At 41.8% G+C, this 142,846-nt stretch overlaps 8 protein-coding genes across 19 annotated transcripts in view; 4 read left to right on the top strand and 4 right to left on the bottom strand.

The window, feature by feature from the left end:
* Window positions 1-19,021, top strand: part of arhgap17a (Rho GTPase activating protein 17a) — a 33,367-nt gene extending 14,346 nt beyond the window's left edge. The window contains exons 3-22 of one of the 3 annotated variants that reach the window (XM_028567449.1): window positions 2,488-2,592; window positions 2,826-2,858; window positions 3,317-3,393; window positions 4,003-4,114; window positions 5,343-5,419; window positions 5,591-5,708; window positions 6,750-6,818; window positions 7,021-7,102; window positions 8,159-8,286; window positions 10,125-10,236; window positions 10,606-10,687; window positions 10,833-10,913; window positions 11,013-11,126; window positions 11,872-11,963; window positions 13,695-13,842; window positions 14,205-14,483; window positions 15,229-15,377; window positions 16,399-16,899; window positions 16,995-17,016; window positions 18,853-18,938. In XM_028567449.1, coding sequence (XP_028423250.1) covers window positions 2,488-2,592; window positions 2,826-2,858; window positions 3,317-3,393; window positions 4,003-4,114; window positions 5,343-5,419; window positions 5,591-5,708; window positions 6,750-6,818; window positions 7,021-7,102; window positions 8,159-8,286; window positions 10,125-10,236; window positions 10,606-10,687; window positions 10,833-10,913; window positions 11,013-11,126; window positions 11,872-11,963; window positions 13,695-13,842; window positions 14,205-14,483; window positions 15,229-15,377; window positions 16,399-16,899; window positions 16,995-16,999 — 2,364 coding nt within the window. In that variant the 3' untranslated portion in view covers window positions 17,000-17,016; window positions 18,853-18,938. Of the gene's footprint in view, window positions 1-2,487; window positions 2,593-2,825; window positions 2,859-3,316; window positions 3,394-4,002; window positions 4,115-5,342; window positions 5,420-5,590; window positions 5,709-6,749; window positions 6,819-7,020; window positions 7,103-8,158; window positions 8,287-10,124; window positions 10,237-10,605; window positions 10,688-10,832; window positions 10,914-11,012; window positions 11,127-11,871; window positions 11,964-13,694; window positions 13,843-14,204; window positions 14,484-15,228; window positions 15,378-16,398; window positions 16,900-16,994; window positions 17,017-18,852 lie in introns of all 3 variants that reach the window. The other 2 variants (XM_028567447.1, XM_028567448.1) reach the window with 2 other exon arrangements.
* A 2,390-nt stretch (window positions 19,022-21,411) lies between these two features.
* On the bottom strand, window positions 21,412-65,777 carry grid2ipb (glutamate receptor, ionotropic, delta 2 (Grid2) interacting protein, b). 7 transcript variants are annotated; one of them, XM_028567093.1, is made up of 27 exons: window positions 65,427-65,777; window positions 64,327-64,475; window positions 60,726-60,979; window positions 59,825-60,154; window positions 58,484-58,638; window positions 46,366-46,638; window positions 43,871-43,956; window positions 41,626-41,695; window positions 40,215-40,367; window positions 39,858-40,013; window positions 38,935-39,086; window positions 38,614-38,748; window positions 37,712-37,797; window positions 37,294-37,444; window positions 36,166-36,467; window positions 35,646-35,690; window positions 33,893-34,654; window positions 32,978-33,130; window positions 32,557-32,644; window positions 31,841-31,930; window positions 27,913-28,109; window positions 27,082-27,237; window positions 26,777-26,863; window positions 26,540-26,669; window positions 26,140-26,258; window positions 23,683-23,847; window positions 21,412-23,407 (listed from the first exon to the last, which is right to left on the bottom strand). In XM_028567093.1, exons 3-27 carry the CDS (start codon window positions 60,969-60,971, stop codon window positions 23,336-23,338), a joined length of 4,359 nt encoding a protein of 1,452 aa, XP_028422894.1. In that variant the 5' UTR covers window positions 60,972-60,979; window positions 64,327-64,475; window positions 65,427-65,777; the 3' UTR covers window positions 21,412-23,335. The 7 variants fall into 7 exon arrangements, with proteins under 7 accessions (XP_028422894.1, XP_028422889.1, XP_028422891.1 ...); XM_028567088.1 differs by lacking the exons at window positions 64,327-64,475; window positions 65,427-65,777 and adding an exon at window positions 61,916-62,354; XM_028567090.1 differs by lacking the exons at window positions 64,327-64,475; window positions 65,427-65,777 and adding an exon at window positions 61,916-62,354 and having other exon boundaries at window positions 31,841-31,918.
* zdhhc4 (zDHHC palmitoyltransferase 4) lies at window positions 64,972-68,104 on the top strand. 3 transcript variants are annotated; one of them, XM_028567096.1, is made up of 7 exons: window positions 64,972-65,174; window positions 65,479-65,605; window positions 65,734-65,807; window positions 66,279-66,457; window positions 67,076-67,201; window positions 67,324-67,568; window positions 67,685-68,104. In XM_028567096.1, the coding sequence occupies exons 2-7, from the start codon at window positions 65,483-65,485 to the stop codon at window positions 67,982-67,984; spliced, it is 1,047 nt and encodes a 348-aa protein (XP_028422897.1). In that variant the 5' UTR covers window positions 64,972-65,174; window positions 65,479-65,482; the 3' UTR covers window positions 67,985-68,104. The 3 variants fall into 3 exon arrangements, with proteins under 3 accessions (XP_028422897.1, XP_028422899.1, XP_028422898.1); XM_028567098.1 differs by having other exon boundaries at window positions 64,972-65,237; XM_028567097.1 differs by having other exon boundaries at window positions 64,972-65,391.
* A 1,674-nt stretch (window positions 68,105-69,778) lies between these two features.
* Window positions 69,779-76,760, top strand: pgp (phosphoglycolate phosphatase). 2 transcript variants are annotated; one of them, XM_028567069.1, is made up of 3 exons: window positions 69,779-70,612; window positions 72,048-72,306; window positions 76,287-76,760. In XM_028567069.1, the coding sequence occupies exons 1-3, from the start codon at window positions 70,018-70,020 to the stop codon at window positions 76,351-76,353; spliced, it is 921 nt and encodes a 306-aa protein (XP_028422870.1). In that variant the 5' UTR covers window positions 69,779-70,017; the 3' UTR covers window positions 76,354-76,760. The 2 variants fall into 2 exon arrangements, with proteins under 2 accessions (XP_028422870.1, XP_028422869.1); XM_028567068.1 differs by lacking the exon at window positions 76,287-76,760 and having other exon boundaries at window positions 72,048-72,702.
* On the top strand, window positions 73,602-79,079 carry bricd5 (BRICHOS domain containing 5). The gene is made up of 6 exons (XM_028567071.1): window positions 73,602-73,775; window positions 74,092-74,229; window positions 74,449-74,598; window positions 74,712-74,819; window positions 76,995-77,148; window positions 78,544-79,079. The coding sequence occupies exons 1-6, from the start codon at window positions 73,722-73,724 to the stop codon at window positions 78,636-78,638; spliced, it is 699 nt and encodes a 232-aa protein (XP_028422872.1). The 5' UTR covers window positions 73,602-73,721; the 3' UTR covers window positions 78,639-79,079.
* Window positions 79,080-79,133: 54 nt separating this feature from the next.
* mlst8 (MTOR associated protein, LST8 homolog (S. cerevisiae)) lies at window positions 79,134-86,639 on the bottom strand. The gene is made up of 9 exons (XM_028567067.1): window positions 86,491-86,639; window positions 86,017-86,191; window positions 84,982-85,033; window positions 84,645-84,807; window positions 84,484-84,559; window positions 84,206-84,358; window positions 83,338-83,462; window positions 83,084-83,247; window positions 79,134-79,938 (listed from the first exon to the last, which is right to left on the bottom strand). The coding sequence occupies exons 2-9, from the start codon at window positions 86,143-86,145 to the stop codon at window positions 79,820-79,822; spliced, it is 981 nt and encodes a 326-aa protein (XP_028422868.1). The 5' UTR covers window positions 86,146-86,191; window positions 86,491-86,639; the 3' UTR covers window positions 79,134-79,819.
* A 496-nt stretch (window positions 86,640-87,135) lies between these two features.
* On the bottom strand, window positions 87,136-93,450 carry meiob (meiosis specific with OB-fold). The gene is made up of 14 exons (XM_028567066.1): window positions 93,326-93,450; window positions 92,830-92,941; window positions 92,565-92,622; window positions 92,237-92,368; window positions 91,819-91,891; window positions 91,441-91,636; window positions 90,562-90,662; window positions 90,288-90,340; window positions 90,005-90,100; window positions 89,755-89,847; window positions 88,598-88,742; window positions 87,907-88,093; window positions 87,589-87,675; window positions 87,136-87,505 (listed from the first exon to the last, which is right to left on the bottom strand). The coding sequence occupies exons 2-14, from the start codon at window positions 92,884-92,886 to the stop codon at window positions 87,392-87,394; spliced, it is 1,392 nt and encodes a 463-aa protein (XP_028422867.1). The 5' UTR covers window positions 92,887-92,941; window positions 93,326-93,450; the 3' UTR covers window positions 87,136-87,391.
* Window positions 93,451-117,528: 24,078 nt separating this feature from the next.
* si:dkey-121b10.7 (heparan sulfate glucosamine 3-O-sulfotransferase 6) lies at window positions 117,529-142,620 on the bottom strand. The gene is made up of 2 exons (XM_028568243.1): window positions 141,763-142,620; window positions 117,529-119,124 (listed from the first exon to the last, which is right to left on the bottom strand). Exons 1-2 carry the CDS (start codon window positions 142,290-142,292, stop codon window positions 118,506-118,508), a joined length of 1,149 nt encoding a protein of 382 aa, XP_028424044.1. The 5' UTR covers window positions 142,293-142,620; the 3' UTR covers window positions 117,529-118,505.
* Between the last annotated feature and the right edge of the window lie 226 nt (window positions 142,621-142,846).

Genomic DNA, 142,846 nt, shown 5'->3' with positions numbered 1-142,846 from the left:
ATAATATTGCCTAGAGGAACCATATATAAGGTGAATAGAATTGGTCCAAGCACTGAGCCTTGTGGAACGCCATGGCTAACTTTAGCGTGCCTAGAGGATTCATCGTTAACATTAACAAACTGAGATTGATCTGATAAATAGGACTTAAACCAGCTTAGTGCGATCTCTTTAATGTCAATTAAATGTTCCAGTCTCTCTAACAGGATGCTATGGTCAATAGTGTCGAATGCAGCCCTAAGATCTAGTAAGACAAGTACGGAGACAAGTCCTTCTGTCTGAAGCAGTTAGAAGGTCATTTGTAATCTTCACCAGTGCAGTCTCTGTGCTATGATGCACTCTAAATCCTGACTGAAAATCCTCAAATAAACTTTTGTTATGTAGAAAGTGACATAACTGATTGGTGACTACCTTCTCAAGGATCTTGGCGAGAAAGGGGAGATTAGATATTAGATATTTACCAGGATTTTCACACTACTCTTTATTTTAATCACTCCCATTTGATCTCAAGACATTTTTTGTATGTGGTCCTCCAGGGTGCTAAAGAGCCCCCCAGCATTCTTGTGCCAGCTGTCCGTTCCTAGCTGCTTCTTTACATAGCAGCTCATCCACAGTGGGTTTACCACAGAAATGCTCCAGAAATACCAGGGTGCCTGCTTGCACTCACCCATGTAGTTGTGTGTAGCTTTTTTTTTAGGTCACAACCAGCTGCTTTTAACACTTTTGTCACATATCCCTTATGCAAACAGATTAATTTGTTACTGCACAATGAGACACTTTATCAATGCATAATTCCCCCCTTAATGCGTCATATTATAGTATTTTTGTTCATTCTGTACTTGTCCAGACATGTTAACATCCTCTCTTAGGAACCAATAAACAAACACAGGCCTACAGACAGACACTGTTATTGTTGGGATTCCCTGCTCTATGACGCCATCATGGGATTGACCAAGTGTTGACCTCATCACATAGCAGGAGGAAAAACACACCCTGCCGCCTGCTGTGTGGACTTCTTGGCCTAGGTTCTCCCAATCCTCCGCATATTTTATTTTTTGGCTGTACGGCGTTTCTAACCCCATTTCATTACAATGAAAGGAAGAGGTATACTCCCGGTGCCATGTAACCCAAACATTTCCAAAACACCCACACAGGATCTTTGTCCCTCTTAGAGCACAGGGAGGGGAATCCCCTGCTTTTTTTGTGCCAGGTACTAACTGGGCTAAGCGTGTAACGCCCATAGCTTATTGAAGGGCTATGAGGGAATGCATGTGTTTGGCAAATTTATATGTGACCCAGCTGTTTTGCGAATGCCAGGGGCCACCAAGGGTCGGGAATGATGTAAGAGCGCGAGAAAAGAGGAAGGGAAAGGAGGGGAGGGGGCGACCTATGGAGGCCGATATCTGCTGTGGAATTCTTGAGTTCCCACTCCATTCTGTTTTTGGAACACAATTGTCTGGCATTTGGTTGATCCTCCCTCTGCATTTGTCTCACTCCATTTCTGCACATTTTGCCCTCCAGACCTCCGTGTTCCCATTTATATTTGGAACATTGTTTGTCTCAAGTCTTGAGTACATGTTTGTCCGTTTGAGACACTTAAAGACTCCTTCTTTCTCTCGTCAACTGCGAGGTTTGGTATGTTTAAAGACACACTGCTTTTGACTTTCTCACAAGCCCTGCCAACTTACACCAGTTGTTTGCATCGTCAGACTTTTAAGTAGACTTGAACAGTAACTTGCAATCATCAGTTCTATTCATGGACTAATGACAGCCAGCCTAATGTTGACACTGACTGTCCCACTCAGGCACCTGGCCTGACAAGGACAGTGAATAGTCATCCTGCAGAGTTTCTGTTGGTCTCTGTCCTTAAGCCTGAATAGCTGTGACTCCCATCAATGACAGTATTATATCTTGTGAGGCTAAAAGCACAGAGTGGATCTGTGTAGTTAGGCTAGCAGACAGGAGAAAGCCTGTGTAATCAAAAAGGCCTTCTTTTTTTAAAGCCAAAGAACCCCTCACTCTCTGTCACAGATCGTTGCCCTAGAGACACTTCCGATGAGTCATGTGTTTTTAAAGATAACATTCCAGCGTTGTTCCGCAGGGACAAGCCTTATCAATCATGCATGAACTTTGACCCCTGTCTCAGTCAAGGCAGCTACAAACTAAATGTCTGCATGGAGCTGGACCTCATCAACCATCAACACTGCAGGCACACTGTTGTGATGTTTCATAGAGACACAGAGCCAGTGGTTGTGGTAATAAAGACTGCCCACCATGTGTGTGTTTTCGTGTATTTGTTCTTTGTACAGTACCTGAAGAAACCCGGCAGGATGTAGTCCAGTTCAAGTACTTTAGCTTTATTAAAATAAAGCTTGTGTTGTGTTTTTAATTTTTACAAAGCAAAATGTCTGCAACAAAATCACTTATGATGACCTATGACATGTATATAGTAGAGATTTATTGAAGTTGCATGTCTTGTCTTCTGCACAGATTGAACGGCGCATGGAGTTGGTGCGCGTGGTGTCCCACAACACACACAAGAGGATGGTGTCATGTCTACAGGGACACATCGGCGCAGACGCAGAGAAGAGACATGTAAGACATCAAGATGTGTTAGAATAAAACCTTTGTCAAAGCTCCAGTTGACCTTTTACACAAACAAACTAACCAGGTCAATGAACTGTTCCACGATGTGTAATAACTTTTTTTTTTTTTTTTTACACACAATTGTTGAGATGTTTTCATTCAAAGTGTCCATAGTAGGCTTACAGTCCATGATTTCTCCCTTTTGTGTTCTTTACCCCACATCACCCAAAAACGCACTACAGTCCGTACCACGCCTCTATACAGGAAATGGTCAGGTAAAAACACTGATTACTTATTCCTCCTCTCTGGTTGTCAGCACCACTTGCTCCATTTCCCATTCAGACATCTGTCATCTTTTCTCACTATGCATGGCACTTTGGGATTCTCTGGTCAAAAAAAAAAAACAGGATGTTGCATACTCATAAATGTTTTGCACAGATGTAAACCGTGTGACAGTAAAAACGAGCTCCAGTGGTGTCCTCTGATAGACGTCTCACTTCCCTAGTTTGTGTCTTATTTCCCATTTAACATCTATATTTTCCTCCTTTGCTCAGAAAGCTCTCTTCCTGTTTGTGAATTTTCTCCTCAATGGAAAGTCCTTGAAATTCCATTGACTCGAACGTCAAATACTGATGCTGCAGTATAGAAATTAGTACATTTCTGCACACTTTGAAGTAGTTTATGTCTCGATATAAGTCTAATCATTGTCTGCATCTGTCCCTGTTCCACACAGAAAAAGCTTCCTCTGACTGCACTATCCCAGGCAATGGTGGAAGGCGGAAACCAATTGGGAGAAGACTCCTTGATTGGGTGAGTTTGTAATTGAATGACGGGCCAGATAACCAATTGCTCCTCCTTGGCAACTGTTGCTAATGGAGCAGATGCACCCCAGAGAGCGTGAAATATGAGGCCACGTTTCCAAGGGCAAGCAATCTGCCCAGTTTTGTGTTGACGACACATTCATCGTGACCGAGAGAAACGCACCAAACAGAAGCAGACAGTTAGTAGTTGAGGATCTAGAAAGTGAATGCCTCAAAATCTTCACAGCAGCAATGTGTCTGTCTGGAAGTAATGAGGAAGGGAAAGTACGTCAGGTGTTCTGCTGGTAAATGTGATGCATTCATGTCGATTGTCAGCTGAGACTGTTATTTTTTTTTATATTTAGAGTCTTAGGGGTTTCATTCCTGGGAAAACTGTGGCCCAAAACCCTGATTCATGATCGCAGATGAGGTGCCGCTAGGCCACTATGCTCCAGGCTTTTGCAGCTGGAAATAATTACATCACAATAACCTGGATTTGTTTTCATTTATTGACTGGGAACAGATTGTCTTCCTTCAGAGTTGTCATGTTTAGTCAGGAAGATTGAATGCTAATTTAACCTCTTTCTCTTTCTTTGTGCTGATGTGTGTGTGTTAACAGCAAGATGATGGAAGTGTGCGGTGAGGCAGAGAATCGCCTGGCATCAGAATTGATGCAACATGAGCTGCAGATAGAGAAAGATGTTCTGGATCCCCTCAGCCAATTAGCTGAGGTAAGAAACCTCACACCCGCTAGACATAACGGAAACGAAACACAAGTTAAATATTTAAAGTTATTTCAAAGCTCTTGGCTTGTTTTTAAAATGCAGTCGCACACACACCCTAGTCTCACTTTGCCAGACCCTCCTCCAAAGCGCGCGTCTGGCTACTCCACATAGCATTCGGGGATGGGAGGAAAACATGCTCTGGTTTATATGGCATTTCTTTAAACCAATCACAATCGTCTTGGGCGGTGCTATGCACTGGACAAAAACCGCGGTGCCACTGAAAAATAGGCTTGGAAGGAACTTGTTTTGGTGGAACGTGTACATTGAAAAGTTGTTTTAGTCTTGCGACAGACAGACAACTCAGATTGGACAGATAGTCTAGCTATCTGTCTGGATTTACCCTGCAGAGATCTGAGGAGCAGTTAACCATAGTCCTCATAAATCCACCGGTGTTTAAAATGCCAACCCAAAGGGAGCCCAAGGCAACGGATATCCGGCCTTAGTGAGTGAAATCCGGCAGATTTTACGGCGGCAACGGAGCAATCCCGGGAGTGAAACGTCAAAGTTATAGACTACACACACCGCTACGGTTTACTTTCTTTGGTCTAATACTAGTGGAATAGATTAGTTAATAGCATCTTTTGTATTTCTGTCTTTTGGGTTTAACTGCCCAGTCACATGGACTCCCATTGGCCTGTTGTGGAAATGTGAGTTTGGAGAAGGAGAAGTCAAGACAAAACTGATTTGAATCCTGGTAATATGAGCTAAACATAAGGACTTTTCTCTTTGTCATTACAGACTGTGGTTTGCCATCTGTTAATACCACGTTTTTCAAACATAAGTAACTGTTGACTATCTGACATCTTTTTCTTTTTTTTTTATCTATAAACGTTGCATTTTGGGTTGTTTTTGTACAAGCTACGCTGCTGTTTGGTTAGGAGAGGCCAAGATCTACAGGTGTCTTGCTGTAATCATTTTGTGCCATTTAACTGTACATTTCATAATATCACTTACTGTACTCAACAGACTGAAATAAGAGTAAATGTCCCAAGAGTTTAAATCAACCTTTACAAACTTGCAAATAATTGTAGGTTTTTTTCCTTTGTTTTACTATAAAAAGAAAAAAGAAAAAGGCTAATAGGCTACTAGGAAAGTCATCCAGGAAGTTACATCTTTGTCATTGTAACTCATCAGGCTCATTGACTTGTGGGTATTTTGGATCTAATTTTTGTAGGTGGACATTCCCAACATCCTGAAGCAGAGGAAACAGCTGGCCAAATTGGTGCTGGACTATGATTCTGCCAGAGCAAGGTTTGTCCGTCTACAGCTCGCTCTCTTTCATCAGGTTCTATGTGTGGAGTTTTAATGCCGTGTCAGGGAATGCATCCAGACAAAGTAACAGTTTTTTTTTTAAGACTTAAAATAACTCCAGGTACTAGTCTCATTCCCTTTTCCAATGTTCCCTTGTCTTTCTCAACTCAGATGGTTGCAGGCAACCAAGTCAATAATCTCAGGAACAAACACTCAAGCACTGACGGCCAAGGCTGACCTACTCAAGGAGGAGATGGATGAAGCCATGAACAAAGTGGAGCTTTGCAAGGTAACCAGCATGGGTGTACATATCTCATCGGTTTTTCTATAGAAGCTGTTGCTTTATTATAGTCTTGTTTAGCAAGATCATAGCAGGCCAGGAAACTGGAGTTAGGTCTCATCAGAAGTTTATTTGGGAAAAGAATAGCCACAGCAACAACAACTGGACTTCCCAAGACCCTAGGGCCCTCTGACCCAGCTTGCTGACGCACAACACTGAAAATGCCCCGTCAGTTCTGCGTGCGTGCGTGCGTGCGTGCGTGCGTGCGTGCGTGCGTGCGTGCGTGCGTGCGTGCGTGCGTGCGCGCGTGTGTGTGTGGTGTTGAACTGAATCACTGGAGAGTTTTAGTGTGTTGTAGCTGCGTGATGCGTCAGGTTTTCTGTCCAGTAAGGGGTCCAGCCTGGTGTTTCCCCTCTGAAGTTCTCCATCCCAGTACCACTGAGTCCTGCCAACAGGAGGATTAATGACTCACGTAGCGCACAGACCAGCGGCTTAGCCAACCGCTAACGTCTATCCTTGTGCCACCTGAAATACACATTCATTTGATGGATGCCACTGTGTAGAGGAGATGGAAGATCTTTAATCTCTACAATTACTAAAGAGTTTACATACTGTCTGTGACTGTATTACGATTATGGCTATCATGTTTGGTTTGATTTTTTTAATTTATCTCGAACAAACAGTATGTTGTAAAACGAAAAAACAGAAACAAGATAAAAACACAACCATAGACAAATCAGCTTTTACCAAAGAAAAAAAATGGATAAGTTTGAGAAGGAGCAGGCGGAAGCATAATGCTCATATAGTCCTGCCACTACTTCATATTATTACAGGAAAAAATCCAATAGATATGCATATACAGCATACAAAATTGTAGGTCATACAACACTTACACTTAACTTATTGTTACACAACAATAAAACAACATACAGCTGTACACTTACATAACATTTTAATTCCTATATTCAGGTCTCCTGTATGCAAGTATTGTTTTCTTTAATCGATTTTTGAAGTGCTCTAACAGTTGAAAATTCTGTTTTTATCATCCAGGATCAACTTGCTGCAGACATGTACAGTTTTTTCTCAAAAGAAGGGGACTATGCCCGCTTTTTCGTAACCGTGAGTACAGCGTGTCATCAGCAAGCCAAAAATGTGTCTGCATGAGTTTTTTTTTGTGAGAACGCGCACAGCTGCAGAGTAACTGGGGGAACACGGACGTTGGCCAGCCATTTTATTTACTCTGCTGTCATGTCTTTCACGGCTGGTCTTATACGACTCGCCCCCTAATCTATTTCTCTCTGTGTTGTTTTTGTTTCTGTAGCTCTTAGAAGCTCAAGCTGATTACCACAGAAAGTCTCTCACTGTTCTGGAAAATGTCTTGCCAACCATCCAGGATCAGCAAGGTATACTACATGCAAACGCACCTTTTATGCAAACCTAGCCATTTAACACTACAATGTTGTTAAAAAATAATTGCATACAAGAAGGCTCTGTGCGGCACATAATATGGGACCTCCTTTTACGCGTTTCCTGAAGAAAGCACCCTTGACTACCCCTTTTTTTCTTTGCTTCCTGTGTTGTTTGGTCCCTTTTAAACAAACCTTTTCCTGTTGGGCGCAGAGACGTTTGAGAAGCTGTCCCAGAGGTGTGCTGACATGTAGTTGCTAGGAGGAGAAACACTTTCTTATTCACTTCTTCCAACTGGCTTGAGACATGAAACCCAGCTACTGTACCTTTTCAATTACATCACTCTGGTCTGTTTCTCGAACTACCAGAAGTTACATCAGCTGCGGTAATTGTCAAAGGCCACAACTGAGGTCCAGGTATTAAAGAATAGCCTTTTGTTTCCACCGCTCTGCTCTCCAAAAATAATCAGATTTTCCTTTTTTTTTACAAACATAATGTCTCCTCTCAGAGCCTTTTTGCAGTCCTGACGCTGTCTTGTTCAAGAGCTTGTTTGTTTTTTCTGTATTAAACACATGTGGTCTAAACCAGACGAGCCTGGTCTCTTAGCATGTGGCGATGAGTCACGAACTCCACACACACACACACCCTCCAACCCTTCTCCCATCATACCCACCTGGGTTTTGCAAGCTCCCCCCCTCCTCGCTCCTCTGCCTCCTTGTTCACGAGCAAATTAGCTCACACACACACACGCACACAGAAAGAGGATAGAACAGTCACCCCTGCTGACGAGGAGCCTGTGGTCATTATTTGACAGCACCCTGTAGGGGGAGTGAGGACTGGTTAGGAAAGTGGTGTGAATGAGAGTTGTTTACCTGTTGAAGCACACGGGCTTGTTCACTGAGTCCTGGGCCAGTGCAGTTTTACTTTTTTTTTTATTCATTAAACGGGTCCTACAAATAATCTGCAACCTCTTTTATTACAACACTTGGTTTATGTCTCTTCAGATTTGAAACCATGCACATGAAACCGTTGATTGCTCTCTTTGTGTTTAGACTCGTGGACAGAGAAACCTGCATTTGGCACTGGGCTGGATGAACACCTGAAAAGGAGTGGAAGGGAGATCGCCCTGCCACTAGAAGCCTGCATCATGATGCTCCTAGAGACTGGCATGAAGGAAGAGGTAAGGAAGTTAAGTAGTGAAAAGAGATTAGACAGGAACAGTACAAGGAAACCTGCCCTGTTGGTAGCATCCAACATGATTATTCTACCGTATGGGTAGAATTGCAGAAGTATTGATCTGATAAGTAAAATGAAATTGATATGGATCATTAATATTAATATAGCAGCGATCAACTTTTTGCTATGTATATCAGGGGTGTCACAATTTTGATTTTAAATTGAAAATCGTTTGACATTCATGTGCACGTCGTTAAAATGTTATTGCAAAGTAACCATCTGCCATCTAGTTGCTCTTATTGTGGCATTGCTGTCCCTGTTGAAAGAATTGTGACACCCCTAAGGCCTCTTTCACACTGCCTACGTGGCGTGAGCGTGCCAGCTGCGTGGCGTGTCCGTTTTTATTTCAGCTCCCATGTTAACAGGTTAGAGCTTTCACACTGCCTGCATGACACGCACGTCTCAAGTGCCGAAAAACGCGTGCATGCTAAAAATAGGACCAACGCCTATTTTTCATGTGACCCGCAAGTGTGTTGGAAGCGTTTCCAGGCAAAGTAGAATAGGCAAAGATGTTAATGTCATTTTGACACAAATACATTTAATAAATGACATTTTGATGTTTGAAAGTCTATAGGTTTTGACATAAATGCACATATAAATGTAATTAAAAAAAAAAAGTATTTATAATTTCAAATATTGCACCTGTCTATTCCGTAGCCTATTTTGCCGCTATTATTTCATTTTATCAATGGGAAACATACTGTACATGTGTACAGACAAGGCTAGCAGCAGCAGTGCACCGTCAGACACGTTTCTGGTGTGAAAAGAAAACGCCACGCAGCCGACACGCAACAGAAACGCCACGCTCACGCCATGCAGCCAGTGTGAAACAGGCCTAATGCAAAGATATAGTTGAGTAATGGCATCCTGTGCAGAGATTGAAGTCACACTCCCTCTGTGTGTATTATTCAGCATTTTGAGTACAGCTCCTTTAAATGATAACCAGCAGACAATCATGCTTTAGAGGTCTCTTCTTATCTAACGCCAAGCTATTTTCTTGCACAGTACTTTATAGCATGACTTGACTGCTCCTTTTGTTTTCCTTGTCTTACTATGTAAGTAAGAAGAAGTGCTGGCGTAGCTCATTAAAAGTCACATGGAGCTGTGGCTGCGATTAGAGGCTCCGCTGGTCATTGACATAATTGAAACCAAGACTTCAAACTGTTTGTTCACATGAACATCTTAAGACCCAAGGAGATGGGCAGGAAGGAGACAAACCGTAAACATCTCTGCAATGCTGTTCCAAAGAAACTGTTGCCCGTTATGCTACAGTGAAGATTTATGAAATGTTTGTGATGCCCCTCCCCGATACAAATTTAGAATACAATAGAATCTACTTGTCTCCTGTTCATAAATCAGTTTCATGTTGGTGTGTGTACGTGTCTGTGCAATAAAAGAGCGAGAGAGAGAGAGTGCTAGTGTTGACTGCAAAGCACGTTATTTGTCGGTCTATTCATTCCCGGGTGAGTCCAGTCTGTGTCATTATGGTGTGAAGACGGCCCTTGTTTATGTGTCAAAGTAAAGAGATCGCTCTGCTTTGAGTGGTGGGTGTGTTTGTTTGCCTGCTTTTTAAGGTTTCATTATTTGCAGCTGGCAGGGGGAGTTTATGTTGTGGATTCATACCGAGTCTATCTGTAATTGAGTGTTAGGAAAGTGTGTGTAAGTGTGTAGGTTTCAATGAAAGCACAGTGTCTTGTGTGCACATTGAATGCCTGCTTGTATCTTTGTTGTTTGCCGGCAATGTTACAGTGGTTTTTGTCTTTGTGCGTGTTTGTGTCTCAGGGTCTATTCAGAATCGCAGCAGGTGCGTCCAAGCTAAAGAAGCTAAAGGCAGCGCTGGACTGTTCCACTTCCCAACTGGAGGAGTTCTACTCTGACCCCCATGCTGTCGCTGGTACGTCCCAAACCAGCATTCATTTCGGTTTCTTGATGTATTACTTGGATAAATTATCTGATTTATTTTCGTTTTTAAAATCTAGAAAAAACAACGGTTGTTTAACTTAGGGCAGTAAAATGAATTTAAACATCTGTATTTGTGTTGTCATGTCGTCTCAGAATGTACTAGCCACTGTCTCAAACCTGCCCCCTAAAATGTTTGAATGGCGTAGGAATTCCCAATTAAAAATGGCTGAATTGTATTTGATATTTTACTAAATGAATTTGATAATTCACTAAACCATTTGGATGCTATAATGAAACTTTGTTTGCCTGGAAAAGTGGTTAAAATAATTAAAAAAAAATATCTGTGGATTTGTGGTTCCAGGAGCACTTAAGTCCTACCTGAGGGAACTCCCTGAACCTCTAATGTCTTACCAGCTTTATGATGAATGGATCCAAGCATCCAGGCAAGGCTCAAACCATTTTCACTGGGAATCAAATGTACCAATAATGAATGGGTCTATCACTGTACAGCAATGAGAAACAAAAGGATGATTCATCTGGGGCGTTTAGCCATCTGGAGACTGGACTAATCATTTTCTCTCTCTCCAGTGTGTCAGACCCAGACAAGAGGCTCCAGGCCCTCTGGGTTGTATGTGATAAGCTACCAAAGAACAACAAAACCAACCTGAGGTGAGAGAGAGGTCATGACGGCAATGCTTTAATTCCTTCAGTTGTATGAGACAATGTTTACACCGCACACAGCTAATTAAATACGTTGTTTCCCTGCAGGTATCTGGTCAAATTTCTAACCAAACTGGCTCAGGACAGCGAGGTCAACAAAATGACTCCTAGCAACATCGCTATCGTCCTGGGACCCAACCTGATGTGGGCCAAGACTGAGGGGTGAGAGTGGGTTGAGAGGAACGGGACGATAACGTTGCTAATACAATATTACACGCAGTGACCGTTTAAAGGTCCCATATTATGCTCATTTTCAGGTTCATCATTTTGGGTTTCCACCAGAACATGTTCACATGCTTTAGTGTTCAAAAAAACACTTTATTTTCATTTTTCTCATACTGTCTGTCTGAATGTGCCTGTATTCGCCAAATGCTGAAATGCTCCGTTTTAGCGGCGGTCTCTTTAAGCTCCCCTCCTGAAAAAGCCCAGTCTGCTGTGATTGGTCAGCGTTTCCGGGTCAACCGCATCTGCACTCTCTGCGTCTCTGCACTGTAATTGCAGCCGTGGAATGACTGTAACAGCACTGTAGCAGCATTCCCTATATATATATATATATATATATATATATATATATATATATATATATATATATCACAACCGTACGGAAGTCCTGACGGCTCGTTTAAAGGCCGCGTTTCAGAATACATGCCGTGTGCATTTCTCTGTAGATCGAGCGTTTTGATACTTTTACAGTATTTATATAGCACCTCAACCTGCTTCATTCATAATTTAAAAACATGGACATCTCACTATTTACAATGTGGGATCTTTTAAAACAAGCAAATCCAATAAACTCTTAGTTTCTTTCTTAGTCTAAGGTGGTGGAGAGGATAGCCTGGTATTTTAGCCTGTCCCTCGTTTTGTTAGAAACCATCTAATTTTTGCTCATCTGTACGTGTCCACCCAGGAGTCTGGCTGAGATGGCTGCAGCTACCTCTGTGCACGTGGTGGCCATCGTGGAGCCCATCATCCAGCATGCTGACTGGTTCTTTCCTGAGGGTAGGTTCTGTGTTTTATCTGCAGCAGTCGCTTTCAGTCTGACCTCCTCGTTTTTTTTGCTCTGTAGCCAATCAGGGCCTGTTTTACACCAGGGATTCACGGTGAATATGATTGATTGTAACTGCCGAGCAAGAAAGCGAGTCAGCAGTAATCAAAGCTGCCCAGGACCAATTAAAATCATTGCTGTGTCTACCCTGGCTCCAACTGTGGTTTGCACTTTAGAGGGTCAGCTCAAAGGCTACAATGAAAACTTACAAAACAGATGTCATATATTCCCCCTAATTCAGCTTGAAGAAGTCATTCAAGTACCACTAGCTGCCTTTTTCAAGATATTTTCCATAAATCCAATTTGTTTGTAACCACCATTATTGGATAAAGATGAATTTTTATACCAAAGCCTGCGTGCTTTTCTGTAAATTTATCACAGGCTGCAAATTACAGCTTCCAGGGCTCGAGAGTGCGACCAATTTGGTTGCAAATGCGACCAAAATTTGTAAGGGTGCGACTAAGATTTTTCCTAGGTCGCACCGGTGCACCTAACGTCCTCGCATCCGCTGCCTCTCCACTAACGAAGCAATGTCGTTTCTATCGATATGGTTTAATGTTGCGTTACATGACCCCATTCCTTCTGGAAAGCCGTGCCTGTGTTTGGATCTCTCCTCCGCGCAGCCCCGCCCCCATTCACACGGCTCCCCTGCAACATGGAGAGACACAGCGCCGCCGGTCCAAACTCCCGACATTTGTCTACAGTTTTAATTGTTATTAACACAGCTGTATATTGTTAGATATGAGAGAGAAACCTGTATTGGTACCAGTGTTTCCGCTGGTAACTCTCTGTTACTGCGGCCGCCACGGCAAAAAAATACATTAGAAGTTATTAAATGCAACTAACTTCAGTTGGTTGAGTAATAGCATGTAAGACGGAGCCTGCTGGATCATAGTTCATAAAAATGCAGCGCAGTGACGATGCAGACATTTCATAACCTACACAAGACGGGTGTAACGCCTCTAATGAGTCAGCCGTCACTCTCTGAGTAGCCTAGCATACGCTTCAGTCAATCGCACTCCCTCGGTCTTTCGGTCGTTGTTTTTTTTTTTCTTTCTAAAGATTTCGGCCTTTATTTTGATAGGAAAGCTGAAGACATGAAAGGGGAGAGGGGGGGGATGACATGTAGGAAAGGGCCGCAGGTCGGAGTCAAACCTCTATATTTACCAACTGAGTGTCCTCTTTCTCTTTGAATCAGTCTGTTATTGTTGTTGAAAACTTATAAAGGAGCTTTCTCAGATATATATATATATTTTTTATATATATATCCTAGGCTATTTATTTCAGATAACTTTCATTTACATGTGTTGCAGCTGTATATTTTCAAACTGATAAAGGAAACCCTGTCTTTGCATTTCATTTTAATCACAATCTGTTTTAATAAAAGCGCTTGTGAAAAGTGGCTTTGACTTAAAACTGAACATTTAGCCCACTTTGTAAAAAAATACAGAACTTGTTATATTGTCTCTCTAGAAGTCTATTATTCAACTATTGTTTTTGTCAAAGAAGATAAAGAATATCGCAATACTCAATACTGTCCAATCGCAGTACTTCTAGAATCGCAACAAGTAAAAATCGCAATAAATATTGAATCGGCACCAATGTATCGGGACAAAAGCACATCGTCCCAGCCCTCGTATTATAGTAGTTTGTATTGGTTAAATCTCGTCTTCTCTTTCCTGCAGATGTGGAGTTCAATGTGTCCGGCATGTTTGCGATGCCTACACCTGCATCCAACCACAACAATCACCTTGATTACGACTGCAGCACCATTGAGAGGAAGAGGCCTGGCAGCATGGTCGGACCAGAGAACGACACGACGCGCAAAGACAAGTAATCAGCCTGCAGTAACTTCCAACAGTTAACCTCTTTGGAAACCTCCTTGTTTCCAAGACTTCTCTGGCCCACAGCATTTCATTACTTACTCCAATAATTAATAATATAATAATTAATTGCTTTAGAAATCATTTTGCCTTTTAATCCAGTTGCTTCCCCTGACCCCGTTCTTTTGCTTCTTGTACATTTTGGGGTAGATTTGATAGAATCCCTTTTAATATGATTCTTCTATTTGCTACTCTCTGTGTGCTCTCGACTTACGGTGATTCTCTTTCCTGGTCTAATCTGTGACTTTTTGATCAAAGCGTTGGTGTTTTTGTTTCTTTTTTTCACTGTCTCCCCGCTCTTCTCCCCGGTAGCACCCCTAACAAGCACTCGGACCACACCCTTCGTAGAGGCAGTAACACCTTAGGTAGAAAGCAGCACACTTCGCCTGCCTTCCAGCCTCCTTTACCCCCTGTGGAGGCTCCGGGGCAGGGGCACGGGGCTGCGCAGGTCCCCCAGCCCTCAGCTGAGCCCCAGCCGCAAGCTCCATCAGGGGGCCCGGGGCCTGACGCTGCCCAGCAAAGCTTGGCACAGAGTCTGGCTGCTCTGGCAGCCGCTCAGCAGCTTCTAGCCCAGCACACAGAGGAGCTGAGGTAAGGGCTGCATCTCTGCTGCTGCTGCTGGGGGAGGACACAGCATGACAGACAGACACACACACACACACACGCGCAAACACATGCTTTTTTACTTTCAGTGTTGATGTTCTAGGAATTAGTGCCTTCTCTGTGAGGTCAGTCTGATTGGCTTCTTGAAGTATAGTGGATTAATAATGCATGCATATTTCCTCCTCTGGGTAGCTTGTTTTTTTTTCTCTTTGCAAAACCACAAGTTTTCTTACACCACCACCAGGTCCAGCTCTGCAGTCTTGTCTGCGTTCAGCCCACAGACACGGCACAACAATAGCTGCTGTCATTCTGCTAACAGTCACTCCCAGGGCCTCTCGGCTTCCCGTCCCTCTGCTCTCCTCCCCAAATCACTGGAATCAGCAGGAACCGCGCGCTAACTGGCACAAACTGCTTTGAAAAGCCTGGACATTGGGGCCTGTTATGCAGCGACTGAAGGGTGCCTTTGATTTAGCTGGTGAAAGGGCAACCTTCATATCCCGACAGATAGCATAGCACTGTCCAGTTCAGCATTCTTTTGGTCCTACAGACTCCGTTGGGAAGGTAGATTCAGAGGAGACACCCAGATTAGATTTGTGAGGTTTATCATTGTAGCTGTTTAACATTGGGCTGTATCTAATGTAATAGCTCTCTTCAATTTAAAAAAAACAAAAACACCCTGAATTTCAGAAAGTTTGCCGGTTTTAAAGACCTTCTCCCCCCTTCTTCTCTAAAGCAACCCAAAGCTACGTGACTCTACACCGGCCCCGACCCCTCTGCTCCAGAGGAATGGCTCCGGAGGAGGGGCCCCCGCTGCGGGGCAACTGGGCGCTGGGTCCCCCGGGGCTGGATCCATGGGGCCCAGTCCGCATATGATGCGCAGAGGTAAGAGTCCGTTTGGCAAATCTCACATGTTTTAGCATTTTTATTAGAACCTCGGAATGCTAATCCAACCTTTTAGAGTTAACCTCCGATGTTCTACTGGAACTCGACAATGCTCTTAGTCCCAAAACCTCGCCACACACCGAGCTAGTCCAGCACGTGGCTGCCAGACCCAACTGCTCAGATCTTTTTTACGTGCACTTTTTTACGTGCACTTTCTTCCTCTTAAAACAGAGAATTCGCTCTAAAGCCTTTTTTATCACTTACAATGCTATACTATTGTATAGCCCCAGCCTACAGCTATGAACTCAGAAGACCTTCTGACACACTTTTTTTTTATTTCACCATTTATTTATTTATTTATTTATTCACATTTGTCTTTTTCCTTTTTTAAGCTCTTAAAGAAATAGTTTGAAATTTTTGGAAATAATCTGCCACCTTGGTGAATTGTTGTTTTTACACTTCAGTATTTGTACGGATTAAACAAACGAGATGTAAAGTGTTAAGAAGTGCGCTTTAGAGGTGCTGGTAGGCAGATTTTTGGACAAAGAAAGGTGGCTGAACAGGCTAGCTGTTTCCAGTCTTTATGCTATGCTAAGATAAGCTAACTGGCTCCTGATGCTAGCTTCATATTGACCGTTCAGACATGAGTATCATCAATCTTCTCATCAAACTCGGCAAGAAAGTGAATACATGTATTTCCCAACATGTCAAACTCTCAGCTTTTATTGTCGGCTTCAATTCAATTTATTGTTGTATTATTACTATTTTTTGTATTATTATTATTTTTTATTCTCAGAAACAAACAATTCTCCCTCCTTTTTTTAGTTAGTGTATATATTTCTGGTGTTGGTATTAGTATTACAGTGGGAGCTTTTGTATGTAAAGAAACATGTCTTATTCATATAAACATTCTATAAATTGCATCAAAAGTATTCTAAGTTGCATCTGGTAACATTTACAGATGGCTGTATACTGTTAATGTTTTCCATCCATAATCACAAGGTTGCCCGTCAAATTTCAGGTACCAAGAAGCAGGCTCCTGCCCCTCCCAAACCGATGAACCCTCCCCCCAGCCAGCCCTGTAACTCCTCGTCCCAGTCCCTCAGCCCCTCCCCAAGACCCCTGTCCAGCCACTCGCCCACCTCGCCCACCTCTCCCACGTCACAGCCGTGTGCCACACCCAGACGCTACTCCAGCAACCAGCCCCCGATCCAGGCGCCCAGCCACCCCCCTCCGGAGCCTCCGTCGCAGGCCAGCCCTCCGCCACAGCCCGCCCCCCCGGGCCAGCAGAGCGCCGAGCCCTCGCCTCCAGGCACCCCGACCCCTCCAGACACCCCTCCGCCCTCCGCTGCCACCCAGGATGTAGCTCCTCCCTCCCCGTCTCCCTACCAGTCGGGCTCCCTCCCCCGGCCGCGACCCGTCCCCAAGCCCCGGAACAGGCCCAGCATCCCACCCCCACCGCAGCCCACCGCCCTGGCCGCTGACAGCAACGGGATCTGCCCGGCAGCGTACAAGATGATGGGTGAGCGTTGTCTCTCGTGCAGTTATGTATATATTTTTTTTCCCGTTCTATTCACTGCTGAATACTAACAGTGTTGCATTGTAATACCTCCGCAGGTTAAAGAGGCGCCTGTGAGAGGTTTGTGGTTAATTGACCTTTTCACGAGCAGCACCTGCACTGTTTTGCCTCTAGAAATCATACCAATCACCAAACGGCCATTTAGCTCTGCCTGCTGCCTCCATCAGATATTGTGTACCCAGCCCTGATGCACGACTGTCACACCGTGTATCACCGTGTTTCTGATGTTTAAAGGTCCTTTGGATGCTTTTATATAGGCCTCAGTGGTCCCCTAATACTGTATCCTGAAATTCAGCCTTGGTGCAGAATTCCAGCCACTAGAGCCAGTCCCACAATGAGCTTTCCTTAGGATGTGCCATTTCTGTCTGTAGCTATTGAGGAGGAGAGAGGGGGGGGGCAAGGTGGAGGGTGGGGGTGTGGCCTTGACCAACTGCCACTTTGCTTGTTACGAAAGCCATGATGTCTCTCTCCCAAATTCTCTGGTTGGGCAAAGCAGAGAAAGGGGAGGTAACCTTGCTCCTTATGACCTCATAAGGAGGAGATTCCAGATCGGCCCATCTGAGCTTTCATTTTCTCAAAGGCAGAGCAGGATACCCAGGGCTCGGTTTACACCTATCGCCATTTCTAGCCACTGGGGGAACTTATATTAATGTTAAAAAACCTCATAAAGTGAAATTTTCATGCCATGGGACTTTTAATACTACTCAAGAGTGTACAATGAAACAAGTCACATCCCTTCATTGTTTGTATTGCGTTACATACTCCTCACACCGATGTTATATCTCCTGAACCAACGCCTCCAGTGGGTTTATAAAACAGCCATCTAATACAGAACTTCATGTTAAATGTAAAAGGCGATGGGCGCTTCATTTGGGTGACCATAAAAGACCAGCACATGCACCATGACATGTCTTCCATCAGGGCTATCTATCATCTACCATTCCCAGTCACTGTAAGCGTTTGAAACGGAGACCAAATCCAGGTTTCACCTTCAGAACTGAACTTACCAACTGTTCATTTTCTAACCGTCCACTGTCTGCGGGTAGATTCTGTTTTTTTTTTTTTTTTTTTTTGTTATTTATTTATTTTGTATTTATATGAAGCATTTCATTTTAGTTTGTCCATGTAGGTATTGTGATGATTCTGATTTTATTTATTTTTTTAAAACCAGTGTCCCCGTATGGAGTATGTGTAACTCTGACAGACACGCATGTTCTCGTCTCGTCTCGCTCCAGATGATGTACCTATTCTGACTGTGCAGCCAGCTTGTATCCAGCGTACACGTTCAGAGTTTTAGCTCTTTTGTCTAGCAGTGTATTCCAGTTCCAGTCCCAAACACCATTCCCTCTTTAATTCTGATCACATAAATTCAACACTGGTCCCTTCAAATTACCCCACACTTCACATTTTCCATCCAGTTTTCCCCTGCTTGCCTGGCCAAACGACGCCACCTGCTGTTCAACCATTGGCCCTGACTGCCCTCCCCCTCGCTGCTGTTTAAGCTATGGAAAATATTACACAGCTGCATTGGCTGGCATAATTGCAACAGCTTTAAATGTTTTCATACACCAGGTCGATGCTGCACATGTTTGCCATTACGGCCGCTGTTTGTCTAACGTGTGCTTAACTAGTGCCTTCATCTTCGCAGGATGTCTGTGTCGTGTTCTGTGTGCCTGAATGCCTGCATGCACGACAAACATGTTAACAGTTACACACTAACACTACCTGAACCCGTCTTTTCTAGTTGATGTGATCACATTTTTTTTCCCCCCCTCCCCGTTTTGTACCGCAAGTCTTGCCGAGTGCAATTTTAGTAAAAAGAACATGTTTGTGATAGTAGTCCCTGTATACTCAATGTGACTTATCTTTTCCTCCATCTTTTGTGTCGCTCTCCAGACCCGGCGATGTCTTTCAAAGGGCTGAGTCGAGCTTTGGTCCCTGAGCTCGCTGTAGAACAGCAGCAGCCGGCGGCGGCCTCCTGCCTGCTTCCTCTCAAAGACTGTGACCTGGACACGGAGAGCACTGTCCTATAGGGAGGAGAACACCACCACCACATACCCCCCCCACCCCCTATTGCCTCTCCTCATACACACCCCTCATTTAGTCTGCTCGGGTTTTAGTCCCAGTCCCGTGTCGGCAGCCCTCCTCTGCCGCCACCACGTCCTGCCAGTCCAGCCTGCGTGACGGACACTCGTATGACAAAATGTGACAAAATGACCCTTCTGGCGGCCATGATGGAGGTCCGCTGCTCCTGTTAAACAATGGCTATGTGAGTAGATTATGTTTGTAGGGCCGCCGCGAAAAAAATTGAAGGAAAATACTCACTTTCCCTACAGTAGTTTACAAATCTGATGATTTATGTGTTAATAATTGTCAGCATTTTAACTGGAAAACCAATTACTTAATTAATTAGTGCACGCATTACCATCACTAGCTAAGTTAGTTGGATTCCAAAGTCAAAAATCCATACCCGTCAGGTTCTCTTTATATTATAGATGTTATGTAACTTGTCATATTTGGAGCCGAGAGATTCGATAGATAATCAATCTGCACCAATTTTGATAATCAATAAGACATTTTTAGGTGGAAATACCCCAAAACAGGCAGCTTTCATATGTAAACTTGGATTTTGGGAAATTGTGACTGGCATGTTTCCCCATTGTTGGACATCTTATAGACCTAATATATAATTAATCAGAGAAAATAATCAGCAGAATAATGTGAATTGCGGCCCTTCCCGTCACATCACCATACTGGGCTTCCTTCCCCTCCAGCCACGCCACCACAGTGCTCTTCAGCTGCCTCCCGGTTGAAGCGGTCCCCAGCCATTGTTGACCTACAGACCTGACCTCCATGATGGTGCCAGATGTGATCATGACGAGACACAAAGCCTCCACACTGCAACTCTCTCCCCACGCCACCGCTATCTTTATACCGCGCGCGCCAGACAATCACACAGCACAGGGCCGTCAGACAGCTGTCCTATAACGCATGGGAACTGGCCGGGGGAATGCCAAAAATATGGACTGACGAGACTCGTTTGAAATTTGGTGTGAGGTTTTGTATTTTTTTTTTTTTTATGTTGAATAATTGCCTTAGAACAAGAAAATGAAAACGAGGAGGGAAGGTCAGCCGGTGACGTAGAAACCCAAGCTGTTGCTCAAAGTGTAGCTGGTGACTGCAGGTTTCCAGTCGTCTCCAACACTTGATTTTTTGTAAGGAAACCCCATCTTTTTCTTTTTTCCCCCCTCCTGTATTTATTTACTGAGTTAAAAAACACACACATTCCCTGTGGCTTGACATAATTAATGCAGTCTTTAAAATGTAAATCATGCCTTATGGGTTCCTCCCCGAACCGTGTAATAAGCATTATATATTTACTGTATGGAGGGTATACTTGGCTCCTAGTACTACAGTATTTCCAAGAAGCTGTCTTGGCGACGAGTATGTTTCAGGGACGCGAGGAAGGTGATTTGACCCTCTGCAATAGAAGTCTTGTATGGTTCTGTATTGTTCCACAAAGGTTTCTGTATTTAAATGTGTTTTTTTGTGGTTGATTTCTTTGGCTTTTAGAATCAGAAGTAGCAGGGTTAACCCCCCCACCCAGCCTGGACACAGTCAGTATTTTTGCCTTTGTTTTTTTTCCCCCATCGATCTTTGTGTTTTCTCCGGTGTTCGTCCCGGGGAGGGCATTAAACGCAACAGGCTGCGTGTGTGAGTGAATGTAGCGAAAAAGCACAGTTCTTACCAGCCGCGAACAGAAAAGACGCATAAACAGCTGATGTTACACTTGAGCGCAGGCCAGCGAGTGCTTTCCCAGCGAACTGGTTTCCCGAGGATTGTTTTGTTGCCGTCTTTCCCACTGAGCTGAGAGCACGCGGCGCTGCGAGACCTCAGTAGTGATGTGGTGTTAGATTTGCTTGTTGCCAGGTCAAAAGAGAAACGCTTTGTTGTTATTTTCTGTGTAAGCTTTGCTTTTTTTTTGGGGGGCCTCCGATGTAATGCAGAGTGCGGTTCCCAGAGAACTGACCCAATATGGTACCAATGGAGAAAAAAAAGTCTTGATGGATGCTGCAGTTGCCCTGAAAACAGGGTTCGGTTTTTCAGAGTCAATCAAGCAGCGTAATCCCCTCCCATCTCTCTGCTCTTGTACCTCGCTGCCTTATCCCCCGTGCATCAAGCGAGCTTCGGTATCTCGAGGCTCCGTAAGACAAACAAACGCCATTAAACTAGAAATGATAATGCTGCATTTTTAAGCTCCGTAGTTTTTGTATGTATGCCGTCTGGTGAGCTTAAAATATGGAATAAAAACATGTTACATGAATGCTTGGTTATACCCCCCCTTTCCAAAGAAAATAAAGTATATGAAGAAACTAAATCCTGGTTTATATTTTTGTGTACAAACGTTCACAGCCGTTTTTACTTTCAAGCATGATATTTTTTATAGATCAAAAACATAGCCTTCGTTTGAAAGCGTTGAACAAAACATGAAAGGTCAAACAATTTCAAAACATGAGTAACTTCCCATGAAAACATATAAAACGAATATAAAAGGGAGCCTGTAGGCAACTGATACGCAAACCTAACTAGACCAACAGAACTGTATTTATTTTAAACTTAAATATCCAGGGAGGGGTAATGCTACCAGCTGCACATCTTAATACATGAACCGCACCAACATGCAATCGATTTTGGACAAAAAAAAACGTTACTACACTAGTAGCAGCCTAGAATTGCATTTTTACGAGATCAGTCACCTCGTAAGCCTGACTAAAGCTGTGCATAAAGAATAAATAAAATGGTACATTTCCTGATGACACTCTTGAATAGGAAAATAAACTAGGACTTGTAGGACACAAGCATACGATACAAAAAAATGATGAGCAGTGCATAGCAAAAAAAACGTAACAATGTACAATCTCAACAATAGTTAATTGACAAATAGCAACACAGCTACAGGTACACTGTACTGTAGATGAGTCAGATCACCATGACGACTGGAAAAGCAGGAAATGACCATTTACAGTAGGATGTTTTTTAGTTTTTTTCTCCCTACATGCATTTGACATTCATTCATTCAGCAGCCACACAATTGCTGAAGCCGGGCTGCGTTCACAACACTCGAGAGATACTTGACAAAGTGCAGAGCTATTAGCAGAAGCAAACGGCTCAGCTGCCTCTCAACTTTCTGTGCTGACTAAAACGAGGCGTTCCACCCACACGGTCTATTAAACAGATGATCTGTAAGCCACGTGTCACCATGTGCTGATATAGTCAGTGTTGCCTTACTGTGAAATGTGTTCTAAATGATGTTTGGCAAAATAAATATGTGCTATCGGATAAATTTAGAGTCCTCGCAGGCAGAAAAATGACAAAGCTGATGCTGACTCAAGCTTATTGTTACGAGGCTGTCCAGTTGATGCGCTGCAAACTGGCCTGACTGGACAGATTTCAGGGGCTGTGTATGATCAGGATCGAGTCCAGTTGGGATGTGATGACTGGAGTCTAAATCTTAACGGCATTTTTTTTTTTTTTTTTTTTTTTTCCATAGAAATGACTGATCGTCAAAGAGAATTTAGAAATGTAATTTGCAAAGGACAAAGGTGAACCAGAGCTGGTTGTGGATGACTTTATCTCCCTGTGTATGGAGATGGAAACTATTATCTTTGTTGTTTTATTATAACTCCCATAATAGATGCCCTTTAAATTCACAGTCTGTTAAATGACCACATCTCTAAGTCCAGACCAGCAATGTTGGAAAAAACTCTGATATCTACTTTTTCAAATCAAATTGTGCTGTATGGGAGGCAGTGAGCGCACTACTGTATGAACTGTCTGGCTCTGTACACGCTAACTAAACTACACTTGTGAATCACCTTGCTTCTAGATAACTGTCGTCTGACTACATATACGCTTAATCTTTACAATTTTCAAATATGTTCTGATAGAAAATATAAACTTTATATAGTCATGTATTAAACATAGCAAGTAATCTAAATATCCAGACCAGTTGATTTCATGACTTACATCTCATTGTAATGCACCGGAGCAATGAAATGTACATGGATGGCTTCTGTAATGTATCTTTTTCTTCCTGCTGTGTAATGTTAGTGCTAAAAAGATGTACGTAATGTGAAGCCGGCTCTACCCAGCACCTGAAGTTACAGTAATGTAGCACACGGGGCACTCACTAGCCGTGATTATCTACAAATAGATAGAGTGCATTTCCATTCTGTTTGCTATAGATGACGTGGTCTCTGTTCCTGTTGGTCCGAGTGTCTCTGTGTGTGATCTTGGCACTTTGGTTATGGAGAGCAGAGTGAAAATGGAGCCGACCGGCCTGTCGGTTTGGCCCGACGTCTGCCCGCGGTTCTTGCTTCTACCAGGCCAGAGGGGAAGACAGTCTGGGGCTTCTGGGGTTTTCTGGAGTCTGGGTCTCACTGAGAGCTCTCTGCAAGACCAAACCCACAATCACATGAGATTTACTACTCATTTTACCATATTATTTTCAGATTTGGAACACATTTGGTTATTCCGCAGACGGCAGCACTTTGCAGCTTAATCACTTTCTAGCTGCAGGCTGCTGTCAGTCTGTGTGAGAGCTCCCGCTGAATACCTGCTGCAGACATCCAAATATGAGCTGCTCACCTGCGGGAACAAGTCAAACTGATACAAGCTTCCAGCTCCATTGACAGAGCTGAGGAGAGCAGCACTGTATTAGCTCACCTCAAACTTGCACATGAACTCCGCAAAGATGCCGAAGAAGGACTCCGTGTTGGCGGACTTGCTGTCCTCTCCGAAGAAAGAGGCCACCTTGGAGAACTCCTCCATGGCTCGGGTCTGCAGGGACTCCAGAGACTGGATTGCAGGGTGGCTGTTCTCCAAAAAGCTCTGTGGTGCAAAAAGAGGCCCACCGCCCATGTTTACACATCAAAGTCCGTTTACGTGAGGAGGAGTACTACTCAGCCGGTATAAACAAATGCCTCCTATGGCTCTGAAGGAGCTTTCTAAAGTCTGAGACATCAGGTCATCAGATTATGTCATCAGGGTTATGTCTTCTTATCTTGGGTTTGCAGACCAAAAATCAAACAAATGTTATTGAGTTGCATTATGGGAAATGTATCCAAAGTGTTGGGGGCATGCCTCATACCAGGAACTAAAAGTCAGGATATCTCGGCCTCTGTTTGCTTTAATTCTTACCGTTCTCAATATATTATATTATTAATATATAATATAAGTGTCTTGTGATTCTCTCAACTTTATGGAAGTGCAAACTGAATTGATGAAGAACATGACACCTGAACTGAACATCTGCTGAACTGTATCCCATCTCATTTACATTAAGTCTGTAACGTTATTCAGAACAAACTTAAACATAAAACGGTTTAAGTGTCCTATGATGTTGTTTTAGAGGCTTTTCCAACCTTACAAGAATACAGTTTGTAAATCCTTTTAAGTATTTAGCATGAAAAATGGTCAAAATATATCAACAAAATAGTTTATATAGACACAGCCACCTTGCCACGAAAAAGTTAGTTGAAACAGTCAAAGCATATTACCGGTATGTCAAAAAACGTGATCAAAAAGTCATAGTATAGTATGTCAAAAAATATAGTATGTTGAAAAAAAGGCATAAAAAGTCATAGGATAGAATGTCGAAAAAAAATCATAAAAAGTCACGGCATTGTATGTCAAAAAATTTCATAGTATGTAGAAAAAAGGTATAAAAAGTCATAGTATAGTATGTCGAAAAAGTCATAAGAAAGTCGTGGTATCATATGTCGAAAAGAAATATGATTTTAGCTTCAAACTCCCAAACTTGGACTCACAACTGAGCTATAACGATTGTAATAGTATAGCATGTCGAAAAAAGTCATAAAGTCATGGTATGGTATGTTGAAAAAAAATCATAAAAAGTAGTCTAGTATGTCAATAAAGTCATAGTTTAGTATATGATTTTAGAGCCTAATGGGAATCAAACTCCCAAACGAGTCTTCCTACAGACTCAGCTATTCAATTGTCGTATGGTATGTTGAGAAGACATAAAAAGTAATAGTATAATATGTCAAAAAATGTCATAGTATAGTATGTCGAAAAAAGGAAATAAAATGTAATAGTATAGTACGTTGAAGAAAGTCATAGTATAGTGTCGAAAAAAGTGATGAGAAAATCAATGTATAGGATGTCAAGGAAAGTCTGGAAGAACATTCAAACTCCAGAGCCTGGACTGGGTATTGACTTGAGTCTGCAGTGCTTAATTACTGGTGCTGTTAGGACACTGTACAACCAAAAGATGTATGCTGAAAAGAGTCATAAAAAAGTCATAGTATAGTATGTCGAGAATCGTCATTAAAAAGTCATAGTAAAGTATGTCAAAATCAAGTTTGATATTAGCGTCTGATGGGAATAAAACTCCCAACCTTGGACTCCTAAACATGTCTTTTAACAGCTGAGCTATAATAATTGTCATAGTATGCTATGTCGAAAAAAGTCATAGTATAGTATGTAGAAAAATGTAATAGTATAGAATGTTGAAAAAAAATCATAAAAGGTATAGTATGTTGAAAAATTTCATAATATAGTATGTTGAAAAAAAGGCATAAAAAGCAATAGAATAGCATGTCGAAAGGAGATTTTAACTCCTGATGGGAATCAAACTCCAACCTTAGACTCCAAACCTGTCTTCTCACAGACTGAGCTATACCAAATGTCATAGTCGACAAAAATCCTAAAAAGTCATAGTATAGCAAGTCGAAAAATGTCATAGTATAGTATGTTGAACATATCATGAAAAGTCATAATACAGTATGTCGAAAAAAAGTAACAAAAATTTCATAGTATAGTATGTCAAAAAAAGTCAGAAAAATGTCAAAGAAAGTGCGGAAGAACGTGCAAAGGCCCAGCCCAAACTGGGGATTGAACCAAGTGTCAGAGCCGGCAATGTCTACTTGCAGCAGTGCTAACCACTGAGCCACCTTGTCACAAAATAAAGTTGGTTGAAAACAGTCATACAAGTATGTCGAAAAAAGCCATAGTATGGTTTGTCCAAAAAAAAGTGATAAAAAAGTCATAGTATAGTATATCAAAAAAAGATATAAAATGTCAGCAATCAGTAGCTTCCATGAACATGTGTGTGTACTGCTTTGTGTTTGAAGTGTATTCTATTTAAAGCTGTTAGCGTACGCTCATGACGGAGGCAAAGTGGTCCTCGGAGGTGGGCGGGATCTTAAGACAGGCCTTCCTGATGTCCAGGATGGTGGAGTGCAGATCACTCAGCTCTGCTGTGATGGCCCTTTGGTTCACTGAACGAGAAATATTAGGTGACGAGTTACCAAAACATTAGCATTAATGAAACACCCATTAATGTGTAAATCATTGTTTTTAACAACCAGGTTATTATAAAGACATACAGTACATTAATACAGTCAATTGAACAATATAAATCAACATTCAATTAGATGCTATTAGCAAAGTCTGCCTGCCCGGCACTGACACCCAGCACACGACTACATTCTGCTACCCAAGGATTTTCAGGAAGGAAAAAGCCGAGTTAAAGAGCTCTGCTGCCGTAGCGGCATCGTACCCTTGGCTGCCAGAGGCACTGTTGTCAGGTCTCTGGAGAAGTTGAGCAGCTCGGGGAAGTGTTCGCACAGAGACTTGGCCAGAATGTGCAGAAAGGTGGATTTCCCGTCTACCGTTTTGGTCGTGCTCAACTGCGAGATAGAAAAGAATAGAATGAATGATTTATAAAAAAAAAAAAAAAAACAACACAAAATTAAGATAATATAATGTGGTTGAAGCGCAGGTGTTGCTGCTGTACCTCAGTTAGGAAGTTGATTTTAAAACTGGTTGTCCGGTGGCTCTTGGGCTGACCATTGTTAAGGTAGTTCCCCATTGCAAGTACAAACTGTGGGCAAAACAGCTCTTAATAACCACTGTTAATATAAAAAACTGATAGCTTCATGGGTAACACTTTACTTGAAGGTATCTACATAAGAGTGACATGACACTGTCATCAACATATGAATATAATGTTTATGACACGTTCGTGACAGTGGCATGTCACTCTTATGTAGTCAAGTGTAACCGCTTCATGTTGTTTTTCCCTCTGCTCTGGAGGTTTACCTCCAGTATTTTGGCCAGTTTCTTGCTGCTCTTGAGCTCCACCGAAGCCTTGTAGATGTAATCGTACGCGACCTTCATCTCCTCCGTCCTCTCCTGCAGGGTGGTCTTGAAGTGGAGGCTCCGCAGACGGGTTTTATACTCGGGCACCGTCAACATCTGGAACACACAAAACAACCATTCCATCGCATAGGGCTGTATTAGGAATTAGAGATGGCCCGATACCACTTTTTTGCTTCGCGATACCGATTCCGATACCTGAACTTGCGTATCGGCCGATACCGAGTACCGATCCGATACTAGAGTGTCATATATTTCATTATGTTTTAACAGCTGTATACTACCATCCCTGTATGGATGTGATATGATTTCTATTTTTGTTGTCGGTCTGGCTCAGGGCAAACTCTTTGTGAAACATGAACAAACACAAACAATGAATGCCCCAGAACTTTCTTTTATTCTCCAGTTTGACAGTCAGTTATAACGGAAAAAGAACATAAATAAACTACTTTAATGTAGATTTTCATTTAGGGCTTTATTACGTGGTATCGGATCGGTGCATACACTCCAGTACTTCCCGATACCGATACTTTTTGTCTTGTGTTGTGAATGAAAAAGGGAAGGGAATTTTCACAGTTCAAGGGGTTTCACTGTTTGTTTTTTAAGTTCAATAATCGCAACATCTTTCCAAAAGTCAATGAGTAACCGTGGTAAATAATCATGATTTCAATATTGACCAAAATAATTGTGATTATGATTTTTTTTTTTTATATTATTTTTTTTTTCCAGCATCAAGGAGCGCTACCATCTTGTGTTTTTGTTGTCGTTGTGTACCTGGAAAATGAACTGGTCGGGCTCGCTGAGTTTGGCCGGATCCTGTTCAAACGTCTCAAACTGTTTGACCTCCTCGTCGTCCGGGGCGTAGAGCAGCAGCTGCTTGATGTGAGCCGGCTCCAGCCGCTCGGTCGTCATGTTCAACAAGATCTGACGCAGCTCGGCGGTGGAGAGCTTCAGATGGGCGATGAGGATGGCTGCCGAAAGAGGGGGGGGGGGGGGGAGAGAGAGAGAGAGACACGGAGGTTTTAGGTCTGTTTTTTCAGAGGATCACTGTGTTCCCCGAATGCAGACAAAACCTTTACCCCCCCTCGATTATGTGTAATTTCCCACTGTGTGTTACTCATAATCCGTATGTTTCTGTGATGCCAGATTAATTATTAAATCCAAAATCTCAGTGTAAACCTGGTAATTAACAACAGCAAATCAATAAAAAACTAACTAATTATGGGTGTGATAATAGCAGAACAAATCCTTCTTACACAGAGAAATGAACCCATCATCCACAGTATAATGTAGTATAGTCTGCATAACATAACAGGGTCACATCGGATTATCTTCAAGAGAAGTGACTTTGCAAACAAGATGTTTGTTTTTTTTGCCAAAATATTATTATTTTGCATTCTTTTTCGTTTGTTATATTATATAGTATGTTGTTTGTACTCCCTGTATAAAAGGGCATTCAAAATATTACCACTAAGAAATAAATCCTAAAATTAAGATTTTATACAACTCTGTTAACATCAGAAACCTAAATAAATTAAAGACAATGTGCTTTTTACTTGTATTACAGTATTTTACTGTTGCTTTGGCTTCAAATTGCAAACGTCTTAACACAAAATTATTATTTTTTTAATCAGAGCATCATGTTTATCACTCAATTTTAATCAGCGTTGCATTTAATAGAATAGAATGGTTTATCTCATATTATGCTGATAATTAATTTTCATCAAAAGTTTTATTTCCTCAAAGAATGTACAAATAGTGTAGCAGAGTTAATGATTTCACTTGCCATTACTGTTCAATTAATGTATTACTCACTGTATTTATATTAGCCTCTCATCTGGGCCCTGTTTTTAAAGGCCTAACTAATTCAGGCTAACAACAGGCTAAAAGAAATCCTGCTAATTTCTATTCAGCTAATTAGGTTCTTTGAGCACAGTTTATAGGATTGAGCTGTTAATCATGGATGAAATTATCTTGAATAACAGTGTGCTCTTATTTTGTAATAAAGGCAAACTGAAGTTCATGATAAGCATTTATGAGTGGCCGAGTGCTGATCGTGCGGTTGCACTTACACAAGGTGGTTGCGATGGGAAGCCTCCCAGCATGCTTTGGGGCAATAGATTCAACATAACAACATAAGTGTAATTTCATGTGTTCCTGCATTGTTACTGTCATCACTGTTAAACGGATATTAACCTGTAAATATGCTTAGACTACTAAACTACTACTGATGTTGGTGCATTACTGATCCGATGGATGTATTAAGAGAGAGAGCCTGGTACAACTTTGTAATGAGGCATGAAGAAAATGGTAAAGAATAGGGTCATTATTGTTCTTAATTATAAAGTGGAACTTGTTGTTACTCTTGTTTTTGGATCACCAAGTGAAGACACGTTTTCATCAAGAGAACATATTTATTCTCTTAATCACAGGAAGAAGAGGATGACAGCAGTGAGTAGGGCCTTGCCATTCTACAATTGAAGAAACACGGCAGCAAGAAAGACATTTTACAGTAGAAGAAGAAACTGATACAGCAGGTCAACCAGTATCACAGACACAAGTACAGCATATTATCTCTGGACCATGATCTGATCTCCATACATGAACTCATTTTCAAATACAGATGGCTCTCTTTCTTAGATTTATAATGAAAGAGTGTTGATGTAATTAGGATTTTCAATGAGAGCATGCAGGTTATTGAAACATCATTATAATCTGTTGGTGAATTATCACAATTCAGTTGTCATAATATAGATGCACCTATACTTATACACGATTAAATACATAGAAATATATTAAACAATATATAACAAAATAGAGTTTGTGATATTGTAAGCAAAAAGACATGAATTCAACTGAAAGATTCCGACTGTTTAAAGATCATATGGGGGCACAACATATGGCATTTCATTTGACATTAAAATGGGAATTTTTGTAAACTAAAAGTTATTAAATAATTAACTGCAGAACTGAAAATATTTTGTGCAATTAGTTTAGTGGGTTTCATTTTTATTAGGCTTCTGATTATCACTAAAAAGTATCTTTCATGTCCATTGGGAACCTCCACCTATCCTGCATCAACATCACTTGTTGTTTGACCACTTTGTGCAGCACAACGTAGAACAAAATAACACCAGTAACAATGCAGGAACACATGAAATGACACTTGAATATATTGCCCCAGTGCATGCTGGGAGGGTTCCCAACACGCCTACCTCATCACATGATGTGCAATCATATGAACGCTGATCATGGTTTCAGCGCTCTGCTCATTTAGCCTTTATTTCAAAATAAGAGCACTTATTTATGATAACTACATACAGGATTAACACATCAATCCTCAATCTCAAAGAGCCAAATTAGCTGGATGAGAATTAACAGGATGATTGTTTTAGCCCGATAACAGCAAGTTAGCCTAAATTAGTTACATTTGAAGAACAGCTTTAAAAAAACTCCTCAGTCAAGACAGCAAAATGACAATAACAACCTTTTTTTCAACACGGTGCATCAAGTTCAAACCTGCAGTCATTTGGTAGTTATAAACATAATATAATTAACAAAATAGGTGTTTCTTTACTGCTCTGTATCTTTAAATCTGTTATGTAATTTACATCAGGTCATAGATTTTCATCCGCATCACACCTAATGTAATGTTTCCTGTACAGACACCTTGAATAGAAAAGCTTTGTGTGACAAAATCCAATCTTGTCACGACTGCAGTGATGTCACCACAGGCCATGACCTATGTGTAACCTGAATTGCAAATTGCATAGTGTTTGTAAATTTCTAACACTGACAAAAATGGTCTCACTTTCATAGAGTAAGATAGCCAATTGTTGTTGTCGGATGGGCTTTGAGTCTCTCCTGACATGCTGCACTTCACTCTGTTTTCATTGAGATTAAGAATATTGTGAGCCGACCAGACACTTCAGGGCCTGCACTTGTGTTTTTTATGTGATAGTTGTGTGGAAAGAAATGACAATTGTGTGGAGAGATCCAGCAAGCATTACAAGTGAATGCATTTGAACTTGCAGTCTTCAAGGTCCCATATTATGCTCATTTTCAGGTTCATACTTGTATTTTGCGTTTTTACTAGAACATGTTTACATGCTTTAATGTTCAAAAAACACATTATTTTTCTCATACTGTCTGTCTGAATATACCTGTATTCACCCTTTGTCTGCTAGCTCCATTTTAGCGCCTGTCTCTTTAAGACCCCCTCCTGAAAAACCCCAGTCTGCTCTGATTGGTCAGTGTTACCGGGTCTTCCGCATCTGGACTCTCTGAGTCTCTGCACTGTCATTGCAGCTGGGGAATGATTGTAACGGCACTGCAGCGCCACTTTCTACCTACATATAGTATAGATAACCTTACGGAAGCCTCGTTTAAAGGCACAGCTTCTGAATACAGGCTGCGTGCATTTCTCTGTGGATTGAGCGTTTTTATACTTTCACGGTATTTATACAGCACATCAACCTGCTTTATTATCAAAAAGCTTTAAAACATACTGTAGTTGGCAGAAGTGCATCAAGTCAATGGAGAAAAACTGTAGTGTTTTACACTTTAAAAATTTAGTGAGTCAGTGCGGCTTTTCAAAGCAATCGTCAAATACTGTTAACATGTGTTATTTCGTCATCATGCCACAGACTTGAGTCCAGACCTTTTTAGGTGTGACCTGCGGCCATGTTTTTGTGGTACTCACAGGCGTTGTAGGCTTTCTTATGAGACAGAATCTCCACCACGTCTTTCTTTTTAAAGTTCTCTGGCAAGAAGGTTGGCTCTGGAGGAGAGACTGATAATATTAACAACAGTTTAAGGATGTGTTCTCCAGGCACCGGGAAACAACACACACACACACACACACACACACACACACACACACACACACACACACACACACACACACACACACACACACACACACACACACACACACACACACACACACACACACACACACACACACACACACACACGCTCTATGTGGCAGGTTGATGCATTAATAACACAGCTCTGCCATTTGAGTTGCTAAAGGCCAAAACGTCTGGGAGACCTACAATAAATAACAGTGAGGTGTGTGTTTCCTCTGGCAGAGCTGTGTTATTACTAAGGTCGGTCAAGACAGGAGAGGAGTGTGGAAGGAGGAGGGGGGTATGGTGCCTTATGGAGAATGGATTTGATGAACAGGTGAATGGAGCAGCTCCAAAACAGGTTATGGAGAACATCATAACTGTAAAGGTACAAACAAAACAGGAGATGTCAAACGATAATCACATCACTTTCACAGTGAAATAGTCCTCTCATAATCCATTTGATGGTATACGGTCACTGTATGACATCCAGCCTGTGATGTAAATAAAGATATGACGATGATGGTGTAGTATGATGAAGGGTGATCACATGCACACGACTACTTACTAGATCGGCGTTGAGTCCCGAAGTGAAGATCGAGGTCCAAGAACTTCACCATGTCAGTGAGCTTGTCATAGTCTGAGTCCTCTCCGAGCTAAACATAGAACAAGAATACACTCTGTACTCTTCAAAGACAGAGTCAAAGCTTTGCAACCTAAAAGTAGCTGTCGAAAGATTCAAGATTTGAGCTCTGGTGCTGTCATGACTCATCAGAGACACAACAGACTGGATGAGTAGGTCTTTCCGAATATGGGAAGAGAAATGTAGCAGTGAAAAAATTCACAGCCAAGGTGGGAAGATTCACAAGTCATGATATTGTTTACTGTATTTACTGTATATGTAAGGTTTTATTTTTTTAGGCAGACCCATGCATGCTTTTTTTTCTTCCCAAATCGCATCTAATCTAAGACTAATGTGACAGACTCACCTGACCCCAGATGGTTCCCTCGGAGTTCTCCACCTGCTCCCAGCGCAGCCTCTTCACACTCATGTGGTTGGTGTCCGAGGCGTGGTTGCCCGACTTGGGAAGCGGAGGCGGGTCACAGGGTGGGGGCAGAGGTGGAGGTGGGGGCGGAGGGGCCTTGGGGATCAAAATATATGTAGATATAGATTTTTTTTAATTACAAGATATTTAAGTCAGTAAATATTGTTCAGCTCACAAGCTTTCACCAAGAGAGTTGGGAGCATTTTGTGTGGTACAATTATCTCCCCACTACACGCCAAAACGTCAGGAGATGCAGTGCACTCATAGTTTGTTTTGATACTCTCATAAGCAGAGATCGCGTGGGTGCGGCCGACCCAGGACCCCGACTGAGTAGGGGGCCCCCTCAAGGGCCGCCAAACTTACATCACTTGAGGAGAAGGGGGCCCTTGCGAGAGTAAAGTTGCAGAGAGATGGCTTAATGAAGCTCATTACCGCACAGGATACTACGTTAGGACAATTTAGCTGTTCTTATCAAATGTAACTCAAGTCACTTAACTCATGGTTACGCACAACAATAACAATTACCAACAAAACCCTATATTCTAAGCAGACACATTGGGGGTAACTGCCAAAAGATGCAGTATGGTTTTAGTCCTGTCAATCTCAACATCTTTCATTTGCATGCACATATTGTGTGATGCCAAATATATATCATCAAAAAAAAAAATTATAGCTTGCATGACGCCAATTCTTTTCTGTGACACTTCTGTTGCTAGGCACTTACTGCCGTGTAATTGCTGCTCTCCCATGTGTTTCAAGTTTCAAGATTTTTCTGTTCTGGCTGAAAACTGGTCCGGTTTGGAGCAACATTTATATTGCTCATAATGTTTTAAAAACTGCAGTAAATGCAGATGTTACCTGCTGCGTCTGCTGTTCCTGCTTTGGGGTTTCATAGGTTTTAGTGTGACTGGGGAGAGTGGAGTAAGAGGCCGGAGGCTTGGAGTGCAGCGGGGAGCCCCCGGGGCCTTGGCTCGGACAATGGGACGAGCTGTGATCCTGGAGGGAAGGCGGCAGCGGGCCCTGATAGCTGTGTTGGTGGTGGAGCTGGTGGTGCCTCTGGAGGACGAGCTGGCTCGGTCTCAGCGGCTGAGGGGAGGGCTGGGGGGACGGCTGCAGGATAGGCTGGGGCTGACTGAACTGCCGGGGGAGGTAGCAGGGGCGGGACGGCTGGGAGGAGCGCAGGGTGCTGGAGCCCAGGGCGCTGTGGCCGTGCGAGAGGCGGGTGGTGGTGGTGATGGTCGTGTGGAAGCGCTGATGAGCTTCTTCTCTGGCGGGGATCACTTTGTGTAGAGGAGAGCGGTTGGACAGGAGGGTCCTCGGAGGGGGCGGCGGAGGAGGGATGATGGGGTGCTGCGGCTGGAAGGGCATCCGGCTGCGGGGGACGTGCTCAGGGGAGAAGCGGACCGGCGGCACGGGGTCAGTGAATTGAACAGGGGGCGGTATCAGAGCCTGGAAAGGTGGGGGAGGCGGGGGGCTCTGGGTGGGAGGTGGCGGGATGAGTTCCGATCCTGAGGAGTAGCAGGGAGAGGAGGCCTCGTCGCTGCTACTGTGATCCTCACTGCTGCCACTGCTGAGGCGCCGGGGCACGAAGCCCATGTCCTGCTCCTCCTGGAAACTCATCTGGAGGGAGGAGAGGGGCACCATCACACCCTGATAATCACAACTTTCACCTCCACATGCTCGAATACAAAAGGTAAATACAAAATTTAAAAAATGCACTGTGCTCTTTGTAGTTTTGCACTCTTGCTTATCAATCTGCAATCTTTTTTTTTCTACCTACTTATAGGACAAAAAAGCCACACAAAATAAAACTAAAGAACCTTATTTTAAAAACACATGCACTTAGATATGATCAGTACTCCAGCCAAATCCATCTATTTATGGACCACAAGAAATGTGATGCAATAAATGTGTTTACTGTAAAATACTGAAAAGGATACTCAAAAAGATCAGTTTTAAAAGGTCCCATGGCATGACAATTTCACTTTATGAGGTTTTTTAACATTAATATGAGTTCCCCCAGCCAGCCTATGGTCCCCCAGTGGCTAGAAATGGCGATAGGTGTAAACCGAGCCCTGGGTATCCAGCTCTGCCTTTGAGAAAATGAAAGCTCAGATGGGCCGATCTGGAATCTTCTCCTTATGAGGTCATAAGGAGCAAGGTTACCTCCCCTTTCTCTGCTTTACCCGCCCAGAGAATTTGGCCCAACCGTGAGAGAGAGAGAGACATCATGGCTTTCAAACGAGCAAAGTGACAGTTGGTCAAGGCCACACCGCCACCCTCCACCTTGCCCCCCCCTGCTCATTGTGGGACTGGCTCTAGTGGCTGTAATTCTGCACAAAGGCTGAATTTCGGGAAAAAGACTTCAGATACAGTATTAGGGGACCACTAAGGTCTATATAAAAGCATCCAAAGAGCACCATGCCATGGGACCTTTAAAATACGTGCAACCAAGTGAATTAAGTACAATACGCTGCATTCCCCACAAAACCAACACAAAACAAAACTGCCCTGACAAAGACGGAACATGATTTAACGTCATCCAGCATCTTATTTTAACCTTAGATAAAATTAGACTATACGGTATAACTGAGTATCGTGTTTTACTTACAGGCATCCCTCTTCTTCTGAAACCAAGACAACCACCTTGATATATCTGTTCATGTGACACAAGTGTTCATTGTAGCGTACATTAGAGTCGCTCTAATGTAAACATGCAACACTACAACGTAATTACTTTAGTGAAATGTGCATTTGCTTATTATGTGATAATAAGCAAATGCACAACAGTAAGATTGTCTAGAAATGGTGCTATATTTTATACTTTAGCACTAGAAAAGTAACTATGAGACAGTAGTACAGTTGCTATGAACACCATTACAGTAACTATGCGCCTCTAAAGTGCATCTTACATTATCTGCTAATGGGTCAGACCCAGGGTATTGCTCTACAGCACATACCAGATTAACTCTACAGCAAAAACAAATAATGCTCAAAAACAATTTGAAATCACCTTAAAATAAAAAAAAAAACATGTACTCTGTGTGTGTGTGTGTGTGTGTGTGTGTGTGTGTGTGTGTGCACATAATTACAGCTGAGGATGCAGTAGATTGGAGGCGGGTCTTCCTCACCTCCTCATAGTCATTCTCTCCGTGTGCAAAGTCATCCACCAGAGTGACCCGGTGGCCCAGCTGCTCGCTCAGAGAGTCCAGGAACTTGTCTGTGTCCCGGCTGCGAGGCGGGCGGGAAAAGGTGAACAGCTTCTTGCGGCGGGTCAGCGTGTTGGGGCAGCCGTCCGAGGGCTGAGGGGAGGCGGGGGGGCTTTCCAGGCTGACGTAAGGGTTGGAGTCCACGCTGCTCTGGTGGTGGATCTCATACACAGGAGTGGGGAGAGGCTCTTTCCAGGACAGGGACAGGCCGGATTTACGGCTACCTTTAAAGAAAGGAAATCAAAGATGGTGGCCGTCAGCGTACGCCTGTGTGTGTGTTTGACACTCACGTTGCACATGTTTCGACCAGATCATTTTTTAATTGGACAACTTATAGCCAACGTCATGCTACTTATTCCCTGAAGAAATTATGTGTGACATTCTTGGCCATGTTGTCGCCTTGGGTGTCCGTTCTTCTGAGGGGTTACCATGGCAACAAAAAGATAAACTGCAGGCTCATGGTCGCACATATTTAAACTGTAGATTTTGAATGAGTTCTAACCTAAACACGTTCGGTGGTTCTCGTGTTATGTTCACATGATCAGATTGGTAAAACCAACTCATTTAAACATTCAAAAGCTTGTATGTTTTCATTCATGTTAAATCAACCATAAACACAAGGCTGCAGATGAGAGGATATGCATTTCCGTAGCGTGGACTTCTTCATGTGAACGTTTCTAATATATGTTGACATTTTTAGTAGGTCAGTGGATGTAATGCCATGCCTGTCACCTTTAATGACCCATGTTCATCACATTAGCATTGTTCTATTCTGCAGCTTGTATTTACAGCAAATCTAACGTGACTTGAACATGGCATCAGTCGTGTGCAAATGAGGCTCAAAGTGATTGCAGTTGTCATTCCTGCCAAATACTACAGTATATCTGCATTCAGTAAGTCATTCTGCAAATGCATCAAGCCTAAATGGAAGCGACTGTGAACCAATGATGAGAGCATGCGTCTCAAAGCATGCGCACATTGTGTGTGTGTACGTATATGTGTGCATGTGTGCATGTGTGTTTGGGCGTGTGTGTGTCAGCCCCAGAGTACCTGTTAGAGGGGGGAGTGTGAGGGGGGAGAGAGAGCGCCCGTAGGCCTCAGTCTGTCCCGGCCTCTCGGGCTCTGCTGAGGAGCCCCCCCGCAGTGGTGACACACTCTTCCCCGCGTACACATTCTCCAGCTCCGTGTACACCCCTGTCATCTACGGGTGGAGGCATGATCAGCTGGTTAGCACACAATCGCTGCGACACATTCGCTTTGAAGGCCCGCTGCTTTTAAAGCGTTTCAGGAACAATTTGCACGCCGCGGGTTAACTGCAGCCACGAATCAAATTGAATATGCTTTGAATCGCGGTCATCTCGAGCAGACCTTCAAATGATGTGAGGCCGGAGAGCACAGATAACATAACTAGCATTCATTGTGCCAGTTGCTTAACAGCTTGGTGCTGAAAAGCTGCAGTTATACCTACATGATTGAGGTCAGGGGACTCGGGGAAGGAGGTTCCATCTCCTGACTGCCTCTCCTCCGGGCTCCCGGATTCATCCACATGAATTCCTAAAGCACAATAAGGCATGAACAGTGACACATGGACGTAAGCCTCCTCCTTCCATCCACCCCCCAGCGGAGAGGGGAGAGAGGATGAAGTAGAGAGGAACAGCGTGGAGGAGCAAAAGCTTGGCTCCTGGTGCAGGAGTTAGCAAATGGTTGATGTAATGCCCATGAATGAAATCTGCTGGAAATAAACACTGCATGTGTTTCCAACCTGATAGCTTGGGGACACTATCAAAAGCACAGCTGAGATATGGAGTTAATGTATGAATGTAGAATGGCCATTTCTGTCTTATGTAGCCTTCAAATATCCACAGAGGATTTGCCGAGCACACATCTTTTTCAGCAACAGTCTAACAAATTACACGCATTCCCATCTGGGAGCTGACCAGTGCGCACGCAGCCTTATTACCGAGCTCTGAGCAGTTCAACTGGAGCGACTGGGGGTTAGATGCCTTGCCCAAGGGAATATTATTAGTACAGTAAATGCTGAAGGAAGCACATTTACAATCTCTACCCAGACTTTCATTGCATGTCTAGGGATCCCAACCCCCAAATACGATGCAATAAATACTGAATTAATAATGAAGAGGAGATTTCATAAGAAAAGCAAAATAGCCCACTCACTTTACAGTCGTTGTTAAAACTTGTTGCTCAGGAAATCTGAAAACGCCCATTTGGGTGAGAGGTTTTTGATCCAGAATTGAGTGGGAAAGTGAATAGAAACCTTGGTATGAACCCGACCAACCCTGTGGCGATCACATTGATTTTATGCTACATGGCAGCAAATCCTTGTTCTTGTTGTGGTCACGTGCAGCGTACCCATTCCCAGGTGAGTCCCGATGATGCAGTCGTCAGAGCTCCTCTCTCGGACGATGCCGCGATAGGACGACCCCGTCACGCGCATGGAGCTGCTCCGCCGGTGGTGCTCCGGGCCTACGTCAGGCTCCAACGCGGCTGCAAAACACACGCATACAGCATCGCAGTTTTTTTTATTTTTATTTACAAGCTAATTATACACAGCTGCTCTTTCGTGCCTGTGTTAACAAAAGCTTGGTTTTCAATCAAATCCAACAAGCATCTTATTGATTGGGTGCTGAAACTCTATGTGCATCATTTCCACCTTGTGTGTTTTTGGCTCACCACTGCTCTTGAAACCCAGGAAGCGTGACAGCTTGCCCTGGCAGCGCTCCTGTTCATCGTACGTCAGTAGCTGGGAGATGAACTGCCAGATCAACTGTTTGGCCGGAGTGTCCAACACCGGAAACACGTCTACTATCAGAGTGTCCACATTCCTGCAAAAAACACACACACACACACACACACACACACACACACACACACACACACACACACACACACACACACACACACACACACACACACACACACACACACACACACACACACACACACACACACACACATTTATACAACCAAACTAACCCCTGTTTACTGCTGGTTAGAATATTATGTAAGGATTTAGCTGAGATTTAGATTATTTGCATCTATAATGACACGTATAGCTGAGAATGAGATACAGGATGAAAAGAGATGATGAAAAGGTGGGAGGATAACAGGGATGTCAGTTACGGTACAGTACAGTAGGAGGCCTTCGGAGGTTTATACTGTATGCACATACTGTAGAATTCAATGGGTATTTTGCTCATAATCCTGCAGCATCACATGTCTGCATCATCGGCAGAGATATTGCTCCATGCATCTCTTCCCGTTTTTTTTTTTTTTTTTTACTGCTTTTTCTCTCACTGTCCTAACACCATCATTAACTCCACGTCTCTCGCTTTCGTCTGTATTAAGCTATATTGAGTATGATAAAAGAACAGTTTCCCAGGCAACAGCTATACCTATGTCAATAAAAGCTAGCTAGTTAACAAGAGTCTTGCCGCCAAGATAGTTTGACAAATGCTGAGAACTGAACTTGTAAGCTACATTATTTTCTGCTATAGACTGCAGACCTTGGTGTTTCTTATTCCTCATACATCCTTCCATGCGCTCTGTCTACTACTCCTTTTTATAGACCCTCTCTCTCCCTCTGTCCCACTGACCTGTGCTGGAAGAAGGTCTCCAGGGACTTGCAGACTGTGTACCTCTCCTGGATGGTCAGCAGGTGCTCCAGCTGCTGGCTGAAGGTCCGCCCGTGGACTTTGATGCTCGGCGGAAGAATCTCTGCCACCCACTGCAGAGAACTAAGAGCTGGGGACCTGCACCGCGGGCAGAGTGGGAGATTACCATTATTCTGTCCATTCATACATGTATACTTACTAAAGTATTGTTTCTCCTTTGACATCTTTATCGAAAAATGCAGCGTCACTAGACAGAGGGGTCTGATGTTAGTTTGCTTGTAGCTATACAGACCACGAGCTGCTGGAAATGTCAGGTTTGTCGGTGCGGTGTGTATTAACCTGGAGCGCGGTAACGTGGTGGGGGCCAGGCTCGGAGACTCCTCCGGGTCGGTTTGGTCTGAGGAGTACTCAGACGGACCCTCCTCCACCACCAGAGTGGGCATTGCCCCGCTGCCCTGCAGCATGGACACCACCTTCTCATGGGAACAGTTCCTACAAAGAGACAGACAGAGAGAGGGAGAGAGAGGGTGAGAGAGAGAGAGAGAGAGAGAGAGAGAGAGAGAGAGAGAGAGAGAGAGAGAGAGAGAGAGAGAGAGAGAGAGAGATGAAGAAAGGGAGGGACAGATGTAAATATTGGAGGGTTGATGGACTTTTAGCTAAAGCAGATGAAGTGGAGTAATTAAATCTATTGCATGACTTCTAACAAACTGAGGAAATAATGTAATTAATATAAGCCAGTGGTTGTTCTTTTTACCGGTCACCCTTTAAAACAAGGATATGTCTCTAGTTACAAAAGGTCTACCTGTTGTAAACCAACTAACTAACCCTTTTTTCCATTGTTATACGTAGATCCCATACATATGTTCCCTTTGTAAACACAAAGCTGAAATCTTCAAAATATCTTGTGCTTTGTTTTCTTTCTCTCTTTGGTGAAATACTCCCACTGCTTTTGCTGGTTACCTCCTACTGCTGCAGCGCCGTGTTATCAGGGAGAACAGCGAAATTATACGGTGCCAATCAAATCAGTACATCAGGCAGCCATGGGAACAGCCGTTCTTCTCTCAAATGGCTATCGGGGGGGGGGGCAGAATGAGTGAAACTGTTTCCTTCACACAGCTCTGGGTAATAGCTTGGCTTATATTTCACTTGGTACCCATTATTTGCTCAGTGCGTATAGGTACAATTCAACTTCATCCACGCTGGATTTCTTATCTGCACTCCTACACTCACTCTCGGAAAATCAAGAGGCAAAAGGTCAAGAAGTTGTAAAGTCCACACAAGACAAGGACAACTCCCACAAGAGAAGATTACATAAAAGGCACGTGCATCGGCCCATACATACATACTGTACCTGCACTGACACACGCCAAGGTTCAAGAAGAATTATTACCAGTACATTTCATAGCTGAGACTTTCATTTCTCCTGACGATGACTGACCTGCAAGCAGCTCAGCTCAGAAACAGTAAAATTATCATTAAAGGGAAAACTACAACCAAAATAAAAGCGTCATGTGTTCTTTGATGGATTATTTGGCACCGTGAAATATGTTTTTCATGGTAGCAGCAGATGGATTCTCCTGGAGAAAAACAAGCTATCTCTAAATATACTGCCTCAGTTCAAGAACTTGGACAGAAGGCAAAGACAAAATACTACTACAACTGCTGCTGCTAATAATAATAATAATAATAATAATAATAATAATAATAATAATAATAATAATAATAATAATATTATCCATTAAAGACAAACCTCATGTCCAGTCCATTGAGAAAGAGGATACGGTCGCCTGTTTTCAGTCCACATTCCTCAGCAGGGCTATCTGATAAGGGGAAAAAAAGAATGCAACAACTCTTAATGAATCCAGGCTTGACAAAGTGATCCTGTCACAACCTCACCAGCTAACAAGGTCCACTGAACAGACGGAATAGATGGTGACTAATGTGATTCTGTCAATCTGACATCCAACAAAGCCCATCAACAGACGAGATGATCTCCATGCTAAATTCTTATTAAGTAAGGAAACTGTCAAAACAAATCCCCAGTGGAATCTGTTCTGACTACACTGTACCCATCGACCATCGCCTCCTCATCTGTCAACTCACTGCTACATATCCCTCATATTCCTTTTTTTTTTTTAAAACACAAAGTTTGGATGTAACAAAGTCTTGCACATTCACGGGCCACAACACAGACTTTGAATCACGGCAGTTTGTCAGTGAAGGATCTGTGTTCAGATCACGATGAGAGACATGCTATCCGCCCCCACTATCTCCATATCAACTTCCATAAGGCCCACTGAGTCAGTAAGGCTCGGGCTGCTTCAGCACATGATGGTGGGAGATGATGGTGGGCGGGAACTGTGCTGTCATCACACACACACACACACACACACACACACACACACACACACACACACACACACACACACACACACACACACACACACACACACACACACACACACACACACACACACACACACCCCTTATCACTGGAGGAACCTGGCAAATTCCCTCAACAGTAGCTTCACCGCCTCTCTTGTCTGCTACTTTTATTTGGAAAAGCAATAACAGTTAATTAAATAACATTTTACTGCAGGAAAATCACAAAATGGAAGTAATTAACATTTTCACCAAAAGCTCTTAGTAGCAGTTACCCCGACAGATATTTAACAGTGAATTTCATTTTTGTGCCAATAATCTCTGTGGTAAAAAAAAAACAGCTATTTATCCAAACACTCATTTAGCAGTGCAAATATTTGGCTACAGCTCCCCTACTGATTACAAAAGAAACAATACAACGTTTTTGTTACTCTCAAACACACCCCGGATAGCTGCATGCCCTTTTTTCCAGTCTTGATGCTAAGCTATGCTAACCAGCTGCTGGTTGTAGCTTCATATGTACCAGACAGATACAAAAGTGGTATCAATATTCTAGTCTAACTCTCTGCACCAAAGAAAATAAGCGTATATCCCAAAATCTCTATTGCTTAAAAGGTCCGATATCATGCACATTTTCAGGTTCACACTTGTATGTGCTTTAATACATGCTTTAATATTCATAAAACACATTATTTTTCTCATAGTCTGTCTGAATATACCTGTATTCACCCTCTGTCTGAAATGCTCAGTTTTAGCGCCTGCCTTTTTTTTATAGTTTTGTTGTGACATCACAACCGTACGAAAGTCTTGATGGCTCGTTAAAAGGCAACGGTTCTGAGATGTGTGCAATTTTCTGTTAAATTGAGCGTTTTGATACTTTCACAGTATTTGTATAGCACCTCGACCTGCTTTATAATCCAAAAAGACTCACTCTTTGCAATACGGTAATATGGGACCTTTAAAGAAATTATTTTGATATCTCTACATAATGGCATCTTCTATTATATCTTGGTTGTCTGTGAATTTAAGGTTGTAGAAGGATTACAAAGCATGTCCATGAGTGTCCATTAGATAAACTCAAAAGAAATAAAAAGGTAATCAAGCTGAAAACTAAAAAGCATCTGAAGAAAAATCACAAGTTATGTGTGTGATGTTTACATAACATCTAATTTATTGTATACGTCATATGTAACAGTTTTGAATGTATATTTGCTTTCCTAAATGATCAATTTCTACAAAACAATAACGTCAATGGCATCATGTGAATGTGATCATCGTACTGAACATAAAAACAAACGTGAATGTAACTGCGTAGCACTGACTGCTTTAAGTGCCTGTTCCAGCACAAAACAGCCTGTTCTAAGTGTGTTCCTCTTAACAATTCATTGGTGAGTCAGACTAATCCACTTCCTGGTACACTCATAGTCACACACACACAAACACCTCCTGATTACCTTTAACCCCCAGCGGCTGGCACCACAACGGGTTCCCCCGCATAAAATACATCTGCCTTCGCCAGCCAACGCAGAACAATGTTTGGGTCAAACCACCACACACAGAGAGGAGGCATCTACTAGGAATGTACTGTACGGGTTTTAAGATAGAAGCAGTACCTGGGATAACCGAGTCGATGCAGACGGGGGCGTGACCTCGAAGAGTGAAGCCAAAGTTCTTCTTCCCTCGGTAGACACGAATTATCCTGAAAAAAGACCGGAAGTGAGATGAACAATTAAACACAGATTTACAGACAGCATCTTAAGTGTAATTCGTGACTTTTTATACCAATGAAATAATACATTTGAGCGCAAGAGTTCATTACAAAAACATTTTTTCCCCAACTTTAGCCGCAGACAATATCATAAAGTTTGTTCAGTAACACTTTACTTGAAGGTATCTACATAAGAGTGACATGACACTGTCATGAACGTGTCATAAACATTATAAACAAGTCATAAACGTTTATGACATAACGCTTCTGTCATTAAGTGAGAGAGTTAGAGTTAAAATGACAGTGTCATGTGTTTATGACAGTGTCATGTCACTCTTATGTAGATACTTTCAAGTAAAGTGTTAGCGTTTGTTATTTTGTGTCATATTTGGTCCATAAAATGTCAGAAAAGAGTGAAAAATACCAATCAAAAGGTCTCCAAATAGCTTGATTTGTCCAACCAACGGTCCAAAACCCAAAGACATTTGGTTTACAATTATAGAAAACAATGTCTCACATTTGACACACTGGAGCCAGGGACTGCCTGGCATTTGACTGATTTAACCAATAATAAGTTATAACAACAATATGACAATTGTTGTCATTAATCGTTTCAGCATAAACTGAGATATCATTTAACTACGCTGATGCTTCACAACCGTTCTGTGAATGGACGGGAAGCCCAGCTGTGTCTGGATGATGGAAGACTCACTCACTGTTGCTCACAAAGCTGTTTGTTCTTCACTTTTGTTTAGATGCGTCACTTCCTGTAGGTGGGAGTCTGAACAACCAGCATGACGTCTGTCTTTACTGCAACCCAACTTTGTGATTTAAGCTCACAACTTGGCTTTTTTTTTTTTTTTTTTTTTTTTTGTACACAACAATCCCAACTAGTGCCACCTCGACTCCAGATCCCTCCACACATCTTTCTGTGGGTTTTATTCTCCTGCTTCCGGCCTAAACAAAAATGATTTAGGACATACTCAACATTTAAAAAAAAAAGCTTTGACATTTTGCTGATGCTGGTGCTCCGCTTTAATTCCTCCCAGTGGAGGAGTACACGGTGGAGCCTCCCGTAACATCAATGATGAGACACTTATGGTGTCTATCCACCAGTGTGTTGCCATGGAAACGACTCAAGGCAACACTGCCTCGATATGTAAACAGGGGGAAGACAAAAAAAGACAAAAGTGGGGGGGAGAGAAAACAGACAGATCTGTTCTTTGATAGCCGCGATTACTGGTGTGTTATGTAAGTAGAGCTAAATGCAGATTGCCGTGTTGGGTGGGTGGGTGTGTGTGTGTGTGTGTGTGTGTGTGTGTGTGTGTGTGTGTGTGAGCTGTGCAGCCACAAGAAGAGGCAGCATCCGCCTTGAGCACACTTGACAAACTGATTCCCAAAAGTCGACACCAGCTGCACTTAACACTTCGACGTGATTTCACGTGAACTATGCAACTACTGTGCTGCGGCACAATGAACCAGATGCCAATTGTCTATGTAGGCCAATATTGGCTTAAATAGACAATTGGCAATCTATAGTGATTGATTTTGAGTATCAATGGGATATCGATGGGTCATTTTGTAAAAATTAGTAAATGTTAGGATCGATCTATCTATCTATCTATCTATCTATCTATCTATCTATCTATCTATCTATCTATCTGACTATCTATCTATCTATCTAGTTTGTTACTGTGAAGAGACAACAGTGTAACACAACACTCTTGAGGGATATTGTTTAGCCCAGGGAAGGCGTGCAGATTCTGGCGTACATTTTCACACCCATGTGGATGCAGGAAGATCTTGGGATTTAGTTAGTTAGTCTGTGTGGGATCATGGGAGTGTACCGCCACCTCTGTAATCCTGCACTAAGTCCACTGTGGTGTTATTAACTGGAGAGTTGTGTAATCAGCATGTTAGCGGGTGGAGGGTCAGCGGCCAGGGGCTTGAAAACAGCTCATGATTGACATGTTCAATAGATGAGGAGATTCAGACAAGAAAGATGGCAGTTCCAGTTTAAAGGAGACGTGGTTATTTGGCTGAATAAAAACTGCGACTGGGCACTTTCTGACTTATATTTTAGGGTGTAAAAACATTTTAAGATACACAAATTTAGGGTTTTCTAAGATCAGCTTCGTGATGAGACTCAGAGGAAATCATGAGCTTTAGGATGGAAGAATCTGGAGATGACAGGAAAACAGCAAGGACGGAAAAAGAGATACTGTCTTATACACACTTTCAAAACATCCTGCCTGTAAACGTCTGAATAATAAATCTAAAAGTCAATCTTTAGCTGCTGCATTATGTGTGGTATCTTGTTTCCAACAGTAAACAACACTTAATACAGAGCCAAAGGGACTCCTTTAACATCATACAGTATCTCATACATTGTGTGCTCACCTCTGATTGGGTCCGATGGGGGGATGTGCGGGTATCCCAGAGACGGACTTCCTTACGCCCCTGTCTCTCTCCCCTCCCCCCCCGGGTTCTCCATCTCTGGGCACTGAGCTGGCCCGTTTGGACCCGTGGTGGCGCTCGGAGTGATCCTCACTCCGACTGCGCCGGATTCGGCCATGCGGCTCGCTGATGCTCTTGCTGCGACACAGCCGGTTGATCACGTTCTGGGACACGGCCTCGTCGAAGCGCTGCCGGTGCTTCTTGGGAATGAAGATTCTGGCGAACATGGTGGCATGTGAGGGAAATAAAAGGTTGTGTGATGTTAGTTTTTGTCCACAAGAGTCCAAAAACAGAAAAAAGGGGGTAGGAAAGAGGATGGATCTACATCACAGATCCACCTCGATCCATTTTGAGTCCAGAACCAAAAACGTTGGATTCCAGTGGAATAACAACAGTAAGTCAGACCTCCAGCATGAGCAGAGATTACAAAGTGACGTTGCTGAAATAATCTTCACAATCGCAGTCCACACTAATTTAAATCAACAGGCTCCGTCTTTCAAGACTCAAAGAAAAAGGCTTTTGATGGACAGGTGAGGGGTCTTTCCCTCTGGACGTGACTGCTATCCCCAGAGACGAAAAGAAAAAAAGAAAGAAGAGAAGTTGAAAGGGAAGTCAGAGAGAAAAGATTCTTTCTCGGAGGAGAGAGAGCGTGAGGAAATCTTGGCGTCCCTCTCTGCTCGCTGGTGTCTCACTGCAGCGGCGTGAGGTACCAGAGCCAGAATACAGCAAGAGGAAAAGGTGTGGGAGTGAGTGAGCGAGCATGGGATTCCTCCTCCGCTATCTCTCTCTCCCTCTCTCCATCTACAGTATGTCACACTCTCTCTCTCTCTCTCGCTCGCTCTCCTACACTTCCGTCCACGATTCACCTCTGTGTCACTCTGTCAGTGCGAGCGCAGAGCAGGAAGCTTTCATCATCTTATCGATCTCAGACCTTACCATTTTGAAAAAAAAAAGACACTCAACGCACTTTTTTGTTTGTTTTTTGGCTGTATGGAGGTAAAAGACCTAATCAAAGCGGCACTCAGTAGGTGGATAGAATTTAATTAAATTGATCATTCTCATTTAAATTTAAGAGTCCACTATTTTTCCAGCAGCTTCATCTCTTAATAAAAAAGCTAAGCCGATGAAATTTCCATTACATACTAACAACAACAAGGGGAACACACGTCTCAAACACCTCAACATTCAGTGTCTCATATTTTCTTAAAGAGGTAGTCCAGAGATTTTGTATTGCACGTTCATAACAATGAGGGACTCGCAAGAAACGCATTTAAAAACAAATGGTCAAAATTGGTACAGCAGAGCCCGAGACATGCTGACTTTTAGTCCATAGTATGGGGGTCAAGCTGCAAAAATGCTGGAACCTACAGTTCCCATAATGCAACTTCATATCTTCTGCTCCTGCTTTTTGTGCCGAGAGTTAGATAAGAAGAGTAAAACCTGTGGTATCAATCTTTCCTTGCCGTGAGTTAGACAAGAAGATGTATCAATCGTTACACTTTACTTGAAGGTATCTACGTAAGAGTGACATGACACTAACATGGATGTATCATAAACATTATAAACAAGTCATAAACGTTTATGACATAACACTTCTGTCATTAAGTGTCATTTGCTTTTTGTCATGACAAGTTAGGGTTAGGGTAAGAGTTAGGGTTAGGGTGTCATGTCACTCTTATGTAGATACCTTCAAGTAAAGTGTTACCCAATCTTCTTATCTAACTCTCGGCAAGAAAGCAGATAAGAGTATTTCCCAAAATGTCAAACTACTGTATCTGTCCGTAGTCATGTTTCCATCAACGTATTTTTATGCACATTTTTAAGTATTGCATTAGAAAATGTTGATGGAAACGGCAAAATTTGAGAAAAATCCTCATATTCGCAAAGAAAACATTATGCTCGCTTGAGGTGGTTTTTGCCGATTAAGTTGTGACGTAGCGAACATGTAACTCACATGACTATAGTCCCAGTATCCATCGGATGAGGAAAGGATCGGTAAGCGGGTCCCATCCAGTGTGCCGTACACATGTGGCACAAGGTGCGTGGTGGAGTTGCGGTGCGCTGTAGCCTGTGCCTCCGCCACGTCGGGTAAATTGACAAATTGGTTCAACAGCTTGGATCGTATGGCCCTGCACACCGCATATACACAGCGGTGAACGGTTGTCTCGCTGCCCCCATATGTCTCTGCCTCAACCCTGTATTCTGCACAGGTGGCCAACTTGTACAATGCTACCTCTCTCCGTTAAGCCAAATAACTTAACTTCTAAACTCTTTGATTTAGCAAGCCGGTTTGTAATCTACAACCACGCGTAACGTCAACTTGTGGTGAAACTACGCTATGCGTAGTCTAGTTATTAGCTTTAAACCAGTTGAAACGTTTCTAATTCGCATTTTCTTTTTTGCGACATTTTAAAAGTTGCAAAAAACATTTGGATGGAAACATGACTACTGACAGTTTAGCCAACAATTGGACAAAGAGTTTGAATATGTTGCAGGACAAGTTGTGATATTGCAATTTGTATGTTTTTCCAATACCTTACTTTGCAGAAAGCCAAACTTCTCAAAAGTTGGCACTTTTTTTATTTAACTATAGAACCCAAAATTATTAAATTCTGTCTATACACAAGCAGCCAATGTGAAAACTGTCGAAAATCTGAAAAATTAAGATTTCAATTACAAACTATCTGATTAAAGACTATGTAAACAAAACAACAAATCTGACTTGAAGTTCTTTAACCCTTGTGTTGTCTTCGGGTCAAATTTGACCCATTTTCTAAATGTCTCTATAACAAATATGGTTCTTTTTAACTTCCTAATTTTAATTAACTAAAAATAACATGGACGGATGATTCCATACAAAGCGCTTCACAAGTACAACAAAAGATCAGATCTCTAATTTCATTGAATTTGGGGTGTTTTGTAAAATTCTTTTGCATTTGAAAAAGAAATTGAAACGTTTCGAAACAGTGTCCTGACTGAACGTTGACATATACAAGTCTGTGATTATCCTTCCTTTATTATTAGTCTGAATAATTCATAATTTCTGCTTTTTTAACTCAAGGATTAGGTATAATTCTCATTAATTTAGGTTTATTGACCATGAATTCCAAAAATAAGTGTAAAACTAGTAAGAAGTTGGTGTTCGTGGTGTCCATACATGGCAGTGAAAAGAAGTGTAAAACGGCAACAAAAAAAAAGCGCCAAAAACATTGAAAAAAGCACCAAAGTGTTGAATAAAGGGCCAAAAACGTCAGAAAAAGTGTGGATTTTTGTGATTTGGCCCGAGAGGACGACAAGTTCACGGTCCAATGGAAGACAACACAAGTGTTAAGACACTATTACACACTGTTACAGATACATTCTGCTCAAAAAGTATTGATGTTCGATACCAAGCCCAGTAAACCGACTGAAACATGCATTTTTGTGGCACCATAAACTAGCAAAATGTCGAAGAGGGTGGATGAATGTGGACTGTACATGCCGTTTCATACTGAGGGCTTGCTGTTTACCAAACAACAGTGCAGACTATGAGAACAAAACAAAATGAGTCGGCCCCCGCACACAAGGACTCAGCTGACAACAGAAAACAGTTCATTCATGTGATCACAACTGCTGCGAAGAGACAAGGCAACCACCCACACATGCATGCACACACAATATTTATAACTATACCTGTGAGGACATTCACACTCTACCACTCTAACAGTTATCTTAATTTCTTCTAAGGCATGTGCAACTTAAAACAATAAATTCACTGTTTTGTGGTGGTCACAAATAGTGATTGTAACTGCATTTCTGGGTTAATTAATATATTGCAATGTAGACAAAGATATGATTCTTGAATAAAAGGTTACAGTCATTCTGGGAAAATAAATCCTGAGCTGAAAACCAACAGTGAGTAAATCACAACATCTGTGATTCATTCACTATCACAGACTGATGATAGACGGTGTGTGAGAGGACAAGCTGCTCTTCTTCTTTAACCTGACCTTCTTTATCATTCATTTTAATGTAAAAAAAAAATAAAAAGACATTTTGAGACATTTGCTTATTTGCCCAGTTAGATGAGAGTCTGTACTGTGAATACTTATGCAGCTACCACCACCAGCCGGTTAGCTTAGCATAAAGACTGGAAATGGGAAGAAACACCTAGCTTATCGGACAGAGTTGTTCCTGGGTGTTTATATTCTGAATTAAGATAAGCTAAGCTAAGATAACTGTATGAGGGTGGTATTAATCTCTTTCATCTAACTCTTGGCAAGAAATGAAATAAGTGCATTTCCCAAAATGTCTACTGCTTTCAGCCCACTCAACTAGCCCCTTAAGGAAGTGAAAACTGGCTAAAATCATCAATCAATAATTTTGTAGGACGACGACGTGTTCTCCTAAAAAGGAAAAATAACAAGAACATGTACAGTAGCCTACATATAAACACGCCTAAAATAAACACACAGCATGTGCAATGCATCAACACCATGTATTTTTCTAACCAAGACCTAAATAAAATGTGAAGAAAAAAACAACATTGAAAGCAGTAAATATATGTTTACAAATTATTAAATTACTCAAATGTAATCATTCTTTTCACTGGTAAGGTGGATTAAAGAGAACCCAAAATCCCAGCTGATACATCAAGCGAGTCAGAAGTTAATCATTTGATTCCGTGTTTGTTGGATCACAGCTGGGTTACGTTCCAGCTGAGATCGGAGCCCCAAACCAATTTGCACAAACTGTTTGGATTCCCACCTACACTAGTCTGCTGTGTTCTGACTAAGTTCATTTGCTGTTGAATAGATGAATCAGCCATGAACAGACAGGATTGTAGCCCGGTCTGTGAAAAGAAACAGGACCAGTGGAGTAATTAGCAACAAACACGCTGATAGAGACAATAGAGAGACAACCACTACCACTGTACATGTCTCGGAGAAGCTAATTAAGCCGCATAGAAACAACTTTGACAGCTAAATAAAGCAATTAGGACACGTGTAAAGTACAGAGAGAAAGGAGAGAAAGGGGGAGAGAAAAACTTCACAGCATTTCATTAGCCAGAAATGTATCAAAAGGTATTCAGGTAATACTGTATAAAGCACCTACAGCCCTGTGCTGTTCCTGCTGTGTGGCGTATAATGAAGTCTCAATCCGACATGGAACCTAAATGTCACAGCTTCTGTTAACAACACTGGTCGCCTGTATGAAGAGCTTTTTTTATGTTTTATTAAAAAGAAGCTGTACACCAGATTTTCACTCTTTTATAGCTCTGTAGGCCTATAGAGATAGAAAGGATGCACTTAGAGCCTGAACAATTGTGTCCTTGTGAAGCCGATACTGATATTGACATCAATATGTTTTGACTTTGAATGATAGTTTCCTTTTTTTATCTACCAACTAACTGATCTCTTTATGAGATGTACGTAGATGCTGCCAAAAGGTCTGATATATTCATAGATCCCATAGATGATGGACTATGCAAACTGAAGACAACTCCTGCTGCTTGTCACTGCAGCTGAGCTCAGGCAAGTTCACTTTTATTAGATGCTGAAGGTAATCAGACAGAGGAGACACTGTACCTTGCAAAATGCTACATTACAGATCTGTTGAGTAAAAAAGTGCAACATTCCATACCTCAAAAGCATAGAGACTGTAGACAGAATTAAGATATTTCTGCCTGTGGGCCCCCCAGTGGTTGCATTACTAAATACACTGCGGTAGACAACAATGTGCTGCTCCCCTCTTTGCAGGAGCTTTCCATTCAGCACCACAACAACACAAGACAAAAGATCAGCAATGCAGCAGCCTATTATTTCTGACACTTTTCCCCTCGCTGCTTGAATTATGTATTTTTTCTTACTTTACATGACTCACAGCAGGCCCAGTGTAGTGAGATAAGATTAAAGGAGCCAATTAAATAATTATGAAAGGGGCACTTTAACAATTGTACACATTAAGATCTGTTTAATTGTCATGGGGAGCGCTACTCTTCAAGTGAAATCTTTATGTAATATGCCTCTCATAAGCCCCATAAGTGTATGGAAATGCAGTTTTACATCACTGGAATGCCCCTTTGAAGAGTAACTTAACACCAGGCTAAAAGACAGTGTTTCTCTGCCCACTCTGGTTTAAAGTTTAAAGGGGACATAACATGAACTCACTTTTTCAGTGCTTGTGCACATATATTTGGGTATCTGGAGTGCCTACCAACCCACAAACTGTAAATTAAGACAACCCCGGTCAGTTTTTGGTGGACTAACTAGTTCAGAAAACATGGGATTCAAAAGCCATTCAGATTTGGCTTCCCTTCCACTGTCACATGCAGGCTCATTAGAATATATACCGCCCTCCATCGGAGTATCTCCACCCAGGGCTTGAGATCTACCTTTGCAAAGGTGCAACATATTTTTGGCAACTACTACGACTATTCTGAAAGATGCTAAAATTACAGAATCTGCACAAGTGGCTAATCGCCCAAAAGATATTAAAATGTCTATCGTATCCATTTTTCTATATGTTTCTATTGCAATGTTGAAAAAAGCTTGGTTTTTAGCTATCCCTTTAAAACATAAATTTAAATTTAATGCTAACACTCGTTTTAGAATAGCTGCCACTTTTTTTTTTTTAGAAATGGTGGGCATTATGTTTTTGGAACAAATCTGTTCAGTTGAAGATATAGGCCACATATTCTTAGCCTGCTGTCACTGTCTCTGCAGATTCTGATTCTTGACTGCAGCCTGAGACAGTGTTGCCTGAGCACAGACTACTGGCCACAATCAGCAGACTCCTGAGATATAAATAAATGTTCTGTCGTGATGTAGGTGTAGCAACCCACATGGCTCCTCTCTGTTTTCTATCTTCCCTTCTCTGCTATTTGTCATTTATTCATATCACAGCACTGTTATGTCTCTATCTCTCAAACTGATACAGAACCTGTCTGTGTGTGTGTGTGTGTGTGTGTGTGTGTGTGTGTGTGTGTGTGTGTGTGTGTGTGTGTGTGTGTGTGTGTGTGTGTGTGTGTGTGTGCTTCTATCAGCATTATGCTTTTATAAATGCAGATATTCATCCACCTCAAAATGCACAACCGTCAGTTGAAACAGCCACCTCATCGCAAAAAGTTTTTCCGCGTCAACTCTTGGAAACTAAATGAGTGCTCTGATTTGACCTCATTTATAGAGAATAGAGATCTATAATTATCTGAAGGAGGGTTGTGGAGGAGGAAGCAAGCAGGGAGGAAGGGACTGATTTCTCAAAAGGGAAGAATGACAAGCAGAAAACCACAAAGAGGAGACCTCATTTCATTTCAACTGTCCAGATGTGGCTTAAATGCTTGTGTAATGCTAAAGCGTGAGACTGAGACCATGTCTAAACAGACATAGAGATGTAACCGTGCGTGCGTGTGCGCGCGTGTGTGTGTGTGCTTAAAAAAAGCAATGAAGAATGTGTTGGAAGGAATATGGTCTAACATGATCTATTTGTTCTGCTTCTCTTGAACACTGCCCAAAAAAAGCCCAGTGGTGGGTCCCATTTAAGGATAAAGCCAGTGGAATTAAAAGATAATGATATGATTTAAAATCCGTTAGGAGCATTGCTGGGTGCCTGGCCTGTGTCCAGGAACTTATCAAAAGTAGATGATTAAAAATTGTGCTAGTAAAAAAAGGTCAGCCATATCTGATCCACTGAATAAACATGACCACACTGGATAAATGAGCTTAACAATATGTGTGATCAAAGTATGAATTAAAAAAACAAAGAATTAAATGGAAAAACTGCTATGTAGCACAAAAAGTAACGTAAAGCCGAGGCTGAAATCAAAGTATTGGACAAACTGAGACTGATGGTGGCGCTACATTAAGTCAGAGGACCATGAAAAGTTATAGTAATTAATCCTGAGGGTAACATGAATGTGTGTATACGTGGCAATCTGTCCATTAGCTTTCAAGATGTCTGGCTGAAATGGATTGAGTCTGTCTGTCCTTTGATTTTCTCTACAACCGTTCATCCGATCGACTTTACGCTTGGCGGGTGTATCGCTGAGGACCAAAGTAGATGCGGTGTCAAGCGCGGGTTCTTTAGATCTACGAGAGGTATTTCTTAGTAGTGCAATATGTACACACTGTGTTGTGTATTGAGAAGTGACCCCTATTAACGAAGAGTCACTCGCTACAGTACACTGAAGAACAGATAAAGAAAGAAAGGCCGGAGAGAGCGGAGATGTTACATTGTGGCAAAGTCAAACGTTTCAAGCGTCAGAGATGTAACTTTTGGAAATTAAAAGGTCCCATGGCATGACAATTTCACTTTATGAGGTTTTTTAACATTAATATGAGTTCCCCAAGCCTGCCTATGGTCCCCCAGTAGCTAGAAATGGTGATAGGTGTAAACCGAGCCCTGGGTATCCTGCTCTGACTTTGAGAAAATGAAAGCTCAGATGGGCTGATCTGGAATCTGCTCCTTATGAGGTCATAAGGAGAAAGGTTACCTCCCCTTTCTCTGCTTTGCCCACCCACAGAATTTGGCTTTCAAACAAGAAAAGTGGCAGTTGGTCAAGGCAGAAGATAACAAGTTTGCAATATGCAACACCTGCAAGGAGAAAGTAGGGCGTGGAGGGATGACACCAAAAACCGAAATCACATTTCTTTAGTTGGATATTGGATGTGAAAAGAAGGAAATGGTTCTAACATTGCACTTTAGATGTGTGTGAAATTCCCACACCAGGAGTAATTTATATAGTTCTATTTTATAGTGATCCATTATCTGTTAAAAAATGTCTATGTTCTGTGCAAAATGTTCTATTAAAGAAAAGATAGAAAATAAATATTTGTGTGCTGTAAAGTGGTTAGAAAAAATTAAATCAGAATCGGCTAAAATCAGGGTTAGTTGAAAGAGAGTATCGGTAGAAAACTACACTTTAAAAATGTAACTCATTCTTTTTTTAGTGGTGCATTTTATGTCCAATTCAATAAAATTATGTTGGAAATTATTTTCCTTCGGTTTTTAAATTCAACGAGCGATTTGCTGTATTTTAGCAAAATACTGAAAGCAGCAGAAAGGCAGAACTGAGTACATATTAATATGTTTATTTATTGCAAGTAATATCATTATTGCAACGTTCAACAATGTAATTGCGTATCGCATATTTTCCTCATATCGTGCAGCTGTAGTAGATTTGTAGTCCGGACCACAGCGGCGGACCGACTGACCGACAGACAGACCGGCACTGCCGTCCCTAGAGCCACGAGCCTGGCTAAAAAGCAAACCGTCATGGATGATCCATTGTGGTTTTTGGTCTTCCTTCAGTCTGAACAAGCTGATCACAAAAAAAAGCAGCGCCGAATGTCACCAACAACCATAAAAGTGCTCATCATCGCCTACTTCAAAGCAAGCCGTTTGTGAGCCACTAATGTTTCTCATCTTGTGCAGTTGTAGCAGCTCAGCAGTGGTTGCAAACAAGCTCCACTGACTCCTGCAGTTAAGATTAAACACCATCATTATCAGCACTATTGAAGAAGAAAGAAAGTCGGGTCAAGCGGAGCTGATAAACACGGATATGTGGAGCATTTAGACCCACCATGATCATACTGTAATCACTCTTATTTCTTCTATATGGAAGGACTATCACTGACTGTAGTAATAAAGATAGTTAGTTGATTTCTACATAGCTCAAAAGGTGGACCTGCACCAGTTACTGGCAGACATCATGTTGGACACAAAAGCCAAACGTGCCAGACACAAACACACACTGCTAAACAGTCAAACAGAGAAATTTCAGCTCCACAGCAGGCACAGACATACACCGATACACACACTCAAACACATGGCGAGAGATTACATCCTAAAAGCAGAGCATCACTCAACCTAATGACTCCAATAACTTAAGAGAGGCAGGCACAATGAAATGCCTTTGTAGTGCTAACTGTGTTACTACTAGAGCACTGTCCATCCTAGTGGGGGTCCCATCACATCAAACTCTGTGAACAACACTGTTGACGGTTCGCTTGAATTCATAAATTATAGATATAAAGCCTTAAGTTACCTTGAAGAAATCTTAGAAAACAACTGCTGTAGGGAATGGAGGATTTCGGAGCTAAACACATCAAATATCAAACATGCACAGCAGCCATCGTCTCGTTCTGTTTCAGATTGCGTTAAATATTCCCTCATCCCCCCCACATACATAATTACACTTATGGCAAAAGCGGTGCAGGTGCAGACCCAAAAGGAGCTGTTAATATGCACAAATTCTTAAAAGAAAAACAAAAAAAACAACTAAACAGAACCACAGAAAAGCATTCATTCAATTAAAAAAGAATGAAAAGGTCTACTCACCCCAGACAATTCATGTTCGTTTTAGCAGTAACCCATAGCTCAGAAATAAACTAATCACTAAGTTGACAGCATCGAATAGTAAGCAGAATGGCAGATGCCTGAGGGGCATAACAGATATGGTTGGACCTCGGTGCATGCAGGAGGCTGTCTTTACTAAGTGTCAAGGGAAAACGGTCACCACAGAGAGTGAGCAGGAAACAGCCCGAGCTCTGAGCGGAATAATGAGAAGAAATCCCATCAGAGAGAGAGAAAAAAAAAACAGAAAAAGCCCCTCAGAGACAGGGAGAGAGAGGGAGGTAAGAGAGTTGTGAGATGGGTGGGGGGGGATGGAAAAAACACAACGGGAGAGCATCAATTTTATTACTGGGGCTCGCGCAACAATAGGAGTGTCCTTTATTATACAAATACCAATGAGGAGTTCTCAGTGTTTGAATTATTCATAACCAATTTAAAGCAGAAAAATCCTGTCGTCATTTCAGGATAACGAAAACTACCTCAACACTGACCGCACACTGCTGGAAAGTCTTCTTACAGTATATTAATACCACTAAAAATGGTTCAAAGTGGTGTAGTAGTGGAGGGGAGCCAGCGTAGTAAGAGAATAAAAAGTTTGATTGGCTCTACTTGTGGAGGAAGTGCAATCTGTGGACAAACTGTCTGGGGGTTTAGAGAAAAGGCAGGAATGCTGGTCATTTTGGCGCATGGACAACCACTTACAGTAACTGGCTACCTGAGTGGTTTCTTCATGTTTAGTTATCTGGCATTATTCCACTTCATGGAAACACACACCTTAAACATTTTTTTTTTTTTTTTTTTAAAACCTGTTGGGTGTAGCTCCAGGTTTTTTTTTTTTTTTTTTTTTTTTTGAAGGAGATAGAGAGTGGCCTGGCTACCGCTATTAAATTATGTTTTCACAACTAAATCTGTCTATGGCTCATCATCACAGACACCTCCATGCTGGGAATTTGGTTCACGCTGCCAATCCACACTCACCGCTAAAAACTCTCAGCTCGGGCCCGTCCACGTCAGTTCAGTCTCTCAGTTTCACTAACACCGATGAGACTTTAAGCGACTTGGAGGGGTCACTGTGGATTTACCCCGGGTGGCAGATGGGGCCCACCTAAAACCTAAAGCGAAGCTCTGAAATGGCTGGCAGCAGCCGAGACCCCCTCTAATCCATCCTGCAGAATGAGCAACAGGAAAAGCCTGTTTACGTGCTCATTAAATCCCCGCAGATTATTTTACTTTTCACTGGGACTTGAAAATGACAAAATGGGGATGTGTGTGTGTGTGTGTGTGTGTGTGTGTGTGTGTGTGTGTGTGTGTGTGTGTGTGTGTTTTGGATACAATACCAAGAGTGGGAGTTATAATTGAACAACACTGGAAGCTTTGCAGAAGCACAAGCTGTCCTTGGCTTTAATGGACAGTTTGGCAGCTAAGAATAACAGGAAACATGGGGAGAGACAGAGAGGGGGATAACATGCAAGAAGGGTCCTCCAACTCCAGAAATATTCAGACAAGGGATGTCTTGGCTACGTTATATGTGTCTCAGACTGCCCAGAATAGTTTATTTTTTATAGACAATGGTTGACCACTTTGATACATTTCCATATGGTTTCAAAAGGTGGATTTAGAGATGCCGGGCCAGAAACAAGCATGCAGCTATCTTTCAAGTCTTTCCTCTACTTTGTACCAGCAGTTTAATCTATACTGTGTTTGGCAATCTGAAACGCCTGGCTCTTACCTGATGCTGGAGATGAGCTGCCGATGCTCATCAGTGGTGAGTATGTCGGGCAGGACCGAGGCCAGCCACTCGACTCTCTTCTCGGCTGCATACTGCTTCAGCACGGTGAAGAGTTTCTCTTTCACTTCGGGTTCGTCGCCTAAAATCTGGTCAATCTGATGGAGAGAGGACAACGATGTTAGAGGATGGGAGGAGTTTGAGGGCAAGTCGGGGGGAAATGAAAAACAGGGTAGATGTTGTCACTTCATAGTTTTTACACAGTGCCACATTGTTACCATAACACTTCATTTGCAGTTAAAAAAAAAAGAATATAGCCTTACTCAGATTTCTATTATTTGAGTTTGTCGTGGTCTTAGTCGGTTTTATATTTGTATAATTTCCCATCCATCCAGAAAGTTTCAACTTTGTGGGCCTGTGTTTTTTATTTTTCTTGCACTATAAACTTTTTAAAGGCTCACACCTGTGCATTGTATGCATGTCTGCACATGCATTTGTTAAATGTTGAAAGATTTAGCAGAGCTCCTGTATTTTAAGGAAACTCCAAATATTGCTATAACATTTGCCCCACCACCCCAACCCCACAACCCCCCAACCCATGCTGTGTTCACACCAAACACAAAGTGAATTTTCACTTTGACCGCAAGATCATTTGTGTTTATTTGTGTTACTCGCACGAGAAGCGACAGAGAGGATGAGGGGCTCCATGGAGATACCAATAACGTATGCCATTTCTTTCCATCATCAGCCATAGCCGAAGTAACCATTATCGCTGCTTTGTACCTGTTGTGGAAGTCCCCGATACGTCAGAAAACCTAAAAAGGCCGTCGTGTCTGGGTTCATAACATCATCCGGAGGCGTAGAGCTCAGGGTGCCCACAGACGGCTACGCTCCATTTTTCCTCCATTTTTGATTGAACACATTCAGGGCGTCAGGAGAATCACTGATAGGATTTTGCGGCACATTTCTCGCGCCAATAAGCAAATTTCGTTTTTTTTTTCGCATCTTTGCATTGACTTTGTACGGAATCGCGCCACACGAAACACACCATAGGCAGATTCAAATACAGTATAGCTACATTTTGATTGGTGATCAGAAATGCCCCATTTCTAACTGAGCCCCGCCCACTTTAAACCAGTAAGAGGAGCATAACAAAAACCTTGTGAAATAACCAAACCTGCTCTAACTTTGGTAGAAAGCGTGTTTATGTAGGACTCCATTGCTCACAGTCAGAAGGTGATTGAGAAAAATGTGTATTCAGGGCCTTTAAACTGCCCAACTCAACTGGACCAGGTACAGGAATTAACCTGGACTCAGCTGTGATTGTGTATTATTGAAACATACCCTCCTGTTGAACTCCAGAGCTTTATGTTTCCGGTCCAGTCTCGCCCCCTCTCCTCCCATCTGACTGTCCTCTACGCTGATGCTGCGTTTCTGTCTCGGGCCGAGACACAGCACCCCCAGACGGAGCGTCCTACCCTGCGAGGCCTTGATCAGCGCCGCGGCCGTCTCGTGCTGCCTGACGGGGATGCCGTTGACCTCCATGACGTAATCGCCGGCCCTCAGGCCTGCGCGGCCGGCTGGAGAGCAAGGCGAGCAGTCCTCCACCAGCAGGGGGCAGTCTCCCACGATGGTGAACCCAAAACGACCGTCTGGACCTGGTATGATGTCCATCTGTAATGCAGGAAAAAATAAATAGGGAATTTATTTACTTTAAGAACATACTCGCAAAAGGCTCTGCATCGGTTTGGATGTGAAGTTACAGCGCTATGACATGTCGTCTGGATCGACGAAGGATTAGTTCCGGCAACCGCAACCTCCAAGAACCTGGGACGTTTTGGGACCCATTTGGCGGGGATTTGCTACGGACAAAGTACACATGCCGATACACGGGTAAGAACAAATTACGTTTAACCATGTATCCAGCTAATTTAAATAGCCCACGTTGTGTGAACAGTTAATTTAATGTGATGTATGTGGCGTTTTCTTTTGCAGGGTGGAAATGTTCCACCTAAACAAGTTCCTTACCGAGACCTTAATGCAGAGCCACGCTCGCTGCGTTCGGAGCTTAGTGGCGCCCAAGACAATTGTGATTGGTTTAAAGAAATGCAACCAACCCAGAGCGTTATTTTCTCCTATCCGGGAGTGTATGCTCCATGTTGCTATATGACTATATGACATGAAACGCCCCAGGCATTAACCCACATATGCATTATTGCTGTGATGGATTCAAAAGCTGTAAGACCTGCTGTATCCGGGACACCACTCCAATACTGGGAGGGATGTTCTTCTGAGTCTGGGCGATGGCGACGACAGCTTGGGGACCCAGCGTTGACACGTTGTGGCCCTCGATCTCCAGGACTTGGTCCCCAGCCTGCAACCCCGCCAGGTGGGCGCTGCTGCCCTCCTCCACAGACAGGATGTAGCTGGGTCCATTGCCACCCAGCTGGAAGCCAAACTCCTCAGGCCAGCCCTGGTTGGACGACGGCATGCTGAGGACTTGAGGGATGAGAGAATGGGATAAAATAGGTGAAGATCTGATTTTGATGGGGGACAAGTAACTACTCATAATCCAAGGACTTCACAGAGTGGGGTCCTGCACTTTGGAACTTCACTGCAAACAGAAATCTGTGAGGTTAGGAGACATTATGCTAAAAAAAAATTTTAAATGTAAAAAAACACACACAGAGACATTTTAAACAGAAGCACTTACCCACTGTGGCCAAAATATTCAAGTCTACTGACATCGCAAAAACACCTTTGGATCAAATAATCCTTTGCATGTTTTAAAAGAGTTCCAATTCTAAGAATTCCTGCCCTGTCTCTTCTCCCTCCTGCTAACTCCCGTGTCTCAAGTTGTACTATCGAGTGTGGCTCTGTAACCCTCTACCCTGAACCATGACACACTCAGGGGGGCCGTGACCTGGTTCACAAACGCAGAAAGCAGCCAATAAAATTAAAGTGTTGCAGAGATTGTGACCCTAATTAGCTCGAGTGACTAAAGTTCCTGCAGCTATTATTACTCAGTGCACATGCAAGTCTATTCTGTTAAATGGTAATTATGCAACAGAGCACACCACTGGCTGCACTGATCATGTCTAGGCAGGTAAGAGATACAAAGTGGCATCAAATAACAACCATATGAGATGAATTGGCAAATACAGAGGCCCTTTTGGCAACTTCTAGGCCAAACTTTGGAATGAAATATTAAAATGAGAATGAGCTAATCCACATGTGACAGACTCAAAAACATCTCCAATATGACAAACACCGAATTACAAAAATGGACATGTTGGCGTTTTGCAGAATACAATCAACTATAAACCTCTCTCTGGCTAACCCCTCTGGAAGCTAATGATGTGCTCCACAGCTTTTAAAGCCACAGCGCAGCAGGATTCACACAGTGGACCAAGCTGAAAAAAAAAAAAGACTTACAGAAATCTTTAGATGGACACCGAGAGCCCCGGCGGAAAGAGTATCTGCCTTTTTTGTTTTGCAAAAATCTCTTCATCTTGAATGTCAAGTAGCAGGCGGCCTGCTAGCAGCCTGTTATCCAATCCAGCCTTCTCAAATGTAACGTTTAAAAAAAAAAAACATATGTAACCAACCCAAAGTCAAACAGAAAGGTTGACGAACTTAAAACATTGTCCCATCCTTCCACCCTTATACCACAGCAGTGTCCACATGAGCAAAGGATGAGTGTGCATGAGAAGCGAGCGCAGTCTCTCTGTGAGTGTGTCAAGGAGTTAGTCCTGCGTCTCATCCCAGAATCATCCTAGGGCCAGCCTGCTTGCACAGTGTTAATCAGAAAACTGGGACGCATGCACCCGCGCACCTCAGTTCCATAATCATTCTCTCTCCAAAAAGGGTATTGTGAGGCCTCATTTTTCTATAAATACACCAATGTGTCTTTTTTCCTCCTCCTCCTCCTCCTCCTCCTCTCTTGGCTAGGTGGCTCTCGGAGGGGCCGCTCCTGGCCCAGAATCGCTCTGCGTTGCTGCAAGAAAGCCTGATGAGTACTAATTGAAGCGTCTGCATGCCTGGAATGCTGTGTGTCCATGTGTGTGAGCACACTGGAACGTTCAGTCCATTGAGAAGGAGCAAGGGGCAATTTAAGACTTTAGCCTGTGGGATTAGTAGGATTATGAGCTGAATCTTCAGTGTGTGTCCCCCCCCCCGTCATTAATACTGCAGGAACACATGCTCCCCTACATTAACGAATACAGGAATTGTGCATACAGCATGAAATGTATTACCTGGTGGTACGTCCGAATGAGTGACAGAACACACACAGTGTGAAGATACGGTCTGTAGCAAAGGCTGAGTTTAGGTCAAAGCTGGAGTGTAAACATTCACAATTTAAGACTGACAGCACACAGCAGGTAAAAGCATAGGGTTAAAGCCACTATGTGTATTAGGTGATTATACAGTAGCATCATCCAAATTCTTCTAATGAAATTTGTTTGTAAAAAAAAAAGAAATTGGTGGAGTCTGTGTGTTGATTTCCGCCTGTTCATTCTGTATCCCCGAGTTGGATTTGTGAGCTGGTAGCAGCTTTGCATTGTTGTCTGACAATGTCTTTTTTAACCCAAATTTAAAAATAGACGTTGTAAATTACCAAATATTGGGGGGCGCCTGGATAGTAGCCTAGAAATTTAGACGCACCTTATCAGCAGCAAATGGGTCTGGCTTGTCAGGCTACCTGGATAGCTCACCTGGTTAAGCGGGCGCCCCATGTACAGAGGCTCGGTCCTTGCCGCAGCGGTGGCCCTTTGCTGCATGTCATTCCCCCCTCTCTCCTCACCTTTCCTGTCTTCAGCTATCCTGTCTAATAAAGGCCTAAAATGCCCAAAAAATGATCTTTAAAAAAAAAAATATTACAAAATATTATACAGAACAAATAATAAGGAGTGAACGAGTATAAGCTGTAGAGCCCTGAGGTAGTAAAATCATCATGTCATAGAAAAAGAAATTAGTTAAAATGAGATGTGTTTCTTTTAGCAAGGTGGTTTTAGCAAGGTGGTGGAACAATGTCACAATGCCCTACTCAAGAAGAAATGCTTTAACCTTACTGATATTAAATATGAGAGATTATGTAGAGGGAAAATATATCAAAAACAGGTTATATCATGTTATTGTTAGGACACCTCAGATACACTTCTCATATGATGTTAAGTCAGTAGCAGGTTTGTCAATAAAAGTTAACACGTTGCAGTCAGTAATTCATTTAAATGGGAATTCATTACAGCTGAAGAGAAAGTTTTAAGGAAGCACGCAAGAAGCAACAGGCAGTCCAGTGCCAACTGAATAATTAAACACAAATGGCTGTTTCTACAAACAGACGCCACTCACTCCAATCAAACTCTCCTCTTACACTACAAGACAGGACAAGACAGTTACTCATGTGTGACCAGACCGAAAACTGACATTTCATAGGCAATCGATTCTGACAAAACTGTCAGTCTTTTCACTCAGTAAGTAATAAATAAGTAATTAATTCTTCCTCAAATAAATCAGTCATACGTTTGAGCATTTCTACATCATAGTTTAGATGTTTTTTTAAAAAATACATTACAAAAGGGACCTGAAATAATGTATCTTCAACATAGTTTAGATGTTTTCATAAAAAATAAATTAAAAAAAAAGACCTGAAATAATGTATCTTCATACCAAGCAAAACTGGCATGTCATTAGTCATAAATGGGGTATTAGTATTTTGAAACGCTTCTCGACCTCAAACTGTAACTGCAAATACACTCAATTCATTGTGACCAACCACAAATCTAACATAAGGAAAATCTAAAATGATCAACATGCCCACAAAGCACATGCACAACCTCTCATACCTTTTTAAACACCATCCATAGATGTTCATGCACAGCTCCAGAGTAATGCTCCCCTCTCCAGCACTGCGAGCTGTAATATGAGTGCTGGGCCATGTCGGCAACTAGATCCAACAGGTGTCTTGTGATGCCTTGTTGCATTGTGTGGAGCACTGGATGGCAGTGACAGAGACAAAACAATACTAAGTAGCTGGAGCCAAAATGCTGGTGGATTTTAAGTCTAACTTGGAGGAAGTAATGTCATCTTTGCAGGTAATAAACTGAACTCCTAAATCCAAGTGTAAGCTTTACAGTAAGTGCATCAAATCTCCTCCTTATTCAGAAAACAACCCAATTTTTCGATAAACACATGGAACACTGGCCACTTTTGGCTGTGATGGTGAATATGTGATGGTTATAGTTGAAAGGGGTTTTTAAATCAGAGAAAAGGCTTCCAAGACACTCTAAAATGGGTGAAAACCATTGGTGAAAACCTTAGTCTGTCTATTATGAAAACTTGTAAGGTTTGAAAAAGAATGCAGGGTTATGTAATTAGTGTGGATCTTATTAGAATTGTATACAGTATAAGGAAAACTATTCATATTTGGACATACTTCACATTTATATCGACTTGAAGATAGCTCATACTGACACATCCTTTCACCCACCCTCCTGCAGCTGTGCCAGCCTCAGAAGTTTAGCACAACCCCTCAGCTGTTAGCTTGGAATTTAGCTTCATCGACGCTAAGGAAGTAGCATTGTTTACAGAGCAGCACCAAAAGTGATGCTAGCGGCCATAGCGCTAACCAAACCTACTATGTTGACATGAGATAAAACACTAAAAGGCAGCTATGCGTGACCTCGACTAGAAGGTAACGGGGAAATGAATGAGTTTATGGCTTCAGGAAGTAAAGAAAGCGGGAATGGATATGCAGGTTTGCTAACGTTGGGGTCGGGTACTGACATAGCTAGGTTAGCATGCTAACGCTAAACTTGTTCATCTGAGTAGTAGTTTTAAGAAGACACTCTAAGCTATATTGTTTCGTTTACAAGTCTTCGCCGTGTTTTAACAAACAGAAACCCCTAATGGTAACACTACTACCGCTTCTTGTTGAGTTTGCTACCTGTTCGTGGTGAGTTTGTACCATAGACACCTGTTGTTTCGTCTCTCTGTAGTCGCATGGATTTCCTCACTCTGTTCGCTGTCTACGTCGTAGTGGTGCTGACATGTATAGTCCTAGTCTGCAAATACTCAGGCCAGCAGCAGACTCCCTTTAATATCATCTTCAACTATGTAGGAAAGGTAAGTAAAGAAGCAGTTTAACTGTAACTTCCACAAACGGACACTGTGTGGCGCAGTTAGACTAATTTATCACAATACAAAGACAGCATGTCCACTGCAGTTAAAGCTGCTGACACTTCTCTTCACAGGTAGTTGCACCATTCACGCCAAAATGGCTCCAAAAGTTTTCACAATGGACCTTGCACAGGTTGTTTCATCAAAGGTTTGTAGTTGAAGTGTTTCCAGAAATAAAAACATTGTTGTAATATATATTTAAAGGTGCCCTGTCACACGTATTTCATTACTTTGTGGTAATGTCTGAAGTAGAGATGGTCCGATAACGATATCGGCTCCGATTCTGCCTAAAACGCTGGTATCGGTTTTGGAAAGTACTGGAGTTTATGCACCGATCCGATACCACTAATAAAGCCCTAAAGAAAATCTATGTTAAAGTAGTTTTATTTATGTTCTTTTTCCGTTATAACCGACCGTCAAACTGGATAATAAAAGAAAGTTCTGTGGCATTTGTTGTTTGTTCATGTTTTACAAAGAGTTTAACCTGAGACATACCAACAGGGCACCTTTTAAATCTGTATCTGTATAATGGTCTAATATTGTATTTTTCCTTACAGTATCAAACACTTCTAATCCTGTATATTTGCATTCATTCTTTGTCATTTGCTTCTAATTGCAGGAACAACATGTTCATCTATCTGCATATCCTGCTCGAGGTTGCTGTGTGTGCAGAGTTCACCTATGAGGTGTTTGGCTTCTGCAGGCAGATGGACACCTCACTGACCAGCCTGTGTGTGCCTTACATCCTGCTGGCCATCAAGACCTACTTCTTCTACCTCTGCATCAAGAAAGATCCAGGTTTATATTATATGAGCTGAAGTATATTCAAACCTACTTGTTATTGGCTGCAATGTTAGGACATAGTATATGTGGATGGTTGAGGTGTGGCATATGTAACACTTTTACACCTTGATTTGAAATGTATTCTTTGTCTGTGTGCTGACATATTTTAGAGCTGTATGAGTAATAACTAGGTATGTTGGTAATTACGTATCACCCATGTACATCAGTAATTTCATTTTGACACGTGGAGGGTAAAACTGTGATTTGGAGGAGTTTGTTAATGAAGGCACAGGCATACACAGCATCACCCATGGTGCAGTTAAATAGGCTGGGAATGCCAGATGCAGTGTGCTCATTGCCACTCTATTGAATGTTTTGTTCTTGGCTATTAATTTCCATACAAGGATCATTTAATTTAGTCTTGAAGAGTGATGCTGGTCAGCCTTACAACTGGTTATAAGGCCCTTGTAGACTGTGGGGGTTCAGAAAAGCAGTTGCATTAAGTATACATTTTTAATAGACTTTGAATGACTCCAGTTTATTCAGAGTAAAGTAGATCACCGACAAGTTAGTTCTCAGACAGTGTTTTAAGTCATTACACTTATTTTTTTTCTCTCCTCTTGGCTCTGGCAGGCACAGTGACGAAGAAGAAACTCGCTGGACAGCTGCACATCTATCCGTATGACAGGAGACTTTTTCACCCGGGAGTCTCGTGTGAAACCTGCCAACTCGTCAAACCGGCTCGCTCTAAACACTGCAGTGAGTAAATAAATAGTAATACACATGCACCATAGTAAATATTGTGTATCATATCAGCATAACACATTGTAACGCAGAATCCTATTCGGTGCTCACTGCTGTAAACGCTTTCTGTATTTCAGGGGTCTGCAACAGGTGTGTCCAACGTTTTGACCACCACTGTGTCTGGGTGAACAACTGCATCGGTGCCCAGAACACTCGTTACTTCTTGCTTTACCTCTTTAGCATGTGCGCCATAGCGGGAGACATTGCCGTACTAACAGGAGACATGCTGTTACATGCCGTACTGCGGTCAGGGCTTCTAAGGGCCAGTTATCTAGATGAGTACGGCCAGCAGCAGCCAGCGGGGCCTCTGTTTGTTGTACAGGTGAGACTCAGCACTGCTGACCTACTGTGTATCAAACGCTGCAGCCATGTTCATTTCCAATTTAATATCTCAACGTTGAACAAAACTTATTTCCTTTTTTCCTTCTGTCCGTCCAGCATCTGTTTCTGACCTTCCCTCGAATCATCTTCATGCTGGGATTTCTGGTCTTTGTCTTCTTCCTCCTGGCGGGTTATGCCCTTTTCCATTCCTACCTGGCTCTCGTCAACCAGACCTCCAATGAGTGGTACAAAAGTCGAGGTTACGTGTGTCAGCACTGCAACCCAACGGCGACAGCAGACCATCTGTCTAGCCCAGAACCAGACCACTCTAAAAGGTACTACTACAGCAGAGGGCTACTCAGAAACCTGGGAGAGATTTTCTTTCCTCTACAACCTGTTAAGAAAAAAGACAACTGAAAAAAAAAAAGATACTGCCGTGTGTGTTGTTATACTGCATTTACTGTACATCCCCTTGGATTTAATGTCCCTAAGGACTAGTGCTGGCTGAAGAAATAAACTTTACGTTAGCGATTTCTTTATTGACTCCCGTGTCTATCTCCCACAAGGAAAGCTCAGGCAACCTCAGGCAGCAAATACAGAATAATTCTTGTTGGATCAGATCATTGTCCGGTAATTAAATGTTCTAACTGTAAGCCTTTTTCCCTCCTTTTTATTCTTTGCCTGCCATCAACTAAAGCATGAACACTTCCAAAGCTGTAACATATGTCCACCCATTGTCGTTTTCTCAATACTTAATCATGGCATTAGGACTCCGCTTTTGAATATGTTTTACTTTATGTATTTTTTTTTTAATCAGGCATGGGTATATTTTAAGGTTAGGTAGGGATTTAAAATAAATGATTTAATGAAATAATTTCTGAAGTTAAAATTCTGTGTCAGGGGTGTCAATAAAGCCAGCAGGGGGAGCTACACTGACGTTCATTACAATTCAACAGTGTTATTAAACGCGTGTGTGCTAGTTGGACAGTCCAGAAGCAAAATGGAACTTTCATTTACATGCTACGGGATAGGGACGGTGGCCCTGAGATGCAAAACACAACATTGAACAATACACTGACAAAATAAAACAATATTTTACAAAACACAGCAACATTACAGAAAACACATTGACATGTTGTCTAATTTGTTCATGTGTATTCTTTATTTGTGTTTTCTGATATGGTTGTGTCGTGTACTACTGTGTTGGGGGTATATTTTTCCCTACATTTCTTTAGTATCAAACATAGCTCCCATTGGGTTTTGAACACTTTTCCCTTAAGGCTTATGGGCAAGAGCGGTGGTAGCTAGGGGCGTCTTGCCCACCCAATCAAAAAGTTAAGAAAATGTGCTCCGCCGATGGAAAAAAAACTAGCACAGAAAATACAGTTTTTAACTTCTGATTGGGTGAGCAGCCTTCGGTTTTGTGGAAGTCATACAGGACTTGTGGAGCCAGAAAAACAAGCAGATCACACACACACACACACAAAGTGTTCTTTGGAAGTCCCACCTGCAAAAGAATAATAGTTCTAACACACACACGCAGATGTATAGTACATATAATCAAATCCTAGCATCATTTCAATTTTAAAGAATTTCAAAATTACTGCATGAACTTTCTTCACGTAACATTACTGGTTTAAAAAAAAACATTTGTACGTTCAAAACAAAGCATTAGCGTTAGTATTGTGATTGCATTAATAAAGGAAAATAACAAAAAGATGTATGATCTTTTTGCCCTCCAGCTTGCTAAGGTATGATGAGATTACATCGTGCCTTGAAGTTTTAATTCAACTCCCCCACTTCATGTGTCCCCACCCATGTTGAAATGAAACCTACCACATGATAGGCCAGCTGTCATTTAAACCTGCAACCTTTGGGCTAACTAGTCTCTCTAACCTTTGGGCTGCCTACCGCCCAAGTTGCCCACCTAGGATTTCTACCAGCCCACCCTAATATAGCAGCTTATAAAGGGGCCCTGCTCATGGGAGCTGTAGTTTGATGCTAAGAAGATTGCTTAAAGTAGTAGCTGTGTAGCTTAGAATATTATTATCTCAGGTTATTTATTTTTTTGGAAAGAAAAATACAGGTTGTGAGCATAGACTGTAGAGCTGTGAGCAGGGGTGTGGTAGTGAAAGAATCTTGACCAGAAGTTAGGACATGTTGGTATGGTGTTCCTGCCCCTTTAAGCCGGTGCGGAAGTAACCGCTGAAACGATGCAACCAATGATGCAACCAACCTACATCCATAGATGCAACGCTCAGTGGAAGGTCAGCTTTTGTTTTTTATCTCCGTTGAATTTCAACACTAGACTTATTAAACCAGACAGCTGCTACAAAAGGCAAAGCTAGGCGTGTTCGCATACAGTAGTACTGAACTTTAGCACAGCTGTGCGTGCGTGACTCCTCGGACAACAGTTATTCATTGTGAAGTGTGACAGCGCGTCTGCCCCGATGTCTGGCTCAAAATGTGCACGGCTGAGCGCGGCGCTGGCGAAACAAGTGCTGGACTCGGTGGACAGCGTCCTGTTCGACTGCGACGGGGTCATCTGGCGGGGGGACCAGGCCGTCCCCGGCGCCCCTCAGGTCATAAAACTGCTCAAGGAAAAGGGCAAGAAGGTCTTCTTCGTCACCAACAACAGCACCAAGACGAGGAAGATGTATGTCGAAAAGTTGTCTATGTTGGGGTTCGACGCGAAAGAAGACGAGGTGTTCGGGACGGCGTACTGCTCCGCCATGTACCTGAAGACTGTGTGCGAGCTGCAGGGCAAAGTGTACCTGATAGGAAGCGACGCGATGAGAAAGGAGCTGGAGGCGGTGGGGCTCCGGCAGACCGGGGTGGGACCCGACCACGTCCTCGGGAAGCAGACCGACTGGGCCAACGTGCCTCTGGATCCCGAGGTGAAGGCTGTGGTTGTTGGTTTCGACGAACATTTCAGTTACATGAAGCTTAACAGAGCCATGCAGTACCTGACCCAGCCGGGCTGTCTGTTTGTGGGGACCAACAGGGACACCAGGTTGCCCCTGGAGGGAGGCAAGGCTGTCCCAGGTAGGCATGAGCCACGCATTACATTATGGCTTAAAGCAGATTAGTAACACAGTCGTTATAGCCTCTACACACTTAAGGCTGAGACTCAATTGAGCAAACACTTGCAGCACCCTGGCAGGGACAGAGGGCTGAGGCTTATTACTAAGAAAACTATACACTCAAACTAAAGCATATAGACTCTCAAGAAAATCATGCTGAATACTCAAACTATAATAAAATAATAATAATGTAGACTTTATTAATCCCACAAGGGGAAATTACAATGTTTTCACTCTGTTGTTATAACACCCATTACACACAGGCCTGAATTACACACACATGCTCAGTTCCTATACATGCACTAATGGATGTCAGAGTGAGGGAGCTGCCCATGGAAAGGCGCCGCGAGCAGTTGGGGGTTCAATGCCTGGCTCAAGAGCACATTGGCAGTGCCCAGGAGGTGAACTGGCACCTCTCCAGCTACCAGTCCTGACCAAACACTTGTCAGATGCATACTTTAACAAACAAAACAAAGATTAAGTCTTCTTCCTAGTAGTTCCTAGTTTTTTTTTATTATTATTATTATTATTATTATTATTATTATTATTATTAGGACGGGGACCCACAGATGTATCTTTAAAATGTGTAAATGATTTGGCACCTATCTGAACCTAAATGCTCCACCCATCCAAAATGTTCTTAAAGGTCCCATGACATGGTGCTCTTTGGATGCTTTTATATGGGCCTTAGTGTTCCCCTAATACTGTATCTGAAGTGTCTTTCCCGAAATTCAGCCTCGGTGAAGAATTACAGCCACTAGAGCCAGTCCTACAATGAGCTTTCCTTAGGATGTGCAATTTCTGCTTCAAGATTCCAGATCGGTCCATCTGAGCTTTAATTTTCTCAAAGGCAGAGCAGGATACCCAGGGCTCGGTTTACACCTATCGCCATTTCTAGCCACTGGGGGACCATAGTAGGGGGGGGGGGGGTAGGGGGGGACACATATTCATGTTAAAAAAACTCATAAAGTGACATTTTCATGCCATGGGACCTTTTTAATAGTTGACACTTCAGTAAATAAAGTTTAACTGCAAAACAAAACAAGGCCTAATATCTCACCCAAACATATTTAGGAGTTTTTAAGGCCTATGGGAATTTCTATAGATTTTATGTGCAATTAGTTTCAAAGCTTATCAGACATTTGAGCCTGATTTGATCTACCTGATGCAGATGCTTGTGAGCTCAAGACAAAGCAAGTATTAGATCGCCCAACCTAATAAGTTGTAAGAAAGTTCACACACACAAGAACCTATACATGTTATCTAAGTGGATTGCTTTCCTCTTCACAGGTAAATGAAACTGTCAATTAACAAAATGGGTAATGGAGGTCAAATATCTGGGGACGGGTAGGGGATTTGAGTAAAAAGGCCTCCTCACCTCCTCCTCCCCCCCCCAGGTACAGGCTGCTTGCTGCAGGCCGTGGAGACTGCAGCCCAGCGCCAGGCCCAGACGGTGGGCAAACCCAACCACTTCATGTTCGACTGCGTGGCCGCCCAGTTCGGCGTGGACCCCGCCCGCTGCCTGATGGTGGGCGACCGCTTGGACACGGACATCATGCTGGGCTCCAACTGCGGCCTGAAGACCCTCCTCACCCTCACGGGGGTCAGCACCGTGGCGGACGCCGAGGCCCATCAGAAGAGCGGCTGCGCGGAGAGGCAGGGGATGGTGCCGGATTATTACGTGGAGAGCATCGCCGAGCTTCTTCCAGCTCTGCAGGGATGAAACGGCTGAAAGGCCGTCGGGACCGGAGCGGAGCTGCGCGGTGATGGCGTATCTGCTTCCAACCTGAGGGATTTGGCTAAGCCTGTCACACGCCACACACTCCACTGTCTTCTAAAAGGGAATATTGTTCATGAAGATTTATATAATTCAAATTATTTCTATAACAAAGTCACAACCATGCAGCTGGCTGATGCGAGACAGTAGAAAAAGACTATTTTTTTTTAACTAAACCGTTATAAAGACGTGCTAATTTAATGTGATATAAATGATCGATGTATTATACATAACATAAGAACAATGATTTACAGTATTGTTTCAATCGTTACTTTTTTTGAAGGAAAAAAAAAAAAAAAGTGTACTTTAAAGACCCAGTCTGTGATGCAATCTCCCGTTAAGCAACTAGTCAAACTCAATGAGGGAAATGAGCACACAAAATGTGCTAACAGTTTGGTAATACATTTGTTCAGGTTTACAACTATTTTAAAAGTCTATAAATAACAGGCACATAACTTGAGCTTTCTGTTTCTTTATGTATTTTCACACCTCAGCAGAAAGTGCAAACATTTGCGGTAACATTCATGGGGATGGTGCAATGATAACCAGTTGTGTCATGTCAGTACATTAGTAAAAATCGTGATTTAATAGAATGGCATACATGTTTTTAAGGTAATCCAGTCTTCCTTTTACCTTTCTGTGTTCTCTGACTTGTCCTTGACTCACCCAATCACTGAAAGCAATGCTTAAATCTGTAATAATAAAAAAAAAAAAAAACACAAACTATCTTTCCTAAATCGGCGTATGCTCTCTGTGGCTTTAAGTTCAAAGTGAACACGGCAAACTTCCCCTCTAAAGTCACCCTGGGCTGTCATCGGCTGGATGCTGCAACAGCCAGAACCGAGTATCACCTCTCTCACCTGATGAGAGAGGCTTTCCAAGTTGCACCTGCCTCACACCCTTTGTCCATTGTCTGGGCCTGGGGAGGGAGGCCAATTCCTCTCCTGTAAGTGTGTGTTTGAGTGAGGGGGGGGTGCTATGGTAAGATGGATACTGTTAGAGAGGCATATTAAGTCATATTAGACTTTTTTTTAAAAAGGAGGAAATTGCAGGAGGACCAAACTCGAAAATTGAGTTTGGCCAGATTCAGAAGATTCTGTGTGAAGTGGCTGACTGTTTTGGTAGGGAGACAGGGAGACCAAAGGAGGAGGAGGAGGCCTGGGGAGGGGCGGGGGGTCTGCAGGGACAAAGAGAAGCAGGCCAAGGTGTATTGAGTCTCAGTCATGACCACAGCTCAATGCCGGTAGCTACGACAAGGGAGCAGACCGAGTGAGGAGCCGTCAAGGGACACAGGATGGTGAGGTGTTGGAAACATTCAGAAACCCGTTTGGAGGAAGCACAGTGCACGGTAAGCAGATGGCTTTTCATTTAACTTCTGTGGCAGGACTCTTTGTTTTTGGCTTACAAGTTAATCCATCCAGTGTTGCTAGGGAAGCCAACAACAGTTGCACAATAGGGTTTGAACTTCCAGATATTGCATTATGTGTACATAAAAAAAAATCTCAGCTGCTCAGTCAGAATGTATATGTATATATCCGTATATATCGTACATATCCGGCCAGTGGCTTGTGTTGGTTTCCCACCCTGCTACAGTTTGACGCTTTATGTCAAGTACCGTCTAAGTAACCTGTCACTGGTTCTTGTGTGTGAACACATTTCTTTAGGATGAGGGCTCTGCTGCGTCCTCCCAGTCCCACTTCCCACACAAGGCATTCTGGGTCAGCCTCTCCGCCTCTCTGCTCCTGGTCATCATTGGCCTCGGTTTGACGGGGCACCTGGGGCTGTCGCAGCCTCACTCTGAGGTACGCACACGCCAATCTACTTCTCCTGTGGGGATTCTTGCTGTTCTGAGTTTGTACCTTTCGGGGCTGAATGCACTTATTGGAAATCACTTTGGTTAAAAGCATCAGCTAAACGAGATGTAATGTTATACGACTGTCACCACACCAGATTATTGCCTACATCATTTCTGACCTAAAATGGCCATTCGCTCGCATTAATCCGAGTCTGCTTGTTTGCAGTCTTTACAGATTGTCCGAATCACCGTTCCAGATCAGACCGGGGTTCTGATTAACCAGTCCGCCGTTGTGGACCAGCAGAATGACTTGGTGACTTTTTCCATCGCCTCACCTGCAAATCAGACGTCCACTGTGCTCTTCGATGTCAAACGTGTACGTCCAGGGGATATGCACCAGATTGTAATGTTGTTTTTTATTGGCAGTGATCTTTTCTGACTGTGTTGACGACGGGAGAGATGTGTGACTGTCTTGCTGTCCCGTTGCAGGGTTTGATATGTTACAAACCTGTCGACCAGGACAGCTGCTACCTGCGAAAGATGGAGAAGACCGACTACGACAACGTGCAGTCCCTCCTCCACGAGTCGACGCACAAGGTAACGGCGACGTTTCGACACAAGAGAGCTGAACGCCCGCGTTATATTATAGGGCCTCCTTCGCTGCGTTCGGGACATGCGAGACCGCAAAGCTTAAGATTATGCACCTGGGCTAATGAAAGAAAAGAAAAAAAGGAAAGTTAAGGGCTTTGCCCTTTTAGCTGTGCCAGGTGATTTAAAAAGTCACTGCCTCACTAATGTGTGAACTGGCATTTTTGACTGTGCGACTCACAGCTTTGTCCCAGAAGCGCCACTGAGCCAGAACCTGCTGGGTTTCAGAGGTTTTTGCATGACTTCCCCGCCGCGCTACAAAGAGAGGGGTCAAGCATACTGGGCCGTATGAAGAGTCACATAGTCTTCCCTCGCTCGCTTTCCACGTCTGAATTCCTCAGCACATCTGATCCCTCCATGCACTCCCCCCCACCTTCAGCGTGCCCAGGATCTGCTTACAGGAGGCAGCGAGCCTGAGCCCTGGAGCGGGCACAATGGCCACTCTGTGTGAGGGCTTTTTAGCTTTTTAAGACTCCTCTGTTGGATTAAAATACAGCCCGACACTGGTTAGTGAGGGAAGGGCCTGTGTGTGTGTGTGTGTGTGTGTGTGTGTGTGTGTGTGTGTGTGTGTGTGTGTGTGTGTGTGTGTGTGTATCTGCTTTGTGACAAATACCTGGATCTCTCAAATTGATTCGGCTCAGAATTAAGCCCCCTCCGATATGATCTGTGAATAGCCGCGATGTGGGGCCCTTGCAAGAACACTGAGATGAGATTTCTGTTATTCTGCCTTATCATCTTTTTTTTTTGCACAATAGCATTATTTCCACCCGGGTCGAGTCTCTGAGCATTTATGGTGTCACATATCTCATACAGCTCCTCAGTGTTGATGGCGGTCATTTAATCTATGATAAGAGGGGAAGGCCCTTATGGATGGATGGATGGAGAGTAGATGTGGTCTGTGCCTCTATTCTGCAGCACAATGGCCTCCTTGGTCGTTTTCAGCAGAGGAAAGCTGGTTGTTACGTGACCCCCTCGAGCACAACAGTACTTTAAGTGGTTCCCTATCAGAGCCAATCGGAGGTGTAAGTGGTGCAATTACACCCAGGCTTTGTGACGAAGAAGAGTGCAAATGCGCGGCCGCGTTGATCTCATCGGCGAAGACTTCAGGCCGGTAGCAGCTCCGGTTTCATTCGTGGTCTTCTTCTTCACGTCTCCCTCGCTTTGACTCCAATGTATTCATTTAGCGTCGTCACTGCGATATGATTTCTCACACTTATTAAATGACACGGCCGCTCCGGAGTCGCCGTTCAAATTCCCGCAGGGGACAAAACTCTTTGGTCTGTTGTGGATTTTGTTTTTTGTTTTTTTTCCTGCCTCTCCCACGCCGTTGATTTAACGCAGAAGCAGAAATCGGCCTTTACACTGCAGTGTTGCAAACTGAGTTCTGTTGTTATGTGCACCATCCCCTGCGGAGAGGCAGGGGATGGTGCCGGATTATTACGTGGAGAGCATCGCCGAGCTTCTTCCAGCTCTGCAGGGATGAAACGGCTGAAAGGCCGTCGGGACCGGAGCGGAGCTGCGCGGTGATGGCGTATCTGCTTCCAACCTGAGGGATTTGGCTAAGCCTGTCACACGCCACACACTCCACTGTCTTCTAAAAGGGAATATTGTTCATGAAGATTTATATAATTCAAATTATTTCTATAACAAAGTCACAACCATGCAGCTGGCTGATGCGAGACAGTAGAAAAAGACTATTTTTTTTAACTAAACCGTTATAAAGACGTGCTAATTTAATGTGATATAAATGATCGATGTATTATACATAACATAAGAACAATGATTTACAGTATTGTTTCAATCGTTACTTTTTTGAGGAAAGGCGTAAAAAAAAAAAAGTGTACTTTAAAGACCCAGTCTGTGATGCAATCTCCCGTTAAGCAACTAGTCAAACCCGGTAGCAGCTCCGGTTTCATTCGTGGTCTTCTTCTTCACGTCTCCCTCGCTTTGACTCCAATGTATTCATTTAGCGTCGTCACTGCGATATGATTTCTCACACTTATTAAATGACACGGCCGCTCCGGAGTCGCCGTTCAAATTCCCGCAGGGGACAAAACTCTTTGGTCTGTTGTGGATTTTGTTTTTTGTTTTTTTTCTGTTGAGATGTTGTGATACTGTCCCTAGCAGAGTCAGTTCCAGCTGTCGGGGAATGAGACCCGGAGGCAGACGGAGTACCTGGGAGTGCTGGCAGCCAGTCAGGTGGACGTGGCCACGCTGGACGAGCCTCTCCAGGCTCTGTGTCAGGACAGCTCCATCCACTGGACCCGCAGGGTCGAGGGTGAGAACAGCCAGCCTTGTATTCTGGAGAGGTTTGCTTTGACATAAACTTCAAATGTCAAGTGTTATGGGGCTCCATTATTGTTGTTCAAAAACAAATGAACAGTGAGCCACAATGTTGCACTGGGTGTTAGTTCATTCAGTAGCATGAACACAGGCACTGTAAGTCAACCCCACATACACCATCCTGCTGCCGTACTGTAAATACTCATGAAAGAACCAAATGTGTATTAATCCGCCACTGAAAATAGTACCCAACAAATGCCCTATTTAGTCCTGTTTAACGGTTTGCTAAAAGCCCAGCATTTAGCAAACAGTGCCCAGCTGCCTCATAAGCCTTAGTCTTTTTAAAATAATATACTTTATGTAAATATATATGTTTTGACTTGTTTGACTTGATATTTATGTATTTATTAGAAATAAATTGGGTTCATGTCAACTACTCGAGAAGTCAAAAGTATTTGGAGATAGACTAACACAACGTTAGTTTTGGACTTGTCTAGGCATTTGCTGACAATATGAAAAATACAGACTAATGCCAGCCTTTATCTGTTGAACATTATGATGATATATGGGTTTTTATTTTAGCTCTACACTTGACATTTTGGAGAAAAGGGTTGAATGGCACGTTCTCTTAATTATCAGTAAAGTTTGCATGGTCATATTACGCAGCAGAAGTTGACACTGTACGAAGGGAGCTTTTAAAATAAATCGAGCCAGCTGGCAACTCCATAACCAACCAACTTGTCAGACTGAAACCTAAAACTAATGTACAGCATGACGTACAGTGACCTTTCCACTGCTGCAGTAAATGAATGGCTGGTAAAAACATTATACCTAGAGTGTACTCACTCAATAGTCTACATGTGGTGCTGGCAACATATTATTCCACATTAGCATTAATATCATACTTTAATCAGGCTGCTGTTAGACCATAAATTGTGTCTAAATTGTAAATGGCCAATTAATCACTGGGGGACATGACTTTCGTGAATCGGTTATATCATTTGTATAAGCTTTACTGAATCAGAATCAACTTCATTTGCCAGGTATGAGGACACATATGAGGAATTTTGCTTTGGTGAATTTTTGCTTTTACTGCCAAGAAAAACAAATGTATTTTTAATTATTATTCAAGCCAAAACAATAAAGTTGTGACAGATCATTTCATGTGTCAAAGAAAGTGGGGTACGCTTTTCTCTACAAAGAGTGACATTTGGGTAATGTTTGCGGAATTAATAATTGATAATATTTTGAAATTCAGGTTATTCCATCCTTCACAGTTTTCTACCATATTCAACAGTAAATGCTGCGCTGCCTCCACAATAATGATCCGCGTCTTGTCAAGGATTCTGTCATGTTCTTTGAGTCACCGTGTTCTCGGTCTTGTTTTCAGGCCCGGGGAAACAGAGGCTGGTCTACTTCTGCATCGACATCTGCTTTCCCAGCAATATCTGCGTGTCCGTGTGCTTCTACTACCTGCCAGAGTGACTGTGTATTCTCTTCATCTCCCTCGCAGCAAAAGATCAGGGAAACAAAGTTGTCTTTTAAGCTCCCTCTACAAGAAAAAAAATAAATAGAAAAAGCAGAACAAAAGCCAGCTTTGACTGTTTCCTCTGTGCCATACAGCTGCCAGTAAACCAGTGAAGCAGCCAACCCTTCCAGTCCATTTCCATCCTTCCGAGAGAGAAGAGATGGAGACAGGCTGTCATGGTTATTGCCAAAGCCCCATCGTCACTCTCTTCATCTGTAATACCCTCTCTGGTGGACACTTCAGAGATTACAAAAGAAAGATCCGCTTTTTTCTTTTTTTTTGGGGTGTATGTGCCTCTAATTGTATTTCCTGTTACCCGCTGCTGCAGTATAATTATGTGTAACCGTTCCAGTCGCAACAAGAGTGTTTTGATCCGTCTAATAAAAGACTGTTGTGTATTTGTGGCCAATTTATTTTCATTAGACTCTAAAAGAAAAGAAAAGAGGAATGACTAAACTCAAAGACTGTAAGGACTTTACTGCAGAATCAATTTCTGTACATCATTTTCTCTTGACACTTCCTAATGCACATGTGATTATTATTATAATAGCACAACTTAACTTGGAAGAAAGAGTATTAAATGAATTACACATTATCACACGAGGAATAAATCAATTCCGCTGCACATCCAAGTTGAAGTGAAACGTGGTTGATACAATAAATATGGTGCACTGTAAAAAACAAAGAGTTGAGAGGCTCCCCTATTGTGCACAGAGTGATGAGGTTAAAAACATGAAGGGTTGTTGAAGAATACTTAGTATTTGAATCCGACTTATACCGAATTCTACACCCTTGGTACAGAAGTTTTCCCATACAACGGCTTATATTTGGTGCAAAATGGTGTGCTTGGCCCTTTAAGATATTTCGGCTTTGCTGCTATGCTGAGTACTAAAGGGCATCTGGCATGAAAGAGTAAGGTAGAAATCTTGGAACACGCAGCTGAGATTCATTGTGATGTTCGAACACAAGCCTCCACTTTCTCAAGACGATCATTTCTGGGGAAACTATGAAGAATTCCCAACTGAGGCACATCCTGCAAAGAGTCCATACTTTTCTGTCCTTGTTTCACCTCTGCACAGACTGCCTGCCATCTTCTGTCTCTTCATCTCTTTCCTCCTCGTCCTCATCCTCCTCCTCCTCAGCCCAGCACGCTGTCATTGAAGGCCAGACACACCACGGCCTTCTGGTGGCCGCTGTATTCCCTCTTGATCTCCCCGGTCTCCACGCACCACAGACGGGCCAGGTTGTCTGAGGAGGCTGTGGATGGAAGCAGGAGTCAGAAACCTGAAATTCACCTCAAGTCTACTGACGTTTTCAAACTTTGACCTGCTTCTCTCTAAAAGGCTCTAAACGTCACTTCATCTGTGCCTAAATATACAGTAGTATTTCTGGAGAAAAAAAGAAGAACATCCTTATTGATGAACTATAGGACTAGGGCTGCAACTAATGATTATTTTCATAGTCGATTAATCTGTTGATTATTTTCTCGATTAATTGATTAGTTGTTTGGTCTATAAAATGTCAGAAAATGGTGAAAATCCACAACTCAAAGATATTCAGTTTACTGTCACAGAGGAGAGAAGAAACTAGAAAATATTCACATTTAACAAGCTGGAATCAAAGAATTTTCACTTTTGTCTTAAAATAATGACTCAAACTGACTAATCGATTATCAAAATAGTTGCCGATTAATTTAAAAGTTGACAACTAATCGATTAATCGTTGCAGCTCTATATAGGACAAAATGAAAGACATTTTCACTGCAAATATACTGTGCTGTACTGCAAATATTCTTAAATGACATTAATGAAACCAATGTGAGGTTACATGTGGATGCCTAACCCAGAAAAAAACAAAACGAAAAAGACTTAATTAACTTACAAACCGTTCCAAGGCTTCCTCATGAAAATCTTTTTCAATTGCAACTTTAAATACAGCAAATGCACATAACAACAGAACTCAGTTTGCAACACTGCAGTGTAAAGGCCGATTTCTGCTTCTGCGTTAAATCAACGGCGTGGGAACGTACGTGGTAGGGGTGGGCGTACATGGGCTACGAGACGCTTCAGGGACGATACATTTTAATATGGAACGATTCATTCTGACAGACAGCTAACGTTTGTTTAATGTACACAAGTTCATTCCCAATTATAAATAAAAAATATGTTTGACATTCTATAAAAGAAGCATTGCCCATCTTCAAATAAATATATATTTTGTAAAAAGGGACAAGCCGTCTCTTTCAACAGCATTGCAAACACCGCAGCAGCTTGGCTGGATTGACAGCAAAGCTTCAGTCTACCTGGCTGGTAACTTTAGAACCGGGCCATCGGCCGAATCTTGGTCCATTTAGACCAGGGGTCTCCAACAAGGAGCTCTCAAGTTACCGGGCAGCTCGCGAGAGCAGGTGTCCAGTAGCTTGTGGATAGGCTGACAAGCGGAGACACAAAATGACCCCGATATTGAAAGTGAGGTAGCTAACTTTGTGGGCCATAGATGTGTACAGTGGTCATTTTTTCTTGGACCGTGATTGGAATATTTTCAGTGATGTAGCCGACTATGTGGGCTAAAAGAAGTGTAAAATAGACAAGAACCTTGACGTGTTACTTAAGAGGTTTCATAAGCTTTTGATATTGTAATTTCGATTAGATATACAGATCTCGGTCTTATGTACAAAATTCTACATGGACTGGCTCCTCATGAACTGAGCCAGTTTGTAAACGCATTACCAAATGCTTACAGATCTACAAGGAGTGCAGCAAGAGGTGACTACGTATTGTCCTGTTGAGGAAAAGTGCATTCGGCCAAACAGCTTTTGCAGTCAGGGCTGCTCGCGAATGGAACCGCATTCCAACTCACAGTAGGAATTTTAAAACTTACGTTTCTTTTCAATTTAACTTAAAGGAGTGGCTAACAGGTAATCAGGACTGTCAACAATGTAGTCACAAAATCTTGCTGCTATTTTGTCTTTCCTGTCCTGCCTGTTTGTGCCACTTGTGCTATGCCTATGAGGTTGTCTGTTACATAGACCGACAGTGTGGCTTGTGTGTGTGTGTGTGTGTGTGTGTGTGTGTGTGTGTGTGTGTGTGTATTGATATTGACCAACTGTTCTTGTTTATATGCTTGATCTTGATACATTTTACTTGTATTGGACTAAATCTGTATGTACTATTATAATCTTTTTATCTTTTTAGGTGTGACATTGTACAATCTGTCCAGGGACAGCAGATGTAAAATAGCCTTTTGGCTAATTCTGGCACACTTTACATTTTTATATGTATTATTAGTGTGCATTGTCCCTGTTAAATAAACCTGAAATAAATAAATAAATAAGCAAACTGTAGCGCCATTCCGCTTATCTGTGTTATGTAAATAAATGTACGCGATGTGATGCCAAGTAGCTCTTGACCACTTTCGTTATTTTAAAAGTAACCCTTAGATGAAGAAAGGTTGGAAAACCCTGATTTAGACCGATCCAGGGGTCGGTGTATGGATGTAGTCGCATCTGTTATAATACAAACGGATACCGATTCTGTAGCGGTGAATCTTTACACCCCTAGTACGACTGTACGCAGGCAGGTACGTCTAGATACGGACCCTACGCCGTCGCCTGACGTGCACCTCTCAAAAAATTGAACTACACATTGCGGCGACGCAGACCCTTAACAACTGCAATTTGTCTGCTCGGCCGTGTCTTGGTAGCGTTGCATTCAAGGAGAGGGTTCACTTTTCCTGCTACAGATTTTCGACCGTGGTCAGAAAACACAAGGGAGACACTTTGGTTCTCCCACTATGACTCTAGAGTCGGTACTCGCTCTGAAGCTAACCAGCATCACGCTCTCACTCGCTCTACACACACACACACACACACACACACACACACACACACACACACACACACACACACACACACACACACACACACACACACACACACACACACACACACACACACACACACACACACACACACACACACACACACACATTCTCTGAAAGAGCCACTTGTGTAGGCTACGGCCAAAGCTCTGCGTGGAGCCTCCTCAGAACCATAAATCCTGCTTTAGGAAACCTGTTTTCCAAATGCTGTGTCTTTGAAAATCTGTTTTCGACGAGATGATACACAAATTATAATCTAATATTATACCACACATTTTCAGTAAACAAAAAAAAAAAAAAAAAAAAAAAAAAAAAGACCTAATTTTAATATCTTATATTACAATTATCTTATAAAACTCCAAAATAGCAGGACTTTTAAGAGTGTGTGATCATTGTGTTTATTGTCTCACGGCGAGTAACGCTGCTCTGATCGCGAGATGGTCATTTAGGATCTCATTATAGAAATGCGGTTGACGTTGCAACGTAGTGCTGAAAACCCGTTCGCCAGGGCTCATGTACTGACCAGTGACAATATACTGGGAGTCTCCAGAGAAAGCGCAGTCCCACATCCAGCCTCTGGACGTCTCTCCGGGATTGCTGCTCTTGATGCTCAGCTCCGTCATCAGGGAGAAGTTGGACGTCCTCCAGATCTTACAGGTCTGGTCTGCTGAGCAGGTGGCCAACAGGCTGGAGATGACGACGAACACAACACATTGGGTTACATCAGCGACAGCATCGGAGAACAATTCATACTGTGTAGCGGAGGAGGGCACTCACGTGGAATCGGGGCTAAACTTGCAGCGGAGGGAGTAGCGTTTGTGTGCGGGGATCTTAGTCTTGGGGATGAGCTGAGTCACCTCATCGCCGATGCCTCCAGCAAGGTTCCACACATAGCAGTTTCCCTGTTAAGGAGAACAGAGATAATGTTTTTTTTTTTTTTTTTTTTTTTTTTTTTTTTTTTAAAAGATATTTTTCAGGGCTTTTCCCCTTTATTTAGAACAGCTGAAGGGAGAGAGAGGGGATATGACACACAGCAAAGGGCCTCAGGTCGGATTCAAACCCAGAGTTTCTGGGTCACGTCAAATTTAAGAATTTTTAAAGACCTTTTTTAAGACCATTATGAATGAAATTTAAGACCTCATCAACATCAACTAAACCCCAAATTCAGTTTTTTTCCAAGCCAAGTATCACTAAAGAATAAAAACGGTTTTATGTCTGTGGTACAATCCGAAAGAGACGCCATGCCAAAGAACACGAAAGCTGATTGGCTGCAATATAAGTTGCACGTTGGTCTCATTTGTAGTCGTAATACAGAAAAAAAATTATATTTGGACTAGCCGTAGAAAGAACTACAACCCCACGGAACTGAAATAAAAGAGCATTAGAGGTACTGTAGCGCTGCACGGACGTAGGAAATGTAAGACCTGTTTAAAATGATTTAAGACATAGAACACAATACTTCAACGAATTTAAGAATGTTTAAGACCCAGCGGAAACCCTGGAACCCGGGCCGCTGGCGAGGACTGAGCCTACACGGAGCGCGCTCTACCAGGTGAGCCGTAGAGGCCACCCCATCATTTAATATAACTTAACACACCAGAAGTATCAATACACAGCACTCTTTTCAGACTGTTTGGGTACCGACCGAGCTGTTGACCGCTGCCATGTAACTGGCATCTGGGTCAATGTGAACGGAGTTGACCGAGACCTCTGGCTCAGGAATCAGCTGTTCGTTGTGGTCGGTCTTCAGATCCCAGACGTGAATCACTCCACTCTGGTCTCCGACAATGAGCTCTGCCTGAAAAACATACAACACTGACTGTTGTCTTGACATTTTCCAGCAGTTTGCACATACTCGGACTTATAATGAAACATAATATCCAACATATTACAACCAATTGAAGAATCCGTTTAAAGTATCACCTGGTTGGGATGCAGGCATACACAGTTTATCGGAGCATTGACCTGGAATATCCTTTGACACTGTAGATTTCTCGACCTGGGGAGGAGCAGTAGGGATCAAAGTTAGGTTGGTTGAACGCAGAGAGCATGTGTTTTAGCACAACGAGCGTCCTTTGCAGTACCTCAGGTCCCATATGCGAGCCATGCAGTCCTCTCCTCCTGTGTACATCCAGCGGCCGTCTTCATGGAAGCCCACAGACGTGATGTTCTTGCTAACACCATCGTAGTTGATCACCGGGTTGGGGTTGTTGGAGTTCAGGTCGTACATGCGGATGTGCTGATAACCTAAAAAAAAAAGCAAAGTGGAAATCACTGTGAGAGAGATATATATATATATATATATATATATATATATATATATATATATATATATATATATATAAAAAGCAGCTATGCTAGCAGCTATGCGTTGAATTATCCAATCCAGGAGAAGGTTTTGAGAGAGAATTCTTAACCAACCTGCAGCTGCAATCATGCTCCTGTCAGGTGTGACCTCAAGTGAATTCACTTGCTGGGAGCAAATGTTAAGGAAGTGGATTGTTTAGGTTATTTCTATAATATTTCACAGCTTGGTTACAAGTAGTCCTCTCCTTATACTTAACACCAGAGGGACACACTGTAGTGATGATGCCATCTACACTACAGACACATCCTGGAGCTGCTCCAAAGACAGTAAACAACAGCTCCTTTGACAGAATCCATGTTCATTTTACACATAGGTTATTTTATATAGTCTCTTTTCCAACTGTTAATTGATCAACTCCAAAGAAATATGTCAGTGGAAACTTAAATTAAAGTCACAAGCAACAACATACTTTCCATTATATTTTTGATATATTAGGAATTGTCATCTGTGTTTTTCTTCTTCACATAGGCTAAATAAAGGTATTTTCACCGTAAATTGGTGCATAAAAGGGTATCTGAATACAGGAAATTAAGTTGTTAATTAATTAAGCAGGTCTGCCGACAACTCTCAGCTCTTTTAAATCAAGACCTTTCTTTTTGATATTGCCTTTCCTTAATTCTTATACTGTACTGTATTTTATTTGTGTATCTTATACATGTTAATACTGAACTGTGAATTTTATTCTTGTATTTTATCTCGTATTAAATCTGTATTCGTTAATATTTTTAAATTTTTTTATTTTCTATTTTTGCTCTTTGCTTTTTAATGTTTGATGTTTTATGTAAAGCACTTTGTGTTGCCTTGTGCTGAAATGTGCTATATAAATAAAATTGCCTTGCCTTGCTGATGCTCAAAACTTCCCTGGGGGAGGACCCCCCCCCCCACTTTGATATGCCCCCGCCCCCAAAGGCAGATTCTGGCCAATATACAGTACAGTATACCCACTACAATACATTAGACAACACCACTGCAGCTAAGACAACCATGTCTGTTTGTATGATCTGCCAACTGTCCAAATCATTTAAATATCAACAGTATAAACTCTGTTCCAGATGGCATTTGTCTGAGCGCACTGTTTGAGAGGATACAGAGTCCTGGTGCTGGACTGTCCTGGTGCAGATCCCGCTGTGAGCCTGCCAGAACCGGACAGTGTGGTCGTATCCAGCCGTGGCCAGAATGACCGGGTCGCTGCCCACCGTCCCCTGGTTCACATTCATGCTTGACTGCTGGCCGTCAGTGCTCAGAGTGAAGGCATGTAGGACACTGCACGGAAATACAGGAGACAGTCAGCTGCTGCAGTTTTCCGAACGTTATATGAACAGTTTAAACAGGAAAGTGGTTGATTTTATTGTCATATTGTGGACATAAAAGAGTCAACGTATAACGTGCAGGCTAACGTTAGCAAAGTAGCCTAGCTAACGCTATGTGTAAGGGCCGTGCAATGCAGCCAGTTAGCTAGCTAACGCTTCTACTTCACAAGCTAACACATTGTGACTGTAACGGCATTTCACTGGAGGATGTTACGACTGCTTGACATAATAAATAGGACATTTTTTGATTACCTTTGGTGTTGACGACAAATCAGTACGTCCCCGTAAAGTGTCCCTTGGCAACATACGACGTTTCAAATGTTCCGTTTTGATAACCAGCGCTTTGCAGCCATCTAGTGACTTATTTGATCATAGCAGGACAAATGGACCACAGCCGTTAAAATGATCAGTGTTTGCGAAGTCTCTTACAGACAGAGACGTGTTATTTTAACTCATACAGTGTCTGATTCAACTCTATATAATATTCTGTTGTTTATTGTACTGCCATGTACATTAGCACCCCAACCCCCCTCCGGATACAGGTGGATATGACATTGTAAGATTCTCCTGTCGGTAAAAGAAGTACCAAAATATCCAGATAAAAAAAATAAACTTGTTGCTAAACTGTTGACTTCATTTACAATTGGTTAAATTACAGGTGTAATGAATACATAACTGGTGTTATGAAAATGTAGTCTAACCATACTGACGTAGCACTGACAAAGTGTGTACTCTTATGTGGATGCTATTTTAAATAAAAACATGGTAAACACAGGATCTCATTATAGATGGTAAATGGTAAAAGTAACAAATAAGAACAGGCTTATCATTGTCCTATTATGTGTGACAGTGGTTGCTTATTAAATATCCTTTCATGGAACAAAAAAGGTGGATTGATACATACAAGCTAGTTTATTGAACAGTTTAAAAAAAAAAAAAGCAATCAAGCCAACAGCACATTCTTTCATATATGCATTTAAATAAATAAGTATAATAAATAAATAAATAAATAATGCAGAGAATGCATCTATTCACAAAACACAACGCATGTATAAATGACTACTGCCTTTGTTAACATCTCAGAACAGTACGGCGGAGCAGGTAAAGCAGCTGCAACATAAGTGCTTTCCTGCTCAGTCAGTGCGTGTTGTGATCACAGCCGCTGCAGCAGGGCAGACATGTGCTGTTTCACCTCTCCGGGGTCAGCCACTGAGCAGGCCAGGATCAGGCCCCTGATCCCTGTCCTCATTTTAGTGGACGGGAGTATCTACAACATATTCAAAGAATATTTCAACTGGTGGTTTGCTTTTAGTGCTAACACACACAGCACAGAACCAAGAGCTGCACTACCTTCACATGTATTTTGCATCTCTCCAAAAGAAATTTCCACTTCATTGCAGTCCGCTCGTCATCAGTCAAACTGGTAAACTCCTCTGTCTGCAACAGATGAGGTGGAAATGCTTTTTATCTCATCTGAAGATGCTAAACCTCTCATCAAATTCAACACAACTCATTTTAAACACATACACAGTGCAGTGTTGTTTGTATTATTTTCAACCTGTACTGGTATTCATGTCTCTTCTCTCATGTTCTTTAATTCCTTCACACAGGGGCTACTGCGTGTAGAATTGAGGCTGAATAAGCATCCTCGTGTAAAGTGGTACTGACCGTACAGCCAAGTGTCTGTTCTGCCACGGGGCTTTTGAGCGCGCAGGAATAAAGGGTGCCGGTGTGGTCCGTGATGTCCACCAGCAGGTCAAAGCCCGTGCTGGATGCTAAGGCCTGATCCCTCCCTGGACACAACAGGTTGGTGCAGCTCTGCTTGTCCTCAGTCACCTGGAACTTACACCTGGAGCTGAGACAGGAGAGAAAACAGACTGATCAAGGAACTATTCATCAGCTATAGCTCATATTGAGTGGCAAAAAAAATTATGTTAATGTTGTGTTACAGCCTATTAGTGCCCTTGGTATAAATAGGAACCAATCTTTGGTTCCTCTGGTGCACCCGGAGGCACATACAGTTTTTGACCACACACACTAACACAGACACACATACACAGACACAGACACACACATGCCGTAGTTTGTCTGGAAATCCAAAGAAGATTTAATGGAAATAAATGGAACCGATGGTTTTAACTGCAAATATGACTTTAACTTTCATTGATCAAAAAAGATAAAAAAAGTGTGTCAATTACTCTACCCGTGGAACAGCACCTCCGGGTCTTAAAGCTTGGGTTTAGCCTCTGCAGTTAACGTTCAAATAATTGAGGTGCAACATCAAAGTTGTGAGAGGGAAAAGTTTATACAGAAACTATTTAATAATGCATCCACTCTATGCACTTGTGTGTGAACTTACCACCGCGTCTTGATGACTTTTGAAACGGAAGAGTCGAGGTCGAGCTTGGAGATGAAGCCGTATGTGATACCAAAGAAAACCTCAGGATTCTCCTGGGCCTTCTGCTTCACCTGGCCCACTGTGTACACGTCAGTGATGGAGTCCACTGCAGAGACAAAAGCAGCACTGCATTTACATGCCTGCAGTTGTTTTTATTTGAAAAACAACTACAAAACTACAACTCATTTTACAGCAAAAAAAATAAATAAAATATATATATATATATGAATAACTTCATCATAATACACTTTTGAGAAACTTTTTGTTTTAAGTTACATGTATCATGGAGTGCAGTTACAGTACATAGTGCACCATCTATTAACATTATGACCCAAAAATGAAATTTAAAAGAGGAAGAGAAAATACAGAAATAAGAGGTGAGGCCTAGAATACAAAAAACATTTTACATTACAGTAGGGCTGCAACTAACGATTATTTTAATAATCGATTAATCAGTCGATTATTTTTTCGATTAATCGATGAATCGGATTAAAAAAAAAAAGCATTAATTTACATCAACTCAATACATACATACTTGTTGTTTTAGTTAATAGTTGTGTAAAGGTAAGTAACCCAAATAGTAGATACAGATACACACAGACTGACACGCAGAGACACACACACACACACATACACACACACTTATTCATTAAATTATTACCATCATTGTAGTAAGTGCAAGTTAAGTTCATTTATACACCACACTCTAATATATTAGTCAACAATAACTGATATGGGACAAAGCACATAATATATACATGACAACAGATTGAAAAATTAATGGGCCAAAAAAGGCGAGTGAATAAAACCATGTCTTTAGTCTTGCAAACTATACCAACCCTGCTTTATTACCGAGCTAACGCTAGCTTGTCATGCTAGTCAGCTGGATAACGAGTAAACAGCAGCACCAGAAGAGCTACTGGAGGGACGGTACGTTCCTCACTTCAGAACGGAACAGAAGTAGGATAGTGTAGTGACTTTACCCTGCTGTTGAACTCCCTTTTAACTTTTTATTGATTCGTTGTTGCAGCCCTACATTACAGTAAGATATAGCAGGACTTCTACTCATTCTAATATTCACAGTATCGGACTGAAGGGATTTCTTCACCATAACCTACCAGGCATGTCTTCTGGCTTCTCATCTTGATCCAGAGCACCGGACTCAGATGCCTCTTTAGCGTAGCTGAACAGCAGACTGGCCTCTCTGGTGTCTGAAAGCACATTGTGATTGACTTGGACAGCAACAAACTGACAATATTCTACTTACACTGTACACCATGGATGCTTGGTTTGTTACGTTTTTTTATGGTCAATTGCACAGCTATAGGAGATCCTGATGTTGTTGTAAATGTTGCTGTGATATCTTACCGGGATTGACAGTGATAATGGTTTTCGAGTTAACGGATGCGGTCATGCCGTTGCGAAAGCTGTCAAAGCTTATCTTTGCATCAGCGATGAAGAGCACTTTGAATGAAAAATAAAAGTTAAAACAACAGTAAGCTATCTTTAACATAAACGTACAGTTACATCTCAAATATCCACTTCCATGTTTCTCTTTAGTATAGTATGTTAATGGGACGTGACAGGCAGGAATAACAGTTATATAAATATTCCTTTTGTGGCGGAGAATGAGCAGCAGCTGTTGACCTACCCGTCTCCTTGGGTATCAAAGTTTGCACGAGCTGAATGGCTTCTCTGTCCCAGCTGTGAGTGAAACAGAGGTCAGGGAGTTACTCAGTGAAAATCAAACACACATGGAGTTCAGCAAGTTAATCTAAAGCTTCATGTCACCAAAGTAAATTTGTGGTCACCTAAAGATACAAAGCAGTGATCCGGAGGGCCAATAAGATGGAATATGACACACAGGCAACAAAATCCATAAATCTTTATTCATTTTCCAAATTAATAAAAGGAAAATGACGCACCAGACAAGAGGGAAGGAAGAGACAGAGTCATCAAAGAGCTTCACTTCCAGCCTCTGCCCTTTGCGACTGTCTGAAGTGGTGAACTGCTTCAGCTCGCCAATCTGTAAATGTAAACAGAATCATCTAAAGTTCCTATCACAAGATCGTCCCTTCTTGTAACAAATGCAGTGACATTAAGTGCAGGGTCTGGCCTCTCTCTGAACTCGGAGGCATGCCTTTGGGACCACTATTAGACAAACAACAAGCATACCACCATAGATCCACAAAGACAAAACAAACACAATGTAGTTTATTGGGACAATGATAAGATTTAAATTCAGTAAATTTAGGAAACCAAAGACATTTTTGCTCCAGATCCACACTCATTGTCAAAAATGTCCCACTTCATGCTTATCAGGCTTTCCACCCCGGCCTCAGTGATAGGTTCCACAACTTTTCCATGACTGACTTTCATAATGTTACATCAGACCACCTTTTAACAACCTTCCCCTTCTTGGTAAAGTTGTTTTAAAGCTCAGGAAACTTTAACAGCCTATTTTCCACTATAGTTGAGCTTACTGCAGAGAAAAGGGCAGCTATAAAGCCACCATCTAATGCAACCAGTGTGTGAAAAAGTTGGAAAATATATTTTTGTTTCTCAATGAGTTTATGGACTTTCTTCTCATTCCCTGTTTGAAAAAATATATACCAAGAATTTCATCACCAGTGTGAACTGGGATTGAGTCGACAAGCAACGCTAATTTGATAGCCGAGAAACGCATTCTAGGAAATGTAGTAAATAACTCACATAGTAAACAAGTAAAGTGTGAATGTATCAAAGGTGATCCTCTCCTTTAATATTATTTCAGGCTGAAAGACTGCGACCTTAAGGTGCCCTACCGATTTCACTGCAGCCAGTATGTTTATCATTGTGCCATCCAGGCTCTGCCCGTTGGCCATAATGTCTCCCAGAGAGTAGAAATCTGCACAGTCCTTCACTGGCAGGTGGATGAGTGGCAGCAGCCTGTCGATGGCGTCCATGTCAGCACACAGACTCACCTGGGAATGAGCCTCCGTCACCAGCAGCCTGTAGAGGCTAAGACAGCAGATACAGGCCTTTGAACCAGCAAGTCCTTTGACACTGTCATCAGACATTACACACTGTTACATCATGTTTTACACAGCATTACACTGTGTTCAACTTCAGCTGTTTAAAGCACCACAGGGTAAGCAGGACTAACTCGACTACAATGTCTGTATTAAAAGTGGTCATTTTACCTTGGTGTTGTGGGACAGAATTTGTCCCCTTTCTCCGGGTCTTTGTTGGTGACTAAAGGATTGTCAATGATGACTGGAAAAGCAATAAGAAACAATATTTGCGCAAAGACATTAAGAGTATATTTTTGTTTTAGATTCAAAACATGTTTTAAAATAAAAAAAATAATTTTTTGTTCTCGTTCTATTAAGTTTTTTGGGTGACTTGACTATCACTCTACAACTATGCCTAAAGATATTAGGTACATCACAAGCTGGACATGGCCAAAGCTTAGTTTTGTACTACTGATATTGATGAATCTGGACACTAGATATTGATAAAAAAATTCCATCATTCCATCTAAAACAAACACAAAAAAATCCACAAATTCTCAAGGATTTTTAAGGCTTCGTTCTGGGACTTTGAGGGTAACTTCCTCACCACAGTCTCCGGTGCTGAAGCTGCTGGAGAGCCCGTTGATGTATTCATCGTTACCCCAGGATGTGACATTGATGAAGAAGTCAGGTGAGTCCTTAATGGTGAAGCTAAAAGTGAATCTGTCTTCACCAATATCTGAAAATCAGATGTATAGGTTTGGTTAGTGTTGCAGTTCTGTGCAATGGAAAGGAAGAGGAGAAAAAAAAGCTAAGAGAATGGATTTCAAATGTCCAGCAGAGGGGGATGGTATACAAGACACTGAGTTGCAGTGATACAAACATGGGTCATTGAAAGTAACAGCTTAGATGCACTAATATAAAAAGCTACTAACTTTTTCTGTCAGGAAAGCTTCTGACATCAGTTTTCCCAATGACGATGCCTGCCACTTTCTGAAAATATTACAAGGGCGATGAGTGTGCAGACATTTGCAGTTCAATACAGCTTACAAAGCCAACAAAAATACATGCCTGAAATACATCCTGAGTTCCACAATTGAAAAAAAGTATTTCTAACTATTAGACACTGATTTTGAGGGCTGCTGCAAGAACAAAACTGTATAACATTGGTGTTATTGGCTGAAAATCATTGGAACTTACCGGATGAGAGAAGTTGGGATGCAGTTCAGAGATAGCAATGAAGGTCTGAGCAGCCATGTTAATTCATAACTTAAATTACTATCCAGTCTAGTTTTAATTACATTTACAGACTCTGTAAAATGAGGAAAAACAAATAAAACAATGAGAGTTAACACTTATAACGTTAGTTTGATTCCTGCTGGATAAGAAGTAGGCCTATTTCTCGTTTTCTAACATTAACGTTACCCCAGACCTAGCTAATACTTACTGTAGCTTAAAACGAATACACAAAGAACTGTTAGCTATGTTTATTAGCTAGCTAAGCGTGAAACATGGCTAACTTTAGCTAACGTTAGCTAGCCGACTCACGGTTATCACACCTCTAACATTAACTGGCAACATGGTGTGAGTTTTTGGAGAGATTCTACTTTTTCGCAATTCATTATTGATTAAAATAGCTTAATTTCAGCTATACCTAAGACCTTTTTTTCTGTTTTAACTAGTTTAATTTTCTTACCTGCTGCTCTGTTTTCTTCACAGTTTATTCGAGTTTATCCATACTGTCTATGAGTTTATTGCATGGATGTGGTTTGTCCATTGGGTTTATCGCGGCAAAACTGTCGCGCGCGACAGAATCTGGGGAGCTCAAATGCTGCCTTCAAATGTAGTTCGGAAAAAAAATTTAAATTTTAAATCGGGTTAATCTGATAAAAGAAAAAAGGTCAGTGTCGCAGTAAAAATGTCTGACAATGACAATATCGTGGCTTTGATACATAGCCCTACTGATGGACATGTTTTAGCAATATTATCTATAAGGTAAATATGGTCATAGATCTATGGTTAAGGTCCCTTTATTAGGAGCTAGTAGATATTGCTATTGTCCTACAGACAAAAATAAACCTCCATAACACAAGATTAAGTAATTTGCATCGCAACTACCACCACCAGTTACTATAATTTACTTACTAAACCATTACTTCTCTTACAGTATTATTTTTGCTTTAAATGCTCTGAGCTGGAGTTCACTCATGGATGGAGCAAGACATTTTTGAGAAGTGCACAGAGGCAAATATGCTTGCACTCCTTTTCCCCAGTTAATCTATCTGGAAGAAAAATGACTTCTAGGGGTGTAGTTTATGGAGTTATATTAGTTTTGTGAGAGGGCATGTATGAAAAAGTCTATTATTTTACCATATTTTCTTTCCTCCATAAAAATTTCCAAAACATTTTTTTACATTTGCTAATATCCTAGTAAAAGTGCATAATTTGCCCTCGCTAATTTAAACATTAGAATGTACTTAATTGGTTAATTGATGACTTACAACCTACAACTACGGTCACTTAAAATGTATTTTCAAATCAAAAGAGAGAGAGAGATCCAATGTTTTGGCAGACTTTACATGATGTTGCCCAGGATGAAATCTACAGTTTCAACACCCATTCAGTACAGTAAACATCTGTACAGCTGTGCAAACATGCATGAAATGGGACTGAACAAAACAACTGCTATCTCTGATATCATATTTGAGCACTATGTGAGTCATCTCTTTTAAACTCTCTACTGTGAAAGGTATCCCTGCAGCTCAGACTCTAATATCACCTTGCTAATCCATCCCAGTCATCATCCACAGCATGGAATTTGTTCTCAGACAGCTTTGCTGAGATGAATTTTACAGTTTCCTGGTTTGTTTTGATAGCGCAACGATGTATTTGAAGTGTGATACTGTCTCACACACCTAACCAGAAATCAGATGGTGTAACAGTAAACCCTTATTCAGCTTCGCACAGCCTTGTTCCTCTTCCACTGTGACTAATCCTCGCAGTCGGGCCTTTGGATCTGATATCTCATCCATGTGACTAATGTTGATTTTCAGGCAGTAATATGTCTGTTGATGTGATTCTACAGTCAATGTGTTCCTAATCGCTGAGGGAACACGGTGCAGTCGCAGCAATAAAAGCATTTTCAACACAATAAGACAGCATGGTGAGGTTATTTATCAGCGGACAGCCTGGTGTGTAATGTTCCATCAATGTATTGATAGACTTTGTATAATGTTGTATAATGTGAACTGATTAAATACATTGGACATGTAGCTATACGCAGAGGAATCGATTTGCTATTTGCACCAGTGCCTGGCTATTCAAATGAAACCAAATTTCAAATTGTAATTTCATTAGGTTTTTCTGACTACAGTTTGTGAGTCCATTAATCACAGCAGCACTGTAAATCCTCATCAGATAAATCAGGTGAAACTCACTTTTGCTTCAGTGACTTATCCATAATGAATTCATGGCCTCAGTTAATCTTTCATCAATCAAACTTTCTTCCGATATTCAGTTGGTTCCTTTGAAGTGATTTGAATAAACTATTTGAATTTCTTCACGATAAGCAAGCAGCCACATCGGGTCTTTGCTTGTCGCTTCTGATGGCGAGACTTTATTCAGAGCCAAGCAGGAAGTACCTGCAGGGTGGGGTATCTGCAGGGCTGCAAACACATGCAGTCACTGCAGGAATGTGTTCTGATTGGGTGGCCTCTCTGCCACAGGTCGGCTCCCTGGAGGGCCTGCAGCCGTCTGACCACTCCTCGGCTATTAATCCATCATCTCACTGTGTGTGTGTGTGTGTGTGTGTGTGTGTGTGTGTATTCTTTTCCATATGCATGTCAATGCATAAGGTTATGTGTTGTGTGTAGACCTACCGTGCTCATTGTGACACAAGCATTATGAAAACAGGGCTGTTTTTAGTCTCCACTGAACATGAGGCAAGTATGATAACTGCAATCAGAAGTGATACTTTTTGAAGTTGTAAGGTTAAAATGCTAGTAGTCCTTCAAATGTACATTAACACACCTGCAGGCAGCCATATTGGAGGTCCTAAACACTTAAGCTGATTGTGTTATGTAGCTTGTCCATCTCAACTAAACTAAGTAGATTTCTGTGCTGTTCTATTGATTGAATTCAATATTATGCCACTGATACATCAATCAATGCCTTACTGTGAAAACTGCATTGTGCGCTGCACACCCTGGGCTTGGAATAATAAGATAAACTTCATCTGGGAATGAAGGCATAACACCATTTAAACACCACATTCAAAACATGTTTCATGAAAAATATGGCTGTTTTTAACAGTTAAGTTCTCTTCTTTACACCTTATGTTATTGCTTTATATGCTTGCTACAAGTAATTTTATTTTTATTTTGTTTTATTTTGCTTTTTTGGTCCAGCCTCTTTGTAAAAGAGAAAATGTATCTTCCTCACCTGGCTATAAGAAATGTTTTTAGAAAATATAACATAAAAAGTATAGCCAATGTCAAGGCTGCCTTCTCTCCAATGTAATGGAACTAGACGGCAGTCGGCTTGTGGTGCGCAAAGCGCCAAAAAATACATTTGAACAAATGAATAGCAATATCTCTTTCCAGAAACCATGAGGCCGGTTACTCAAGTTAATTCACAGACCTGGTTGTGAGCAGTTTCATGAAGGAACTATAAATCAGGGTTAGTGCATCAGTAGTAAAGACACTGACAGGTCTGTATCGGCCACCAGTGAGACTTAAAGTATATTTTGCTCATCATACATACATTCTTGTAAATTTTAATCTAAGAATCTTACTTGTAATGAAGTATTTTTACATTGTGGTATTGCTAGTAAAAAAGTCTAAATACTTCCTCCACTACTTTTCATATTTAGCAACTGTCCATTGGACCTCCACAATGGCACCAGACAGGAGATTTGTGGTTTAGCTGCACATCCTGTGTAAAACATGAGAAGAGAGAAGGAAGCAAAGACACCAGCGAGTGCTCAGAGGCATGGCAACACAAAGACAACACAAAGCCAAGTCCTTTTAGAGCTGCGGGGATTGAAAGGATGTGACAGCTACATAGTCCCTCTGTAGTCTTCTGTGTGTTCGGTCATTGTCTAACAACCGAGCTGCACAGACTTATGGTTTGATCTAAATGACCATTTGTAATCAGGAAGTCTACGAACTGGTGTTTACACTATATCCACATGTGATGTACCAAAAACCCCTAAACCGGAATACAGACAAGTTGTAGTATTTAGCTTGGTGAACCAAAGGGTTTTAGTTCACATGTAATGCAATGGACAATAGAGCTGTTGTTTAATAATGAAATACAGTGCACCAACTCTTAAAAGAGATATTCCGTACGGATCTAATGGAACCAATCGTTATTATTTTATTGAACCTGATCATTAAAACATATAGTTCTGAACGGTGAGCAATACCTTGGCATGGCCCAAACCTCTACATCCAAGTATAGCTTTTGCAGTTGTTGGCAGCAGCCTGGGCAGTCTTTATTGGCTTCCAGAAGTGGAAGACGTCCAAACTACAAGTATGTGTGTGCACTGTAATTTCCCTGCCACCTGTGTGACTAACTATACTGTAGCTGCTGCTGCTGCTGCTGCACCGCTGGGTCTGGTCACAGCCATTGAATCCAGCTGGGCTCTGGTGGAACAATGCAGTCTGTCTCCTCATCCCCGTGTCCAGTGAGAGGGGGGGTGTACCACTGTGGAGGAAACGTTAAATGATGTTAATAACGTGCTGTTGAAAAGCAGGACAAAGACAGAAATCATTGGCATGCATGATGTCAGTTTCCATTATTACTGTATGCCACCATGTTGAGGTAATAGGAACACTGCGGCATCATGTAACAGTATTGCTACGAGCCTTAACCCATGAGACTAAAGTGAGACAGGAAACGTTTTACATGACATAAAATAACGATAAACTATAAATGAGGGGAAAATGACATTTCTGTTGCAAAACATGACTGATGACAGTTTTCCTCACCACCCCGAGGTTTCTCCCTAAAAGGAAGTTTTTCCTCTCCAGTGTCACACTAAATGCCTGCTCTTGGGGGAATTGCTGGAATTGTTGGGTCTTTGTGAATTATAGAGTGTGGTCTAGACCTACTCTATCTGTAAAGTATCTTTTATCTTTTTAGAGAACTCTTGTTATGATTTGATACTATAAATACAATTGAATTGAATTGAATTGAAATGAAACAACTCTTTTCAGTTGTAGTGCGTTTTCAGTGAACATTCCCACGCTGTAACTGAATGTTAAAATGAATGCTGTTTGGGCGCCCGGGTAGCTCAGTTGGTAGAGTGGGTGCCCATATATAGAGGTTTGCTCCTCAACGCAGGCCCAGGGTTCAACGCCGACCTGCTGCCCTTTGCTGCATGTCATTACCCCCCCTCTCTCCCCTTTCGTGTTTAAAGCTGTCTTGTAAAAATAAAAAGGCCGAAATGCCCCCAAAAAATAACCTTTAAAATGAATGTTGTTTGATGCAGCTTGTGGTTTGGGCACTTTAACATCACCGTCTACACAAAACAGGTAACACAACCTAAACGCCCAACTGAGGCATGCTTTTTATATTGTCTGGCAGTTATGGCCTTAATCCAAAGCTGCGGTGTCCTCATACACAAGTTAGGAGTGGATGATGGGCGGAGAAATTCAGTCTGGCATTGCTTCACAAACCTTTCAGCAACCACTGCTAGTGCCATCGTGGAGTCGAGAATTTGCTGTGTAAAGATAAGGGAGAAAACAACGTAATCAAAAAATTACTATTGAACTGATTGAGCTCCCCGGCATGCATAAGTCATAAGCATGTCAACACTGTTTGTGTGATTACTCTCACTGCCAGAGGGGGGAGACAAAAGTTACACACTCCAGCTTTAGGGAATCACCAAAGTAGTTACAATTCATCCCATCGGGAACATGTCCATACCAAATTTTAACCCTCCTGTTGTCCTCGAGTCAAATTTGACCCATTTAAAAAAAGTTTCTATATAGAAATTTGTTTTTTTTCATCCAAATTGTCAAAAGAAATAATGTGGATGGTTCACTACAACGCTCTTCACAAGTCAAATAAATGATCAGGTCGCTACTTTCATTGAATTTGGGTGTTTTATTGAATTGTATAGCATTTGAAAAAAATATATATATGAAAGAACATTGAAACATTGACAAAAATGTCAGAAATAGCTTCAAAAACATGGGAAAAAAAACAACAAAACGTCAAAGCGCAGAACAATTCGACAAAAAGATCAGAAAAAGCGACAAAAGTTTAGAGAAAAAAAAAAATGTAATTTAAAATTTTGACCCAGAAAAACTACAAGTTGCAGGTCCACAGGGAGACAGCACAAGGGTTAATGACAAACCAACAGTTCTTGAGAGTTTCAATCTGAATCACAAATTTCAACCTCATGGTGGCGCTAGAGGAAAAGTAAGGGAATCACTAAAGTCATTAGGATTCATCTTCTGGGGATCAGGAAATATTTCAGTCTGGACCACAGTGGTGGGCCTGTGGAAAACTATTAAAAAAAAACTACGGATCTTGAAGATAATATATATTTAAACGGATGTGTTTTTTTCACATATGTACCACTTTGTACACGCTCACACACACACACACACACACACACACACACACACACACACACACACACACACACACACACACACACACCTTCAGCTCCTAGTACAGTATATCATTTCTTTCCAATCTGAATTTGATGTTAGGTATGAGATATTTTATGGACAACAGTGGGGTATGGTTTACTCGTCCTGAATGCGTGCACATACATAGTTTTCAGTATCACTCTATTCAAACTTTTTATCCACTTGGACAAAAATCCTGCCTGATATACTGCCACTGTCAATTTAATGTTACCCAGAGAAGTTTTCACCCATTCATCATTTTTAACTGTGGAAGGGCCCAGAGCTGTATTTCAGCTACATCAAAGCCTGCCCTGCTGTCCCAGTCTATCACAAACGCCTTCACAACATCCACTGTTTAGGTATAGTTCCCCTCTGACAAGCCCTGACAGAAATATCTCGCTCCACATTTGACCCCAAGAGTCTTTTTTTTCTCCAAATTAAAATAAATAAATCTTTGAAGTGTTTTTTCTTCCTCAAATGAGTGGAGAAACACATTTCTTCAATTATTACAGAATGATATATGAAACAGAAGCTTTCATTTCTTTGCCGCATGTGTTCCACTGAACAATGAAATCATTATATTCTGGCGCATCGCTCCTAAAAATGATACAAAGCAGGTCACATTTCCACGCTATAATGACATTTATGAGCTGAGTGTTTAATTATTTCAGTGTTGCTTTGTTTAGGTGCTGATTTTATGGTATGTGGGACTGATGTTCTGTGTAAAGCATCATCTGTGTGGCATCGACATACGCAGACAAACGGCTTTTCTATTATTTATAATGGAATATTGCCTTGTGAGAGTTTCATTAGATAATAAAGTATGCAGTGTTTGAATAACAGTGACATCAAGTCTAGTAAAGTGCTCACTGTTTGTAATATAAAACGTATTATGGTGTATTATTGGACTTATTGTAAGGGTTTGACTTTCCAACCAATTTCCAAACAATGAACACACTTTCTGTGTATTTCATGGTTAGAAATACACAGTGAGAGGTTCAAGAATCTAAGAATAACAATATAAAACAAAATATAATTGATCAGATCTGTATTTTTTATGCATATATCCATTGTTCATGTTCATAATGTGGTTAGAAGTGTCTCTGTTTTTCTCTTCTTTTGTCCTTCCCTTTTACTTATCATATCTGTTTATTGAAGGATTTACTGTAATATGTAGGCTAGTAACAGAGACCACCAAATCCGTGGATATTTGGATTTCTCTCATATCTGTCCGTTAAATATGAAGCTACAGCCGGCAGCCACTTAGCTAACAGTTAGCACATAACCTCCCATACAACCACAACCTGTCACTTTTGCACTTTGGTTTTTGTAGAAACTATAACATCTTAAGAAGTGAGCTAGCCAGGCTAGAAGGTTTCACTTTGTTTCCAGTCTGTATGCTAAGCTAAGCTAACCCTCTCCTGGCTGTAGCTTCATATTTGACAGACACATATGAGAGTGGTATCCATCGTCTCTTCGATATCTCCGCCATTAAGCATTATTCTATTTTAATTTATTTTATTTGAAATAGCCTAGTTGTCTTGCCTGTAATAATACAGGCAGCAGCTGGTTAGCTTAGCATTAACTTCCCACATAAGCCCCTGTAAAACCACAGCTTGTCGTTTTTACACTTCTGTTTTTGTACAGGTTAAACTAATCAGATTTAACATGTTTAGTGAGCTTTAGAGGTGCTAGTAGGCAGACTTTTTACCTTTGGACAGAGCCAGGCTAGCTTCCCCCCCTGCTTCCAGTCTTTATAGCGTCATATTTAGGGTGTGGCTTGACATGGTATCTATCTCCTCATCTAACTAAAAAAAGCTAATACACGTACAGTATTTCCTAAAATGTTAAACTATTCCCTTAACACCTATTCCAAATAGAGAAGGAAGTGAAGCAGAAAAGTATTGTAAAGTATCGTAAAAAAATGTTTAGATCAATATTTAAACATTTTTAAGAGTAACAGGGGGAAATAAATGTTTTCTCGTTTTCTAAGACACTGCAAATTCTGTAGCAGTGAGTAATTTCAGAGATGTGTTGCCTTCGCTAATGTGGAAGTCCAAACTGTAATTTAATACGATTGTAAGATTAATGCAAGTGCAATGCATTAACGGTACACATCTTTAATGCCAGTAGGCCTATGCCACTGCAGAAATGTCCATAATGAGTCTTGCATTGCAGTGCTGCACTCACGCATTAGACGCCTGTAAGAACGAGCCATACCACTCCGAACCCATATCCTGTTGGATGTTACTTAGGCCTTCTTCAAACCAAACTCTGCCATTAGAGGGAAAAGGCTCCGTCTCATCTGTCTCTCCCAGCTCTCTCCACTTGGGATGGTACATATCATGATCACATATGGAAGACATCATGCTGTTACAGAGCAGCTCTCCTCACCAAGCACTAATAACAGTGTGGCCATGGGTTTAATAAAAAGGAATGGAACGAATTATGGTCCCATCCCAGCCAGGGCCATCATGTACTGCAGCGCATTAGCGTGACCTAAGCAGCCAGTCCAGACAAGCAGAGACTGGGAGGGATGAGAGAGAAAGAGAGAGGGGGAGAATGGGAATGGGAAGGGCCAAGTTCCCCGGCAATAACCAGCAAGGCTTTATGGGTTCGATGCTGTGGTGGAGAGAGGGGGAACACACAGAGAGATATGTAGAGAGAGTAAGCTTGTGGGCAGCACAGAGACAGGCTCTGCCAGGGTTAATGAAACGTCAACAGCAGTTTCACAAAGGATGTTAAGCTGAGTCTTGATTAAAATGGAAGTCAGAGTATGTCATGCTCAGCTAAATAAGTGCGTCGCATGGAGTCTCTGGTGATTAAATAGTGTAGAACCCACCGAGAATGAGAGGAAGATGTAGAGCTGCAGGAATGTAAAACTGGAGACGAGACATATTAAACTGACGGCGGAGTTGATTGACTTGCTGAATAAGTGATTGATCAAGAGTGACTTTAAATAATAATAAAAGAACGGGATTTACTTGCTGTCATTTAAAATCTCATAGAGTGGTGTCTCTCAAAGAGGATGCAATAAAAATGAAAGGGGTCACAAGATAAGGATGTGAAATGATGAAATATTACTTTTCTATAATCTTTGCTATTTGTTTAAAAACAAAAACATGTACATTTTAACCTTTTCATGCCTCTACAAATTATTCACATTAAACTTTAAAGAGAAGTTAAAGGTGCCCTGGGAAGTTTTTAAGTAAATGTACAAAAGTTTACATTTAGTGTTACTAATCATAATGCCTTGAGTGTATCCTTGAGGACTGAAAAATGTGTTGAGTGTATTTGTATTATATAATATATATACTGTATATATATAATTATAAATCATTTGTAAACATGATTTTTGAAATACTTTAAATCCTGCTTTGTTTACACCCATATTGCAGTACTTCTGGTCAAACACTCCACTGGGTACCTTTATTAAATACCATGCTAAACATGTAGATATTGCTTTGTTTTAAAGGGAAACAAGCCTTAAATAGTGGGAACCACTGTACTACGTCTTCATGGGCCAAGATCTAAGTTCATATACAAGTAGGGTAAGCACTTACAAATCTCTTCTTGCAATTTTCTTCTGACTAAATCAAAAGCAGGGACAGGGACACACATATTCACATCTTTGAAAGCATAATCTGAAGTCACAAGTAAGCAAGACAGGCACTCACAAAGTTCTTCTACAATTCTTCTTTTTATTAAATCACTAGCAACAGGTCACGTGCACATATACAGTAAGTTGCTAATGTTTTAATAAAAAAGTAAAATGCATAAAGAACATTTGTGAGTGCTCGCCCCTACTTATTTGTGAATTAAAATAATATTCAATGACATCTGGATATAAATTCTGCATATACCAGTTTGGCAGCCTCATAATATAATACAATAACCGTGCAGTAAATACCAGTTAAGACAATGTAGTTTGTGGTGTTCACATTAAAATTGCATTTCATTTAGTGTAGGGAAAAATCCTTCTTTTATTTTATTTGACACAATTGTCTTTGCCACTTACAGGGAGCCTCACCCTGACATTTCACCTCTCATGGGGGCCTCAACCCCACCACCGAGACCACCTCGGAGTATCACCCCACCACCTTAATGACCGTATTGCCTCTTGTCTATTTATGTAAATGTGAAAAGTCAATCAAGTTTGATTAAGAGAATGACAGAGCGGATGAAGACATGAGCGGAGCAGTTGGCAGTGAAAGTGGGTGCTGGTGCTTCCTGGGTGGGCAGACCTGGCCTTAACCCCAGGCTCAGTATGCAGTGACACGTCTGTCCTTAGATTGGCGGCCAGCGCAGGAGACGATAGGTTAGTTCAGACCTACAGCAATGCAGGGAATCCTAATGGCTCCATCAGGACAAGTGCACTGCCTGTTATGTTGTATTCTCTCTGAATTTGACCTGTATGTCACCATTTCAATCTCTGCCTGAGATTAAAGGCGGCAGGTTTATACTTGGCCGGGGACTGTCTGGGCTATTTTGGAGCTCAAATTCAACAATTTTGCTACTGTCTCCTTCTCCGTCACCCTTTCACTGTGTTTGGTCACTTGATACAGACCTCCATGCCAGCTCATCGTCTCTGTCTGTCTTTAAAACGGGTCTGTTTCATTGAACCTACGCAGACGTCTGTTATAGTTGGATTAGAAGACACCGGCTCGCCTGATTTGCTTTCCCACTCTCTTTTTGGGACATTTATTTTGACCTCTAAGTCGTTTTCCCCTTCACTGTCAGTGACGTTATACTGTGGACCACCAGAGTTGGACTTCTGGTATTTCACTCTGGCCTTGAGATTACATGCCTACAGTATATGTAGGAATAATTACAACTAGAAGGATTTTCACTCAAAAGCGTTCATTGCTGCTCATTCCTGCTATTGCACACTGTTGTGATGATAAAATGTTAAGGAACAGTCGCAGATTGTTGTATACAACTGAACATTAGTGACTTGAAAGCTAATTATTCTTTAAAAGATTATTCTGGAAATGTCCCTGCTTGTTTATTTTTCAATAACAACTGATATATGTGTAAATGGGGACTCATGTGCCATGCAGTCCTGATATTAACAGCATAGTCGCTGTGTAATTGATTTCCTTTAGGCTTCATGACTACTCCAGTGTGTCAGACTGATCAGCCCCAGGGAGCTGCAGCCTGGAAAGTAGCTGCTCTGAATGCATGTCTTGGCATGTCAAGTTGGCTAAAGCTACATTTGTGTTGTAAAAAGATATATTAACTCAGACACACATATGCATGCATTGGCCTTTTGCAGAGCTACCACATACACACAGACGTAAAATCACATGCATCTGCTCCCCATCCTTGTAATTGTGGCTCCGTCAATATCATATTACCTGTTCCTTTAGCTGCCTATTGATCACGCCTGCAGCGGCTGTTCATGTGTTGGTTACGATGTGCTCTATTACCTGTGTGTTAGTGTCAGCCTCTCAGATCGGGGTGGTGGGATTGAGTGTGCATCATGGGAGGGCTGGGGGCGGTGGGGGTTGATGGTTTGTCCAGCCTACACATTCATCTCTGGGAATGTGAAGTGTCTTTTGGTACAGATGGACGCCTTATGGCATTTGGAGCATGTTATGGTGGCCTGTATAGGATGTATGGATTAGGTTTTGACCGATATGGATTTCTAAAGGCTCATACTAAAAGAGATGACTTTGTGTGGAAGGTGGAATTCAATTCTAACAAATATTATATTTTAAAATGACCATTACAATACCGAAAACAACGCAGATTACAGATGTGTCTGAAATCACCCCCTTGCTCACTAATCCACTATTCAAACCATGTGAAACTCTCAATACAGTTTAGATAGCAGTAAATTAGGGTTTTGGACACATTATCACAATTATTTTACAGACAACCAATTTTACAGGTACTGTGTTGCATGATAACATTAATTCATATGTTAAAAAAGGAAGGAAGAATTGCATTATAGGGTTTAAGTAAAAAGAGTTTGCCATCTTAGTTTAGATTATATGCTAGCATTTGCGAATTTGCCCAAAACAAAAAATATAGCCGAAGCTGATGGGAATGTCATTAAATCTGATTAGGTACTACATGAAAAGTTAAGGGATAGCCAAAGTTATTACAATGCATCTGCAGGAGGCATACATGTCTGTACTACATTTCATGGCAAACCATCCAATAGTTGTTGAGACATCTCACTAAAAAAAACAAATGTAAACCTCACGGTGGCACTAGAGAAAAAGTCAGGGGATCACCAAAGTCAATAGGATTCATCCTCTGGGGACCAAGAATGTCCGTTCAAAATTTCATTGCAATCCATCAGATGACAGCTGAGATATTTACCGACCGACTGATATTGCCATTCCTAGAGCCATGCTGCTAGCGCTGCTAAAAAAAACTTGCACATGCTAACGGCACAACTTTTTATTATGGTTTCAGGGCACTATATGACAGTATTCCAACACTTAAATAAAATAGTGGAAAGTACATATGGGGAACTAGATAGCAAAGAGAGAGTGACTTCAGAGAGGAACAACCTCTTAACATTTTGTAAGACCGAACAGCCCACTGAAACCAAACTCTATTGATTAAAATCTTGATTTTACATTACTCTGCCACATCCTGACCGAATGAGGACTTCATGACTTCTTCCAAGAAGCTGAAAAATAAAATCTTAACCACTATCATATCAGTGAGGAATGACTTGCCAATATCAAATTTGTATTGAAAGGTCTAATACTGTATATGTTAGGTCTGGCGTCAGGTCTTGTTTGTTTCCAGACCAGACTTCAAGATATTTTACATATCTTATAGTAGGAAAATTAACCTTAATTGTAGAACATGTGCAGCGGTATCAGTGCCTAGTGTTGTGGGCCTACTGATGAATTACATTTTTAATGTTATTAAAAAATAATATCAGTAGTAATGTTTGTCTTTCCAACCTTTTCTTAGTTGCTAAGTGCTACTTAAAGTCATTAGGCTTAATGGCAGAAAACATGGCAATGTGATTTTTCTCTTTGTTAATTTCATGTTTGTCTTATTACTCAACAAAGGAAGTCCCCAGAGTGACACCAATGACAAAACTGCAGTGTTATGGCTGGAAACAATGTGATATTTTCGAGTAGATGAATAGTAATTAGGTCTATATTGTCAGTGCATTCATATTCTTTTTTAATAATTTAAATTGTGAATGATGACCACATCTGTTTGTAGTTATAGTTGGTGATTTTCTATATCGGCTTGTGTGTTTCTTATTGTGAAGGGAAGGGAAAAGAAAGATGGAAAGTGTGTGTGGCCAAACATTTCTATTTTTCTTGGGACCTCTCGTCTCATTTCTCTCTCTTATTCCCCCTTTCTCCATCCTTGTCTAATCACTCTCATCCCAGCTTTTTGCTCTCCCTCTCTTTCTCAGTTTACCTGTTTGTGCTGTCGGAATCTGCAATAATCTGTCTCTTTTTCTCTATCTCGGTATCTCTTCGCCATCTCTGCAGCAAAACTAGTGTCTGTAAATCGTAGGCTGGAGTGTGTGTGTGTCTGTGTTTGTATTTTCTTGTGTGTGTGTGACAGTGCTTCTTATTGAACATTGACAATACATCTCTGACTTCCTTGCAACCTCTGAGTAAAGCACTCTGATATTAAATAATGAGACTCAGGGAGGTGATCTGGTCCCCTGTCAGGCCCCCGAGGGATGAGATGTGATATTGTTCCCATCTCTGGCTCCAAAATGGGAATTAACTGCAGCTTGGCTCCCAGCAGTACACAGGAAGAGGACACTGTCTTCTATGTGCTCGGGAAATCGCTGGAGATAATAAAGCTTCATGATCTTTTCTCATACTGACGGATAATATTTACTCTGACTGAGCTACTGACATTTAGTGAGTATACAGTGAGTCAGCATAAGAAGCCCTACACTTTGACTAATATGGGATTTTGAAAGGTAAAATAAAACTAATGTGTATTTTTAAAAGCGCTGATAGACAGTTGTGGTCTTGAAAACAAAAGACATGCACTTGAAAATGGATGTTATGAAAATGGAGTGTTGGTGAGCATCCAAGTAGCGTTAGCTAGCTAACGTTAACTTTGTAAGTGTTAGCTTTCCGGCTAAAATGCTTTAGTTACTGGTACAAGAGTTGTGATGCTGTATGCACTGCAGAACGCAGGATACGGATGAGTAACATTATGTGCACTGGCTGGTGTAGTTTTATGACAAAAGTTAACGTTAAAGTTAAAGGCTAGTCCTCATTGTGTTTACTGCATGGTTTACTGTTGTGTTTTCAGTTAAGCTAGTGAACCACCCACTCCTCTCATTGGTCCACTGATATCACACATACACACGCACACACACACACACACACACACACACACACACACACACACAAACACGCTCACTGACACACAAAGTGAAAATAAAGTGAATTAAATAAAATATGAATTTATTTTATCAACTCCTTAGGGGTACAAGAAACCACATAAAATGTTTGTTTTTTTAACTAACTGATTAAAGGAAAAGTATGAATCCTTACAATTGTTTTTACACTCTATTTTAATTATCCAACCAACAATATCATTTATTGATGTATTCAATATTATAGGTTTGAGTTGTCTGATGACCTTTTACTGCATTTTGTCAGTTTTTGGGGCTCCATAGGATAGCATCTGAAAAAGCATTTAAACCATCATGGGACACTAAATGCATCATCTGAAATTAAAACATTCTAATAAACTAAAATCCTAATTCAATAGAAAATTACGGAGCCCCTAAGGGGACATGAGCCAAAAAAAAAAATCTAAAGTTTATTTTCATAAAGGCTCACACAAAACTTTCATGTGCTCACGTCAAACTTTAATGTGCGCACGGAAAACCTTTTCATGTGCGCACATGAAAGTTTCACGGGAGCACATGAAAGTTTGAAACTGAACTTCAGATTTGTTTTCACGTGCGCTTTGAAATAAAAAATGTAAATGTTGTATCGAAACAATATAATGGTGACGACTTGCAAGCAAAGCAGCAATGTCCTTATAATGAAGACCTAGATTAAAATATAGTGCAACTAACTCCTGTACTCTAGTAATTTCTCTAGCTGTCACTGTCTCCAGTATGGCCCAGGCTACATCAATATACGGCTTTCATGTGCTCACACAAAAGTTTTGCGTGCTCACACGAAAAAGTTCCATGTGCGCATTCAGAAGTTTCATGTGCACACATGAAGGTTTTGTGTGAGCACATGAAACTAAACTTTAGATTATTTTTTTTTGCTCATGTCCCCTTAGGGGCTTCGTAGAAAATAAACTAATGAAAATTGGTTAAAAAAACTAAACCCTAAGACAATTAAATCAAACATTAAATTAATTGAAACAGTTGTACATTTTTACTCCCCAACTTGCACAATAAGTTTATTTATATCTAGTGAAACAGTTGTACATTTTATTTCCAAATTGTATATATTTTAAATATTGCTTGTGTAGTATGCTATTATTATTTTATGTATATTGTTTCCTATTATTTAATGTATACTCTGTATGTGTGCTGTGTGTCTGATATTTTGCTGTTGCAACAATGTTATTTCCCATTTTTTGGGATCAATAAAGAAACCTATCCATCTATCTATCTATCTATCTATCTATCTATCTATCTATCTATCTATCTATCTATCTATCTATCTATCTATCTATCTATCTATCTATCTATCTAATAAATTAAAAGATGGATGTAAAATGAAAACAATTATATCTTGTTGTTGCCATTTCAATATTGCCAGGTGAGCCTCTAATAACCTGGGACATACACACATCAATAACATCAACAGCATATTTTCCGAACAAGTAGGAGTTTTTAGTTTTCCTCTCTGCGGCTTCCTCCCCCTGAACTGCTGAAAGACGATCGGGTCCTTAAGGACATGCTACTTCTCCTCAGTGAGAGCGAGAGGAAACTCCATCTGACCTGGGAGAGCCTTCAGAGAGAGACTTCAGCGTACAAGAGCAAACCTGACTCCCCAGACATCTGTTATGTGGAATGGCATCTAATTTACCTTTTGGTGCAGAGGGAAAAACAAAGGACAGGAGGGGAGGGAGGGAGGTGAAAAGGAAGTATAGGGTGGGGAATGAGAAATAGAAGTCTGTATGTGTGTGGATCAGACTCCATCTTTGCTACTGCCTAACGCATGCCTTATTATAAACATGTATGCCCCACAAAAAGTGATTCAACATACACAGGAAGTGAGATACAATAACGTATTATAAAGAAATGAAAGAACACATCACAGCCCACACACGTTCCATTCCAGTCCAGAAACACAACTCCAATGAGCACTTGGCACTGAGAAATGCATCTTGCAGTGTGTGTACAGACTAAAACAAAGTCTCCCATGCTGTCTGGGAAGTAAACTGGAGTGAGCAGCCTGTTGGATTGTCCAAGTGCAGGCTCCAGAAACAGCTGTGTAATGGCAGGTCCCTCACATGGAGTAACTCCCACAGCAGGCTAATGAACACTGAGTAAACTATAGGGAAGAAGAACAGTGAGCAAGCGAGGTGGGGGGAGGGGGGGAGGTCATTCAGGGTTCTTAAGTCTCACATTGCTCTTCATCAGCTCTTCTGTTATGAAAATTGTAATGACGTGATTCAAATTCAATTAAACAGAAATATAAGATTAAATGTAATAAATCTGAATACAGTCTAACAATTAAATAAATAAATTATTAAGTATTTATTTGACAAAACTTTTATTTAAGCTTAGGTGTATCTATAGCTTTGTTTTTGTTTTTTAAGATATTAGTTTAACTTTCTGGACTGTCTATGTCAAGCTGAACATGTTATGTTGTGACTACATATCTTAGAGAATAACCGTATTATCTTTTCCTATATGCTCCACTTAAATTCTGGCTACAGCACTGAAAATATGTGTTAATCATATTCAGTTTAGTATGCAAAACATTGTGTTGTTTAAATTATTTTGATTTTTTTACACAATCATTCTATAATTTCAGAAAATCACCCGTAATGATCAATAAATCATTAATTATTAATAGCCATGGTTCATTATCTAAAATAACTGCATATTCCCAGTTGGACAATTAGCCTTTCTCTAAGAATTTGCCTGCTTCAGGAGTTTGACATGCACTTTAAGGGTCGAAGGTCATCCATAGATACCCCCCCCCCCCTGTGGGGTCAGCTTCATTAGGTGTTAATGACCCTCCCTGAGGGCAAGTTGTCAGCTGTGCTTTTATACCTATACATTATTAACTCAGCTTCTTTCTTTTTTTTATAATAATAAAAGACAACCTGTTCTCTGAGATCTCTTCATTTGGGTGTTTCTCCGTCTCCTTCCTTTCCTGAGACGTTAAATGACTAAACCACCAAACATCTTGGATCCCAAACAACACAAAACCTCAATGAACTGGCTCTGCTGAACATATGGTGGAATCAATGAGAGGGCCCATTCATTAAGCAAACTGTCATCAGGTCCAATGGAAAATAACATATACCAGCACGTAACACAGGAACTTGGATTTGTTCCCAGTGATTTGTAATTAATGTATGGTACGTGTCTTTGTTCCTCCCTTGATTTGTTAATTAGAGAGGAAACACGGGTGCAAATCCTCTCCGCTTCGCTGGAGGAATGCAGCTCTTGCAGCCAGAGCACCAAGCGTTTCCTCCTAATTTGAAGCGTGCCTGTCAAAGCAGAGAAGGCCTCATATTAAACCAATCACAGGCTGTATGATTTGGCGTCCATTCAGTTCAGTTCTGGTAAACAGACAACAGCAGGACTGAGAGTTTGAAGGACACCTTTTTGATGTTCAAGGCTTTGATTCCAGTTCCCTCTGGAGCTGACCAAGTTCTTGTTTGCAGGGTATACAAGCGAGATTCAACAGTCCTCTTTCACAGAACTGGCCTCGAATTCAATCACTTTACTGCCAGTGTGGTCCCTATTGGGGTATGTTTAAAAACCTTTGAAGGTAGAGCACATTTTTAAAAGTAAAGAGTAAATATGTGTTAAGACTCAAATTTAAGTCCCTTGTTCTTAATGTCAAATAATACTGCTGGCGAATACAGTTTATTTGCTCTTAACTTGACTTTGTTTATTGTCTCACTGCAAACGTCTCCGTTACATACACCAAACTATTTTCTCTTTTAGAACTCTTCCTATTATGATGCGTGTCTGCCTAGCAGCGCACTCTCTGATTGGTCACTGGGGAGTACAACTTTATTAACACAAACACTGTCTTGACACTTGACAATAATAAACTGTACTTTATTAACCGTTTCATTGTTCAGAGAAATAAATAAATGCCAAGTACAGTAAGCAACTTTAAATATTCTAATATCAAACTATATAAATACCTAGCTGCTGTTTGTTAGTCCAAATACCTTACAGACGTAGACAGATAATCAGACCATGGGCCCCAGACACATGTAAAACCCACACCCCTCCTTAATAGGAAAGAGAGACAAAATGACTACTAACGGTTGTGTTTGCAGTCGCTTTGCATATAGCTGCACGTCTTTGTAGTCATGTTGCATCTCTTTGTGGTCGTTTTGTGTCTCTTTGAAGTTATTATGCATCTCTTTGTGGTCATTTTGTGTCTCTTTGCGGTCATTTTGCGTCTCTTCATGGTCCTTTTGCGTGTATTTGTGGTCGTTTTGTGTCTCTTTGACGTTATCACGCATCTCTTTGTTGTCGTTTTGCATCTTTCGTAGTCATTTTGCAACTCTTTGTAGTCGTTTTCCAACTCTTTGCTGTCGTTTTGCATCCCTTCGCGGTCATTTTGTATCTCATTTTGGGGTCGTTTTGAGTCTCTCTGTAGTAGTTCTGAGTATCTTTGTGGTTGTTTTCCATCTCTTTGTAGGTGTTTTGCGTCTGTTTGTAGTCATTTTGTGTCTCTAGCAGTTGTTTTCCAACTCTCTGTAGTCTCGGTGTAGTCATTCTGTATTTCTTTGTGGGCGTTCGATTGACTCTTAAACTGGAATGGAAATGTTAACAGTCATACAGAGGTTCTGGTCCAGGCCCATATAAGTAATCCACCCCTAATACTAACAAGCCAACTGCCTATCACCTCCTGACTCTGGTAGGCGGGGCATAGTTTCTACAACAGAGATGCATGTTTTGATGTTAGTTTCTTAGCCAAGATTCCTTAAACTTTTGACAGAAGCGTAGTAATTATCTGAGAATTGTTTCAGTCTGTGGTCAGTCAGTGTCCGGTGGTATATCCTGAGAAAGATCCTTTGGTTGCTGGCAACAGTATTAAATAGAGGAACTGGATATTTAGCACTGAAGATTTTGCCAAAATCAAAAAAGTGTCAGACAAAATGTGCTACATGTTAATAAAGGATCTTAGTGTTGAGAGTGATAGAGTTAGGATGTCAGACGAATGTCTGGCTGACAGCAGACTCTCTTCCTCACACTTCCATACTTTGAGGTCAAAGGGCAACAGATGACTCCTCTATTAAATGACCACCATACACACCGAGCCACAGAGAAATCACTCCGGTAGGCAGTTGTTTCATTAGAATCTATGCTTCTTTTCAGGTTATGTTTCATTGATTGATCTACATTTCAGATTGATGATTGAAATCCAACCACAGTCACACTCAGCCACAATCTGGCAAAGCATAAGGGATCATACATAATAATGTCAATAATGATACTCCCTGAGCAATTTCCACAATAATGACCAATTTAGCTCTATCATTCACAGTAAATGAGTCCATTACACGGGGACGGTAACAGATCGTAATCTCTTTCCCCTCATCAGTCTGAGAATAACCCTCTGCATATGGGGGTCAAATGACCCTAAGCGACCCTGGTGGTGGAATGCACTTTGAACTCTGACCTCTGATCAGGCCAGTGGGCTGATCCTGACCTTCACAGAGAAGAACAAGCGGTGGAGCGGGGCAGTGACCAGTTGCTCAAGTCACTTCAAGGGTTGAGAGGAGATGTTGTTTCGGAAATTAAAGAAGAATGTGGACAGTAAATGGGAGCAAATCAGGCCTGTTGTCAGTATGGGCATTTCAGTGCTTAGTCATTGGGATTTGGTCTATTTAAGCAGTAGTTCCCAAAGTGGGGTCCGGGGACCACCAGGGGTCCTTGAGCGGGTCCCAGGGGTTCCCCAGCAAAAAGGGGAATCATTTGTTTTTACTATAATTCCATCCAGAAAGTAACACAGAATGTATGACTTTTTTGGGTCATAGGTTTCATTCACTTTCTATAATAAAACATCTTAAAACAAAAACCTTACCAGATGGGGGACCCTAGGACATCTTCTCAAATGGGGGTGCTTGGTCTAATTTGTATCAGTTTATGGGGGTCTTGACCTGAAAAGGTTTGGGAACCACTAAATTAAAGAACTTGGAGTCGCACATTTTCAAAGAACACAGCTGCCACTTTATTTCACTTACACTAGTGTTTTATCAAAATTGTATATTCAATTTCATGTTTACATAAACTCTGTTTTACATTTATTTTATCGCCTAATTCAACTTGTAAATTTTTTTTGCCACGGTAATGGCATGTCCGTCAATCTGTTGGTTAGACAATCCAACACTTTGGTCCCAATGGAAATAGCTAAACTATCTAATGAATTGCCCTGAAATTTGGTACAGATATCCATGGTTTCCAGGTGATGTATCCTTCTGATGTTAGTGATAGGTATTTCAGAATGGATGGTGTAATTTCAGCAAATGAAATAAAGATTCATTTGCACCAGTGTGGACATGCGTAGGCACTATGTGGTAAGTTGAATAACTGCCTGGCAAGTGTTGTGGTTTCAATAAACCTCCTCCTGTCCTCCAGCTGTTCCGTGCCTGATTAAACCCATGCAGTGGCCCGTAAGCAGGCTGGCAAACCGGCGGGAAGTCCTCAAGCAGCCATTCCTCTCCCGCCCGAGTGAGGACACTTGACCTACCCAACAAGGGTCACCAGTCACTTTCATTAGGGGTGTAAAGATCTGAAGGGGTGACATTCGCCCATCCATCCCAATATCCGGGTTTGGTCTAATCCGTGCAGGTTTGGATCCCATGCACCCTCAGTGGAGCCAGACGCTCACATGGACCATTGACAGGGAGGTCATTGTGTGAGCGACAGAGAAATGTATCAGGAATGGAGCCAGGGCTTTCTGGATAAAGGCCTGTTTTGCAGACCTGCAGCTGAACCATCCTGTTTGCATATCAATACCTTCAGGCCTGAATAACTTCAGTCAGCTGATGAATGAGAGATTTGCTGCTATCTCAAGTCTCAGAGCTCTTTGGTGCAGAGAGAGACATAAAGGAAACTTTTCACCAGCGGGAAGCTCGGCGACATAGCTGGCTGGCTCCCTTTACGCACTCCTCACCCATGAATGGGGTTGTGTGACTTGAAGATATTCTATAACTGGAGAGTATGCAGGGTGGAAAATGAACACCATCCACCTCCATTAAAAGCAAGCAGGTTTTGGGTAAAAATTTACCTGATCATCATCTAAAGCAGGGATCTTCAACAGGGGGTCTGGGACCCCCCAGGGGGCCCTCAGAGTCAATGCAGGGGGCCTCCAAAATTGTGTTAATTGTTGTGTTGTTTGTTAGTTTTTCCAAAAATGTAAAGGTCTTAACATTAATCTAACATATTGTTAGCAAATATAACTCCCCTCTGATGATAGGCTTACTGGCCTATAGGTATAGTCACTAAGGCCATCCGCAGATACAGTTCATCCTAAGGATTCAATGTGCCACATGTATGTTTAACATTAAAACATGGTTTATAAAATCACGCCAACAATTATTAGGCAAATTTAATAGCTTTGTATTTATATGCAAAAAAGGTATGTATAAAGGCTTTAGGCCGGCCTACACGTTACTGTAGGCCCAGTTTATTATGCACCTTAATATTATACAATATATGCAGTAGGGGGTCCCTGCTCTATCTTTCTCTCAGTTAAGGGTTCCTTGGCTTAAAAAAAGTTGAAGAGCCCTGATCTAAAGTCTATTTTAAAAATGGAGTTGGCTGTAAAAGTGGCTGCTGAGTTTTGAAATAAAAAAGTTACTTTTCTTGATGTGAATGTTGATATTAAAGGTTTTCTAATCCTGTTTTCAGTTATTTTTGCTCTTTGGTGTGCGACAGGAACAAACTATCCAGAAAATATGGAGCAACATTAGCAGTCATTTGGAGTCCGGACACTTGGCAAATGTAAGTCCATTATTGACCCTCCTTTTAACTCTGGTTTTGGTCTTGATTCAATAGATATCTAGCTCTTTTGGTGCTAATGTTCCATTATGTTTAACAGCTAAATAAATTTGTCTCCTGTTTGATGCTGGAAAGGTAGTATACAGTGGGTTCATCAGAGCTTTTTCTTTGTATTTTTGGTTAAAACAGCTGCCTGTTGCAGCCAAAAACATCAAAACTGCAAAGGTTTGAACTGGAAAACCAAAACAACAAGCTGAAACTCGCTACAATGCTCTGTAGTGCCGATTATAATTATAATAATAAAACTAAACTAAAACTGATACCACCACTGACTTGTAATGAAATGAAACATGAACTTCAACCCACGACATAAATAACAAAGTAGATGGATGGAACAGAAACCATGGAAAGATTAAAGTCATTCCCTGGTCCAGCATCCATGTGCGCTCCCTTGTGTGCGTTTAGGCCCTGCATCGATTACAGATGTATGGAAGATATATCAGGTGTTAAATAATATTTTACAAATGTATGATAGCGACCCATGCTCGACCCCTGAGTTAAATCAAAGTGACAGTGGGACATGGTACGTATAAGCACATATCCCCGCCGCCTATAAACTAAACAGGCAGTTATTGATCGGGACCATCTCCCTTCAGTGGAGGTCCCAGAGGTTGAGAATGCAATATTAATGGATCAGGGTGGAGTTGTTATGTGCGTGTGGTTATTTGTGTGCAAGTGTGTGCACGTGTGTGAGCGCATGCATCCACGCTCATAGCTCATGCAGGGCGACTCCATTACCCAGCGTTGTGCTAGCGGTCAGCAGTTTATGGCGGCCAGGCTCACAGGTCAAAGGGGGAGCGAGGAGGTCAAAGATTGTCCAGTCCCAAAAGGTCTCCAATAACCCCAGTGAATTGACTGCTTACGCATTGGAAAAGCCACCGTTCTATGTTAACTTCAAATTTAGCCCCCTGCAGCCATATGAAACCTGCCAGGTCTGTATGACAAAACCAGCCCAGTGGCCAATCAAAACCAGCCCAATGGCCAGTAAAACCAGCCCAACACCAGAACTCAAAATATGCCAAAACATATACACTGCTTTTAAAGTCCAATAGCATTACTAGAGTTGTATTGTAATATCCACAAAGTAACACCATGAATGTTTAGTGTACCAAAGCAGTTTTCTCTAAACATTAGTTCACCTAGGTCCTCAAGGAGCCTTGTGTAATCAGATACAGACAGTATGTTATCATTAATAAATAAATATAGCTCTGGACAGCATTTCACTGATGCACAAATTAACCTGTTGTTTGCTGTAGCTTTGCTAGCTCAGTTGTCATCCGTTATCGGTCCGCTAGCTGTAAACTGCCTACTAGTCCATTTGCTGTCTTCGCCTGAGAGGCAGGACCTGGGCTGTGTGTGTGTGTGTGTGTGTGTGTGTGTGTGTGTGTGTGCGCACTGTGGCTGTGCGTCTGGTCTACCCAACCAGCGGCCAAAAAAAATTAAACCCGCGGCAACGCTTCAAAAGTAGCCCAACCGGCAGCCCTGCCTGACATTTAGGTGCTGGTTGGCAGATTGTGTTGTCTTGGTACAGAGCCAGGCAAACTGTTTCCAGTCTTTATGCTAAGCTAAGCTACATGGCTGCTGGTTGTTGCTTCAACTGTTGATGTGAATAATATTCTTTATTCATTAAAATCCTTAAATAACCTTTTTACTCATGCTGTTTGTGAACTTAACACTTGCTTTTATAAATAAGCAAAGACTAAACTTTAAAGTAACAATCCATAGCATTTTATAGCACTGTAAATAAATATCAGCTTAAAATCACACAACAGTGATTTGTTCCATTTTCTTTTCCAATCACCCGATGTCTAGTAGGTCCCTTTCAACAAAAAAAAAAAAAATCATCTGCTAAACAGATGTATTTTAGATTCCCGGCAGCAGCAACATCGGTTTGTTTGGAATAAACACAAAGAGGATGAACTAAGTGCCTCTCAGAAGTGCAGAGCCAAAATGAGCCCAAAACACATGTTTCAGAATAAAAGTTTTAGTCACAACTTCCAGCTGAAGTTCAAATACAAAAGACTTAGAGAAAACTCAACTCAACAATAGTTTGTCATCTTATAAATTAAGCTTTTAGAAATATACAGTTGCATGTAAAACAATCACAGATGTACAGGTGTCATCTGTAGGGAACATTTTATACAAGCGTTGTATTGGTAACATAAATAACAGCAAATTTACAGCACATAGTGGACTGTGTTTTTACATTTCTGGTAGCTTTTTTTTCACCAGTACCAGGTATCCTCCTGCATATGCTACATCTTCAATTTTTTATAAAGGAGCTTGCATTAAAAGAACTGAAACAAAAATAACTGCATACACTGTAAACATGACAGAGGCGAACTGTACAACGCTGATGGAAATTAAGTGATTGTGAACAATTTATTTGTCTCAAAATCCCACTTTTACATTTATTTTGATTGTGCCATTGTGCATAATTCAAAACCCTTTGCTTCTTTCCTTGCAGTCTGTGTTTTTTTAGCAGAGCTTCCGTGTCATGTCCCTCTCAAAGCTCCAATATGTCATTTGGTTTATCTTAGCTTTGCCCTTTGCCAGGCTGTCAAGGCTCGTTACTCTTCTGCCATTTGATTTAACTTAAGGCAACTCTTTGCAGTATTGGCATATTTCTGGTGTCATTTTCAATATAGAAGCTGTGCTGTTAAGTGTTCTGGACGGCAATGAGAGCTCAGCATACTTCTGCCACTCGGGGGTGCCAAGTGCAAGTATGCTTCAATACGGTTGCGCCCGTCACATTGCTGCAGCAACCAGTGCTTTTCACAAGCTTTATTTTAGCATTGCTTGCTTAAGTGGCTCAAATGGATCAAAGCTCTCACAAACGTTGTTAGCATGGCTGTTATCGATCTGGAGGAAGGCAGGTGCTTTCATAGCCTAAGAAATGAAGGAAATGCATACGCTGCAGAGTAAAAGCTTTGGTAAACACTGAATTTCTTCGAGATAGTCCTGGCTGGTTTTGGCAGTTGGCTGAACAACAACAATGCTACCAACAGTTTTGAAGAGCTTTGGCGAGTAGCCGTTCAGTCCCAACCAAAATTGTGTCCGGTCATTTGGTAAAACTTTAGATTGAAGGGTCTGTAGAAGTCTCTGAGCCTATGCAGGACCTCAGAGGAGATCTGGGGATGGGGCCTGCCCTTTGACTTCCCCAGGCAGCGCGGCCTGCTGCTCCCCTCGGGCTTCTTTAGGCAGGGGAAACCTTTGGTCTGGTTGAAGTAGAAGTGCTTGTCTGTTACCACCCGTTTGAGTCCCAGGAAGTCCTGAACCCGGCCCATCTCGCCTGCTGGGTCCGTCACAAGGCGCTCGCCGCTGACAAAGAGGAGGCGTGAGAGCGGGAAGAAGCGCAGCCAGTTCTCTAGGTGCTTGGCGTAGATGCCGATGCGCACGGCACTCCAAGATGTGTCAATGAGGCCTGTGGTAGCATTTCGGAAGGCCAGGCTCTGGAAGGACGGGAGCCCGGGGGACTTGGACAGAGTCTGGGTGTAATCAGAAACAGCCCGGGTCACGGGGTCACGCACCACCACGATGAGCTTGGTGTGCCGGCTCATGGAGAAGACGCGGCGAGGGGCTTCTTTGGTGATAAAGTAACTGGGCGTCTTCTCCATGGTGATCTGACCCTCCAGAGTACGAGGCATCAGGTTCCTGCATGAAAAAAAGAGATTCTGCCATTAATAAAATATTCCATGGGAGTATACTTAAGAAAACGCCAACATACTGTATGTTTATTACAAAAAACCTGTATATATTAGAAGAAATTAATACATTCCCTTGATTTTCTCATAATTCCATAGCATTCCTTTGACTTGCCTTGAAGGCTTTTTGATTTTGCTTTGTAATTAGTTGGCTAAATCTGTGATTAGAGGGAGATAAACATGACATTAGCTACTGGCACTGATGGAGTGACCATGTCAGCACAGACTGGGAGGGAGTCTGTGAGCGGCTACTGTAGGAAAACCACATGGCTATATTAACCTCAGGAAAGTAATTTCCTCTCATCCGCTGCCTCCTCCTAAACAGCCTGGACTCTTTCTCTGCTTTTAGTCCTTGAAGCTGGGGGACCATCCCGCAGGACTGAAATAATAGCCACATTACTGTCATACCACTGGTATTTGTAGTCTTACAGCAGGGTTGTTACTTCCAATGTACTACATGTATTCACTTTAATTCCTTCTTTTCCCCTTTTGTTTAGCTAGCTACAAGCTAATCCGTATCACGAGTGTTGACGCAACAAATTGCTTGAAAAGTGTAATAAATGACCCATGACATTTTACTCATTGAAAAAGTATTTACGCTACATTGCTAATTACTCAACAGCAAAAATATTTAAAGTTAGCTACATTATACATTAGCCCCGCTCTGCCTGAAGTGCCTTTGAACAACTCCAAATCCTCAACAACCATCACATATTCTCTATTATATTTTGTATCATATCAAAAAGATGGAAAAACAGCAGTTAGTAGTAGCAGTAAGCTAATAAACTACACAAGAGTTGATTAAGAGTTTTAAGAATAACAGCGATGACCCTATCTTATTCTTGTAGTTTTCATAGAATTGGTAATGAAAAGAATGTTCTGCCCAAGCTGATCGGCCTTTTTCACAGACATTTTGACTTGTCATATAGTAGGGAAAAGCACAATGTTACTAACAACGCAAGGATGGCTCTGTGTCGATGACACTATCAAGTGTCCCCGTAAGCCATGACAGCGTGACAGAGCCAGCGTGACCAATGCCAGGACTCGGAAACCAAAGCAGAACATGGAATTCAGCCATTATTTTATTATTACACCTCTGCTTTTCCTGTTGTCAAAATCTCTTCAGTGAAAAGGGTTCATTGCTGACATTTGGATGCTGAGGAACATATTGCTATATGTCTGTTTAAAAGCATATTGCTTTTTAACAAATCCCCGGGCCAAACTATGGAAGAAACTCTTAAACTCTGAATAAAGTGGTTTAGATGATTTGGCAAAACATTTCGCTATTTCTAAGCTGTCTGATTGTCTGACCCCTTGTTTGGCCCCTTGCCACCCTTCCAGAATTAATGTAGTGAGTACAATGTTATCATTGCTGATAGAAATGAGGACCAAATTTAGGAAAATAAGACAAAATGCAATCCATACACAACATTCTGGCTGCAGTAATTCCTACTGAATTAACAGGCAAAAGTCCAAAGGTATCCTGTAACAAACAGGTTAATTGAGTATTGTCTTATGGTAGCCATGTGTTCGCATTCAATCCTGGCTGTTGCCTTTGGCCTGCAGATTGTTATTATCATCAGTGGTAGAGGTATTCTAGGCACACTTTGGCTCTAAGAGGACTGGCTGCCCTCTTCCTTTAGATCTTTAGCCCTACTTAGATGACTCAGAGGCTGAGAAGATGTAGTAGTACCTCTAAAAATTCAACAAACCCTGACCAAAGCCTGTGCTTGACTCAGAGTCCCTATAACGTGCCAGAGCAGATTGTATTTAAAACAAGGGAAATGGAAGGGAAAGGAAAACCTATTTGTCTTGTGTCCTTTATTTCATTAAAATGCTACTGTAATGCAAAAATGGGAATTTAATAACCTAATTTGTAAAAAAAAAAAAAAAATTACAAACAAAACAAAATATAGCACATTTTGTTGAGTTTAAAGAAAAGATTCAAATCTCATGCTCAGTTTGTTTGAAATCGAAGCAATGAGGAATGCCAGTGTTGCAACTGTGAAAGATCCCTCAGCTAATTTACATGCTTCCCCCCCTCCCTCCTCAGCAGGCATGTGGTGACGGTTGGGTCGGAGACTAGTCTTCGTGGTTGGTCTGTACTTTAAGTGAAGGGCTTATGGGGCTCTGAGCTCTGGTGTGTGGTGATGGAGCCGACTCCATTCCTCTCTCTCTCTTTCATCCAACACACACAGTCAGATCCAAGTCCTGCATGTCCCCTGGCATGAAACTACAAGAGTAACACCAAATACACAATTTATGGTATTCATAAAAAAAACCCCAAAAAAAAACAACCTGAGCTTTGTTTAGCCTGGGCTTAACAAAAATGGAGAGAAATACAGCAAATACCAAAGGGAGCAAAGTTTGAAAACTCAATACTGTTTCTATGGCTAGTCTTAACATTGGGATGTATTACAATGAGCATTTCAGGCCAAAGCGTAAGCTGCAACCTATCGCTCTGAAGCCAAGTCTCTGAGACTGTGGGTCGGGGGGCTCACTTCAGGTCACCACATGACGTGAGTGGCAACATAGTTCTAAAGTGAATCTAAAGCTACATTTTTCATTTGGATCCAAGAGCAGGTTTGGCTTTGAGAGGGAATTCCACCCTTGGATACTGTTACTCTCCAACACATTCGCACTCCCACCGCGTAAAAAAAACTACTACGCTTGGTCAGGTGCCTTTTGCGTCATTATTCGATGCCGTCAGGTGCCTTTGGTGACATTTTTTGCGCTTGTTTGGGACTGATTTGGTGTAATTTTTCACCGTGCAGGGTAAATCCCGTTAGTTAGGGTTCGAAAAAGATCGTGGATGGGGTTACAAAATGTACGTTTCAGTGACACGCGGGACAAGAACAAGACACGTCTCCTGGGTGAAAGTCCTGTGTTGTTTGACCCATACATACTACTTGCTACCTAAGTTGCTCTCAACACTATAGGCCGTTTTATGCTTCTGCGTCGAATCGACGGCGTACCCCCGCGAACCCCTCTCCGAGCCCTCCAAAAATATGTAACTTTGCGTCGAGGCGACGCAGACCGCGAGAACTGTCATTGGTCAACTGGTCCTGTGTGTTGATAGTCGGTGTTTCAAGCAGCCTACTGTGGGGAGTAGCAACATGCTAGTTCACTGACGTAAGTTTTGCAAATAAACTCAGACATATTTTGGTTACAATGACGGGGTTATCCGTTTGTAAAGTGTCTATATGTCAGTAACGTTTCGAAATTAGCACTTTCGCCAGCAAGCAGTACTTTGTGGGCAGTTGTGCTAAAGTTTGCTTGCTAACATAACATAACATAAACTGGCTGGAAGACACCTCGCAATTAACCTCAGACTTATCACCCCCTAGCGTTATGGCGGTGAAATGCAAAGCAACCCCGACGCAGAACTCCGAAAGGGTCGCGAACGGCGTAGCTACGGCGTGGAGTTGACGCAGATGCATAAAACAGCCTTAAGTCATCTCACAGCGCAGTGGTCGAGCTGCTTCTCTGCCAGTTGCGGCCCATACAGAGGCTAAAGGGTGATTTTTGCGTCTGAACCTGACGCTGAGAGCCACCGACCGAGCGTCGGTATTTGACGAGCTGGGAATGAGAACGGTTTGTACTCTCATGTGTCATCAATCTGGGAGGTTACTTTGTGGTAACTGCATGCTGGTTTGGTTCGCCTGCTTCTCCTTTACCTGCCTCGTCTACCTGTGTTTCCTACATTTTAGAAACTGACTCCCAACAACCCCAGAGAGAACATGCCTAAGCCATTAAGTATTTCCAGTACAGCAAAAGGGACCGTTGCATCCTGTAATCAACATATTTTTGGCTGCGATGCACTCGGGTCCCTCAATATAACTGTCAGTGGACTCCCACTGCTTTCTCCCAGTATGACTCGTGTGCATCAGTGCAAAACGGTGGCTGCAGAAATAATCTCTCTGGTTTAAAGGGACTGGAAATAGCCTCGATTGGCATCATCTGTTTTTTATCCAAAGGAATGCAAAGAAAAACACACTACAGAACAACAATATGGGCCCAGATATGCAAGGTATTTTCATTTTTTTTTCATTATTTTTGGGTTTTTTCTGTGGTTGCATAATGCAGTGACATCCGAAGCCCACAACCAGATCTGAAAGCAAAAACAACTGAAGTGCCGGCGTGTTTGCGAGTGTGTTTATGGCACTAAATGATGTTTGATTTCATCCAATCAGTCTAATGGAAGCCATGGTGTTCCATTCGAGGCCGAGTGGGGCTCCCATTGACATCATGTTTACATTTTGAACCACTAGCCTGTAATCACAGAACAGCCCGGCTACAACAGAAAGCCCAGGAGGAGGCCACACAGTGGTGGAGTAAAGGGAGGAGGGAACAGAGGGATAGAGGAAGAAGAAGAAGAAGAAGAAGAAGAAGAAGAAGAAGAAAAAGAAGAGAAAAACAAAAAGAGCGGGCATGAATAAAAGGAAGGAGGTAATGAGAGATAAGAGCACAGATGGAGAGGACAAAAACAGCAGTAATTTACTGTAATCCTCTCATTAACCTGGAGTCGCATCTAATCTCATTTTCTCTTATGAAGATGAAAACAGCGTTTGTTCTTTATATCTGATACCAGAGTGTTTAGGGAAACCTATCGACCCGATGTTTTGTTTTCATCACACCTTTACTGCATCTGGAGCAGGAATGCGGTCGGCTTTGAAAGTGCTCAGATGTGCGTTTATCTGTGCATACAAATGTGTCCAGACACTCTAACTGTGCTCTGTGTGGGTGGGCTGAGCTTTATTAGGGCCTGTTTAAAGCATGGCTGGCTAATAGGCCACTGTTTATGACTAGAATATGAGTGAGCTGTGTACACTGACCCGCGTCCGCCTCTCGACAAAAGCAACAGGCCAGGTGACAAGCCGGGGCTATTTCATGTGATGTAGACATTTTCCATTTCTGCCCTACAAGCCAAGTTGAGATAACTACATCAAGGGCCTTCAACCTGTTTTAAGCCAAAGACCCATTAACTGAGAGAGACAGACTGAGACATACATTGTATAAAATTAAGTTGCATATTAAACTTATAGTACAACAACGTGTGGGCGGCCTCAAGCCTTTATACATACCCTTTCAGTGCGTAGAATACTAAGCTATTAAAATAATAATTGTTGGCATGATTTTATAAATCATGTTTTAATGTTAAACATACATGTGGCACAAGCAATCCTCAGCATTAACTGGATCTGTGGGTGGCTACCTTAGTGACTACCTTACCTATAGGCTAGTAAGCACATCATTAATATTTGTTTTTTGTTTTTTTTTTTACAAAAAGGCTGATTTATATTTTATATAAACGTCACAAAAAGTACAATAATATAATTAAAAAAAAGAAAATTCTCATGAAAACCCTTTACAGAATTTGCAGTAACTACAGTAAAATACAAGCCAAACCGCACTTTGGCTTGGTAAACTGCACTCTCTGCCACAGAGGCTAGCCAAAAGGTATATTTAGTTTATTTGCCTACCACTAGTTGTTATCTGTAATTGAAGAATATCAACCTTGATGAACTGCCATCTTGATACACGTGCAGTTGCTAAATTCAATCACAACTGAGAAAAAAAAAAACAGTTAAGTTTAACTAGTCCTGCTAAGGAGTAACTAGCCTAGCATAGCAGAGTATTAGTAACTGCTAGCTCACCTTCTGGCTTCAAACTGAATTCACACAGTCTGATCTTGTTATAGGGCATTCCATCAGTTCATCAGGAGTACTACTCAGCCTTCTGGATGATCTTATTAAAGTTTGAAGATATAATGGTGGTGTGATGTCACCAGGGTTAACTCGGCTTCAGCGTGGAGACTACACATTTTTAAAGAAAAGAAAGCCTGCAATACGAGCCAAGGGGCATGGAGCAAGAGGTGGGTGGAAGTCAAGGAAGTTGTATGTCAAGGAGGCCAAGGAAGTTGTATGAAAAATGCTATTGAGTTGCATGATGGGAAATATAGGATACAGCATTTTTGGAGTTTGATCCATGCTAGTGAATAAACTGTCAGCTGCATAGAATTTGACATTACTTCTTAAAATGTGTTTCTTGCACAGTTCCCAACTATGCAGTGCAATATTAAATAGCTAAAATAAAAATAATTGTTACAAATGGAAGACTGACAGATAGACACAGTAAAACGGACTACTGTATTAATATTAATAGCCATAGCTCTATTAGTTTTACTGTTACTATTATTGCCACTGTTAATCATGCCATTCCATTATACCCACTGCTATAATAATTATGAGTCATATTTAGGTATTATTCTCTCTCTCTCTTGCAGATGGCCGCCCACCAAGAGCCAGGTTCTGCCTGAGGTTTCTGCCTGTTAAAAGGATGTTTTCCCTTGCCGCTGTGTGCAATTGCTCTTGGGGGAATTGTTGCGTCTCTGTAAATTATAGAGTGTGGTCTAGACCTAATCTTTAAAGTGTCCTGAGATAACGTCTGTTATGATTTGACAGTATAAATCAAGTAAAATTGAATATAGGCCTGCTGTAGATTTGATCACTACAAAACATCAAATCTGCATTGAATTTTTTAGGTGTTATGTATGGACTTAGGGGCTGCAGCTATCGATGATTTTCATAATCGAGTATTCTACCGATTATTCCATCGATTAAGCGGATAATAAATACTTTTGTTTTATTGAAGAGCAATAATATACAATAGTTTGGTTTAATTTTCGGAAACAATTTTTTTTTATTGCCTACATTGCTTACAATATCATCTCTCATATCCTATATGGACTATGACAAAATATGACATCTAAAAGGGCGTAAAGCAAAGGCATTACAAAGTTGTGCATTACAACATCTGTTTTGCAGCCTGAAAATCCCTGCAATTCACTTCACTGATTCTGTAGTTATTGCTCTATGGCTTTGCAGGGCATAAAAGGGCTCACCCACTATAGTGCTTCTTAAATGTGAGTGTGTGTGTGTATGTTTATTTTAAAGTAAAAAGGGCACCTGCAGGTACGGTAAACACAGTGGCTATTATCTCTTCTCTAGTGGGAAACACACACTCCAGACAGACAGACAGACAGACAGACAGACACACACAGACACAGACACACAGACAGACACAGACAGACACACACACACACACACACACACACACACACACACCTTCCGCGGGATGGTTCCACATCTGGGAGCAATGAAGTCCAGTTTGAGTTTGAGTATGTGTGCATGTGTGTGTGTGCGTGTGGGGCGGAGATGAGAGAAGTGTTTCTGAGTTAGGAAGTTTCCCTCTGGTGCCGGGGGTTCGGAGCTCCGAAATCTGTGATCCATACCGGCTTTGCTGGGTCGAGGCCAGACCCCCGGACCCTCCTAATCCCCACCAGCCTGCGCCGCGCCGAAATGGACTCCTCCACCCTGACGGTCAGAGGCAGATGGTTGTGATTCAGAGGGCAAGACCACCAGGGATCACAGGGGATCATATAATGCAACATGTCATCATGTGCAGATTTCTCTCCCGTACATGCGATGTTACCCCCTTCTTTTCCTTCCTCTATCCCTCCATTTCTCCGTCCCTCACCTCCAGTTTTTTTTTTCTCCACTTTTCTACAACTCCCTCTTACAACTTCAAAGCTTCCACTTGGCCTCTACTGTATCCTTCAAAGTAAGATTGTTATGAATACATTTGACACGTCTGAAAGAATTTTTACTGTAAGACACATCGTCTTCAACCACTACAGAGGGACACATAAGACAGATACAGTCTGCCTGTATGTGTTCAAAGATGTGCAAAAGCTGCTGTGTGGAGGGACAGGTTTGTCATTACTGACGACAAATACAGGGCTGAGGAGCTTCTGTGGGCTGATTAGAAGTCAGCGGGGACTGCAAGCAACTCAATAAAAGAGGAGGTAAAGTAGTACTTCTCTTTGTGTCTGTTGGAGTCGGGCCATTACGTTAGCTGGATGATGTTTCTGGCCAAAATTGAGCTTTTTGAGAAATGTATCCATTGCTATGTAAAAATAGAGGAAAACGTCTTTCTTGGACATTTCTCATTTTTTTCAGGTATTCTGGCTACCAGGCTGCCAAAATGAGATTTTAAGTAAGGTCAAAGTAATTAATGATAAGTAATTGCATCTGGTTTTCATTGCAGAGTTTTTGTAACTACCTGCAGTTTCAGAGGCTTTACTTGTAAAGAACATTTAAATGAAAATGGTCTAAACTTTAAAAGTTTTAGGAATGAAGAGTCAACATTTTACAGGGTTTCTGCAGTGTTAACACAATTCAAATTTAAGACTTTTAAAACCTTTTAAATACCACATAGGATGCAATTTCATAACATTTTTACGGTCAAAGAATAACAGAAAGCCAGTCACGACAATAAGGCCTACATTAATTTAAGTATATTAATTGATTGACATATACTGTATGTCACATTTGTGTTAGTACTTCCCAGTGCTGTATAACAGTAATATCATTAAACAATTAACGTGACGTGGACCCACATAAGCAGCAGAAAATTGATAGATTGATTAAAAATAATGTTGCTGTCTATAGCAGGCTTACACGGCCTTATTTGAGGGAAGTAATGTATGGGTTTTTAAGACTTTTCAAGACCTGCAGATACCCTGTTCTACACTGAATATTGGCACAGGATATCATCCATCAGACCCTTACATAATATCTGTATTACATAAACCCATATTGCCCACAGCTCATGTTACTGTATCTCGCTTCAGCGTGTGTGTGGCAGACCATTATACACTCCGAAGGTTACCGTCTGGCTGACGCACCAGGGTGGTGAGGAGTATTTTTACTAGTGGAGGTTTGCATCACTGGGGTAGGTCGGTAGGAAAGAGATGAAGAATGTGTCTAGCTGAGGGGAAAAATAGAGGCGTAACGGTTAATAGAGACATCACAGGGCCTGAGAGCCTTGAGTGAGTGAGACGTGGTCAGTCAGAGTTTCCTCTGAGAAAACAGGACAGCCCTAATGACAGAGGGAGATCTATGTGTGTGTGTGTGTGCGTTAGTGTGTGTGTGTGCTTTTGTGTGTGAATTTTAACGAACGCTAATTTTACGCCATTTGAACCTTCAGTACAGCTTGCAATTGCTCGAATGATCTCTTAATTGCTGACTGATGTAACACAACAATCATTTGTCTTAAAGCTTTAGTGCGTAGCATTTTTCACATCAATGAACGTCTGTTACATTCAAGCCGTTGCCAAATGAGTTGATACAAAGCTAATTAAGCCCATCAGCTCCACATAACTCTCTCTGTATCTCTCAGTATGGCTATGTTTAAAAAATTGTGTCGTTTTAATCCTCCGTGTCCTCCATAAACCACTAGCAACTGCGCGGAGGAGGGGTGGGGGTGGAGCGCGACCATGGAAGGCTTGTATCACGTGGACGCGCCGACCGTGTTGTTGTCATTCCTAAGAATTCCTCATGGGGGAAACAGCAACTACGCACTATAGCTTTAAAGGACATGTTTGACATGTTGGCAAATATGCTTATTTGCTTTCTTGGCGAGAGTTAGATGAGAAGATAACAATATGTAGCTGTCAGCCAGCAGGCGCTTAGCTTAGCTAAGCACAAATACTGAAAACAGGGGAAACAGCTAGCCTGGCTCTGTCCAAAGCTGACACGTTATATTTGTTTGTTTAATTTGTACAAAAAGTAAAAACAGCAATTTTCCGTAGTGTTACAGAAGTGTTACCATGAAAAGTGAGCCTTAAAAGGAGCTGTTAGGCAGATTTTTTTTACCTTAGGATAGAGCCAGGCTAGCTTTCCCCTCCTGTTTACAGTCTTTATGCTATGCTAAGATAACTAGCGTGCTGGCTGTAGCCTTATATTTACCATACAGACATACAGTGATAAGATCATATTATTTATCATCCAATTATAAATTATGATTAGGTGACAAGTTATCTCTGGGAAGTTAAGTGCAAACATATCACCGCAATGATTATGAGCACCAAACATATTACCAGGGTACTTTATACTTTAAAAGGACCACAGTAGGAAAAGGAGATGAAATGAAGAACAGGAAGAGGGGATGCAGTGATTTTATCTTTCTGATAGCGTAACAACGTGTAATGACGGAACATGGATTAAACCTGTTGTGTGTGCCATAGTGTAGTACACAGTGTATATGCCATATGAGCGAGTGTAAGTGTGTGTACAGTATGTGTGTGGGTGCACTGGTTGCTCCCCCCCCTCCCCCATCCTTACTTATCAAATGGGAAAATCTGCAGTCTTGTTCCTGCCAGGCCCATAGTGGCCTACTTGTGTGGCTTTATCTCCAAGAGCTGCCGGGGGCCCCGGGGGCCGCGGGGCCCCACCCTGCCTTCATCCGATACAGGATGGAGGGAGGGGTAGATCGGGTAGATCCTGACCCCAGTGATGTCACAACGTCCTTCCCACAGTTACATAATTGGGCTGTTAGTAAGATGAATGTATGGGGACATTTAAATTTCAAATGAATCAGGAAGAGGTCTTTTGACATAAAAAAATATTGAAATGTACCCTGAAATCAGCACATTAAACCTGAAGCAATTAGTCAGTTATTCAATAGTTGATTTACAGAAAATTGATTGGGAATTATTTTCATAATCGACTCATTGTTTAAGTAATTTTGAGCAGCTTGCTTAATGTCAACTTGGGTTCTTGGAACATGTAATTGCCATTTCTTTTACATTTTATGGGCCACATAATTGATCAATTATTTAAGAAAATGTCACATTTGTTGCAGCCAGAGCACATATTCATGTATTAAACATATTAAGAATCTTACTTAATAAAACAAATAGTAGCTAGGTTATGACAGTATACTGATTGTACCGTTTGTTTTTTTCTTAGATTTAAATACTTTAGTTATGAGGAATATGGAATAACATGTAATACATACATGACAAGTGGGAATATTCTGAAATATACACATATTACGTTATTTGCTATTTATATTTACAGGAACTCACCATATTTTACACAGATACATTGTCACCTTTCAATATGATATTAATAGATAGTTAGATGGATAGATAGATTGATTGATTTTGCAGATTAAACATGCGTCAACGTGTACATACTTTAATGTTTACCGTCCTCTCTGAGTTCGCACAGGCGACAGAAAACAACCAGCTCTTTACTAATTAAAAAACGTTTCTAAATGAGTACACACACACGCATGTGCACACACACCTCAAAAACACTGTAATCGACTCAATATGGACTTTTGCTCGTCTGGCAACTCCTCAAGTCCCGACCAATAAGAACACTCGATACTGTGCGATGCTGAAAACCAACTTCCTAGCAGTTTCAGCCTGCCACTCCTTGTGGTTTCTCAGCTCATTGTTAGCAGTGTCTTAAGCTAAAAACGGAAATAACTGCTGGCAGAGACACGGCTTTTACAACTGGAAACAGTCCATTCAGTGGTCTGCTATTAGTGCCATCTATCACACTCATCAGAGTGGACTCAGCAGGCCTTGGCTACGTTTACACACATCAAACATACAGGACACAGTCGAGTTTGGATGGACATGAAGCGGGAGCTGGTGTCGGTTTCCAGATTTTCTCCCATCACCGCGTCTTGTTTGATGTGTTGCTTGTCCTCGAATTCAGCTCCAGCTCTCATTGCCAGAGTTTCAGGCATAATTAATCTCATTTCCTCCCAGAGCCAGCACAGGCATCACTGACAATTAAATAGTTCAAGTTGGTTGAGTCAAACCGATGGGAGTTTTCTAGGAAGGTTTTATAGCGGACAAAGAAAGGTGTGTTTTGTCAGATTCTCAGGGTGGCTGCAGGTTCTCACGACCCCCCAGCCACCCAGCCAGCCAGTCAGACATTAAACAGAGATAGACACCAGTGAGAGGTCCACGGCCCCACACACACACACACACACACACACGCACACGCACACGCACAATAATTACGTGCCTCTCCAGACAGACCAGATCACAACCAACCAGCAGTAACTATGTATGAATGTATACTGTCAGTTACCCATCTCTTTTCAGTCATTTCAAAGTAATTGACGTAAATGGAGAAAGTGAGTTGATATTGTATTAAGATCCTTTCTTCAATGCAAAACAGAATAGAATTTCTGTGAAGTGCTGGTCTCCCGCTGCCTGGATCGGAATTGTTTTAAGACAGACTTAAAAAAATGTGTTGTTCAATCAGGACCAGGGGTATACTGCTCCATACATGCACGCGCACGGTTAAATTGTGGCTTGTTTGGAAGGTTATGTAAATACTGTTCCTACGGTGGCATACAATATTTACATACATTAGTCAACTATAACTGTAAAATGAAAAGGATGTGATGCTGCCTTGTCAGCTTTACTAGTTAACAGTTACAGTAATAACTATAGACTGAAAAATAATTTTCCTTCAATGTGCCGCTCAAAGGCTACCGCCGGCAGCCACCGGTAACTGTTAAGGTGGAATGTTTTCTTGCGTTGTTACTCAATGCATGAGTAGATGTCATGAATCAACCAGCACACCTTAAAAGTCAATATGACAACTTTGATCATTCCATTTGATTTTATTGTCCCTCTTGCATGACATACGCTTTAGTGAGGAATGGATCGTAAGCACTTTATAAAAAATATGAATTTGAATTTGAATTCATTTCCTCACTTCACAGAGAAAAAAAAGTAGCAGAGTGCTGTTCCGGTGCGCTCCAGCAGCACTACAACCCTGATCAGGACATCATGTTTTATCATCCGAATGTCACTATTGCAAGTATTCATTTGAAAAAGTACTACCTATGGTATAGGAGTCAAATTAATGTATTGGAGTACAAAGTTAAAGTGACAAACTGGTACTAGTAACTGTACAACACCTTAGTCGGTTACTGTCGTGTAACATTTTTTTCCCCATTTTCTATTCCTCTTTTACCTCGTCTTCTTATGAGCACGTACTTACTTACTTTACTTACTACTAATGGCCGGCCGATGACACAAAGCAAAAAGAGAAGAAAAAAAAAAACAAGCCACTGAGAGGAAACGAAAGCAAACGACATAGACGAGACAAGATGGAGGAAGTAGACAGAAGATCATTTTGTTGTGGTCCATTAAACACGGCGGCTCGTCAGTCATCCTGATCTCTGTCTGTGTCACAAGGAAAGGCAGGCTTTGAGGAGTTTGTGGCTCAAGCAAAAGTATGTAACAGCATGTCTTGAGTCTTCTTTAAAATGCCTCTCAGCCTGACCGTCTGGAATTAAAACCCAGACGGCTGAAATTGAAACCAGGCACAGTGATGGGTGACACAAACCGTCCCTGCGCTCTCTAACTGATTGAAGTGTGGTGAGGTTCAGAGTTCCACCAGTGGTCCTCTCATCGTGCATCTGATTGCATTACTTCTGATTGGATGAGACACGGCGTGCTGGGAGTCGAAAGGTCAACCAATGACCAGCTGTCAAAATATTGATGACCGAGTTGGATTTTTTTTTTCTCCGCGTAAAAATCCATATCCGTTTCGCACCAATTTATCAAGTCATGTTAGATTTTATCCTTATAGTTTTCCAACTTCATTTACATATTTATTCTGGCAAAAAGCCCTTTACATGTAAATAGCAGCACGTGTCATGTCATGTTTATTGGCTCTGACAGACATGCCGTACAGTGCTGCTCATGTTCATGCATATGTATGACCGACTAGCTTTCCCTTCCTGCGCTGATGCGGCTTCACATACTCGCAAAGCATTCAGCCCCGTCTTCGGCACAAAGCCTTCTTTCTTCCAGCGAGATCTGTACATTTCCCATTTTTTTTCCCAAATTCTTGCCTGGAAGCCTCTCTTCTTTTCCAAAAACACCCGTTGTCAGTCTGAACAACACTCTTGCAACACGCAGCTTCCAAGAATGCAGAGCGGCGAGGAATTCAACTGGAGAATCCCCTTTGATTGGTAGATAAAGTCTGATGGGAAATAAAACCTGGACATTCCTGTGTAGGTAGCTGAATCATAGAACGGGCGTCCTGAGAGAGAGAGGAGACTATGAGGCAAAGAAAGGAGTCGATGAGGAAAGAAATTTAACAGACAAGAGAGACAAAAAAAAAAAAACATTGACTCTATAGCTAACAGGAGTGAAGACACGTCCAGTGGCTTTACGTTGAACACTTCGAGTGACCTGAACAAGCCTTATAAATCCAGCCCCAGCAACACTCACACTGTGGGGTATAAATGTCAGCTGTGGAAGGGAGTAACAGCTCCTTGTCAACAAGATTGAATATTCAGAAGTGAATTTGTTTCTGCTGTAACAGCGTGATAAAGGCAGAGAGAGAGAGAGAGAGAGAGAGAGAGAGAGAGAGAGAGAGAGAGAGAATAGAAAGAACCTATTTTAGGTGATCGATATCGGGAAAAGACATTTATATCTCCTGGATATTTATAGTGTCAAGAAAAGGCGAAGCGACGCTGAGAAGAACGGGGTGGATGGGAGGCAGTGGACGGACTTTCAGGTAGAACTGGAGCAGTGTGAATGAATCCGAGCTCACACACACACACACATGCTCACACTCACTCACTTTGCACACCATGGCTGTCTAAACCCTCATTCTCCACCACCAAACCACACAATCGTTTCCAGTAGATGGCAAAGCCAAGGCTTTTCCACATATAAGCATTTTTTCGAAAAACAATTTGCCAAATGCTTCCTTTAAGGATGTCCATGTGTTTTACTTGGTTACCAGCTAAGGACAGGGGCCAAGGCTCTCTCTCTCTCTCTCTCTCTCTCTCTCTCTGAGCTCAAAGACACAGACAGCACTTTGAGATGAAGAGCTCTGTCAGAGAGTAAACGTTTAAGTGATACTTTCCAGCCCGGTTTCAGATGATGTTGTTGGCTTCACATACAGCGATTCTGTTTCAAATTGATATATGTGAATCACTGGGTACTTAACATGTGATTACACTAAATGAATATCTGGAAGTATGAAAAATAGGCAGTAGGGCAGAAAGGGGAAGGAAGAAAGGACAGTAGGAAGGCACAGGGAAGTCTACTGTGCCGACTGGTTATTCATTAGCCACAACATATGGGGAGCCAATGTTGAGATATCAATACCTAACACAATATTAAACTAAATGAATACTGTTTTTAGAGCTATGTGTGATGGGTTAGGTCATGCGATGCTAAAGGAAAGGCAGGGAAAGGAGAATGTACCATTAATCCATTGATCAATTGATCAATCCATCAATCCATCAAATCATTTAAAAATACAAATTCAGTAAAATGCGACCTGTGACTACTCTTGTTAAGGTTTTGGGAACTTCGTTGTCATGGTTACAGTAATAACTACAGGGTTAAGTTTAGAGAGTGGTTGTGGTCATGCTCAAAAGAAACCAAAGTTGACTGTCAGAAGGAATCGGGAAACGAACAGAGGTCTCTCATGGAGACGTCCGACGTTCCGTGGAGCCAGCGATCTCCCCCGACTTCATCCCTCGGTGGACTTTATCCTTTTAACTCAAGGCCCGAGGCCCTTGCAGATTTTGATCCGGCCCACATTTCAATATATTTGAATATAATTTTTTGACGTTTGTGGCACTTTTTTAGACAATGTTGCCGTTTTTTCTATGATGGCTAAGCAACTTTTTTTTCTGACTTTTTGGGGGCTTTATGTACGGTGGCCGACAGGGGCAAACGCCCTGCAACTTCAGAAAACACATGCAAATAGACAAAACACAAGCAAATAAAGAAAACAACTTCATTAATTTGACAACACATGTGCAGCATTCAGCAAACGCGCTGCATATACACACAACACAACCAAATATACAAACGCGCTGCAATTAAAAAACGATGCAAAAAGAAAAGCAAACCCCGAAAAAAGAAGCGATGCAAAAAGAAAAACAACTTCATTAATTTGACAACACATGCGCAGCATTCAGCAAACGTGATGCAAATACACACAACACAACCAAATACATAAACGCAATGCGAATAAAAAACGATGCAGAAAGAAAAGCACACAAACCTCGAAAACAAATGCAACAAAAAAACGCTGCATCCAGATTCCACAACGGAAGTTCTCCAGACCTCTAGAGGGAACAGATAATCAGCTGGATTTTCGACCCCTTTTCTGCCTTTTTATTAGAGTCGGGTATGGCTGCATAGTAAAAAGAGAACTCCTGTCTCATGCCCTTATTAATAACATAATATAATATATTAGTAATATACAGTCTATGCTCCCGTCTCAGCCGGGAGGCTGGTGCCGTGCTCGAGCTTCGACTTTTCAAAATAAAAGCTTGCAAAATAAGTGACCAATCTGTATTCATATTGTGGAGCAATACGCTCTTGAAATACAAAAAACAGACTATTTATAATCCCTCCCTGTTTAGTAAACCAGCCAATTTACCGTGGGATTTATCAAACTGAATAAATCCCGCATGCACATAAAGACAAAACTGCTTTGCTTGCTCCATTGTGTTGTAAGTAAGACATCTGCTGAAAAAGTTATTGTATTCATTAGCATGATTGCCGTACTGTTTAGTTCCAAAACATCCAAAACACCAAAGGAAGACGAGCCGACCAAACGCAAGCTTTTATTTTGAAAAGTCGAAGCTCGAGCACGGCACCAGCCTCCCGGCTGAGACGGGAGCATAGACTGTATATTACTAATATATTATATTATGTTATTAATAAGGGCATGAGACAGGAGTTCTCTTTTTACTATGCAGCCATACCCGACTAATAAAAAGGCAGAAAAGGGGTCGAAAATCCAGCTGATTATCTGTTCCCTCTAGAGGTGTGGAGAACTTCCGTTGTGGAATCTGGATGCAGCGTTTTTTTGTTGCATTTGTTTTTGGGGTTTGTGTGCTTTTCTTTTTGCTTCGTTTTTTATTCGCATCGAGTTTATGTATTTGGTTGTGTTGTGTGTATATGCAGCGCGTTTGCTGAATGCTGGACATGTGTTGTCAAATTAATGAAGTTGTTTTCTTAATTTGACTTGTGTTTTGTCTATTTTCTGAAGTTGCAGGGCGTATTTATGTGGCCCAAACTGTAAGTGAGAACGCTATATGAGACATGCAATAATACAGTCAAAATATTTAACTTTTTCTCTTCAATAAAAGCCCGTTAATAAACTGTACATGTCTGGCCCTTAATGTAATTCTTATTTTCCAGTCTGGCCCTCAGCGAAATTGAGTTTGACACCCCAGGTCTAGAGTCACAATACTTACTGCCGCTGGAGGGCTCTGGCACCTGAATGAAAAGACCGATTCTGTCGTTGTCTTGGGAGGACAGTCCTTGTGTTACATTTGACTAAAGGCCGAGACACATCAGGCCGATTATCGGCCGTGGGACAATCTGGCGAGGTCAGTGACTCAAATCGGTTCGGTGTGTCCCGTGTCGTCGTCCGTCTGGGGGGCTGTCGGCGTTCATTTTGGCCGACCTGACATGTTCGGTCGGCGGCAGGGCCGTCGGGACTCACCCGGGAATGACGAGCGGAATGAAGTGACTACAGTCTCTAAAAATCTGATGAAAATCTTTTAAACTGACCTTTGTTGAGCTGATATGAAGACAGATTCAGCAACTGCACGGCCTATTTCTTGCTATTTTAGTACAATATGACATCGTATTCTGAACGGACGCCATGACACTCCAGGTCTGAATATCCGGAGAAAACCAACCCATGTGACCTGTTCGTCCAATCAGCTGCCGGTTTTCATTTCTTGGGCAACATTACAGATTAGCGCCGCCTGCTGTTATGGAGGCGTATTACATCTCGTCTCCTCTCGTCTTTTTGATGTGTCCCGAGGCAGTTTTTTGGACCTCGGGGACGCGACTGATCATATCGACGGGGGTTTCTGTCAACGGTCGGCCGTCGGCTATATGTGTCTACACCATTAGTCTATATCAACGACGTTCCACTTCCGGGATTGCTCCGTTGCTTGCTCCTTTTCACCCGGAAGTGTCCGTTACCTTACTGCTTGCTTTGTGTTGGAATTTTAAACTCCGGTCAATTTTTGAGGACAATGGTTAACAGGGTAAATCCAGACAGCTAGCTAGACTATCTGTCCAATCTGAGTTTTCTGTTGCATGACTAAAACTACTTTTGGAGGTACAGACGTTCCACCAAAACAAGTTCCTTCCAGAGGCTATTTTGCAGCGCCACCGTGGCTCTGTTGGGCGCCTAGTGCCGCCCGAGACGATTGTGACTGGTTTAAAGAAATGCCAATAAACCAGAGAACGTTTCTCTCCCATCACGGAATGCTGTGTGGACTAGCCAGACCCCTCCTCCGCAGCGCTGTGGAGGAAGGTCTGGCAAAGCGAGATTACGTCTGACTCAATACGTAGATAGTTTCTAAATTCAAATCATGCAATAGTTTCTGTTTTTTTTCAAATAAGTTGAGCCTACTCCACAATCTTTCCCCCCCTCCCCCAGACTATACATTACTTGTACATGCTTCGAACAATTCCAACTGTCTCATATTAAAATAAAATAAAAGTCCCAGTGACTCTTGTTGCTTGTCTGTAAGCCAGTGAACTACACAGCCCCTGGGTACCATAAGCTTCCCCTATAGCACTAAAGGAATAGTGCAGCGCTCATCCTAGCCCAGTGCTATACGAGATGAGGATGTGGCTGGGCGGGGGTGTTGACTAATACTTCATAAAGCCTTGTTTAACTGCGACTGGGGGCCTAATCCCTCTCAGCCACTCTGCATGTCCCTGAGCTGTCCATATTAATGCCTGACCTGTCATTACACCGCTCCAATTCACACAGTGTTGACAAGAGCTGTCGGCGGATTAGGACAGAGCAAAAACACACGTTTCATTAAGCCTTTAGAAGAGAAAAGGAGAGGAAGAGAAAAAAGAGAGGTGAATAAATCATGTCTGTGCTAAGAGAGTACAAGGTAAGGTCAGTTTAACGTCAACACAAAGCCGTAAAAGGAACACGTAAAGGTTGCTCGTCTTCTCACCTTTCACTTTTGCTAACTACAGATCCTAAAGAGCAGCTGAAAATGCATGCCATTGTTTGGGTTTTACCGTCACACACAAAAAAAGAAAACTGTTATATTTTATCACCGAAGATCATATGTTATGCATTTTAAAGTTTCTGTTTGCAGTTGGTCTCCTATACCTTTAAAAAGTGCACGTGTAGCATTGTGAAAAGCAAAGTCGTTAAACCCAATGGAGAGAGTGGCAACGCAGGCCTTTGTGGTGAGCACCATGCTGATTTTCCGCCAGGCCAAATTTGAAAGTGAACTTTGACCCATGCCGAACCACAACAGTCGTCCAATGGGATTGTGGTATTACTGTAAAAGGATTGGGAAGTTATGACGCCAATACTTTTTACTGAAGAGAAGACAGTGGAATCTCTGAATTCACAGCGTTCTGTAAATCTACTGTCCGACTTGAGTTTAAATCTGAAGCCTGGCGGAAATTATTAGAGAGGATAGGGATACAAGGTTCAAACATTTATTTTTAGATTGTTTAATATCATGATGTAGTCTCTGGTATCCTATAGTTGGTGCTTTGTAGGATTATTTCCTGTCGGTTATTTTGGGAGAGACATAAAGGACAACTAAAGTCTCACAGTTCTAGTCTCTTGAACCCTTACGTTTCCCTAATTATCCCCTTACATCTGCTAAGAATGAGAATAGGACAGTAATGTTATAATAAAAGGGCACATTTAGTAAAAAATAATTAAGAGTTCTCATTAAAGACAAATCATGCTTGTTTGGGGTAAAACATGCACATTCAGGAACCTTTTTATATATTTTATGTATATTTCTGGTTGCTTCTCCCTATAGGTCTTTTAAAATTTCTTAAATTAGAGATGGTTTGTGCATCATTTTATTCACATTTCCCTAAATCCCAACAAGTTATAAAGATCTAAAACAGTCCATTAGAGCTAGAGAAAATAAATAAATAAATCATTTCAGTTATTTTACCAGCAAAAATGCCAAACATACTCTAATTTCGGTTTCTCCAATGTGAAGATTTTCTGCTTGTATGATACTAAACTGGCTATATTTGGCTTATGGACTGATGGTGGGATAAAGAAATTAAATTTGAAGCTGTCATCTCGCATTCTGGGAAATGATGATGTCCTATTTTGAAACACAATTTTCGGAAATTGTATAAATAGAAAAGATGAGTCTGTTTCTTCAACATCCTGTATTTTTGCATTTTCGCTTCTATGCAAAACTAATTGCAAACAGCTTTTTTACAGATGATACAACTACTTGGATAAAATGTACATGTCTGTGTTAAGAATATTCCAGGGGATACCGTTTTAGTAATTCATCAACTCAAAGTTAAAAACTGCCTCGAGCTGCTGCCCACATCACTCATTAACTGTATCAACGGAAATGTTGATGTAGCTTGCATGCAGCAGAAAAACCACAGCCTCCTCCAGAAAAAAAAAACATACTGAGTAATAAGAACTAACACACACACACACACACACACACACACACACACACACACACACACACACACACACACACACACACACACACACACACACACTTTGATCTCTGTGTCACTTAGTGCTATTCCACCTGAGCCTCACATTACCCGGCTCTATTGATCTCTGCTTCTCCTCCCACCCGACATTTTACTGCCACACCTCCGTGTTCTCCTCTCTCTTCTACTTGTCACTTTATCAAACCGTCATTTACTCCACCAGATCTTTTTGCCTCATCCTTCCTCTGTAATAGCCCCCCCACACCCCCTACCCCTTTCTCTCTCATCTCGGTGCTATCAGATATCAGGCATTCATGTCCACACAAGACATGAAGATTCTTCTATCAATAGCTACATAAAAAACCACTCTTAACATTGCAACAAAGATCACCCATTTCATTTATCTGTTTAAACATTTTAGTCCATAAACTCAGACTCGTGTCTCTCTGCGTGCTGCTATCCCGGCGAGAAAAAAAAGAAATAAAAAAAAATCATGTGTCAGGGTTTCATTGGAAAAAATAAAATGGAGGCTATTTGTGACAAGAGAAATATCGCGGTCAGCCTTCAAAAGCCCATTTCGGCTGATCCTCAAACAAACACCTGACTGCGGGGTCATCCGCACTACCACCGTCCACAATGACCCATCCTCCCTCTGTGATCAGGCCCTCAGGGGACCAACATGGGACACTTAGGGAAGCAGTGTGTCAGCTCAATAAACAGCAATTTATTGGCAGGGGACTGAATACGCTGCCATTCTTGGTAGCTATCAGCAGGGCCTCTTATTGGTGCTGAGGGATATTAATGAAGAGAGGAGAGGGACTGATCACAGCATGCATGAGAGGATGTGTTGGCCTGCACAAAAACATGTTTCCTGTGGATTGATACTGTAAGTGGGGAGTGTATTTGAAATGTTGCTGTTTTTGTTACATCATGCTCATGGCCTACGTCATTCATTATTGACTGTTGAAAGGGAACTAGAAAATACATAATGATCTGATGACAGCACATGAAAAACCCCAGATTGGTTAAAAGTATGACAAAAAGTCATTTATACATATCGTCACCTTCCTAAAATAATGGCCTAAGTCATTTTTTCAGGTTTTTCAGAAAACACAAAAAACTGAATGGCCTAAGTCACACGCTTGACATTGGCCATTATACTAAAGGTGTGGAATCACATGACCTGTTCAACTGAGGATGTACCAGAGGTGGCCAGCACCATAAGATGATTTAGGCAAAAAAATCATTTTTGTCAAAAAAGTATTTTTTCAGGTCTTTCAGAAAACACAAAGAACTGAACAGCCTAAGTCACACGATTGACATAAGACATTATACTAAAGGGGTAGAATCACATGACCTGTTCAAATGAAGATGTAGGCAATTGTACTGGAGGTGGCCAGCACCATGAGGAGATGATTTAGGCAAAACAAATATTTTTTGTCAAAAAATGACATAGGCCATTATTTTAGGAAGGTGGCACTTAAAAAGTGTAAAAACTGCCCACTTCTCAATTTGTAATCCTTAAATACTGTATCATTTATTTCTACTTTTTTAAGTCTGATTTTAAAACTGATTCCAAAGAAAGTAAATGAGATGTAACTTTGTGTACCTCTGCCTGATAACACACCTCATCATCCACCCCATCGGACGGGATCTATGAGAAACACTTATAGAGTGACTGAATATTGAAGATAAAACATATGTCATCATGCACATGCAGTACAGAGCGAAATTCATAATAATTAAAAAGAGAAGAACAGGGGGCTTTTTTTTTGGGCCCTTGTAGTGGGGTCCCTCTTCTACTTGCCCTGCGTTGACCTGGTTTTACTACTGCACATTAACACTACTAGCTGGGCCGATAATACAATGTATAACCAAACACATTAATAATATCATTAGATTTTCTGAGTTAATTCACCTTAAATCAACGCCTTAGCTTAATAAACGTAAGATATAAGGCCTTGTACATGTTCACACGCATCTTGAGGAAGACAAAAAGAAAAGTCTGGAGCTTCTGGAAAGGGACAGTAAGCAGCTACAACTTCTAATCACGCGTCCATGACTTCTGCCCTAAACTTTGACCCTTCCAGTTCATTGCTATTTCGGTCCCTTCCTCGTTTGCGGAAAGCAGAAAAACTCGTGATTTTAATTAAATGTAAGCCTATTATTATTTTACTTAATGACTTGTTGTATCATTAAGTAAAAAAAAAAAAGAAAAGAAGAACTGCTTACCTGTACCAGTCCAGTCCCTTCTCGTAGAAGCGGTCAAAAAAGTGCGGCTCGGAGCCGACGGCTCTCACGTCCGGATGGATGCGCAGGAACTCCAGCAGAGCCCGGGTGCCACCTTTCTTCACCCCGATGATGATGGCCTGAGGGAACTTTTTGCTGCCGAAATTATTCGCTATAGAGATGTTGTTAGATGGAGCGTCGCTGTTCGACAGGTCCGACAGCTGTTCCCGGACAACCTGAGACGCGTTATGCGCGCCGAGCTGCTGCTGCTGCGGCGACGACGCTTCGTGTCCATCGTTTAAGAGGATTTTGTTTTCAAAATGACTTTGTTGGTCATATACCGGCCTGGGCAACGAGTCACAGTATCCGTTGAGGCAGTAAAAGAGGTAAGTGAAGAGAAGGATCATGGTAAAGAAGACGGACAGCTTGGACTGCACCCTCAGGTGTCCAAAGTTGAACGCAGCTCTCCATTTACTACATCCCATGAGTCGCAATCCTGAGCACGGGGACACAACGCAGGAAACATGCCACATCAAGGGACTGCATAGCCTACTTTAAAAGTCACTCAAAACTGAGAACGCTTTTTAAATAATCACCGCGCTCGTGCCACAACAGCAAGTGGCGCAAAACTTGGCCCTCGCGCGTCAAAAAGCTACCCATGTTCCTCGGTTTATCGCACTCGCCCTTTGACTCTCTCTCTCTCTCTCTCTCTCTCTCTCTCTCGCTCTCTCGTCAACTCCTCATCAACACACAACTTGTAGATGTTTAAATAGCTTGAGCCAAGTCCCAGTGACGTTGTAGTTGAAAGGTGTCTGTGAATAACTGCAGCAATATCCCGCAGCGCTCCGTGCCTTCTGTGCGCTCCCGTGCGGCTCCCTGGCAGCAGCAGCAGCAGCAGCAGCAGCGGCTCTATAGGAAACCCTCAACAACCCCTTCACGTCTCACTGCCAAATCCACGCCCTGTTTATCAAACACACACGCCCCTTCCATCCTCAGCCCGGGCCACACTAAAATAACACCGAGGAATAATTGACAATGCACCCTCTCCAAGCTGTCGGAGAGGGAGAAACTCGCATACCAAATTGTT

Source organism: Perca flavescens, chromosome 21 (genome assembly GCF_004354835.1).
Source record: "Perca flavescens isolate YP-PL-M2 chromosome 21, PFLA_1.0, whole genome shotgun sequence".
In the NCBI taxonomy this organism is placed as follows: domain Eukaryota; kingdom Metazoa; phylum Chordata; class Actinopteri; order Perciformes; family Percidae; genus Perca; species Perca flavescens.
This window is presented reverse-complemented; position numbering and strand designations above follow the sequence as displayed.

Bases quoted from the DNA above. Each gene is read 5' to 3' on its own strand.
- meiob (XM_028567066.1), bottom strand. From the start codon at position 92,886: ATGGCTGCTCAGACCTTCATTGCTATCTCTGAACTGCATCCCAACTTC. The intron at 90,101-90,287 runs GTAGGTCAACAG...TTTCATTCAAAG, and splicing joins TTTGATACCCAAGGAGACGG to TGCTCTTCATCGCTGATGCA. The intron at 87,506-87,588 runs GTAGTGCAGCTC...AATATGTTGTAG, and splicing joins GATGCAAAATACATGTGAAG to ATACTCCCGTCCACTAAAAT.
- si:dkey-121b10.7 (XM_028568243.1), bottom strand. From the start codon at position 142,292: ATGTGGCATGTTTCCTGCGTTGTGTCCCCGTGCTCAGGATTGCGACTC. The intron at 119,125-141,762 runs GTAAGCAGTTCT...TTTTTCATGCAG, and splicing joins AAGGGACTGGACTGGTACAG to GAACCTGATGCCTCGTACTC.
- bricd5 (XM_028567071.1), top strand. From the start codon at position 73,722: ATGGTGAGGTGTTGGAAACATTCAGAAACCCGTTTGGAGGAAGCACAG. The intron at 74,820-76,994 runs GTAACGGCGACG...TACTGTCCCTAG, and splicing joins TCCACGAGTCGACGCACAAG to CAGAGTCAGTTCCAGCTGTC. The intron at 77,149-78,543 runs GTGAGAACAGCC...TCTTGTTTTCAG, and splicing joins CTGGACCCGCAGGGTCGAGG to GCCCGGGGAAACAGAGGCTG.
- grid2ipb (XM_028567088.1), bottom strand. From the start codon at position 61,991: ATGAAGAGATTTTTGCAAAACAAAAAAGGCAGATACTCTTTCCGCCGG. The intron at 39,087-39,857 runs GTCAGTGGGACA...TGTTTTTTGCAG, and splicing joins GAGACCTTCTTCCAGCACAG to GAATGTGGACACTCTGATAG. The intron at 26,670-26,776 runs GTACAGCAGCAA...TCTATCTCGCAG, and splicing joins AAATCAACTTCCTAACTGAG to TTGAGCACGACCAAAACGGT.
- pgp (XM_028567069.1), top strand. From the start codon at position 70,018: ATGTCTGGCTCAAAATGTGCACGGCTGAGCGCGGCGCTGGCGAAACAA. The intron at 70,613-72,047 runs GTAGGCATGAGC...TCCCCCCCCCAG, and splicing joins GGGAGGCAAGGCTGTCCCAG to GTACAGGCTGCTTGCTGCAG. The intron at 72,307-76,286 runs GCAGGGGATGGT...CCCTGCGGAGAG, and splicing joins AAGAGCGGCTGCGCGGAGAG to GCAGGGGATGGTGCCGGATT.
- zdhhc4 (XM_028567096.1), top strand. From the start codon at position 65,483: ATGGATTTCCTCACTCTGTTCGCTGTCTACGTCGTAGTGGTGCTGACA. The intron at 65,808-66,278 runs GTTTGTAGTTGA...TTCTAATTGCAG, and splicing joins CACAGGTTGTTTCATCAAAG to GAACAACATGTTCATCTATC. The intron at 67,202-67,323 runs GTGAGTAAATAA...TCTGTATTTCAG, and splicing joins GGCTCGCTCTAAACACTGCA to GGGTCTGCAACAGGTGTGTC.
- mlst8 (XM_028567067.1), bottom strand. From the start codon at position 86,145: ATGAATGTGAACCAGGGGACGGTGGGCAGCGACCCGGTCATTCTGGCC. The intron at 84,560-84,644 runs GTACTGCAAAGG...GCTCCTCCCCAG, and splicing joins GCTCGCATATGGGACCTGAG to GTCGAGAAATCTACAGTGTC. The intron at 83,248-83,337 runs GTGAGTGCCCTC...CGTCATCTCCAG, and splicing joins AAGTTTAGCCCCGATTCCAC to CCTGTTGGCCACCTGCTCAG.